The sequence below is a fragment of the Eptatretus burgeri genome, chromosome 15, assembly GCF_056783735.1.
Source record: "Eptatretus burgeri isolate ZD-2024b chromosome 15, Ebu_testis_v1, whole genome shotgun sequence".
Lineage (NCBI taxonomy): Eukaryota > Metazoa > Chordata > Myxini > Myxiniformes > Myxinidae > Eptatretus > Eptatretus burgeri.
Window position 1 is genome coordinate 33046864 of NC_140975.1, and position 132500 is coordinate 33179363.

A 132500-nucleotide genomic window follows, 5' to 3' on the forward strand; every position below is an offset into this window, starting at 1 on the left:
TAGGGAGCAGGCTGAGGCGAGCCTCGAGAGGTGGAGGTACGCACTGGAGAGAAGGGGAATGATAGTCAGTCGGAGTAAGACGGAGTACATGTGCGTAAATGAGAGGGAGGGTGGTGGTATGGTGCGGTTGCAAGGAGTTGAGGTGGGGAACGTGGATTGGTTTAAATACTTGGGATCAACTGTCCAAAGTAACGGAGAGTGTGGGAGAGAAGTGAAAAAGAGAGTGCAGGCAGGATGGAGTGGGTGGAGAAGAGTTGCAGGAGTGATTTGTGACAGAAGGGTAGCTGCAAGAGTGAAGGGGAAAGTATATAAGACTGTAGTGAGACCAGCTATGTTGTATGGTTTGGAGGCGGTGGCGCTAACAAAAAGACAGGAAGCGGAGCTGGAGGTGGCAAAGTTAAAGATGCTGCGATTCTCGTTGGGAGTGAGGAGGATGGACAGGATAAGGAATGAGTATATTCGAGGGACTGCACAGGTAGGACGGTTTGGAGACAAAGTGAGAGAGGCGGGATTGAGATGGTTTGGACATGTGCACAGGAGGGAAGCGGAGTATATCGGGAGAAGGATGCTGAGGATGGAGCCGCCAGGTAGGAGGAGAAGAGGAAGGCCAAAGAAGAGGTTCATGGATGTGGTGAGGGCAGACATGCGGGTGGTTGGAGTGTCAATGGAAGAATTGGAGGATAGAGCGAAATGGAGACGGTTGATCCGCTGTGGCGACCCCCAACGGGAGCAGCCAAAAGAAGAAGAAGAGTACTCGATAGACAGGGATGAAGGCTCTGAAGTGGGAACAACAGATTTAATCCCGATAGGGGAACAGCACAGGACAACACACCATGGAACATGGGCGTGTCACATGACTCTCTTAACCACGCCCCGGTGCACCCTTGTTTCCATGCATTATCATAAACTACTGATACATCTCATCTCCCCCCCCCCCTTTTTATTATTTTTTTATTTTTAACAAATCAAGACGCTCAGAAGGTTTACAGACATGAGCTGATCTTCTGAGGGCTGGTGGAGGGTTGTCCTTGCTTGCAACTACTGTGAGCTTCTCAATAAGGGGTACAGGGTCAGGAAGGAGTTCAGGTACATTGATTGGGGAAAAGCTTTCATGAGGAAACACCTCAGGTTCAAACATAGGTGGTGTTAATACAAGAGTGGGCGACAAAGGCACTTGAGCCGGTTCAATGTTTGGCTCCCCATGACCTCACCTGAGTATGTCAACATGTTTACACATGCATCTACCCTCACACAACTTCACAAGAAACATTTCATCAATGTTATCGATAATGATGCCCGATAACCACTTGGTTCCACATCTCGAGTTCAACACGTATCCAGGATCATTGATCTGGAAGCTGAGGTATACAGACGTTTGGTCATGATTACGTTTCTGTTGATGCTTGTTATTCTCCACCTGGACCGTTACGTCCAGGTGTACTCATGATAACCGTGTTGTGAACTCACGACCCATCAGAAGCTTGACAGGTGAGCGACCGGTGGTTTGATGTGGTCTGGTTCTGGTCGTTGAGCAACACACGAGCTAGACGAGATTGAATGGAGCCTTCCTTGACGTGGCTTAGACCATTCTTGATTCTAACAGCACGTTCGGCTTGACCAGTACTGGCAGGTTTGTCGGGGGCGGATGTGTCGTGCTTAATACCTTTCATTTCACAAAAGTTCTGAAACTCTGAACCCGTAAATGACGATTCATTATCTGATACAATGGAGTTTGGAATACCGTGTTGCGCAAACATGGTACGTAGAGCTTCAATTGTTACAGCAGAAGAGGAGGATGGCACCACAAGAGCTTCAATCCATTTGGAGTGAGCATCAACTACGATAAGGAAAAGCTTTCCTTGAAATGGACCAGCATGGTCGATGTGTAGTCTGGACCATGGCTTTGATGGCCACGACCACATGGCAAATGGAGACTTTGGCAGTGTCTTGGCACGGGCTTGACAAGTATAACAATGGCGTGCACTGGACTCGATGTCACTGTCCAAACCAGGCCACCAAACATGGGCTCGGGCAATAGCCTCCATGCCTGGATGAGCATTGTGGAGTTCACTGATAATTTTCCTGCGGAGTTTAGGTGGAATTATCACTCCGCTACCCCAAAGCAGGCAGTCTGCATGAATAGAGAACACACCTGACATAACGCAGCATTTAATCTGTGACAAATCTGGATTGCTATTGGTAGCACAAGCAATCTGCTTCGCGGTTACGGGCGCCTCATCGTGAATGACGTTAGCCATGAGATGAATGATATCACCAGATTGTGGAGGTTCTGGGATCGTTACGGGAAGCGGCAAACGACTGAGGACATCAGCACGGTACGTTTCCTGACCCGGGTGGTAAACCAATGAATAGTCATAACCGGCAAGGGTGAACGCCCAACGTTGTACACGACCTGATGATGTGGGCAGAATGGCTTCAGTTTCTCCCAGGAGACCTAACAAGGGTTTGTGATCAGTCTCAATGGTAATGTGTCTTCCAAATACATATTGGTGCATCTTTAAGGTGCCCCAGACACACGCTGACGCCTCTCGGTCTACTTGAGCATAGCGACATTCAGTGTCAGAAAGGGTTCGTGATGCATACACAACAGACTGGAGATTACCGGTTCCATTTGTTTGCAACAACGCACACCCAATGCCATATGAGGAGCTATCACAACTGAGAATAAGTTCCTTGCATGGGTCGTAATGGACAAGTAATGGCGAGGAGGACAGCATGGTTTTAGCGGCCTTGAACGCTCTTGTTTGGGCAGCTTCCCATTTCCAGACAACGTCTTTCCTGAGAAGAACATGCAGAGTCTCGACGGTTCTGCATAGTTGAGGCAGGAAATTACCAAAGTAGGTCAACATACCCAGGAATGCATGAAGTTCTGAAATGTTTTGTGGCATTGGTGGATTCACAATTGCTTCAACTTTGCTCGGTGGGCAAAATGCCTTGACAGGAGATTTGATGACCCAGGTATTCAACTTCACCTGCCATAAGGGAACACTTCTCATGCCTTAGGTGTACACCCAGCTTGTGACAGGCGATTGAGGACTTGGTTTACATTCTCGAGGTGTGCATGTTGTGACTTGCCAGTCACTAGTATTTCGTCCTGGAATACGACTGTCTTTGGCACAGTTTTCCATCATGTCTCCATCTTGCGTTAGAAGATTTGTGCAGCAGAGCGTATGTCAAATGGGGATCTGTTGTACATGTCGAGTCCTCGATGAGTGTTGATGCATGTTTCGGGCTTAGAATGATCATCCAATTCCATTTGAGCAGAGGTATTGGTCAAGTCAAGCTTAGTGAATGTCTGGCCACCCATGAGAGTGGTGAGCAGATCCTCTGCTTTGGGCAAATGGTCACCATCCAGCTTTGAATGGCGGTTGATCGTCATTTTGTAGTCCCCACAAATGCACACTGTTCCATCTGCTTTGAGTATTGGAACGATAGGTGCCGCCCAGTCGGAGTATTCGACTGGTGAGATGATGCCCTCACTCTTCATGCGGTCAAGCTCACATTCAATCATTGATCGCATCATGTGAGGCACAGATCTAGCCTTGTGGAGCAATGGCTGAGCATCTGCAGAAACATGAATCCTCACTTTGGGCCCTGCAAAGATGCCAACGCAATTGCTGAGCAGGCCAGGGTACTTGTTGAGCACAGTATCGTATCCAGCATCAGAGTTGGAGACTCTGTTTACGTCACTCCAATTAAGTCTGATTATTCGTAACCAATCTCAGCCGAAGAGGGTTGGTCCTTCTCCACGCACTATCAGTCGTGATTAGGATTTGCTTGTTGTTGTATTGTCACTGCTGATGGCATAAGGTCCAGCAGGTTCAAGATGGAAGCTATCAAGGATGCTCCGACTCCTGCGAACACGACCGAGCTCAAAGCTCTCCTGGATATGTTGAACTATTACTGTAACTTTCTTCCGAATCTGGGCACCGTCCTTGAGCCTCTCCACAAACTTCGTGAAGGTGTTGAATGGCGATGGTGTACGCAGTGTAGTGAGGCGTTTTCTGAGGCAAAACGGTTGCTGTGTTCACCTAAAGTGTTGGTGTACTACGATACTGCTAAACCATTGGTTCTTAGCTGTGATGCCTCGTCTTATGGCATTGGCTGTGTGTTACAGCAACGTAATGACGGTATACCACGGCCTGTAGAACTATACATCACACACTTTGTCAGCAGCGGAGCTTAACTTCTCCATGGTTGAAAAGGAAGCTCTCGCATGAATTTTTAGTGTAACAAAGATGCATCAGTATCTCCTCTGTCGACAATTTGAACTTGTAACCGACCACAAACCATTGCAATCCCCGTTCTATGAGAGTAAGGGAATTGACCCACAGGCCTCTGCACGCGTTCAGCGTTGGGCTGAGAAGTTTGCAGCCAATGACTATTCTATAAGGTATCGTCCTGGCAGTGATAAGTTCTTTGCTGATACTTTGAGAAGATTACCACTACCAGTTAACGTGGGTAATGTACCTGTACTAGTGGGGCAGATAACAGCAATTTTTGAGAGGAATTGTGCAAATGATGATACAAGCATCAAATTTGGCACATTTGTTCTCCAGGGGATTCTAATCAAATCTGCCTGATTGTCCATTTGAAAATCCAAATTTAGAAAAAATTGAAAAAAAAAAAAAAAACTTCAAAAAAGTCAAGATCACGAATCAATGTTGGATGCTGGCTGAGATTGGTGAATGTTTCAGAAACATCATCAAAGACGTTCCAAGTCTGCCGTGCAGTTTTCTTCCCTTTACCGCGGAAGGCAGACACGACGTCACATCCAGTGAACGCATGGAAGTATGGGATCCCTCCAGCTTTCTCAGGCCCCATTGCAGAAACTCCCTCATGGACTGGAATCCATCGTGCCTTGGCTCCTTGGCCAAAGGCAATCCACATGTTCTCAACACCTAGTTCCTGTAAGGATGGCAGTACAGATATTGCTATGACTAGAACGTCCGTGTCATTAGCCTTAATTATAATGGACTTGCTACCATTCGTCGTTGCATCCCTGGCGTGTACAAATATTTGAGTGTCAGCTTCTTCATGACAACATGGAGACACAGCATCCAGTGACTTCCTTGTGTTGCTAGTGGCATCTTCTCCTTTTTTGACAATGACTGTGCTTGTCGTCTGTGCTTCACACATCTTTTCCGCAAGGAAGTGAAACAGCTCAGTCTTGTTGCTGTCATCTCGAAGAAAGCTTCTCCAGTTACTTGGGGTCTTACTGGTTCCTGTCACTCTTCTTCTGATTCCTTGCCCCCTTTTCGACCTTGCCTCGGACTTCAGACTTGACTTCTTGTGCACATCAAACACTACGTCCACCCTCTCGTACCTGGCACCATAGGATTCCACCTTTGGGATGATGTCTTCTTTAGCATAGTCATCAAACATCTTTGAAGTGCGTGGAGGTAGGGCATTGATAAGTGCTGAGCCATTAATGATGACTGCATCTCCCCTTGGTTCTCTGTCTGGGATGTTTACTTGCGCTTCAAGAATTTCAGCCAGCTGTGACTTCAAATTGTTTTGAAGTTTTTTTTTTTTCTTCAAATTTTTCAAAATTTGGATTTTCAAATGGCCAATTGGGCAGATTTGATCAGAAAGCCCTGCAGAATAGAAATGCCAAATTTGATGTTTGTATCATAATTTGCACGATTTTTCTACTATCTACTTCACTATACCGGGAGAAATGTTTTATGGCAATGAGTGTGTTTGACTGTCATAATGCACCAATCACTTCCAAACAAATTGAACAATGGACAAATGTGGACCCGACCCTTTCTATGGTCAAACAATGTGTTATCAGTGGCATATGGTCAACTGTACCCTATGAATTCCACGACAAATTGAGGCCGTACCTTGCTCGTAAAAATGAGTTGTCTTTATATTCGGGTTGTCTGCTGTGGGGCAGCAAGGTCATTGTACCGCCAAAAGGTCGAAACAAGGTGTGTGATGAGCTACATGAATCACATCCAGGGATTGTAACCATGAAGTCAATTGCCAGGAGCCATGTTTGGTGGCCGGGTATAGATGAAACTTAGAGAGCTACGTTCGCCATTGCTCCGTGTGTCAGGTCACTTCCCTGAACTCACCTGAGGCACCGCTTCACATGTGGTCCTGGCCTTCCAAACCATGGTCTCGAATCCACATTGATTATGCTGGTCCATTCTTGGGGAAGATGTTTTTGGTTGTTATCGATGCTCATTCAAAGTGGATTGAATGTTTAGCCTTATCATCCTGTACCAGCGAAATCACGGTTGAAAGTTTACGTGCCGTGTTTGCCACTCATGGTTTGCCAGATTGTGGAGTTAGTGATAATGGCTCATGTTTCACCAGCGCTGTGTTTCAGGATTTCTTGAAACAAAATGGTGTCAAGTACTATCGCAGTGCTCCCTTCAAACCTGCTTCGAATGGTCAGGCCGAAAGAGCTGTCCGAGTGATCAAGAATGGTCTCAAAAAGGCAAATGACGGTTCTTTTCTGCAAACCAAGTTATCACGTTTGTTCTTGACATATAGGATACGTCCGCACACAACTACTGGACGCACACCCGCAGAAATGATGTTTGGTGAAATGCTAAAGACACGCTTAAACCTGATTCATCCGAATGATTCGTCCAGGGTTGCGGACCACCAGTTTAAACAGAAGTGGTACCATGACAGGACTTGAGTTCCACGTGCCATCAATGTGTTCGATCCTGTTTTTGTGCTGAATCCCGGCCATGGATCTAAATGGATCATTGGTCATGTTCTAAATAGAATTGGCAACTCTTTATTTGTTGTGGAACTGTCCAATGGACATACAGGACGTAAACATATTGTGACGTCCACGGGACTTGAACAGTCCCGCCAACGTAGAATGAGCCGAAACGATGGAGGCGGTTTATTTATTTATAACCCAAACATGGCGGTTCTAATCGCTCTACCGCAAACAGGACGAGGAAGGTGGCACGAGTCACTTTTCACTGAGTTGATGATGTTTATTTGTTTTTATTATTACCAGAAATAACAAGACTCAGCAAGAAGAGGGATCCGGGGCGATTCGACGGGATGGTGTGGGATCGGGCATTGGGAAAAACACAGACAATTCCAATGAATATACAGTTCTCAATCCCTCTAAGGTGCCAAGCATACACACACACACACACACACACACACACACACACACACACACACACACACACACACACACACACACACACACACACACACACACACACACACACAAAACGTAGCTATTTCTGGTGGTCAGGCTGGACCGTGGTGTGGACGCAACTGTCCCTGGATCGGCATCGGACGAGCTGGCCTTGCTCTCATCAGGGGGGCAGGAGAAACCGTGGTGCTGTCGACCTCCTGGTCTTGGCCCAAGTCCGCTCACAGCCGCCAGGGAACCAGTTCTGACGCCAAGTTGCGAGCAGGAGAGGGAGGCAGGTCCGCCCGCCGTTCGACCCCGTACTCCGAGTCAGCAGAACCCCAGAGCCAACCAAGGTGAGGCACGAGGCTCGGCAAGGCTCCAAGACACGATCAAGAACACGATCGAATCAGCACAACAACAAGGATGCTCCCCGCGCAACAGCCTCCCCACCAAAAAAAACACGATCTTTTGGTTGTAATCTTCTTCCTCTTCCTTTTCGACCCCGAACAGAACCTTTTTATCCTTGGTCCTCGTCACTTCCAATCGAGCCGTTTATTGGCCCACCGCCATCGCCTTCCGCCAATCGTGATCACGGGGCGGAGCCATCCGCTGCACTGTCCTGTGACGTCACGGCTATTCTCCAGAGAATACCAAAAGGGGTTTACGCAGACACACTTACCCTATCCCGTGTCCCTATCTAATTACATGACAATTATCATTTCCCCCCTTGAAGAAATGAACATTTACTAGACAACTTATCACCACTGAATTGCTACTTATTACATCGAGATCCTGGTAAACTCGAACAGCATGGCATACCTAATTAAACATCCTAATTACCCTTTGAATGCATACCCCCCCGCCCCCTCAAACGTAACAATATTGACCAGCTCTGCCTGAGGCATTGAGGCCAAACTATATTTGAGGTTTGCCTGAGGCCAAACTATATTCAGCCCTTTGAGGGTGATTCCCTGGTGTCTGTTCCGATTGTGAGCCAAGTGTCTGAGCACACTGAGTCCGAGCCCGATAGTGGTGTGGTGGAGCCTGCTCCTCCTCCTTCCTCTCCATCTCCTCTTGAGGCTGCCGCTGTCGGTGTTCCACAAGAACAGTCACCCATCTTGCGATGCTTTGCTCGCACATGCAAGGCACCGGAGCGGTTGAATTTGTGATTGTACCTAGCACTGTTGTATAAGTGTTGTTGGGGGAAAAATGTTGTGCATAATTTTATTTCGGGGGAAATGTTGTCATCTATCTATATACTGTATTACGAAAACTCATTTTGTATGTATGTATGTATTGTTACGAATCTACGCCCGCCCGGCGTGCGAACGACCGCGTTAACTAATAGCGGCCAGTTCGCCCACCGAACGAGCAATTCAGTCGTGACTTTCTGGAACAACGCCAGAAACCAGTCACGGGTGGGTCCTTAACCACCCACCACGGTCCAGTCCGTATTCTACCCACGCGAAATAGGGTCAATCGCCAAATATCGATATACCGAAGTACTCGCGTGGATAACCTACCGAGGAACCGTACCTTGGCGGAGGCCTGCTTGGACACGAACCGCTTAAGCGGTCCATTCCGTTCTAGGATAACCGAGCGGGTATTATCGCCAGACCCGATTCTATTTAACGGTTATGTAAAAACCCACTACTATTCCGAGAAACAACATGGCAGTTCAATAAGGAGAAAATGACACGACGAGCGGGGTAACATTCACACAAGCACATTTATTTCTACACACATATACAAACAATCATGCAGTCATGCAGGTGTGCAAAAACACGTATACAGTCAACAAAAGCAAAACACGCATGCAGTTGTTTTACGAAGACTGCGGGACGGGGACAAAGACACGGGAAAGGACAAGCACTACAACCGTCTATGTTTTTTCATGTACGTACACTTATGCGGTTTTACTTACGGACTCGGCGCCACATCATGCATTCAAAGAAAAACCCCAGGAAAAAGACCCCCTCAAAGACAAGGGAGTCAGACTGGGCCCGTGGGCCTTTATAATCTGGGGCCTTGGTGACCGAAAGGGCCCCACAAGACCGTTACAGGTTACCTGCACCCTCGTGGTGCCTTGATGGGGTGGGTCACGACGTCTCGTCCGCACGGCAGCTCGCGTAGCCGCGGTTGCGCTCGGGCCTTTCGCGTGGCCGGCGAGCTCTCTCCGGCTCTCCTCACATGAGCGCGCAGGTTCGCGCAACACCGCTGGCAGAGCTGCACCTCCAGTCCGCATCTCCTTCGCGACGCCCGGACTCTCCACAGACTGCAAGCTCCAACGAACGGGTCGCTCCACGGACCGCTTCTCCACAGGCGAAGACCACCAAGACTTCTCCCCGACTCCTTCAACCAAGACCACGAGAAGAGCAGAGGAGAAGAAGAAAAAGAAGAAGAAGAAGAAGACCGACTTGGCGCTCGGCGTGCCCTTATGTTCCCCACGCTCCGCCCCTCCGCTCTCACCCCACCCTCCTTCCAGAAGGGAGGCGTTTTCCACTTCCAACCCTCTCGCCCCCCCCTCGCGGCGCGCGGGGAACGAGGAAATCGTTGCGGTGACCCTGCAGCCTCGGGACATTCATTCCCCCAAAATCAGGCCCCCAACCTATTTCACCTTTGATCTCTGGCTCGAATCGCACCTCCCCCATACCAAAGCGCAGGAAAAGCAGGAGGGAAAATCCACGCGCCATCGGAATACCTTCTTATTTCCCATGGCATTATTGGAACCCCTTGTTCTTTTTCCTTGGTAGAGACGGTTTTATAAGCGGAGAGGGTTGCCGCGGGGTTGTGGAGAAGGTGATCGGTAGTGGGCATAGCGGGGAAGGTGGTTAGGTGATTGGCGTAATTATGGTTGAGGTGATCAGGATGGCATGGTTTGTTGAGAGGCACATGTGGTTGTGGTGGTGGAAGGACGGGGGAATGAAGTGGTTGTTTGAGAGCGATGTTGGTGGTGGTGGTCCCAAAATAACGATAGTGAAAGAAAAACGGCTATCTCAAAGATCACAGCCCTGTGACACGAATAAATCCCATTAAACAACGGTGGGGAAATCTAACTGAACTGAGGACCTTAATGGTGTTCTGCGAATTTCCACAGCCGTAACAGTATGTATGTATGAATGTATATGTATGTTCCCAAAATACAGCAAAAATGGTACACGAGAGCGCAAAAATTTAGGGCCAACTTGCTCACCATTCTCCTGCGGTGTGCAGTATCGTTTCGTTAAAATCGGGTAATGAAAAAATTATTCAAAAATCAATTCCCGATTCAGTGAAGTACTCTTCTGGAGTATTTGATCAAGGCAAACAACCTCAGCAGTATAGTTCGCTGGAGCTATCTTTTTATTAATTTATTTTTTGAAATGATTTCATCAACTCCTGTAACAAGGGGAACCCTCGTCTAGTATACCACTAAAACTCTCATCTTGTATGTATGTTTGTTCCCAAAATATAGCCAAAACGGCACACGACAGCGCAAAAATTTTAGGGCCACCTTACTCACCATTCGCCTGCGGTGTGCAGTATCAAGTTTCGTTCAAATCGGGCAACAAAAAAAAATAAACCAATGTCACCTGCAGGGTGACCCGTATCTTGCCAAAAGGTGACCACGTGTGACTTCTTTAAGGTCACACTGAGATTAACAGAGCTGCTATCCACCAGGAGCGACTCCTTGAGGAATATCTGCCTACGAGAGATTCCGATGAGAATCGTTCTACAGAGTAACCATGAAAAATATGCTTTTGCCTCATAATGTCACCAAATGACGTCATAATGTCTCAAGCTTGACATATCTAGAAAGCACTCATCGAGGTGTTCAATTTGAGGTACTACATGATATGGTTCCTAAAACTTGAAAATTTGACCTTGGGGTCAAATATGTTTGACCTTTGGCGCTAACCATGAAGGTCAAGGCCAATCGCCACCAAAAATTAATCAGCTGAGCGCCAGACCATGAACTATATTCCCATGAAGTTTAAAGACGATCCGATCAAAATTACTCAAAAAATAGGGGTTTCGTCGACTCCCCTGATTTGCGACAAAGTGACCTTGACCTTTGACCTTGACCTTTGACCTTGACCTTCAAAATTTTGTGCACTGAAAGGGACCTCTATATGCCTCTGATATGCGAAGTTACGAAAATTTCCAATAATAACTGTGCTCTGCAGAGTGATTTATACGTGATTACAGACAAAAAAAAAACAACAACAACAAAAAAAACATGTGAAGGTCAAGGCCAATCGCCACCAAAATTAATCAGCTGAGCGCCAGACCATGAATTATATTCCCATGAAGTTTGAAGACGATCCGATCAAAATTACTCAAAAAATAAGGGTTTCCTCGACTCCCCTGATTTGCGACAAAGTGACCTTGACCTTTGACCTTGACCTTTGACCTTGACCTTCAAAATTTTGTGCACTGAAAGGGACCTCTATATGCCTCTGATATGCGAAGTTACGAAAATTTCCAATAATAACTGTGCTCTGCAGAGTGATTTATACGTGATTACAGACAAAAAAAAAAACAACAACAACAAAAAAAACATGTGAAGGTCAAGGCCAATCGCCACCAAAATTAATCAGCTGAGCGCCAGACCATGAATTATATTCCCATGAAGTTTGAAGACGATCCGATCAAAATTACTCAAAAAAGGGTTTCCTCGACTCCCGTGATTTGCGACAAAGTGACCTTGACCTTTGACCTTGACCTTCAAAATTTTATGCGCTGAAAGGGACCTCTATAGGCCTCTGATATGCGAAGTTACAAAAATTTCTAATGATAACTGTGCTCTGCAGAATTATTTATACGTGATTACAGACAAACAAACAAACAAAAAAAACATACAAGCTGACTAACATATCTTGCAAAAACTTCGTTTTGGCAAGATAATTATTAAGAAATCAATACCCGATTCAGTCAAGTACTCTTCGGAATAATTTGATCAATGCAAACAACCTCAGCAGTATAGTTTGCTGGTGCTATCTTTTTTTGAGGGGGGAGTGGGACTTTGGGGAGTGGGACTTTTAGGAGTGTGGGGAGTGGGACTTTGGGGTGTGGGGAGTGGGACTTTGGGGAGTGGGACTTTGGGGAGTGGGGAGTGGGACTTTGGGACTTTGGGGAGTGGGACTTTTAGGAGTGTGGGGAGTGGGACTTTGGGGTGTGGGGAGTGGGACTTTGGGGAATGGGACTTTGGGGAGTGGGACTGTGGGGAGTGGGACTTTGGGGTGTGGGGAGTGGGACTTTAAGGAGTGTGGGGAGTGGGACTTTGGGGTGTGGGGAGTGGGACTTTAAGGAGTGTGGGGAGTGGGACTTTGGGGTGTGGGGAGTGGGACTTTGGGGGTTTGGGGAGTGGGACTTTGGGACTTTGGGGTGTGGGGAGTGGGACTTTGGGGGTTTGGGGAGTGGGACTTTGGGACTTTGGGGTGTGGGGAGTGGGACTTTGAGGAGTGTGGGGAATGGGACTTTGGGGGTTTGGGTAGTGGGACTGTGGGGAGTGGGACTTTGGAGTGTGGGGAGTAGGACTTTGGGGTGTGGGGAGTGGGACTTTGGGTAGTGGGACTTTGGGGGTTTGGGTAGTGGGACTTTGGGAGTTTGGGGAGTGGGACTTTGAGGGGTGTTACAAAAAAACATGGGTCCCAGGACCAAAAGATAAATTACACGATAATTCGGCATCCATTGCAAAAAGGTGTGTGTGTGTATGTGTGTGTGTGTGTGTGTGTGTGTGTATGTGTGTGTGTGTGTGTGTGTGTGTGTGTGTGTGTGTGTGTGTGTGTGTGTGTGTGTGTGTGTGTGTGTGTGTGTGTGTGTGTGTCCACGTCGTTGATTGTTATCTCCATAATTCAGGTTTCAGAATGTGAAACGGAGCCCTCCCAGGATTCGAAATATCCACCTTCGTTTTGGTGCAGGATCGTGATTCATGGCCGAGGTTTTGTTGTTCTCAGAGTTTTGTCCCAACCCCGATCTGAATGTCGGTGTGTGTGAACAGAATGCCTCAAAAGGTCATGGACGGAACTTGGTGGACCGGGTGGGTGTGCGACAATGACGAATCGATGATCGATTTTGGTGAAGATCGGGATACGAATTTTTTTTTTAATGATTCTTCGCCCATTAAGAGATCAGGCCAAAAGTTCTGACAAAACTTGGTGGACGAGTGGATTAGTTGACAACAAACCTCCTTGGACACGCAATGTTCGCTGAAACCTCACAATCCACAACTCATTTGAGTACATAATATAAAGCCAATGAAACCGAAACGAAACGACAAGTACAGTACAGTACAGTACAGTACAGTATTTCAAAATACAGTATGACATTAGAATTTCATCGGAGCCATAAAGATCAGTTATCCAAAGTACAAGTACAAGTACAAGTACAAGTACAAGTACAAGTACAAGTACAAGTACAAGTACAAGTACAAAAGTATATATATGTATATGTATATATATATGTATATATATGTATATATGTATATATATGTATATATATCGAATAACGTGTAGAAGTTTCGGGCTTTGTTTGCTTGTCAGTTTAAAAACGTACAGAGCTCAACTTGATGGAACCACAGTCGAGCTTGCTATATATCTCTTGTACATCTCAAGTAGCTATACACCTCAAGTTAAAATCAGATTTACATAAAAGAAATATTCATGTAAAATCTGGTTTGAAAACACGTTTACGAGTAAAACAATAAAAGGGACTGGAGACGAGTAAAAAAAAAAAAAAAAACAGACGTATTATACAACAAGGGTCGTGAAAATCAAGGAGAAAGTCATTAATTTTGTGGATGCATCGATCTACCGTATATTTATTTATATTTTTAAGCTATGGTGTTAAGACTGAGACAATCGGCCACGAAGAAGAAAAATAAAATACTTTTGGAAGTGGAAGGAGACAGTGAATTGTGTGAGATGAACGTCGCTCATGAATGACGCAATGTTAACCCGGAAGCACTAGGCTGTAAAGCGCGCGCGCGCGCGTGCGTCTGTGCAGTGCCGGTGAGTCACGTGCGCGCGACTCTGAGCGAAGTTTCACGAGTCGGGATGGCGGAGTTTGCGGCCGCAGGCGGCGACTCGGGCCGAGCTGGCGAGGCGGCGGTGTCGGACGCCGTGAAGCTCAGGAAGATGATTGACATGACCCGAGCAATCACGGCGAACTTCGCGAGAATCAACGCGTCATTAAAAAAGTGAGCGCTGTTTATCCTGCGACCTGTAATCTCTGCACCCCGTTCGTCCTGACCCTTCTTCATTTGTTTTTGTCTCTGTGCAGGATTCTTGCTGACAAGCCTGTCGTGGAAGATTTAGAGCGAATCTTGGTGAGAAAGCTGTTCGCAGCATACTTAAAAATTGGACATTTAAGAGGCGTCACGTTGAAGCCAAAGATGTTTGTGTGGTTACCATCGATCTATAATTCCAGCGGTGTGCGTGCGTGCGTGTGCGTGTGCGTGCGCGTGCGCGTGCGTGTGTGCGCGTGCGACCGCTGTTTCTCGACAGCCACTGGTCCAATCTAATTGAAACTTGCCAGGTATATTGCTGGGGACCTGTGGATGTGCCTTTTCAAGGTTTGATATTAATCGGGCAAGTGGTTCCCAAGTTATGGCCATTTATTTACCAAACCAATGACGGGACACGGTGCTATGCCGTCACAATTCTTCTTCGTTTGATATGACGTCACAATTGACACTGGGGGACCTGAGTATGTGCCTTTTCAAGGTTTTGATATTCTTCTTCATCCGTTTCAGCTGTTTCCCAAGTTCCCATTTATTTACCAAACCGATGACAGAACACGGTGCTATGACGTCACAATTATTTTTATTTTTTTTGCACTTAGGGCCACACGCTAGTTAATATTATTATTATTATTATTATTATTATTATTAAAGCATGCAAGTTCTCTGGCTTGAATTTTGTAGATGAGAGGAGAAGGATGGTGGTCTATGTATGTATTCACGGACAGGTGCTTGATGTTGCTGTGAACCAGCCCGGCGTGTCTCAATATGTCATCTTCATTCTCATGACCGTTTCCTCTTCGTGCCAGGCCCCCAGAATCTGTCTTTTGGTCCTGTTTGTGGTCGAACCTAAAATATTCACCCTATCCCATCGGGGTGTGTGCCCTGCCTTGAGACCGTGTTGGGCAATGGCAGACCTGTTGGGAGAGTTGTGCTCCAAGGCCTTGCGGTGTTTAGCAATACGCTGGCCTAAGGTCCTCTCCGTATCTGTGGTGCCATGTGGTTGTGGAGCCCAATATGTGTGAGAGATGGAGAGCCAGCCACCAGCCCAAAATTGCTCTCTAACGCCAGCCACCAACTGGGAATAATCCTCCGTCATACAAAGTCCTTCCTTGGCCCACCTGAACTGCTATTCACCAACAAGGCCTTCATCCACAGCTTGATAGAGCACTGCTCTCTCCTCCTCTCCTGCCTTGCACTTTGCTCAGCTTGATGCCGTGGAAAGCAAGGCCTTCGGGATTATTGGAAACGAGTCAATTGAGCAGGATAGCTGAAGTGCCCATCTACGAAGAGCACTTAAGTACTGTTCTTCTCAAACTGCTCATACAACCATGTTGTGTGATCGTTGTATTATTGATTTGGATTCAAATTAAATTATTTTGTGTACACACAGATGACTTGTGATCAAAAAAAAATTCCAAATCCATTGGGACTATACTCTACACAGAGCATTGGTGCTGCCGAAGCAGTCTCCTGGGCTATTGGGCACAATCCTGGACAGGTCGTCACGCTGACACAGGATACTCGAAGGATTCGATCATCCCAGCAAGCTGGTACTCATTTTTGCCAACCTGGCAAAGGATGACAGGCTGAGTCGACCCACCTGGTATTAATTTAACTGGCAAGCGAGATTTGAACTCTGGTCCCGAGGATCCCAAGCCCACCATTAGGCCAACACCAGGCATGTGATCAAAAAGTTTGGTGAATAGTGCTGTTACTAAAGGCGCTGTCACACCTTGACGATTTAGCCAGCAATGGCAACGTATAAACATGTATGTAAAACGTTGGCGTACGCTGAAATTTTTTTTTTTGAAGTTTTGGTCGTATTCATAACGTGTTGGTCGTATGCATAACATATTAGTAACGGGCACAGAACGTTTCGTTGTCTTGTAGATAACTTGTACCAATGAATGCTTAACCTGTTGTCAGCATTCACAACCTTTGCCCAACGATAGTTTAACTTAGGCATAGCGCGCTGCACGTATCGCCGACGAACTCATGGCGTAGCCTGTTAAAAAAACCTGCCGCTCGCCGATTTAAATTATAACCGCCTGAGAATTGGATGTGTCAACATCGCAGTCACACCTTGACGATTTAGCCACCGTCTGCCGACCAATGAAAAATGTGTCTAAAAACGCTGGCACACGTCAAATACGGTATGGGTAAGTTGTGTATACATTAAGAGCACGCTGAAAAACGATGAAGTACGCTGTCGTATTTCGTGGTACGTTTAGTACGTCGTGAAATTTCAAGCATGCTGAAAATTTTACGACTTACTCGCCGTATGGCTCACACGTTCCGCTATGCTGGGAATAAGTTGTCGGCACGATATGCGATCGTTGACACACGTTCCTTGTAAGTTACTCATAAGTCGAAACATGACGAGGTAATGTTTAGCATACCCGAAACTTATTTTCTCCGTCAAGGCACATTTTCTTTTGTTCTCCTTGGTTCCGTGAAGGCACTTGACGAAATATCTGTTGTTGTTGTTGTTGTGTTTGTTGTTGTGTTTGTTGTTGTGTTTGTTGTTGTGTTTGTTGTTGTGTTTGTTGTTGTGTTTGTTGTTGTGTTTGTTGTTGTGTTTGTTGTTGTGTTTGTTGTTGTGTTTGTTGTTGTGTTTGTTGTTGTGGTTGTTGTTGTTGTTGTGGTTGTTGTTGTTGTTGTTGTTGTGGTTGTTGTTGTTGTTGTTGTGGTTGTTGTTGTGGTTGTTGTTGTTGTTGTTGTTGTTGTTGTTGTGGTTGTTGTTGTGATTGTTGTTGTGTGTGTTGTTGTGTGTGTTGTTGTGTTTGTTGTTGTGTTTGTTGTTGTGCCTGTTGTTGTCTCTGTTGTTGTGTCTGTTGTTGTGTTAGTTGTTGTGTTTGTTGTTCTGTGTGTTGTTATGTCTGTTGTTGTGTTTGTTGTTGTGTTTGTTGTTGTGTTTGTTGTTGTGTTTGTTGTGTTTGTTGTGTTTGTTGTGTTTGTTGTGTTTGTTGTGTTTGTTGTGTTTGTTGTGTTTGTTGTGTTTGTTTGTTTGTTTTTTTTTTTTTTTTTTTTTTTTTTTTTTTTTTAGTCTATCACGAATTTTAAAATATATTCGGACATTTGCTTTTAAGTTTCGACGTGACAATATCCTCAAACAGAAAATATTCACAGAGGAGGAACTAAGAATAAGATATGAGCAAACTGAAGAGGCAAACTGACGTGACGTAACGTCACGTGACGAAATATCGGAAGTTATTGTTTTTTTTTTTGTTTTTTTTTATAAACGCTGCCAATACGCCATTATACGGTAGCTGTAAATTAGAAACACGTTCAGTTAAGTTCTGTGGTTGTCCGGAAGACGTAAATTAAATACGTCTATATGCGTTGGAGGTACGTTACACATAGGTTCAAAGCACGTTACTCATAGGTTAGAAATAAGTTTTGGGTACGCTAAGCATTACCTCGACATGTTTCGACTTATGAGTAACTTACAAGTAACGTGCATCGACGTGTGTGAACGATCGCATAACGTGCCTACAACTTATGGCCAGCGTAGCTGAACGTGTGAGTCATATGCTGGCATACGTCGTAAATTTTCAAGCATGCTAAAATTTGAGGACAACCGCAAAGTACAACGATGAAAGCCAGCGTACTATGACATATGGCAGTGTTTTTCAGCGTGCTCTTAACGTATACAAACTTACCCATAACTTATTCGACGTGTGGCGGCGTTTTAGCCCAATTTTGCATACGTTCAATCGTCAAGGTGTGGCAGGGCCTTAATGAATGTGTGAATATAATGGCAGCAAGCGCTTGTACGCTGTTATTAATAACTAACAAAAAATTTTTTTTTAAATAATATAAAAAAATTTGCTCTGCATTTAAAGTGCTTCTTCATTAAAAACTTTTGAGTATTATCTTTAAAAGAAAGGAAACAATAATTAGATATGCCAAGTCGACTTCTGGCTAGAAAGATTGCAAATGTATCTCATGAATGCCCCACCCTGGAGCAGTGTTCATACAGAAGCTTTTGGCCGTTTATTCGTTCCCAAAGGAGCTTCGAGAAAATTCTTCAATTGCTTCGAAAAGCTCCATGAAATGCTTTTAATACTCAACGAGTAGCGCTTGTATGTAGATAAAACGTAGAATGGGCTTTGTCACCGATGGCTTCATGGCTCTTATGAATTTCGCAACGCAGTAGAAGCTTTACAACACGATGAAAGCTTTACAGAGAGCCCAAGCTTTTGGCTTCCCAGAATGCATATCCACAGCTTCTGAGCTGCGCCAAAAACACCTGTTCAGAACATTAATGGTTTTTTGAGTCTACTGACTGACATTACAGTGACCATAATTGAGGTCAGTGGGTAGGGCTTATTTTGTTAACCCTCTGACTTGCCAGCTCGCAACAAACGCCATTTTATTACACGCCATTGCGCTGTAGCATTGCTTTGTGTGAGCATGTGTTTGTGGCGTCTAACGCTTTTGTAGAAAATGTCAGTTTGGGTCACATGCAAACATAAAATTTTGTTTTAAAATTGGCAAGACTGCTTCAGAAACACTTAACATGCTCGTAATGATCGACACTGATTGAAGCTATGACAAATAAGACCGTTTTCAAAGGTTTCAGGAAGGAGATGAGTCTGGAGGATGATGAAAGAAATGGTCATCTATCAACAGCACAAACCGATGAAAACATCGCTCAAGTCAGCACCGTCATCCATGAAAACTGATATTTAACCATCCGAGAGATCGCGGAAGAGACAAATCTTTGTCTGTATGGCCTGAACAGAACCAGAAGATGTGACCATGATGCATCAGCACAAAGTTCATTCTGTAGGATGACCCACATCTTCATCAAAGAGGGCATATCATATTTCCAAGATTGCCTCCAAAGCCACATGGGCATCCTTTGTCGTGCAAGGTCTTTCTTTGATGACCAACAAGGCCTTAATTTGCATATTGATGGATGACTGGTGCTCCTGCCTCACACCTTACCTTTCTTGATGCTGTGGAAAGCAAGGCCCTCAAAATCATTGGGATCTCCCATGATGAAGCTGTCCAGATTGTTTTGTATCACAGACAGTTTGGTCTCTCAGTATTCTCCCACTTCCTTTTTGGTCTTGCACCCTCTACCTTCTTCGCCCTGTCCTTCCCAGGTTTCTGCAGGGTGCAAAAGGTCTGTCAGTAACCCCCCTCTTGTTAATTTCCTCAAATCCGGGTTCACTGCTCATGTGTTCCTCTTTACTCTGGCATGTTCAACCAACTTTCCCAGTCTGTTTAGTTCCCTTCTTCCTAGCTTATCTCCCATCCATACTCGATCACTTCTACCCTAAATTACCCCCATTCCCAAGCACTCTTTTCCAGGTTATTGTTATCCCACTTTCTCACAAGCCAGCATGTCATGAACTTTTATCCAAACCACTTTACATTCACACCTGGTGTCGGGTATTGAGCACCGTGCTTGTTTTACCTCCTTCATTCCCAGGATCTCACATCACAGTTCATTTATCGCTTCTCGAGTCTGTGCTTGATGGAATGTTTCAATAAAAGTGTAAACTATCATGGGACATGGACACTGAGGTTGTTCCCTTTATTATTTCCCTCCCTCCCCAAATTACATGCCAAGTGTTTGATATTCCAATTTATGTTCGATGTACATCTTGGTATAAAACCTCTGTCAGCATTTTTATTTCCTGACATGTAACACGTTAGTTTATTTTACTCACCGATTCAATCAAAAGTAGTGGGACGTTCTCCAATTACCCACAATGCACAGCATTCTTTGTCCATTGAATGGAGCCCTTTAAACCCACACCATGTTCTCCAACAACAGCTGAACATTTTGACAGCAGGAGAATGAAGGATCCCTTTTCCTCTCCATCTGTGATTTACCATCCTCGGTCATTGGTGCTGCCGAAGCAGCTTCCCGAGGAAGGGGTATGCTGGGTGGTTTGCCATTGTCTTCGCAGCAGTATTTGAAATTTGTTTTGTAATTTCTTTAAGGTGCTGGCAACAGCGCACATACTCTTCATGAAGGACACCATGATATCTTTAAGGTCCATAAAGAGGGTTGAAAAGAAGTCCAAAATGAGAGGAGCCAGAAGAATAACGTTTCGCACAACACCCCCTGAACCTTAATGTGGAATATGTTGCAACACACTCTTCATAAATGGATCCAGTTATGCTGTATACTAAGAAATTGCATGTAATCCCTAACAGTCCTTAATGCGAGGTTCCCACTGTCGTGCGATCCGTTACGAACGCCATGATTGGCCATTCATAGCTGATCATGGAATTTCTCTGAAAGCAATGTGCGGCACGATTGAAATCATGGTCTCACAGAGCGTGGTTTGTCTTGTCTAAGATTGATCCCGATCACGATTCAATACGATGATCCCGAATGACAATTGATCGTAGAAAAATTTTGAACCGTTCAAAAATTTTCCACAATTAACACAATTGCCACGCCTGATCTCAAGATCTGATAGGATTACCACGATTAGTCCACAATTTCAATTGTGCCACGCATCGTGATAGTGGGAACCCAGCATTATTTCATGACCATGTTAAGTATGGAAAAAGCATTACTTTGTTGTGAAACCGTAAACTGAATGAGCCAACAAGTATTTTTTCAGTTGGAGGAGGAGGAGGAGGGGTGGTAACACCTGATTATTATTATTATTTTTTTTTTCTCTGACTTCATTTGTCATTTGCAGAATGAATTTGTCAGCAAATGACTTCAGGACGACAGAATGAAATGCTTGTGCAAGATGAGAATAAACTTCTGTAAATGATATTTTGCTTAAATCTGTTTGCTTTCAGATTGTATGCCTGGTTTTATTTTTGGTAGAGCCAATGGTTCAATGGATGCAACACTTCTGCTGACCTGTGGGTTTCCACCATTGCCCCCCCTCCAAACCAACAGATTATGTAATGCCATAAACAGTACCAACATGGGGAAGTTTAAGTGTTTTGATTTCATGTGAATGCAAACGATTTCTGAACTCCACATTAAAAAAAAATTGCTTTCTTCTATCCCCATTTTTGCCTTGTGTGAAAGTGAAGCACAGCCAACCCAATTTGTACCTTAAAGCCTGGCACACAGCATTTGAGACATGATTTGTGATTCATTTGGCCTTTTAATTGCACAGACGTTGCAAGGATTCTGGCACATGAAATACAAAGTAACAATGCCATTTGTATGGAATTCTTTTGTACATAAACATTCGTAATAAAGTTGTTTTGATAAACTACTTTGGTCGAGAAGCATTTCAGATGTCTTTGCCTGTCCTCTGTGTGCAAGCTTGAATGGCATCAATGACATCATTCAGAATGGAGTTGCGGTTTTCTTTCGTGATCTATTGACAGGAAGCGGCACCACATTTTAGGACTGTTTATCAAAGTTATTCCTTCCAGTGGTTTGCTTTTTTATTTCAAAAAAATCTTAACTGAGTGGTTAATTTAACTTTAAAAAAATCTTGGTCATGAGGATAGTGTGGAAACAAGCTTTACCCCTCCACCACATTACAAGGAAGATTTAAAGATTAACAATTATATATGTTTAGCCAAAGTGCAACTTACCATGAATAATTTAACATCTTGCCGGTTCCGAACCATTTCTACAAATTCCGGAGACCTGGGCCGTGGGACGGGTAGTGTTCCCACCACCGTGGTTTCTGGTTGGTCCAGTAACTTGCCCACGACACTTTGGAAGGTGTGGCTGAACAGTTCCATCCTTCCGATCTCGTCCACTATGCACGTCTCGTTGCTGGAAACCTGTCAACACCACGTTTGATGCATTTCATGAATCCAAAGGATGAACTCATCACCTTTTGCTCAACAATGCTCATTTACTTGATGTTAAAAGCAGTTGGAAATATGGGAGAGTTTGTATCATCTTAAGTTGAATATAAACTTGAAAGGAAGCAGCAGGATGGACACTTGTGTGGAACATAGCCATTCAAAGTAAGCTAATAAATGGACTGGAATTTGGAGCACGGGGCGGAGGGGGGAGGAGGGGAATGCAACTTGTACTGATACTAATGAAGGCATTCATTACCAAGAGCAATACGATACATCGCTGCACGCATGGGGTATAAAACTTTTCCCCTCATACCACCCCGTACATGTAGGGTGTGGCTCTGGGACAGTTGAATGCAGATTGGCTGAATTGAAACCATATACAGTGCATGAAAATGTTACTTACTGCACTTTTGTCAAGTTTCCCCTCAAAAAATTGATGGCAGCACCAGCAAACCTCTCCACCCAAATAAATTATAATAATCCTACTTTTAATTGGTCACTGCCTTTGACACAAACAGATTTTTATTACAGACCCTCGGCATCAGAAAGCTACATATATCGAACAACCAGTTTCAAATGGAGAATCTCAGCACTATTAGAGCATTTACATTGCATCCGAGGTGGCAATTAATATGAATTGTTGCTCCCACCTTGCTGGCTCGATGACAGAAGACACGATTTGCATTTTCGCCATTTACATCCCTACTGGCAACTTGCTCGACAATACGTCACAGCAATGAGGGAGGCACAGTGACAACTTGGAATGCACAAAGTATCGAACTATTGCTGCAAGTTTGTACAACAAACGGTTTTGGAGGCTGGAGTATCCACATAAATATAATTACCTTCAAGCTCAAACATATTGTTATGGTTGTGGAAATTCACAGAGCACCATATAGGTCCTTAGATCAGTTATTTCTAAGTCTGTGTTCAGATAGATTTCCCCACCGATGTTCAAAGGGAATTATTTGTGTTACCGGTCTGTGATCTTTGAGGTAGCCGTTATTCTTTTGCTATCGTTATTTTGGACCAACCGCTTTACAACAACCACCTCCACCACCAACATCGCTCTCAACCGCTTCACAACGACCACCTCCACCACCAACATCGCTCTCACAACCGCCTTCACAACACCAACCACAACCACCTTCTCCACAACACCAACGACAGCCATCATCTCCTAAACCACATCTCCCCCAATAACCAACAACGAACAACATTGCTTCACCTTCAACTCCGCAAACGCCGCCATCTTTGCACCAGCCACGGCAAGTTCCCAGCAAACAGACGCGGGGGTTTCCTCGTTGTGCAGGGCCGGTGATCTCCACAACATCCGCTCTCCTTTGTGGGCGCCAGCGACTGATTTCAATCACGTCCGCTCGCTCCAAGCTTCGCCTCGGAATTCGGATCAGGAGATCGAGGGGGGTGGAGCCAGTGGGGGTCAGAGGTGAGAGCGGAGATCAAACCTTGCCTCACGGATCCCTATAAAAAAGCGTGCAGAGCGCCAAGCTCGCAGTCGGTCTGGGTTTGGAGTGGTGTGAAGAGCAAGGTTCGAGTCCAGTGGAGGTCAGGGTTCGCCAAGGAGACGGGAGCTGAGAGCGCGGCCAAGCCTGCCGTGTCGCGCAGAACTGCGCGTTCGTGTGCGGGATGTGGGGAGAGCCGGAGAGAGGTCGCCAGCCGGCACCGACCGGTCCAAGGTGATCGGGCTTCGGGACAGTCCGAGCGGCGCTGAGGGACAGACGGGCTCTTAAAGAGAGCATCAACTCTAAGAGAGCAAAAGACCCGTTCGTTCCTCTGAGGCGTTGCCGGCTGGGCCCAAATCACCAGGCCGTCGGATGAGGACTGGGCCGGACCGCGGTCACACCAGCTGTCGTGAGGACGGGACGTCGCGGGTCTCCCCAGCGAGGCAACCAGCCTGGCCTCTGAGCTTCTGCGGTCATCACAGCTCCGTGAAATAAAGACCCAAGAGGTCCAGTCTACCCCTAGTCTTTCCTGGGGTTTTTCTTTGTTTCTTTTGAATGAACGTTGTGGCGCCATGTCTTTAGGTAGAACTGTACAAGTGTACGTAATTAATAAAACGGTGGTAGTTCTTTTTCTTGCTCACGTCTTGTCCCTACCCCCATTCAGTACGTGCTTGTACATTGCATTGCTTTTGTTTGCCTCGCCTGATTGCATGTGTTGTGTGTGCAAATAAATGTGCTTGTGTGAATGTTAACCCGTTCATCGTCCTTTTCCTTCATTGGACTGCGGTATTGAGTTTGGAATAATAGCTGGCTTTTTAATAGCCGATAAATAGTATCGCATCCAACGGGGCTGCGCGATAATACCCTGCTCGGTTATTCCAAAATGAAGTGAGCTGCTTAAGCGGCTCGTTTCAAGCGGCCCTGTTGAGGTACAGTCTCTCGGTAGTCTGCCCGCGCGATTAGGTATATCGGCGATTGACCCTGTAGCACGTGGGTAGAGTGTTGACTTGGCTGTGGTGTGCATCCACAACACACCCGTAGCGGGATTTCGGCGTTGTTCCGAAAGCTGCGACTAGATTGTCCGTTCGTGGGTGAGAGCGGCCGACATTGGCGAGAAGCGATCGTCCGCACGCTGGCGGGCGGAAATCCACAACAATATTTAAGAAGGAACGATGCAGGTCAGGGGGGTTTTTAATTTTTATGGCTGGGAAACTGGGGCAACAGGTGGGAAATTGGATCCGTGTAGCCATGCTTTGAGGCTTTGCTTTCAGACAGCGAACCACATGATGTAACACTCATGGTGCATAATGTTGGTTACCTTTTCTCCTGTACCTCTCTGGTGTCTAACCCAATCTCTTCTCCACAGAAATTTTGCCCTCTCACACCAACTCCCCTGAACGAACTTTGCCTACACCTGCAGCGTGCCTTTTCTAAACTGGCCATGGGTGTAATCCACCTCAGTAGAGCTAGCTTGTTGCTCTGACCTTTGCAAAGAGTCCATCCCACGATGGGTATGGACTATTTCATACCGTCATCTTTCGCCATACTCTGCATACAGAACAAGTCAGCCAAACCAGGCAATAACAGGTTTAGAATTAAGGAAAATTGAAATCAGGATGACTCAGCTTAGATTCCAGGGCGTTAGTGTTTTGATAAATTGGCGAATAGGATCACATGGGAAGGGGGGGGGATATGTTAATTGCTTATGGCCAGATTTAACCATCCCCACTTTTAAAACTGGAATGGCACTCGGTAGAGCGCGTACCTCCACTACATAATGCCTGATCCATGAGAACATGTCAGGCCCATTACATTTTTGAAATATCATGCTATATTGTTACGAATTTGGAAGCTTACTGCACTCAACATTCAGGTCCCTATGGAACAGTTATATCGGAAAGTGTGTGTTTATAGTTAGGGCCCCCTTCCTGTGTCTTACGGGAATTACATGTGTGCGCTGCGGAGATTTGTTTACAACAAACCTCCTTCGCTTCACTTCACACACCGACGCCATGGCCCACATGCGTTTTGCCACGTACGTGGGCGGAGATGTCCATCGCCTCAGACCGGGACTCCACCCAGGAAGGCAGGGGTGTGCCCCTTGTCCAATCAGGCCACAGATAGACTTTCCCACGGCACCCCGGCCAATGGGATTGAGATTGCCAGAGCGACCTTTCCCATGGCACCCCGACCAATGGGATTGAGGTTTCCACAGAGAGCGACTTTCCCACGGCACCCTGGCCAATGGGATCGAGATTGCCACAGAGAGCGACCTTCCCATGGCACCACAGCCAATGGGATTGAGATTGCCAGAGCGACCTTTCCCATGGCACCCCGACCAATGGGATTGAGGTTTCCACAGAGAGCGACTTTCCCACGGCACCCTGGCCAATGGGATCGAGATTGCCACAGAGAGCGACCTTCCCATGGCACCACAGCCAATGGGATTGAGATTGCCACAGAGAGCAACTTTCCCACGACGCCCCGTCCAATGAGGGTGGAGAGCGCCTCAGATGGCGATTTGCTCACCCTGGACGAAAAAGGAATATAAACGCCAGACTGAGAGCTCTGGAACAATTCTGTGGGTGGTGAGCAAAGGGTCGTGGTCATCATCATTGTGTTGCGGGTTCGAGTCCCGCTGCGCTGGATTGTCTAAGACCACACGAGGTGGACAGGTCAAAGCACAGGCTCTGGTCTCGAGCTCACCTGTCCTCAAGCTGGAAGCCTTCAATAAAGACCCGACGGGTCCATTTCTGTGTGTGGGCCCGTCTTTAAGTAGCAACTGTAAAAGTGCTTTTGCTTGTACATTGACTGCATTTCTTTAGTCGTGATAACTCTGCTCTCTGTGTTCCCCTCCCTGCCTATTGTAAATAAATATCCATTTTGTTAGATGCATCAGCTCGTTTGTGTTTCTATCATTGGTTTGCCACGCTGCGAACGGGAACTAGGAGGCTTCATTGTTGCCGAAATCATGCAATCGGCCCGGCAGGAATCTGGTACTCTCCGCTCGGGGTACGGCTCGGTAATGGCCCGGATCGCGCAGATCCTGCCGAGGGTGAATTTCCCCGGTAGTTTGGACGACGTGGGTATTTAAGTAAATTGAAATTGGCAATCGACCCTATCCCACGTTGGCGATCTTCGGTCCGATAAGGGACCCGTCGGCTCCGGATTTATCCGGGGTGACGACATATAAATTCCGGGTGTTCGGTGGAGCCGACTCTACTGCTCCATGTAGTTGTCGTGCTCGCCACCGAAACTCGGCCCCACAACAATATATTGTTTTTGGCCCCATCTCTAAATGGTGAAGAATGACTTTAAAAATTAAATAATTCTCATATCCAGTTCCGGATTCGGATCTTCACCAAAAGCGAATCAATTCGTCCTTGCCAAACACCCAACCTGTCCACAACTTTTTGAGATATCCTATACACAGACAAACAAAGGGGTAGAAAGGTTAAAATGGACAGAAAAGTTACACACGTATTTAATAAATATCAAATCGCAATTCATACACTTTATGGATGATGAGGGATCAGCGATTGCTTGCTCAGCCAGCCGATCCTTATCAACAGTTTTGTTGGAGTGCTTAAACCACTTTTGAGTGCTCTACAATATTCACACCATCAATGAATACCATATATCGATCGACTTGAACAGAGTTCAGGGGCCACGCGTTTGCGTTGCCCCCCCCCCCCCCGATTTGTCATGTGGTGCGTCAGTCGTCATGTGGTGCAAGTTATCACAGATAAATACATATACAACGTTTCGTTTTTAAAAGTTTCTTCAAAATTTTTTGTAAGAGTGCTTGGAGAAGCCACTTGGCACACGCTCCTCATGCTTCGATGGCGATACCACGATTCAATACCGGGAGTTCGGAAAGTAAAATAAATAAGATGATTAGAATGAGTTAAAAAAACAATGTTTTCAGTTGTGACAAAGCAGTGAATCGCCACATCACGGCAAGATAGCCGAGAGGTACACACGCTCACTCTAAGCTGCTGTCAAGCCTGGGTTTGAATTCCAACCCAGCTATAAACTGTCATCCCGGTGCTTCACAAGCAGGGTGATTCATCAATGTGTGTGTGCGCCATCTCTCGGATGGACATTAAAATTGGGGTCACATCTGCCGGAATCCCCCCCCCACACTTTTTCCTCCTCTTGCACTCTCCCCTCCCCCTCTCGCTTCAGGGGACTGATAAGGACCGACGATTTAGTGTTGAATTTAAAACTGCTTCTACATAGGGTACCGTGTATGAATCAGATTTGAAGCGAGTCGACCGGAGGGGTGCAAAGGTTTGTGCATGTACGAGCATGCATGCAGGTAGGTAGGCCTTTGGCAGGAAGAGAGCGTGGCTTTTAAATGCTCCCACCTGGTTTTATATGGAACTCTGCGGTTAAAAAGAAAATGTTGCTGTTTGGGCGCATTTTAATCGCCCTTCTATTCCCCTTCCCCTCACACTTACCTCCTCCCATGGATATCCCCCAGCGGTCTCTGTGTGCTGTTTTAACGTACACCATTTTATTCAATCCTGTACCCCCCCTCGCTTCTCCACAAGTTCCATGACCAAATGTAAGTCGAGAACCCCCTCCTCTCTCACTTACCTCCTCCCAAACTCCCCCCCTCCACCTCATCACTTCTCCCTCCTCTCTTTACAATCCTCCCCACTCCTAACCCCTCTCCCAGAGTGTATAGCGACGTTTGGTGAGGAAATGCTCTCCCCCACCCCTTCTCGCTCCGCTCTCCCTTTAATATTCCCATCAGCGAAGTGACGGGTTGTAAAATAATTCTTTGTTAAGAAGGAGGTCCATCGTATGGATATTTTTTATGCAAATGAAATGTTCAAAAAGGCTTCCTGTTTCCTTGAAGCATGTGTCCACAAACACGACACCTTTTAATGAAGCCATCGCACAATTTGCATTTTTCAACATCAGACGACATGTATCAGCTTCATTCCGAAACAGTATCACAAATGTAAAAAGTTTGTGCTTACATTTAATAACAGGGGGATGACAAGTTGTTCAAATGACTTGACATCTACAATGTACGGACCCACTTTAAAATCCCCGTGGGCGGCCGAGAAGTCACTGCAGAAACAAACAGAACACCTCAAACATTTTGTTACCACCATATTACCCCTCGAGCCTCATTCAGGTCATTCATTACTGAACATGGGAAAAACCAAAACACACAAACAATGGTTTTCATTTGCTGTACCTGACACGAGCGAGGGGGCCTCGCCTCCCTGCCAACGTGACAACATCAAATCCGGTCCTCCGTCCCGCCTGCCGCACTTCCTGAGTGTAGAATCCCACAGCAGGATGGTCAGAGGTTTGAAGAACTTCGCACACCTTCTGAATCAGCGTGCTCTTTCCAACACCTGTCAGGGGCACATTAATACTTTATGGAAGTCATTCATCATGTGGGTTCAGCTCACACTCAAGCTCAGCATTCTGCTGCTATAAAAAGGGAGAAAATAAAAATAATTTGATTCACGTTACGCAAAGACTCTCATCTTCGCAAAGCTTTAACAGCTCTGTACATTACAAGCTGATTAGTTTTGCTCCAGAACCATCAATTCTGGCATGTATTGTAGTGCATCGTATGGTGAAACAAAGGACCAACATCAATCCAAGTGGATCAATGAAAGACGGAAAGTTTGTTATTCATTGGCTTTCAATTAAGAACAACTCATTTGTGGGATCGCAAAGCTGTAATTGAAAGAAAGTAAGCAAATAGGTATTAAAAGCAATACAAGACAAATTATATAAAAAGAAAAAACAAACTCCTTCTCCAAACCATTGCAGAGCTACAAAACAGGACTTGTCTCTTCCATATGCAGCATGGAGAAAATCTGGTACATTTATGGAAGGAGTTCAAAAAGTTTTTGCAATGAGATGCAATCCCCCCTACCCCCCCCCCAAAAAAAAAATTGGGCTTCTGCCCAATTGCACATCGTTCGTAGAACATTCCTCGCAAAGTTTTTAGGTTTCTGTGACGAGATGCCTTCTTTCACATGGTTACGGTTTCGGGGTCGACAGGTGGGGTTTTACGTGGGGGTTTCTCAGACCCACTGTCCTGACCTCTGAACCTGAAGCCGCCAGCCATGGATATCTCCGCAGCCCGACGGGTGGCTAAGCAACCGTGAAGGCCGGTTAGCTTCAAATCTCAGGGTCCCATGCTCAGCGTCGCATTACCTTAACCTTATTCGGTGATTTAATTACTTTAAATGGGGTGCCGCACTCTCAATATCCCACCCGTCTTTTTATTAGTATGGCTGAGCGAAACCGTAGGTAGAGCGTTGGCTTTCTCAAGCAAATTAGGGGGGGAAAAAATTTCCCGTATATTTATAATGCACACACTATGTCAGCCCAATGCAGGAAAGGACGACCGAGCAGGTTTGAAAGATGCTTACCAAACAATGCAGCAAGCATTTATTTACAATTAAGCCAAAATCAATAAGGCACATAATCACAGCAAAGACACAGAAAAGCAGGCTTACACCAAGCGCAGATGTTCCCCTTGGACAATCTTATCTATCTAGGGATGGATAGGCGCAAGTGACGAGCGTGCGTCTGTGCGTTTGTTGCAGCTCCTCGCTTTCCCCACACAAGCAAATGGCATTGTGTTGATCCCAAGGTGAAGGAGGGGAAGGAAGCATGTGTTGGTTGGTGCAGTGTAGGGAGAGGTGTAGTGTATGCAATGTGGGCTCCAGAGGAAAAGTGTGAGGTGCAGATGAGTACATCACCCTGACAGGTCAAGAGGCAAATTGCTCATTGCTCTTTCACAACTCTTTTGGGAATCTTAAGTAGACAAATTATAGGGTTTAGAGAAAAAAAAAGATTGTGTATATCAGTTTGGAGCCTGCTGCGCATGCAAGTACCACGGTGCATCCTGCCCCCTTACGCCCCTTTGGTCCACACAACTTGCAACGGCAGCCCGAACTCCCAACTCGCAGTGCATTAAAACAGGCACTGAACTCCAGCATGCACCGGCTTGCGCTCAGACGGAGCATGTCTTCAGGGAGCATAGGTCACTGCAGCATGCTTTTACCCCTGCCTTGTTGCCTCCCATTGGCATGTGTGCACCGCCGATGACCAGGCAGCCACGCCCACTCACCTTGCAGCATTGTAGGCATCAGTTATGCAGTGCACGGCTGTCTTCTGGCTTCCACGTGGCTCTTCAGCTTTCTTTTACTTGCAGCGCAGAACCGGCTCAAAATGTGTGTCAGTGTAATTTTTAGTGTCGGAAGGTGCTGGAGTGGAGGAGATGGGAAAAAGGTTGCGAGGGGTTTTAAGGACGAAAGGAATTGGAATGGATTAAATGAAAAAGGTGGGTTACAGGGTTTGAGAGGTCCGAGAGGGGGGAAGGGCGAGTGATTGGGATGAATGAATATTGGATGGAGGAATGGGGGTGATGGATGTGTGATGGAAGGATGGATGTGGGATGGAGGGAGGAATGTGTGATGGAGGGTGGGAAATCTCCAGAAGGTGGGGATGGAACACGTTACTACTCACAACACATTTTTCCTGGGGTGAAGGTGCCTGACGAATCACATTTATTAATTAAATATCCAACTAGAAGGGCACTCGGTGGAGCGCATACTTCCATCACGTAATGCCTGATCCACGAGAACATATCGGGCCCAATACATTTTTGAAATATCATGCTATGCAGTGCTATATCGTTTTTCACCCGATCTCTCAATGGTGAAGAATCACTGAAAAAGATTAAATAATTCTCGTATCCAGATCCGGATTCGGATCTTCACCAAAATCTAATCAGTACATCCTTGTCACACACCGAACCTGTCCACAAAATTTCATCCGAATCAGTCCCCAACTTTTGAGATATCCTGTACATAAACAAGCAGACAGACAGAAAGGAGTGAAACCATAACCTCCTTCACCTTTGGTAACAAGGGAATCCCTTTATGTGTTGAATGCTCCACCACAAGGTCCACTTCCATAATCACAACAATATGCAACACAAGGCGCGAATGGTATCATTGGCCGAGGGCGCAACTGTGCGACTGATGCAGTTGTCCCCTGTCGGTCAGGGCAGAAATTTGCAATTTCTTCAAGGTGCCGGCGATAGCTCGCCTACTCTTCACAAAGGACACCGTGGGATCTTTAACGTCCATCAACTAATTAAGAACACTTTCATCCAAGGGAAAGTACACACATTGATCAATCACCCTGCCTGTGAAACACCAGGATGGCAGTTCATAGCTGGGTCGGGATTCTAACCCATAAACGGCTAGACGGCTTAAAAGGCAGGTGTGAGTACATCCAAGTTATCCTGTCAACCGCTCAACTGTCATTAAAAAGACGTGAACATTTTAAAAAGTATCCGACTTTTCCATCACAGCGTTTTCTAACATTACTGTGAACATGTGATACAAATTCCAACACAATCTGGGACAATCTGGGTTCGAGTTTCATGCTCCAATCAATCATTAAACCAACTGGGGTCTATTACTGGCACGTATAGGAAAAGGAATTGATAAAACATGAAATACATCTCATATATAACAATAAATGTCCGTGTGCGTCTGTCTGTCTGTCTGTTTGTGTGGATGCTCCATAACTCCAAAACCATGAAACCAAGCAGCCTGAAACTTTGCATGCACACCAAGAGAACTTTATAAAAGGAAGCGCAAGAGTGAAAATTGGGTGTTTGGGTTAATTAAAACACCCCTTTTGAAGATAATTAACAGCCTTATTTAATTATCTTTTATCAAGGCTCATCCTTGGTCACCTCGCTGGGGTCGTAATTCGCCATTTGTTTTGGCCTGCTCAACAATGCCTTGACATGAAACAGGCCGCACCGACTTCTGAACAATGAAGGATTTATTTATTTTTTTCACGTTCCTCACACACATCATCGAATGCCTCATCAGAGATACGAATCGCTGGATACATTGCAATGCTTAAACTCCGGGAGGTACCAGCGCTCATGACTTGTTTCATTTTGGCATAACCTCCGGAATCTCTTTACCCGAGCCAAATTTCAAAATTTAAACTTCTTCAATTGACTTGAGCAGTAGTTCCGAATGCTAAACAAAGTGCTTATTTGTCTATTTCTGACAATGCTTGGGTGTCTCCGGGTGCATGGTGTTTATATGATCGATCGACGATCGCTAATCACTTGCCAAGCCAGTTCTTCTTCAATGACAGTTTCGTTAGAATGCTTAAGCCACTTGGAAAGGGCTTCACAATATTCACAGTCACTGAATATTTCGATCGACTTGAACAAGGTTCAGGGCCCACTCGCCTACATTTGGTTCATTCGCTGAAAATGTGCAATTACATTTTACACCATGTTTCCCCTTTTTGTACAATCTTTCATAATACGACCCATCACTTCGGCATAGATAGACAGACATATAAACAAGCAGTCATAGACTGGTACTTACGAAATCGTCAACTTGACCTCTCACCTTGTCTAATAAAAGCTGTCTCTAGAGAAGGTAGCGCCGCAAACCAGAACTTTCTACGATGATTCTGTACCAAACCATCAAAAATCGAATGTTTGACCTCACTGTGAACTTGACCTTTGACCGATTTTGACCAAAATCTAATCAGCGCGAGCCATCACCCTCCTGAATCACGTGGTGTAATTTGACATTGGTAGCTTCTTCCGTTCGAGCTATCATGCCTACAAACAAACAAACAAACAAACAAACAAACAAACGACGGAAGTCATCAACATAAAGATTTCGTAAGTAATAAATTAAACAATTCGTTTTTAAAAGTTTCTTCAGCCATTTCATTGGAGTGCTTGCTCGAGTGCTTAACCCACTTGGCAAGCATTCTTCAAGCTTCAATGGCGATACGGCAGCACGGTTCAACATTGGGACATCTCCAGAATTAGGAAGGCAAAATAAACGAGATGATTACAATGAGTAAAAAATGTTTTCAGGTGTTACAAAGAAACGAATCGCCACATCATGGCAGGATAGCCGAGAGGTACGCTCGCTCTCAGCTGTCGAACCGGGTGAGAATCTCAACCCAGCTATAAACTGTCACCTGGTATTTCACAAGCAGGGTGATACATCAATGTGTTGTGTCTCGCAGATGGACATTAAACTGAACATCCTATCTGCCAGAATCGCCCTGTCTGAGTGTCTGTGTCTGTGTCTGTGTCTGTGTCTGTGTCTGTGTCTCTCCCTCTCCCTCTCCCTCTCCCTCTCCCTCTCCCTCTCTCTCCCTCTCTCTCCCTCTCTCTCTCTCCCTCCTCCTCCTCCCTCCCCTCCCCCCCTCCCCCTCCTCCTCCTCCCCCTCCTCTCTCTCACTCCCCTCCCTCCCCTCCCTCCTCCTCCCTCCTCCTCCCCCTCCTCTCTCTCACTCCCTCCCTCCTCCTCCCCTCCTCTCTCTCACTCCCCTCCCTCCTCCTCCCCTCCTCTCTCTCACTCCCTCCCTCCCACTCCCTCCCTCCTCCTCCCCCTCTCACTCCCCTCCTCTCTCTCACTCCCTCCTCTCTCTCACTCCCTCCTCTCTCTCACTCCCTCCCTCCTCCTCCCCTCTCTCTCTCACTCCCTCCCTCCTCCTCCCTCTCTCTCTCACTCCCTCCCTCCTCCTCCCCCTCTCTCACTCCCCCTCCCTCCTCCTCCCTCTCTCTCTCACTCCCTCCCTCCTCCTCCCCTCTCTCTCTCACTCCCTCCCTCCTCCTCCCTCTCTCTCTCACTCCCTCCCTCCTCCTCCCCTCTCTCTCTCTCCCTCCCTCCTCCTCCCCTCTCTCTCTCACTCCCTCCCTCCTCCTCCTCTCTCTCTCTCTCACTCCCTCCCTCCTCCTCCTCTCTCTCTCACTCCCCTCCCTCCTCCTCCCCTCTCTCTCACTCCCTCCCTCCTCCTCCCCTCTCTCTCACTCCCTCCCTCCTCCTCCCTCTCTCTCACTCCCCTCCCTCCTCCTCCCCCTCTCCCTCCCTCCCCTCCCTCCTCCTCCCCCTCTCTCTCTCTCCCCTCCCTCCTCCTCCCCTCTCTCTCACTCCCTCCCTCCTCCTCCCCTCTCTCTCACTCCCTCCCTCCTCCTCCCCTCTCTCTCTCACTCCCTCCCTCCTCCTCCCTCTCTCTCTCACTCCCCTCCCTCCTCCTCCTCTCTCTCTCACTCCCTCCCTCCTCCTCCCCTCTCTCTCACTCCCTCCCTCCTCCCTCCCTCTCTCTCACTCCCTCCCTCCTCCTCCTCCCCTCTCTCTCTCACTCCCCTCCCTCCTCCTCCTCCCCTCTCTCTCTCACTCCCTCCCTCCTCCTCCTCCCTCTCTCTCTCACTCCCTCCCTCCTCCTCCCTCTCTCTCACTCCCTCCCTCCTCCTCCCTCTCTCTCACTCCCCTCCCTCCTCCTCCCCCTCTCTCTCTCACTCCCTCCCTCCTCCTCCCCTCTCTCTCACTCCCTCCCTCCTCCTCCCCTCTCTCTCACTCCCTCCCTCCTCCTCCCTCTCTCTCACTCCCTCCCTCCTCCTCCCCCTCTCTCTCTCTCTCCCTCCCTCCTCCTCTCTCTCACTCCCTCCCTCCTCCTCTCTCTCTCTCTCTCTCACTCCCTCCCTCCTCCTCTCCTTCTCTCTCACTCCCTCCCTCTCACTCTCTCCCTCCTCCTCTCCCTCTCTCTCTCTCACTCCCTCCTCCTCCCTCTCCCTCTCTCTCTCTCTCACTCCCTCCCTCCTCCCTCTCCCACTCCCTCCCTCCCTCCCTCCCTCCCTCCTCCTCCCTCTCTCTCTCTCACTCCACTCCCTCCCCTCCCCTCCCTCCTTCTTCTTCTTCCCTCTCTCCCTCTCTCCCTCTCTCCATCTCTCCCTCTCTCCATCTCTCTCTCTCTCTCTCCATCTCTCTCTCTCACTCTCTCCCTCACTCTCCCTCACTCTCTCACTCACTCACTCCCTCCTCCTCCTCCTCCCCCTCACTCACACTCACTCACTCACTCACTCCCCTCCCTCCTCCTCCTCCCCTCTCTCACTCACTCACTCACTCACTCCCTCCCTCCTCCTCCTCCTCCTCCCCTCTCACTCACTCACCACTCACTCCCTCCCTCCCTCCTCCTCCTCCCCCTCTCCCACTCACTCCCTCACTCCCCTCCCTCCCTCCTCCTCCTCCCCTCTCTCTCTCTCTCTCTCACTCCCTCCCTCCCTCCTCTCTCTCTCTCTCTCTCTCTCTCTCTCTCTCTCCCTCCCTCCCTCTCTCTCTCTCTCTCCCTCCCTCTCTCCCTCCCTCTCTCCCTCCCTCTCTCTCCCTCCCTCTCTCCCTCCCTCTCTCTCCCTCCCTCTCTCCCTCCCTCCCTCTCTCCCTCCTCTCTCTCCCTCCCTCTCTCCCTCCCTCTCTCCCTCCCTCCCTCTCTCCCTCCCTCTCTCCCTCCCTCCCTCTCTCCCTCCTCTCTCCCTCTCCCTCCGCTCTCTCTCTCTCTCCCCCTCCCTCTCCCTCCGCTCTCTCTCTCTCTCCATGCAATAACCCCTCCCTCCCTCTCCCTCCCTCTCTCTCTCTCTCTCTCCCTCTCTCTCTCTCTCTCTCTCTCTCTCTCTCTCTCTCTCCCTCCCTCTCCCTCTACTCTCCATGCAATAACCCCTCCTCCCTCTCCATGCACAACCCCTCCTCCTCTCTCCATGCAATAACCCCTCCCTCCCTCTCCATGCACAACCCCATCCCTCCCTCTCCATGCAATAACCCCATCCTCCCTCTCCATGCAATAACCCCTCCCTCCCTCTCTCCATGCAATAATCCCTCCTCTCCCTCTCCATGCAACAACCCCTCATCCTCCCTCTCCATGCAACAACCCCTCCCCCCTCTCCATGCAATAACCCCTCCCCCCTCTCCATGCACAACCCCTCCCCCCTCTCCATGCACAACCCCTCCCCCTCCCTCTCCATGCAATAACCCCTCACCCTCCCTCTCCATGCAATAACCCCTCATCCTCCCTCTCCATGCAAAAACTCTCTCTCCCTCTCCATGCACAACCCTCTCTCTCCCTCTCCATGCAATAACCCCTCCCTCCCTCTCCATGCAATAACCCCTCACCCTCCCTCTCCATGCAATAACCCCTCATCCTCCCTCTCCATGCAATAACCCCTCATCCTCCCTCTCCATGCAATAACCCCTCATCCTCCCTCTCCATGCACAACCCCTCATCCTCCCTCTCCATGCAATAACCCCTCTCTCTCCCTCTCCATGCAATAACCCCTCCCTCCCTCTCCATGCAATAACCTCTCTCTCCCTCTCCATGCAATAACCCCTCTCTCTCCCTCTCCATGCAATAACCCCTCCCTCCCTCTCCATGCAATAGCCCAGCTCCTCCCTCTCCCTGCAATAACCCCTCCCCTCCCTCTCCATGCAATAACCCCTCCCCTCCCTCTCCATGCAATAACCCCTCCCCTCCCTCTCCATGCAATAACCCCTCCCCTCCCTCTCCATGCAATAATCCCTCCCTCTCCCTCTCCATGCAATAACCCCTCATCCTCCCTCTCCATGCAATAACCCCTCCCTCTCTTTATATTCCTACCAGCGAAGCAACAGGTTGTATTTGCTTGTGAATAATATAGAAACAACACATGAAATGTTGGCCTGGGGTCCAAAGAGACCCCTGTTGGCCGGAATATAGTTAATATTAAATTAAGCGCAAACACCTAACCCTTAAGCAATTAAATCCACATAGACACGGAGAAGAGAGTTGAAGAAATAAAAATTAAAAACCTCTCAAGTCCACATAAACATAAATCGACTTCACGACACCAAGAAGCGGAAAATTTAAAACCGGAAAAAAGACTTGAATGGCAACGAGATTCAAGCGCTTCTCCAAACTGCAACAGTGAAGCCATAGTTACCCGGGGACCCGCTCAGGAATACGTGTTTGAAAGGCATGCCCGGAGCGTGCGGTCTGGACCGAGCAATGACAACAAACCAAAACCCGAAACCTTTATATTTATGGATTTAATTCGGGATATTAAATAGGCGAGATTAAAATAATACATCAGTCACTGTAAAACTCCATGTTTCAATAAAATATATTTTTAAACACGAACAACGACAAGGCAAACTAGTCAGCGCTGCGTCAACACACCGCCCATTGTATTTCATTTACGAAATGACGTCATTCAGACGTCAGCGTCGACATTTATTAATAATGGAATACTGCGTTCGTTCATTAGCCTGAACTCCTATATTACTCATTTATTAATTTAAGGTGTTAAGGACCGATTCCATGCAATAACTCGGTTAAGTCATTGAAATGCATACAAGACTGGAAGGATTATGGCTGTCACGTTGCATGCACCATTGTGTCGCCACCACACAGCGCCTATTCTCCGCACACGCTGCCATGTTGCTTTTCCCATTGAATGATTTACCGCGGCTCGCGTCCGCCGCCATGTTGCTATGCCCATTGACTGATTTACCGCGGCCCGCGTCCGCCGCCATGTTGCTATGCCCATTGACTGATTTACCACGGCCCGCATCCGCCGCCATGTTGCTATGCCCATTGACTGATTTACCGCGGCCCGCGTCCGCCGCCATGTTGCTATTCCCATTGAATGATTTACCGCGGTCCGCGTTGCCTTTTGTTTATGTGAGAAAGTGTTCACATCGACTTTGACTTTCAACTCAAAATTAACATTCAATATTCAAGATATCCCGAGAATTTATCTCGTTTGTCAAAATATATCTGCTTGGAGTGAGCCGACCAAGATGGTGCCACTGCTTGGTGGCAACAAATTTGCACCGCTCATAATCTTTCAGTTCTTAAATACAGTTCAATGGGTTAAGTGAACTCGACAGGATGTTTACTCCAGCGGCGTGTTCCGTTAGCAAGCGGCTTGCTATCGTTTGTCAAGCTTATTTGGGGGGGAGGGCATCCCCTTCTGACTCCCCATTTATTTATCTTTATTTTCCTTTTCATAACAATACCCTCTGCAGCCGCTGCTAACACTTAATTTGTTTGTGGAAGTTGTCATAAGAGGATTGAGTGAAACTGAAAATGAGGCCCAGACAGCATTGCTCGAGTACCATGATAGCATTGTTTTCAGTCGGGTTGGAGAGCACAGTGTGGATTGTGGCCAGTGCTAGGTGTGGTTCCTGGACACAGAGCTGCTCCAGGTGCGGAGCGACACCACTTTGCATAGTGGTTCAACATATTGCAGTTGCTGAGGGTTTGTTCTCATGCTGGGTAGTCAGGGGCTGAGTCCTGTTGTTTGTTGGACCCACAGTTTGCACAGCACTGTCTAAGGCGAGCATGGCATTGCTGCGCTTGCTGAACAGGGAAGCAAGGGTCTGTGTCCTGTTGCGTTGAGGGAGGCTGAACTTTCTGCACTAGCGGTTCAGTAACTGAAGTAGGTGAGGAAATTTCAGCAATTTTAACAGTACATATATTTTTCTTCTCAGTTCTTCTTGTTTTCTTCTTCTCCTCAGATTGAATGATGGCCGTAGTCCATTGTGTAAATATGATTGTATCAGAATACGTGTTTGGGTTAATTCTGCTCTTTTCTGTATTTTTTTTCCTGTAAATACTCACTTTTAAATGATTGCTTGCTTGTGTGTGTGTAAATCAATAATTATCGGTTGTTATTTCAAATCTGTCTTGGTTGTCTTTTCCTTCATTGGTCCAGCACAGTGTACAAGTAAAGTTAGATGGGAAGTTGTACCCCACCTGATTTGCTCTGTTAGCCAGTGATGTACATCTCTGTTCCGCTCCACAGAAGATCACAAAGTGTGGTGCCGCGGATGTGGCCTCGAGTTAGGTTGCTGTGTCAATAGAAAGGTATCGCAGAAACATTGAAGCATATCCCTGCGAGGCTGGTAGTCTAAGGGACGTAGCTACGGCTGTGTAAGAACTACAACCCGTTGGACTGCACAACTATCTGTGGTTGGCGGCCTCAGGACCAGGTGTACGGTAGAAAAATGAGTACTTCCCTTCATGGCGAACCTCAAACAATATTCTCCATGGGGAGTTCCTCCGATATTTAAAGCAATGATCGCTTGCAGAGAAAAACATTTTAAAAGCAAAATTATACAGACATGGACACACACACACACACACACACACACACACACACACACACACACACACACACACACACACACACACACACACACACACACACACACACACACCAATAGTCTCGTATCCTCTTTGGGGCAAGACTACCCGTCAAAAAAAAAGATGGAAAATAGGAGAAAAATATATGCAAAAATTCTTTTTTTTTCCTATTTTTTCCAATATCATAAAATATTGTTGCGGCTACGGGTACCGAGACACCGCTCACAATTACCGTTGTGGCACGGTGGATTGTTTTAGAACCACGAACATCACCCAGTTAACCACGAGTTCCAGTGTCCACCGTCTAATTATGCCGTTTAACTAGAGGTCACGTGGTTACCTGAGTGGGGAGTGCACCCTCGGCAAAGCACCAATGTTATCTCGATTAGATTTTAATTAGGGTGGCCCAGCAATTTAACCACTGGTGTGTGCCGACTATTTTTGGTCAAATCTGTGGTAATTACCTCCCAGTCTATCGAGGTTTGGACAATGCTCGACCAATGGAAGGAAAGGACAAACACGGACAGGTTGAAAATCGGCAAATGATTTATTAATAATAAAATAAATCAATAAAAAGAACTTTTTTTCTGAGGTAAATAAATGAATAAATTTCAAAGCAACCAAAATGAATAGTTAATCAGGCAAAATCAATCAAAATGCCAGGAAAGACAGAGAGCAGATGCTTATCGGGGGTTGACTTACTTTCAGCTAAATACAGACAAGGGTACCCAGAAGATGATTCGGGGGGTGGGGGAGAAGAGTCGTCTCGCTCACCAGAGAGTAGTCGTCCGTGAAGTGAAAACGTCCTGAAATGTGTGCATGCGTGTCACATCCGTCGGCAGCACACAGCCATGCCGTGCACCCTCTCGCGAACAGCCTTGAACGCTAGTCGACGTCTGGGAGGGCACCGAGATCGTCGGTCGGGGGTTTAGACCCTGGCGCTGCAACACGGGCAGCTCCTCACACTTCACGAAACTGGTGACGTCCAGTGACCCACACGGTCGGTCGGTGAGTGAACCGTGCCTCACTCGTTGGTGACCGACCCGTGCCTCACTCATTGGCGGTGCTGCTCACACCACACGCTCGCTCAAGCACTGGGAAGTGTGAATTGTCTCGTTGTTGGCGCTGGTCAGACACCCACACGCACACCACATGCTCACTTGCGGGCTCGCACGCTTCCTCTCTGGCTCGCTTCTTCCCTCTCGCGCTTCAACTCTCACTTTCCCTCTCTCTTGCATGCTTACACACTCGCTTCCTCCCTCGCGTGCTTTCGCCCGCTTCTTGCTCGCTTCTCGTGTGCTTCCTCTCTCGCTTACTTCTCGGCTCGCTTCTCTTCTCTTCTCCATTTTTGCGTGCTTCCACCTGCTTCTTGCTCGCTTCTTCCATCGCGCGCTTCAACTCTCGCTTTCTTTTTCTCTTCCTCACTTCTTGTTCGCTCGCGCTCGCTCGCTCGTTTTCTTTCTCTTTTCTCAGAACGGACCTCCAATTCGTTTTTAGCTCGCCTGTTCGAAGAACAGAGAGCTATAGCGATACCCCCGGCGTGAGCGTGAAAATGTTAAATTTTTTGTATTACGGAAAAACTCCTCGACGGATTTCGACGAAACTTGGTGGGGGGATTAGGTATGGTCCAAGGATCATGCCATTAGATTTTGGACTTGGTCCCCCCCCCCCAAAAAAAATGTTAGAGAAATATATATTTTTTTGCATTTCTACATGTTTTAAGTGATTTCCAACCCCCCCCCCCCAAAAAAAATTGTTAGAGAAAAAAATTTTTTTTTTTGCATTTCTACATGTTTTAAGTGATTTCCAACCCCCCCCCCCCAAAAAAAATTGTTAGAGAAAAAAAATTTTTTGCAACTTTTTTTCAACAAAATTTAGATTTATTTTTGCATTTCTACATGTTTTAAGTGATTAGGATTTTGACGAAACTTGGTGGGGGGGGTTAGGTATGGTCCAAGGATCATGCCATTAGATTTTGGACTTGTTCCCCCCCCCCAAAAAAAAATTGTTCGAGAATTTTTTTTATTTTTTGCATTTCTACATGTTTTAAGTGATTTGCAACCCCCCCCCCAAAAAAAAAATTTGTTAGAGAATTATAAAAATATTAATTATTAGACTCGTCTTAAAAACGATAAATGGATAAACAGGTGAGCATTGGGTGGCTTTGACACCAACTCTGGTTATATATGCAGCCCGTCTCGGCGGGCGCAGAGTCCCCCTAAGCTCACCCCGCCCCACTTGTGCACCGTTACCATGATGACCCGTGCGCTCGAAAAAAAGGCGGGCGTCGGCGCTCGCGAAAGAAATATGTGCATAAACGTTGCTGAGGGAAAATCAGGCAGGCGCCAGCGCTCACGAAAGAAATGTGTCTAAAAGTGTCTGTCGTAAAGCAAAAAAAAGAAGCTTACCATAAGAGAAGGCATCTATTCTTCACCCTTCTCAATGCATCACATTTAAAATCCCAATAGACATGGGGATGGGGCTAATCTGAACATGCATTTAAGGAAATAACTGTCTGAGGACCTAGATGTGTGGATGCATTCATCACACTAGATTCTGAAATCCGTAACACTACACCGTTCCCTATCCCAAACTCGTCCCAAGTCGTCCAACAGCTGGAGACATTGGTTAAATAAATAAAAATTACATTGTAATTAGCACTACCGTGTGATGTGTGATATGCAGGTGAAGTTACCCCCGACCTCGTATGTTTTCACTCTACCCTTTAGTGTGTGCGACAATTTAAACTAGATATGTCCCACCTGATGCGTTGAGAACTACCTGACTCACACAGACAACCTTGTGCAACACTGAAATTGCTGGAATTTTTGAAGCCACAACACACAACCGGTGGGCTTTAATAATCTACACAACTATAAAACTATATACAATTTCTGACCCAGGACCTGGAGAAATGCAGAATAAAAATTGTGGAGAGGGAGAAGAACACCTGCTGATTCTTGTCACCTTCATGCTCTTCACCAGCACACCTAACAAAATAAACCGGCAGGTCAGTGACCGACATACAGGCCATAAACGTTGTGGCCTTCTAAACAAAAATGATCAAAAAGCAGCAGCAACAACAACAGAGCCACTTCTTTAACATAGCTGCGTTTGTGCAGTTCATGGTCACGGTGATATGTGGCAAAGGTGAAGCAAAGTGGCATGAGCCTGGTATGTGGCTGGTATGAGCTGATACAAAGGGAGCTGAAACAAAGGGGCAGTCCATAAGTGTGGTGGCATGCTGCTACAGTAAATGCAGTTCAAACAAAAGAAAACTAACAAAACCACCATGATAACTGGAACGGTGTCACCTGGTATGAGGCTGCAACGAGTAGCAGTCCACAGAATAGGTGTGGGTGGAACACAGGTCACGGAGCAAATGGTGAAGTGAAGTGAGTGATGCCTTTATGTAGACAGGTGATCCAGCAAGGCGAGCGATGCCTTGATGCAGAACAGCGTTGATGGTCCTGGGGCAGTGGCGAGACAAAGTGAAACAGCAAGGTGAACAGCAAACAGGACGAAAAGAAAAAAAGGTAAACCAGATAATGCCAAGCACCAGGTCCGACCAACATGGTCAGCCGGTCCCTGGTGTGCACATACCTGGGGCAGTGGCGGTGGTGCCGGGAGAGAGAGCTCGAGGTTGGCCCTACTCGTCCACACCCATCCGTCTTTCCCATATACACTACCCTAGCCCCCCTCTTTTTACAATTTGTCCCTCCGTCTCGTCTCCTATATCCCACTATCCCTATTGCCAAATTCGTACCCAATCCCCCCAAGGTTCCTTGGAAAGGAAGAGCAGAACTACATGCAATCTTACACTTACATCATGACGACTCATTCTCAAGTCCGACAGGAGGGCAAGTCCAGCAGCCAGCGATCATCCCAACAGTGGATGGTGCGAAGGGGTCTTCATCAATCCTAACTATGCGAATATTGTTACACTTTTAAACTGTCCCCAGGGTTGTACCCTGCCAAGAGGCCATTGTTAAACTATGGGGTTCCAAAAACCCAAATTCCCATTGCCTATGTGTTGGTGCTCTTCCAATTTTGGGCCTTGCCCACCAAATTTTCTTTCTGTGCCATGGCACAATTTCGTGGCTGGGTAGTGTGGCTCCACTAGCAGGTCTGCCCACCTGCATACTCACCATTAGCATCCCCAGGACGCTGGAGCTGCCTCTGAGCTTGCCTGCTCCTCACCCCAACATGGGGGATGCCCTCACTGGCACCCCCCCTCCTCGATGCCCACTTGGCATTTTGGCGCTCCGGGTCCCTCTGCTCGGGCACCCGGTCCCATTGATCACTACACTGGCATGCCAGGCCCCTCTCCTCGGGTACCTGCGTCCGCGAATACACTCATGGCCCCCTGTACCTACCTACAGCCTCACCTGGCCGATGAGCCCCTAACGCCCGGGGTGCCTGCTTCATCCAAACACTTCACTCACAAGCCACACCCCCAGCCGGTCCATTATCTCTTGAACCCTCCACAAAAAAATTCAAAACTTTCCACAATCAGCACCAACCGCATAACGACATCCATGTGTAAATTTACCTGATCCCTCTACCGAACTTTAAACTAACCCCCGGGTTTCCTTGGGTGGGATCCACTCCCCCCATTCAATCCTTCACACCATGCATTCCGTTACACACACTCATACCGGCCATTGCCCTGCCCTCACACTCATAATTCATCAATCACACACAAACACATTTCTACTCACCAACGAATAAATTTCCCCTAACTAACTCGTGCACCCTTGTCACCCCTTAAACTACGCATGTTCCCATTTAACTCTATCGTAAAGCTACGTCCCCACTACACGTTCCATGTCTGTCCATGTCTTTAATCCATCTCTACATTCCAACCTAAATTTCCCCTAACTCGTGTTACTGGGCCCCATGGAGGACTTCGCATGCCCCCATGAGGCCAGTCTATCAAACACTAAACCCTTCCCATAACTAATGCTCCTTTGCTCCGAGCGAGGATGTTCGCTACATCCTGGCCGGGCTTCGTATACTCGTAGCAAGGCTCGGCGGCCCTTGCACCACCAGGGCGGTGGTCGACAGCACACTCGCCCCTCTTCGGTTTGGCCGATACATGAGGGCGTAATGTCGCCCCGTCAATGTCACTTACCCCTATGATAATGAGCCTTCTGCATCCGCGGAGGTGTTCAGACATAGTGTTATGGATTTGGAAGCCTTTTACACACAGTCAGCGGTTCCCGTAACTCAGTTATCTTGATAAGTATGTGTTTATAGTTAGGGTCCCGTCCCTATGTTTAATGGGTCATTAAGTGTATGTGCGCTGTAAGTTATTTTGTAGCTATTTTTTTTATATCCAACAACAACAACACCACCTGCTTCGTTCCGCCACCCAACCAAACCTTTGCGCACCGACTCCATTGCCCACGTGTTTTTGGCTGAAGGCGTGGGCGGAGCCTCCATCACCTCAGATCAAGGCTCCGCTCCGAAGAAGGGCATGGAGCGTTTCCTCCAGCCAATGGGAAGCCAGAATAGCAGTACTCGCTTTGGCAGTACATGTGAAAAAATTGAAACTACAGAGCCTCTTTGGGAGGAGGGGGGGCGTGCCACCGAGACGCCCCGACACACCCCCCAATATGCCCACGTCCAATGAGGTGGCGAGTTACCTTAGGACGGACCCCTCCCACCTCACGTGAGGAATGAATAATAGTGGGGGCGATCAGGCTGGCGAAAAAAGAAGAAGCCTCATCGCCTTGTTTGCCCTCGTTTTGCCTGCTGGGATCGTCTTGCTTTGCCTGCTGGCGTTCTCGTCTTGCCCGCAAGTGCTCGTCTCGTCTGTTCTCGTGCTGGTTGGCATCCGTTGCGTCATTCCCGGTCCCTGGTGCTTGGTGCGGCGACGAAGGTGTGGGTTCGAGTCCCCCCCTCCCCCCCCGAACCAGCTCGTCTCGACCAGACCACACGAGGGGGAAAGGTGCCCGACCCAACTCTTACCTTCAGCTCACCTTCCCTCCCGAGCTGAAGGGTCAAATAAAGGCCAACCGGTCCCATTACTTTTGGGTGTGTGTGTGTCTGTGTCGCCCGCCCTGTAAGTAAGAGACTGTTAGGTGCCTGTGTTCATTGTAAATGGCATTTCTTTTATTCGGATAACTCTGCTCTTTGTCACCCTCTCCCCATTATAAATAAACCCCTGTAAAATGTACCAGCTCGTTGCCTGTCATTTCTTCCATTGACCCAGCACGGTGCTGGCTTGAGAAATAGTGAGGCCGTCTGTGCCGTAAGTGTTCATTTGGACTGGCGCGGCTCTGGTAACTCCCATTCGGTTACGCCGGACCCGAGTCAGTACATGCGACTCGGTTTGGACAGAGTCGGCCAAGGGTGTGGCTTCCCCAGTAGCGAGACGGTGTGAGTACTTCGGTAAATTGGAATAGACAACTGGACCCTACCTCACGCTGTCGAAATATTGGCGACCACGGTCCTTTAAGTGGCCCGTCAACTCCGGAGTTATCCGGGGTGACGACCTTTTAATTCAGGGTGTTCGGTGGGAGACGGCCTAACTGCTCCGTCTTGCGGTCGTCCTCACCACTGAACCCGGCACCACAACAAATTGGTGTCAGGAGCGGGATCGGACCCTCCGCCTCCAGAAAAATTTACGGGATACGGATCAGGGGTACGCAGAGGAACCACCCCCCCTCCCGCCCCCCGTTCCCTTAGAATTAAGAGCGTAAATTGTTCTCAGACGCACCATGGCGGGCCAAGACGGGCTGGAGCAGGTGGGTTCAGACCTAAGTTTAAGGGAATCCATGGTCCAGGACAACACCCCCATGCAGGAAGACATTTCCCCACAGCCAACCCCAGAAGTAGTAATGGGCACGGGAGGGGCGGTGTATGATTCCCCCCCTCCTCCGTCAAATTTCCCCCCCGCCCCCTGGCGGATCCTCGCCCGACCGAGGCAAATCAGCTTCGTCAGGGTCATTTGACATGGGCCGGTTCCTGGAGGTAATGAGAGGCATGATGAATGAGAATGCGCAAGAACTGAAAGGGGATTTACAAAAACAAATGGACATGAATGCACAAAAGATGGACGCGAATGCGCAACGGATGGAAAACAAAATGGACGTGAATTCGCGCAATGCGCAAGCAATGGAAAACAAAATGGATGCGAACATGAAAGCGATGGGTAGCCGAATGGATGCAACTATGCAAACACTGAGGGGTGAAATGCAGAGTATGGGGTTGAATTTGCAGGTGGGCATAAGAGGCATACTGGCGGCACCACGTGGCAGAAAGACCGAGCCAACAGGGCGTGCAAAATGTGTCCGGCCCACGATGGAGACGGGTGAGGTCGGGATGACGAGACGCCACCATAATTAAGGGGGAAACTGGTGAATTCGGACAGGGGGTGACGGAGAAATTATCAGAGATGGAAAACCAGGAGTCAGAAATAATAAGAGACAAAGGAGGGAACAAGCCAGTAGGCGACGAGGGATTCGCTAGGATCGAAGCGCTGGATACTATGCTTTTCATTCTGACTGATCCACCGACGAAGATTCATTGCCAAGACGTATTGGTTCACATACAATTGTTCCTCTGCCTGGCAAGATTTTTCCTATTGCGTATTTTGCCAACTGGCACTCATAAAAAATGACGGTAAATAGACACCCTATTTTTGAAGGACGACCTTTTGAAAAATAATCGGTTTGCTGGTTTGTGCTGTGGAGCCTCACGTTGCAGAGAGACACACACACACACACACACACACACACACACACACACACACACACACACACACACACACACACACACACACACACACACACACACACACACACACACACACACACACACACAGAAAACCCGATAAACTTCTCTCAATGCTCTTGTTTGACCACACCTCCTGAGCCACACAATATTTTGCATAAGCCACGCCTACTTTCCATAAGCCACGCCCACTTTCCTACGCCACTCCCACTTTTCATCAACCACGTCCACTTTCCCTAAGCTCCGCCCACTTTCCTAAGCCCCTCATAAAAAATGACGGTGAATAGACACCCGATTTTTGAGGGACGACCATTTGAAAAATAAAACCTCAATCAAAAATCGGCTCGAGTAAAATTTTCTAAATATCTCGAATGTTTAATTCCGAAGTCTCGATTCTCTACATTCAAAACTGAAGGACAAGTATTGAAAATACTGTACGCGGTTTTTCGGCCGCTGCACAGCAACGGGTGGTTACTCGGTAACAAAATTCAAACGCGCACATTCCCAACAAATACTGCACACGTTGGCAAAGTTTCATCGAAATCGGTTCGCTGGTTCATGCTGTGGAGCCTCGCGTTGCAGACACACATATACATACACACACACACAGACGGAAAACCCGACAATAAGGGATATCTAGCATATATAGTGAATCCAATAATTGGAGGTAGTGTGTGGGTCGTGGAATCGTTTTCGGTAAATAAATAAACAAGTTGGTAGGCGACGAGGGATTCGCTAGGATCGAAGCGCTGGATACTATGCTTTTCATTCTGACTGATCCACCGACGACGATTCATTGCCAAGATGTATTGGTTCACATCCAATTGTTCCTCTTCCTGGCAAGATTATTCCTATTGCTTATTTTGCCAACTGGCACTCCTCATAAAAAATGACGGTAAATAAACACCCTATTTTTGAAGGACTACCATTTGAAAAATAATCGGTTTGCTGGTTTGTGCTGTGGAGCCTCGCATTGCAGACACACACAAACACACACACACACACACACACACACACACACACACACACACACACACACACACACACACACACACACACACACAGAAAACCCGATAAACTTCTCTCCATGCTCTTGTTTGACCACACCTCCTGAGCCACACAATATTTTTCATAAGCCACGCCCACTTTCCTACGCCACTCCCACTTTAAATAATAAATAATTGGAGGTGGTGTGTGGGTTGTGGAATCGTTTTCGGTAAATAAATAAATAATTGGAGGTGGTGTGTGGATCGTGGAATCGTTTACGGAAAGTAAATAAATAATTGGAGGTGGTGTGTGTGGGTGGGGAATAGTTTTCGGTAAATAAATGAATAATTGGAGGTGGTGTGGGTGGTGGAATCGTTTTCGGTAAATAAAGAAATAATTGGAGGTCGTGTGTGGGTGGGGAATAGTTTTCCGTAAATAAATAAATAATTGGAGGTGGTGTGTGGGTCGTGGAATCGTCTTCGGTCAATAAAGAAATAATTGAAGGTGGTGTGTGGATCGTGGAATCATTTACGGAAAATAAATAAATAATTGAAGGTGCTGTGTGGGTCGTGGAATCGTTTTCGGTAAATAAAGAAATAATTGAAGGTGGTGTGTGGATCGTGGAATCGTTTTCGATAAATAAATAAATAATTGGAGGTGCTGTGTGGGTGGGGAATCGTTTTCGGTAAATAAATAAATAATTGGAGGTGGTGTGTGGGTCATGGAATCGTTTTCAGTCAATAAATAAATAATTGAAGGTGGTGTGTGGGTCGTGGAATCGTTTACGGTAAATAAATAAATAATTGAAGGTGGTGTATGGGTCGTGGAATCGTTTTCGGTAAATAAATAAACATATTATTAGAAATCCACAAAGACAGAAATGCCGGTGATTCCATTTATTTTGGATCCTTTTCACTTTGGTAACGTTTGGATCGAGGAGAGATCGAAGGTGGAACGACGGTGTAGTTTTTTACAAACACTGTATACACACCTTAATTGACGGTAAATAGACACCCGATTTTTGAAGGACTACCATTTGAAAAATAAAACCTCAATCAAAAATCGGCTGGAGTAAAAATTTTTAAATATCTCGAAGTGTGTAATTCGGAATTCTCGCTTCTCTACATTCAAAACTGAAGGACAAGTATTGAAAATACTGTACGCGGTTTTTCGGCCGCTGCACAGCAACGGGTGGTTGCTAGGCAACGAAATTCAAACGCGCACATTCCCAGTAAATATTCCACCTGTTGGCAAAGTTTCATCGAAATCGGTTTGCTGGTTCATGCTGTGGAGCCTCGCGTTGCAGACACACATACACACACACAGACAGAAAACCTGATAAACTTCTCTCAATGCTCTTGTTTGACCACACCTCCTGAGCCACACAATATTTTTCATAAACCAAGCCCACTTTCCATAAGCCACGCCCACTTTCCTACACCACTCCCACTTTCCTTCGCCACTCCCACTTTTCATCAACCACGTCCACTTTCCCTAAGCTCAGCCCACTTTCCTAAGCCCCTCATAAAAAATGACGGTGAATAGACACCTGATTTTTGAAGGACTACCATTTGAAAAATAAAACCTCAATCAAAAATCGGCTGGAGTAAAATTTTCTAAATATCTTGAAGTGTTTAATTCGGAATTCTCGCTTCTCTACATTCAAAACTGAAGGACAAGTATTGAAAATACTGTACGCGGTTTTTCGGCCGCTGCACAGCAACGGGTGGTTGCTAGGCAACGAAATTCAAACACGCACATTCCCAACAAATACTGCACACGTTGGCAAAGTTTCATCAAAATATGTTCACTGGTTTGTGCTGTGGAGCCTCGCGTTGCAGACACACACACAGACAGACAGACGGAAAAACGGCAATAAAGGATATCTAGCATATATTGCGAATCCAATAAGAGAGACAGAAACCCAGGAATTAAAAGAAATAGAAGAGACACAGGAGATAGAACGGGTAAAAGAAGAAATACAGGAAATTAAAGAGCACGCACACATAGGATTAATAGGGGACAATGGGGTTTAACTCCTGGAATGTCTCTTGACCCGGTTCGAGCATCAGGTTAACCTCCCCCAGGAACAGAGGGAGATGGTAAGCTCCCTCGAAGCAGATCGCGACCAGAGGGGTCCAGTAGAGCCGTACGGGGTTGAGCGGGTGAATGATGCGAACGGGTCCATGCAGAGTTTGGGGGGGGGGAGTAGAGACCCCAGGACCCCACGAGTTAACACGAATCCCCGATGTGATTGTCCCGGAGTGCGTGTCGAGGTGTGCGAATGGTGTGTGTCATGGCATGCGTGAATGCGTGCATGGAAATGGACGACGGACGGATTCAGACGGGAGACGGGAATGGCGAGCCTAGTAGGCCGTGTGAAGTTGTTTTGGAGACCGCGCTGGCTCTGCGGGACGCTGTGTGCGAGGTCCGTTCCATGTTTGGCGAACAGCCCAAGCGCGCACGTTTGCGCGATCGGAAGCCGGCATTGAAACGTCTCGTGCCTGGTACGAAACCGGCACGTGCACGGTTAAAAGGAAGGTCGTGTGAATTTGGAAAACACGGGTCCCCATGCGAGCGCGCGTGCGGGGCAACACGTGCTGCACGCTGCGTGTTCTGTTCGCGGAACGAGTCCCCGGGACGACACGCTCGGGCGGGCCTGCACGGGAAGCCGCGTAGGTTCCGTGAGCGAGTAGCGTCACCGGGGATCTCCCAGCGCGGGCTGCGGGTGATTGGCGCACATTGGCTCGCATGGCGGACCCCTCGAAAGCGAGCGCTGATTGCGATGCGCAGGGCGATGACAAGGCCTCGATTATCGCCCTACGGAGGGGACGTGCAAATTGGAAACTGCGCCCTGGCGATGCGAAGATGGTCGAGCCTTGCTACGAGTACACGAACCCAGCCAGGATGTGGCAAGCATCCTTGCCCGGGCAAAGAAGCATTAGTTAGTGGGAAGGGTTTAGCGATAGATAGACCGGCCTCATGGGGCAGGAGGAGACCTCATGGGGCCCGGTGGGACAAGTTAGGAGGGAATGTTAGGTTAGAATTTAGAATTGGGTTTTGGAAGAGATGGACGGACATGGAACGCGTAGTGGGGACGTAGATTAGCTACATCGAATTAAACGGAACATGTACTAGTGTAAGGGATGATGAGGGGCACTAGCTAGTTAGGGGAACGTTCTAGCAGAGTGTCAGTGTTGAAGTGAATTGATGAAATAAAAATAAAAGGAAGTGAAAGAAACATAATGAATGAATGTGGGTCAACGGCCCTGAGTGTGAGTGGAGTGAATGTGGAATGCATGGTGCGAATGAATGATTGGGGGGAGGAGTGAATGCCACCCAAGGGAACCCAGGTTTAGTGTAGCGTTAGTTAGCGGGTTAGCTAAATTAACCAAACGGATGTCGTTTTGTTGTTGGTGTCGAACGAAGGCACAAAACCTGTTGAAGGGTGCAGGAGTCCATTGACCGGCTGGGAGCGTGGCTGTGGAAAGGTGAGTACTGAGTAGAGGGCACCCCGGGCATGGAGAAGTCGGCCAGAGTAGGCCATGGGTCCAAGCGACCGGGATAGTGGAATGGGCATGGACGACCCTTGGAATGGGACCCAGAGCGCCAGAAATGCCACGTGGGCATATACGGGGGAGTAGCCAGGAAGGGCACTCCCCACGTTCATACGGAGTAGGTAGGCTCGGAGACAGCCTCAGCTGCCCGGGGGTGCCGTAGTTTGAGTTCGGTAGATGGGAATCCCTGCCAATTGAGCCACGCTGCCCAGCCACGAAATTGTGCAAGGGCACGAGAGAAAATTTGAGGGCCAGGCCCAAATTTATAAGGAACACCAACACAGGCGACGAGAATCATGGTTTCCAGAACCTATAGTTTTAAGTGACAGGCGTTTTCAAAAGCCCCGGGGTAATTTAAAGTGTAATAAAGGATAGGACAGATAGGAAATGTGTACCCCCTCGCACCATCCATCCCTTCACTGCCCGTAGGCCGCTGAACCCACCATGGTGGATTGCTGAAATCTGTGGAGGTTGTTCTGAGGCTCCATTGGGCCTCGAGAAACATCCACCTGTCTCTTCCTTATTCCCCTCAAGAAGGATCTTAGGGGTTGGGAGTAGGCAGCGAGGATAGGTGAGCCGGACAAGGACAGTAGGAGGGTTGGGGACACTTGGAATTATAAAAGGAAAAAAAATAAAAAGGGGGAAAAAAGGGGGGAAGTCTAAATGTTGTTGTTGCAAACTAATGGAGTGGGTATGGACAAAGACAGGCAAAGGCGATAGGTTGGGGGAAGACAGTAGGGTAGGTCCGAGCCCGTTTTCGGAGCAGCCGGCACCACCGCACTCCCTCCAGAACCTCACGGACCAGACCAGAGGCCGGCCAGCTTTATATGCCGGCCTGTTTGTGCTGCATCTGCTGGTCCGCATTCGCATTGCCATGCCTTGTTTGCCTGCCTTTGCCCCATGCCTGCCTAGCCCTTGTTTGCATTTCCCCCATGTCAACCATCTCCACCATGTGCGCCAGAACCATCTCCTCAAGTTTTGCAAGGACTGCCCTGCAGGCAACCACACCACGGGGACTGCATTTGACCTGCAAAATGATTGACTTTGCTGTGCCTTTTTTCCCACAGATCACAGGTCCTGGGCCATGGTTAGTGTAAATAGTAGGAAATGTATATAATCTTTAAAGCCCACCTGTTCGTTTGTGTTCGCGCCGGCAATCTTATTTAAGTTGTCCGAGTGAGTCTGATAGTTTAGTTACGCAGCGCACTAGGTTATTTATTTTTGGGACATGTATTCAAATGTAGCACTCAGGGATCCGTAAGTAAAACGTACTTGGGGAAAAACCTACACCTGCATGGCACACAAAAATTTACGACTCGGGACGAGTCTATAAAAAGGGGGGGGTAGTGTTACGAATCTGGAAACCATTCGCTTCACACATACAGTTGACCCAAAGTTTAGTTATTTCGTTCAGTATATGTGGATAGTTAGAATCTCTCCCCTATGTCTAATGGGTATTTCATGTGTGCGCTGCGAGTTTCTTTCTAGTTAGTCTTCTGCATTAAATCCCCCCTCCACTCCTTCAGTGCCATTACGCACGTGTTCGAGACCACGGACATAGGCGGGGGTGAGATCACCTCAGGGCCGACTCCGCCCCAGCAAGATGGAATGTTCCCCTCGTCCAATCAGGAGTGAGATCACCTCAGAGCCGACCTCGCCCCAGCAAGATGGAATGTTCCCCTCGTCCAATCAGGAGTGATATCACCTCAGGGCCGACTCCACCCCAGCAAGATGGAATGTTCCCCTCGTCCAATCAGGGGTGAGATCACCTCAGAGCCGACCCCGCCCAGCCAGATGGAATGTTCCCCTCGTCCATTCGGGGGTGAGATCACCTCAGAGCCGACCCCGCCCCAGCCAGATGGAATGTTCGCCTCGTCCAATGAGGGGAGGACCGATCGCCCGACGCCCCCTGACCAATCCGGAGGCGAGTTACCTCAGAGCGGATCCCTCCACCCGCCTGGGGGAGGGATAAGAAGGGTGGCGAGCTGTCTCAGCGGCAGTCTTTTTCGGGGTTCCTTGATGGTCGGTGGTCGTGTTGGTGCTCGTGGTGGTGGTGGTCATGGCAGAGGTGTTTCGTGGTGCTCGTGGCGTCGATCGTCGTTCGTGGCTAGCCGGATCGTTCGTGGGATCCTGGCTGCGCTTGTTGGATTCTGGGTTGTGGGTTCGAGTCCCACCGTGGTGGGTTGTGTTGGAGCACTTGAGCTGGGGATCCCTGTTTCCATCCACGGACTCTGAGCTCCACAAGTGCGAGTCGGTAAAACCACACGAGGCGGCCAGGTACCCAGCCAGACTCTGACCCTCAGCTCGCCTTCCATCCCGAGCTGAAGGGCCGAATAAAGACCCACGAGGTCCATTTCTTTTTGGGTGTGTATGTCTGTCTGTGGCCAGTCTGATAAGCAGAAATCGTTTAAGTGATTGCCATTGTACATTTGCCTACATCTATATTCGTGATTAAGTCTGCTCTGTTTCCCTCCCTATTACCTTGTAAATAAATAACTGTTAAATGTTCCAGTTCGTTGTCTGTGCTTTCTTTCATTGACCCAGTATGGTTCAGGCTTGAGAATTAGGGAGGCCGATTGTGCCGTAAATTGTCATTTGGGCCGTCGCGGCTTTGGTAATTCCTGCTCGGTTACGCCGGATCCGAGTCGGTAACAACGACTCGGTTCGGACAAAGCCGGCTGAGGGTGTGGTTTCCCCGATAGCTAGACCACGCGGCTATTTAGGTAAATTGGAATCAGACAAAAAGACCCTAACCGCACAGTCGAAATATTGGCGCCCACGATCCATTAAGCGACCCGTCGACTTTGGAGTTATCCGGAGTGACGACCTTCAATTCCAGGTGTTCGGGTGGAGATGGCCCAACTGCTCCATCTAGCGGTCGTTCCTCACTCCCGAACCACAACAATATTACCTATATATTGTTGATTATAATTATAATATTAACCTACAGTATATTCACATGGTTTATTGGGCTATGTACAACGATTTACATCACAGCAACACAAAACTGGGATGATACTGTTGAGCGGTATTAATATTTCCAGCAACCGCATACACACTCTTTCATACTGTATTCATGTTCAGGTTCATGAAAACACGAGTTCAAATATAAATGTTTGTACATTAAGTGTAAGGAAATTATGACATAAAACCAATGCAGTGCATGGGAATCGAACCTCAAACCACAATTATTGTATGTTCCAGCACCATGGGATAACCAAAAGGTTTACAATTTCTGATAAGCTCTTATCGTTGAAACTTAAATATTTCTTGTGAACACACAAGTGTTCTGTTGTTCCACAGTGTTTGGAAGTCAAGTGGTATAGGTAGGAAATCAAGTGGCATATAATCAGGAAGTCAGCAGGCATAATGTCATGTGGCGTTAAGTCACATGACGTCAAGTCAGTTTGGTCAAGTTACGTGGCGTCTATTCAGGTCATCAGGTGGCGTCTAGTCCGGTGGCATATAGTCAGGACGTCAAGCGCCTGGAAGTCAGTTGGTGTATAGTCAGGTCGTGTATAGTCAGGTGGTGCATAATGAGGAGGTCAGGTGGAGTACAGTGAGACATCATGTGGCTTAGAGTCAGGAAGTCAGGTGGCATATAGTCAGGATGTCAGATTGTGTGCAGTCAGGTGGTGTATAGTTAGGTGGCATACAGTGATCAAGTCATGTGGTGTACAGTGAGCACATCAAGTGGCGTATAGTGAGGACGTCAGGTGGCATATCGTGAGGAAGTCAGGTGACGTATTGTGAGGACGTCAGGTGGCGTATAGTGAGGACATCAAGTAGCGTATCGTCAGAAAGTGAGGTGACTAAGAGTCAAGAAGTCAGGTGGTGTAGTCACATGGTGTAGTCAGGAAATCAGGTGGTGTTATTTAGGAAGTTTGGTTGTCCACTGGAGATGGTTTAACTCTTCTGGTAGGCTTTCCATAATCTTGTCTGTGTCATTATAGTTTAAAAGAGAGTCCAGGATGTCGATTGTTCCCTCAAAAGGCCTGTTAAATGGGGATTCTCGTTGAAAGGGAGGTGATGGCATGCTGATGTCCTGCACAAAGAAATGGACACATCATGAGCAAACTCCAGATGTTAAGGAACGGAGACAAAAGTTGGCCATTTGACCCATTATTTCTCTATGTCCATTCACACTCCATTATTTTAATCTGCCAATTTACTAATATGTACTAAATACAATATCACCATGATATAATCATGTTTACAGACATCCTGTTGGACCTTTAGCATCCACAATCAAAATCTAGACTGAATATCTGGCGACACAATCCTTACCGAAACGATGGCAATGCTCCGAGATACAGGCATGCACGACTGGCACTCCACCATTATGGCAGTTTTAGGCAGATTTGACTCCACATGAGAACAAATGCATGGCTCGTCAGCTCAGATGCAAACACACAACCAAACATTTCATCGATCTTGCCGTTACAGCTCATCACACCGACACTCCATCAAAAAACAAACAAAGCTCAACTTTGCTTATCTTCAGCGATGCATTTAAGCCAATATGCTGCAGGCAAGTTTGTTTACCATTATTGACTTTTGTGGAATAAGTCAACTTTAGGTATTCTCACAAGCATTGAAACAGATCAATAGGTGCCAGCGTTGGTGACAACATTACCTTTGCATTTCTCCACACAGATTTTGAAGGTGAGTTACACACCTCTTGGATCGCAGACATGTTTGGAAGCCTCGTTTGCGGCTGGAAACCGTTTAAAGCCGTTTGTTGTATGGGTTCGTACCAACAACCATCCAAGCTGTAGCTCTTTGCTGCAGAAGTTCCATCAAAACCAATTTCATTCAGTTGTAAGCAGCTGGCAATTGGTGAAGAGACAGCTAAATGTGTCCACAAATTCCCTTCTGGTTCTTGTTACAACGACTTGCTGTTCCCTTCAGAAATCCTGGATGTCCTCTCGGAGTCAGATTCTGACCTGGTTTCTTTTGTTTGAGGATCAGTGTGAAAAATGAAATCAGAATCACTTACATATACATCTGAAAATGGCTGAGCCGATGGTGAAGCACTTAACAGGGTTTTGTTGCTGCTCTCCGATGCACAAGAAGTACGACCAGCTATATCAGATAGCGACTCAAAAGAGCCGCTGAAGTCATCACTGTATTCATGCTCTTCTTCCTCACTACTTGTTTCATCTAAGGTACATTTTCCAGCTATTTCTACCTGCTTTAATGAAGGAATATTTGATTCGGATTGAGCAGCACTCGGGCTGTACTTGGAATGGACGCTCTCATCTTTCACTGAGAGTTCTGACCGCCTGCGAGTCAAATGCATAGGCTTCTCCAGAACACTCAATTGGTCCTTTAATTCAGACTCTTGGAAATTCCTGGAAATCTTCAACCAAGGTCCAGGGATGGTTTGCACAGATTTGTCAATACCTGTCTGGCACATTAAATCACCTGGCAAATGCATACCATCATGCACTGCTTTCAACTTCCCACCAGGTCTTTCTACACACATATCTTCAATCACAACTTGCACACCCTTGTCAGCAAATGATATTTCATTACTCGTTGACTTTTGGATAATTGCATTGCCTTCAAGGCCATTCCTTTGCTGTGTTCTTTTAGAGCGCTTTCTCTCTACGTTGCAGTGTCCCGTGTTTTGCGTACTACGTTGAGCTAAAGCATTCGTGGTGTGCTGCAACCTCAGTCTGAAGGTGTGCGTGAGTCCATAATTCAACGGCTCTTTTCTCCTTGCAAAGTGTTTTTCCCCAGAACGACTTCCAGTCAAGTCTTGCTTTAACTTCCTCCTCCTCAACAACTGCCGTTGATTCAAATGCTCTTTTAACAGCGAAGAGGAATGGAGCTGTCTGGTCGACCCCTTGGCACACTGCTGCTGCTCATCAACCAAATGGTGCCTTAACTTGATTGACTGAGAGTTTTCCAGCATATGGTTTTCAGCACAAGATTCTCGGTGCCTCAGATCAAGCCGACATTTTAAATCAGAGTTCCTCGAAGTCCTCCGGTGACCAGCCTGGCAATTTAAGCGCGACAATTCGCAAATCAAAGCATTTAATACCGGAGAATTACGCGACGGGTCTGCACTACAATCACACAAAGGACACGCTGAACTACCTTGGGTATTCTTTCGTTTTTGTTTTGCCTCGGATTTATTGGGTGTTATTGCTTGCGTCTCCACTTCAAATAACCGATCTTTACCTTTAAGTTCAATTTCCCTTTCATGCCTTTGTGTAAGATCGTCACTCGTGCATTTGTTGGTGGCGTGTTTGCGGTTGATGTCGCTTAGTTGGTCATCGGCGTTACTGTTATAATATAGGGGTGGAGGGTAGATTACATTTCCAACGTCATAATCCTGAGCAGCGTCAAAACCACATTCCTGTTTAATACTACTCACACTACAGCTGTGCATCAAATGTTGGACAGAACACGGACCTTCAGTTTCATGGTCTGCGATTGTTTTAGTGGCTGCAGGAATGGCATCCACAGGTGGGGCTGCCATTGCTCTGCAGTCATCTCGTTTTGAAGCCTCGCTTTCAGCTTTGTCAAGCGTCTGTTCTATTTGTTTGCCGTTTCCTAATAAAACAGTATTTGACATTGGATTTTTCTCGACTTTTAGCGCCGATGATGATCGGGTCGTCGACCAACGGCCAAGATTGAACAGCCGGTAGCCTATGGTCAACGAACCAATCGTCTCACCCATCGGATTACGTAAACTGTACGTTCCTCGCTCTCCATGCCCCCACGGTTCGGCCGAGCTCTTCTGGTCGACGTTCATTTCAAATACGGCCAGAGCTCCAGTCAATGTCACGGAGGTAGTGGCCAGCAATCGGGAAGACTCTGGATAACAATCGATGAGCATCACACGAACGGGCGAAGTACCCAGGCGGGCACCCAAAGCAGTAGGATCAAAACTGAACAGGCAAGATTTCCCACTGTTAAAGACCCAGGAAGCACGAACATCCCTCTTGAGAGCCTGAGGAACACATGCAGAGGAAGTAATGTTACTTTTGCCACAAATGTCATCACGCCCTCTTTCTCCTGACATCCCCTCTTCGTTTTCTACCACACTTCACTGGCAATGTCCATACCCATAGCATTCACTGTTATTGGCCATACCTTTCTATCCTACTTTTTCTCTTTCCCTCCTGTTTTTTCCGCATTGCCATTTAGCTCACCTGGACTTTCGTCAGGTGATTTTATGTGATCGATCAGTGCCTGTAGGTGGGTAGGTGAATCAGTCAGTCCGTAAATACTTGTCATTTTAGCTTGAACCGAACAAGCAATTTTGATGAAACTTGGCCACAACCTTCATAACTGATGCCTAATGAAGGTGTACTGCATCAAAACCTCAAATTATTAAAGGAGTCTGTGGGGGGGGGGAGGGGTTTGACCCCCTGAAATAGGTATTTGTTCTCTTCTCCAAAACTACACACAATTTTGATGAAACTTGACCACAACCTTCATCACCCATGATGTACCAAAGTTTGTTACGGCAGAACAAGAAAAAAAATCGGGGCCTAGGTGGGTCTGTGGGGGGTTTGAGTCCTCCAACATTGGTATTTGCTCTCTTCTCTGATACTACACACACAATTTCAATGAAAATTTGACTAAAACCTTCATCACCCGTGATGTACCAAAGTTGTTCACGGCATAAAAAATAAATAAATAAATAAATAAACAAATCAGGGTTTAATGGGGTGTGCGGGGGGGGGGGGTTTGAGTGACTCGCTCCTGATCCAGGTGAGCTTCAGGACGTGTGTTCCTATATATATATATATATATATATATATATATATATATATATATATATATATATATATATATATATATATTTTTTTTTTTTTTACCCACCTGCTCATGAAATAAACGATCCCCGCCATTGTTCGGATCCCCTTTCGCCAACTCGTCGTCCTCCCTTCTCTTCTCCAGACTCATTTGCACGTCCTTCTCTGTTTTTCTCGGATGCAAAATCATCGCGGGGAAATCCATAAAGCGTAAGATGAGAGCAGGACTCCGACACGTCTGGGTTACCCGGTTTAGCCGTACTGAGTCCACCAAAAGCTCCAGCGAGAATAGCTGTCCAAAGGCTGCCATGGCAACGGCACCGAAATGCCTTCCCACCACGTGCGGACCTCGACACTCGGAGAACTTTGCCTTGACGTGTGATCGAGTTTAAATTTCACATCGATCCATTAACATCTACACACCGTAAACGTATTACTGAAATACTTTCACCTGGAAATCGAAAAAAATAAAAAAGTGCGAAATCACAGCCGAACTACCGAATACAATGTAATACACCTCACGTCGTTTGGACGGTGAATAAACTGCACCAACAGGAGGAGCAAGTGGAACGCGGTGGTAGCCTTGCCCCCTGCTGGTGCGGAGCAGCAACTCACTGGCGACGTGTTATTTCTTTTCCCATTCTCTCGAGACTGGCAGTAAGTAGTCACAAGTAGTGTATGATACAAAAATACTTTACATTCACATGAAAAATCAAAAATTGTCTAAAACTGAAATCATCACAACAAAAATAAGTATAATTTGGAAAAACTGAATCATAAAACGTAAAACAAAGAATATTGTTGGCACAAATTGTGTAACCACATGGAAATTCGCTGTTTCAACAGAGGATGGTGTAACTAGGCATGTGACTGACGAAAATGTGTGATGAGGCATATGACTGACGAAAATGTGTGTGACTAAGCATATGATTGACGATAACATGCGTGACTAGGCATGTGACTGACGAAAATGTGTGTGACTAAGCATATGATTGACGATAACATGCGTGACTAGGCATGTGACTGACGAAAATGTGTGACTCGGCATGTGACTGAGGAAAATGTGTGACTCGGCATGTGACTGACGAAATGTGTGACTAGGCATGTGACTGACGAAAATGTGTGTGACTCGGCATATGATTGACGATAACATGCGTGACTTGGCATGTGACTGACGAAAATGTGTGACTCGGCATATGACTGACGAAAATGTGTAACTAGGCATGTGACTGAGGAAAATGTGTGACTAGGCATGTGACTGACGAAATGTGTGACTAGGCATGTGACTGACGAAAATGTGTGTGACTAGGCATATGATTGACGATAACATGCGTGACTCGGCATGTGACTGACGAAAATGTGTGACTCGGCATATGACTGACGAAAATGTGTAACTAGGCATGTGACTGCCGAAAATGTGTGACTAGGCATGTGACTGACGAAATGTGTGACTCGGCATGTGACTGACGAAAATGTGTGACTGGGCATGTGACTGACGAAAATGTGTGACTCGGCATGTGACTGACGAAAATGTGTGACTCGGCATGTGACTGACGAAAATGTGTGACTCGGCATGTGACTGACGAAAATGTGTGACTAGGCATATGACTGACAATAACATGTAACTGGTCTGGCAGCATAGGCACATGGTCTGGCAGGGATGATTTTTTTTTTTTAAAGAATAAACCTTTGAGAATCTTCTTCTCCAGAACGGCTAGACAGATCGAGGGAAGTCTTCGCACACATGTTCTCCAAGCCCCGGGGATACCAAGGTGTTCACGAATGAATCATAGTCACGAAAATGTGTAACTAGGCATATGACCGACGTAAATGTGTGACTCGGCATTGAAAAAAACAACAATCAATGAGGATTAAAAAAAAAATTGTTTACATAGTTGAGGCTTGTGTAAGAGCTTGTACGAGTACACTGAACGGACCAGGATGCAACATGCCAAAAGGAAGGGTAGAGAGAGAGAGGGGAAACACCAACAACAGAGCCTAAGGCCAAAACAGGGAGAAGCATATAAATAATGTGTGTGGGGAGGAATGGGAGGGGCAGGATGTGTGGGGTAGGATGCGTGGTGTTCACAAGATGGCTACAGGACAGAACACTCAAGTGGGAAAACTGGAAATTTGTAAGGAGGAGGGATTGGGGTGGGTTATCGAAGGTAGAAAAGACCATGGTTTTGGATTGGGGATGATCTGAGATGGTGAACAGCTGTCTGGAAGATCTGGAAGGAAGAATGAGATTGAAAAGGATGTGGAAGTTTGTTCCACAAGCAGAAAAAAAGAGGACTAGATGAGTGGAGGTGATCAGTGATCCTGGATTTAGGTAGTTTCATCAGAAGTGGGTTTATGGTGGACCATGTGAGCCCTGCAGAAACCTTGGTGGACCATGTGAGCCCTGCAGAAACCTGGGTGGACAAAGCACGGAAAGAGCAAAGGATGCAAGACTAGAAAGGATGCGGTCGAAGATAGAGACCACTGACCTATCTGCGATGGTGAAGTGATAGGCCCATCGACTCAGCTTCAGCATGGGAAATTCCAATAGTCTTAAAGGCCTTGGTTTCCACGGTGTTAAGCTAAGCAAAATGTGAGGCAGGGGAGCTCGCCCAGAGGGAAGACCAATACTCCTTCAAGCTGCAGGTGAAAGCCTTGTACATGGTTTGGAGTTCAGGTGTGCCAAGGAAGCACTTTGCATGGCGGAAGATGCCCAGTCGGCGGCTAGCTTTGGAGGCCAGCTTTGAAATGTGGATAGCAGAGGGGGTGGTGATCAGATTCAGGAAAGTATTTATACTTGCATAGATTGGGCAAAAGATTGGCAGATGCACTTTAACCTGAGCAACTGTAAGGTTTTGGGGATGGGCAAGAATAATGAAAATAGATTACAGGATGCAAGGGGTAATTTTGGAGCGTGTCACCCAGGAGAAGGATCTGGGGATGGTAATAGATATGGGAGGTGAGCAGGCAGCACAGTGCCAGGCAGCTATAGGTAGAGCAAATAGGGTTTTATGTTGAACTTGGAGGGGGATCATATATAAATCAAAAGAGGTGGTGTTAACATTGTACAGGAATTTAGTTATGGCCACAGCTAGACCATGGCAAACACATATATGAATATAATTGTTTTTATATATGTATCAATGTCGAAGTTATGGGTGGATTATAGTAAATGGAGATCACACAAAAAGGTAAAACAAAACAATGTCCTGTATATATAAAATTGCACATTTTCAGCGGATGAGATACCTCCCAAGACACCAACCGCACGGCACTGCAGGGCCCAACACAGGCCGAAACGTACGTCTAATCTATGTGAGATTGAAAGCATGGGTACTTTTACAAAAAAACAAACAACCAAGCAGCTTGGAGAGCAGTCACCAAGTGGCATAAGCGCTCAAGCAAGCACTCCAACGAAACAGTTGATAAGAAATGGCTCACTTGGCATGCGATTAGCAGTCACCGAGCCGTCATATTAAACATACACCTCCCAGAGATGCCCAAAATGTCAAATATGTCCGAATTGGAATAATGAACACTTTTCTAGGAGTCAGAACTGTTTGCAAGTTCGATTCTGGAGCTTCAATTTTGCAATTCTGCTTAGTTTGAGAGATTCTCGCCATGATCGCATATGTAGAAATGAAATAAAGCAACGAATGCTGATATCTCCGGGCGTTTATAAGCAGTGAAATGTACCCAGACATTCGTAGCTATGATGAACAGGCATTCGATAATATGAGTGATGAAAATGAGAATAAAAACTTTATCGTTAAGAAATCGTTGCGGCTTGTTCCAAGTCTAGGCAAGGTTGAGCAGGCCAAAAAACATGGTGGTTTCAGACCCCAGCGATGTTTCCTAGGATACGCCTTAAGACCCCATTGATAGCAGTGACCGAGGATGTGCCTGATGAAGGATATAATTAAATAAGTCCATTAATTATCTTCATAATCGGTGTTTTAATGAACCCAAACACCAAATTTTCCCTCTTCCACTTCCTTGGAGTTTTCTTAGTATGCATGTAAAGTTTCAGGCTGCTCGGTTTCATGGTTTTGGAGTTATGGAGAACACACACACACACACACACACACACACACACACACACACACACACACACACACACACACACACACACACACACACACACACACACACACACAGTATTCAACCAACCTTGTGATAATCTCATGTGTAATTAAGTAAATTTTCGGATCCAAGCAAAACATAGGGTTAGTTGTAAATCGCAAACTTTATGCTTAATGTACTTCACAGAGATATTATTTTACTCTTGAACCTGGTGGGCTGTGGGACCTCTTCTCCAGCCCTGGATTTCCAGTGTCCCTTTTGGGTCGATTCTCCTCTGGATGTGGTGGTGTGTAAATTGGGCTATGACATGCAACTTCCTCCAATATTTGATTATCCATCGTGAAGAATATGCTGTTGCCAAATACTTTTGAGTCTGTATGATGACATCTCGGTTTTGTTGTTCATTATCTTTATCTTTTCAAATATCTATCGAATGACTTATCACGGTTGTGCTTAGAAATGCTCGAAGTGTAACATAATGTGGACAAAATGGTGCACTTCCATCAGAAGTGTTAGGGAGTTAAGGAGGAAAGCATACCATCAGTGAGGATACTCGAAGCTTTGGCGATCTCACCACGAGAGATCTCACCACGCAACCCCCCACAACCTAACTCCCACACATGCAAACACCAAGCAAGACAGACAAGTCAAGCCTGGTGTTGAAGATTTTGTCCTGTCTTGTGCTACCACAGCAATACAAATGAGTATAGTTTCTGCAAAGCTGATTTTGAAACACATGTTAAACTTCTTGGACTGAGGCATTGTTGTTCCCCATGAAAGTGGGCCTTTGTTTGAAGATCACCAGTAATTAGCTCAACTTCTACATTGATCTGTGGACACTCAGCAGGTAATCACGATAAATGTGCAAAACAACCACATAGTGGTCTTTCAACATACCTTGGCAAAATGCAGACTTCCCGTTCGAGATCCTGCAGGGCTCGCAGCAAGCCTTTCCGCTGCCTGAAAACAAATATAATTCTATTAAGCTGATGTGATAAATACCTGTAAAAGATTCGCAAGCATAACCTTTCTAAAGTTCCTAAATGCAAAACATATGCCGAACAAGGTTGTTAATCGAAGCAATCTGATATTTTCACAAGAGAAAATGGAATAATCTTCTTTTTTACACAATACGTACCGAGGTTCAGGGAAAAGCCACCAGACAGAACGGATCAGGACGTAACAGAATGAAAACAAAAGCATAACGAGAGGGGGTGGGGACACAAAAACAAGGTTAAGGGACAAAGTAGGAGACTTGGAGAAACAAGGGATTTGGAGAAGAATGAGGGCAAGGGGAGAACACAGGGGGTGAAGAAGATGGGTACAGCTGCAAACTCTCAATCACAGAAGTGGAAGGAAAACCTGGAAACCCAGACAGAGATAGGCTTGGGGAGGGTTAATGGGGGTGGATCATGGTTGTGGATCGAAGATGACCTGACATGGTGATTCACAGGTGTCTCGAGGCCCTGGAGGGAAGAACAAAATTGAAGAGACTGAGGAAGTTGGTTCCACAGGAAAGGAAAAAGAGAAACTAATGAATGGAGGTGAGTGGTGAGTCTGGATTTTGCGAATTCCACAATAAGGGTGGGACAAAGCATGGAAAGAGCAGAAGGGACAAGACCAGAAAAGGAGGTGGTAAAAAAAACAAAAAAAAACCACCCAACTGTCTGTGATGTGAAAGTGATAGGCCCAGTGACTCAGCTTCATCCCGGGAAATTCCACTGCTTTTATAAGTCTTGGTTTCCATGGCGTCAAGCTGAGCAAGGTGTGAGGCAGGAACACCACAACAGAGAGGAGAACGCGAGTCCATCAAGCTGTTTGAAGGCCTTGTAAATAGATATTAGTTCAAGTGTGCCAGGGAAAAAGACAGCACAACAGAGCATATCAGGTCGGCGACTTTGCAGGCCAACTTATACATGTGGTTTGCCCAAGAAAGATCATGGCTGATAATAAGGTCGACATTTGAGAGAATGACCTTCTTCAAGGGAAATATTAAGGAATTAGATGGGAGGGTTCACTAGGCAGTCCTTTTGGAGAGACAGAGTAAGAGTGTGACATTTGTCAGTCAAGACATATTCCAAGTGTTTGACCAGCTTGTGATTCTGTCTAAGCATGTGATTCTGTCAAGGTTGGAAGAGAGGAAAGAGGATGAGGGATGTCACATCAGAGGATGGAGTCATCAGCAGTTTGGTGAAGGGGATTTTCCAGAGAAACAGAGAGATCATTGATGAAGATTAGGAATAGGACTGGGCCCTAGACATTGCCTTGGGGCACTTCAGCTTTTACAGGGAAAGGAGATTAGAAGATCCCGTTAAGAGCCACACATTGTCTTTGAAAGTTGAGAATGTCAGTAAGCTGTGTATGGAGTTGGCCTTAGATGCCAGAGGCAGTGAGTTTGGAGGGCAAGGTCGGGTGCCAGACTGTGTCGAATGCTTACGACATGTCTAAAGAGGCAGCCGTTATCTCATGTCTGAGATTGAGGGTCTCCATCCATTGTTTGGAGAGCAAAAGCAGCATGTCCAAGGTAGAGTTTGAGTGACCTGGTCTAAATCTAAAGTGATGATCTGAGATCAGGCCTTTGGAGAAAAGAAGAATTTGATGTCAGCTGTGATGTTGAATTTCACGACCTTGCTGATGATTGGAAATCAGCTGATCTATAGTTAAGGGGATCATTTTTTTTGCATCTCATTTTGTAAATGCAGTGACGTTGGCTGACATTCAAGAAGATGGAAGATGACCAAGGGCAAACAATAGGGTGAACAGATAGGTGACGGCATCAGTTTTACCCAAATGATAGGGTGAAACTGATGCTATCCAGGTCAATTGCAGAATCAGAATCAAGGGTTGCCAGAAACTTCTCCAACTTCTCAGGTAAAAAGACAGTCTAAGAGCCATTGGATGCATTTTAGTCGGGTGGAACAGAGAGCGTCAGGTTGTGGAGACAGGATTTGGAAGCAAACCGAGAAATGAGGCATTCGGCCTTCTCACAAGTAGATTCGGCTGTGGAGCCATTTGAAGTAAGGGAAGGGATGGAGGGGGAATCATACTCCAGAGACAGAGTTAACAAGGAGCCATGAGGTTTTTGAATAAGTAGTCAAGTTTGAAAGTTCAGTCTTGAGATTGGCTTGATGTTGTTTTCTCGCTCTACTGAGAGTGGACACAGACTTGTTGCCGGCTCTGTGGAGCGATCTTAGGTCGTCTTTAGTCAGATGTGCCTTCCAAGAATAGAGGGGAAGTTTTTTTCAAGGCAACTGTATCACCCACCACAGGGAGGAAGAGTTTGACAACTGAAGACGAGATGGTATGAATCTGTGTGAGAGAAGAGAGAAGAGAGAAGAGAGAGAGAAGGTTTCTGTGAAAGAATTCCCAGGCTGAGTTAATATCAGGGGAGGCAGACAAAGCAGACCAGTCCTGAAGTGAAATGGTGACTTGTAGTCCTTGCCAATTGTATTATATTGCCATGGCGATGTTATATGTTGGGGAGAGATACAAAGATTCTGGGGTGGGGAGTGAATCAGTGGTGTTTGTTGGAGGGGTTTCCAAAAGTTTTTTTTTTTTAATGTGTAGTGATATACAGTGGGGAGAACAAGTATTTGATACACTGCCGATTTTGCAGGTTTTCCCACTCACAAAGCACGTAGAGGTCTGTAATTTTTATCATAGGTACACTTCAACTGTGAAAGACGGAATCGAAAACAAAAATCCTGAAAAAAATCACATTGTATGATTTTAAAATAATTAATTTGCATTTTATTGCATGAAAGCAGTATTTGATCACCTACCAAGCAGTAAGAATTCCGGCTCTCAGACCTGTTAGTTTTGTCGTTAAGGAGTCCTCGGCTTTCTCCACTCAATACCTGTATTAACTGCACCTGTTTGAACTCGTTATCTGCATAAAAGACAGCTGTCCACACTCAATCAATCAGACTCCAACCTCTCCACAATGGGCAAGACCAGAGAGCTGTCTAAGGACATCAGGGACAAAATTGTAGACTTGCACAAGGCTGGGATGGGCCACAGGACAATAGGCAAGCAGCTGGGTGAGAAGGCAACAACTGTTGGCACAATTATTATAAAATGGAAGAAGTTCAAGATAACAGTCAATCTCCCTCGGTCTTGGGCTCCATGCAAGATCTCACCTCGTGGAGCCTCAATGATCATGAGAATGGTGAGGGATCAGCCCAGAACTACACGGCAGGACCTGGTCAATGACCTGAAGAGAGCTGGGACCACAGTATCAAAGAAAACCATAAGTAACACACTACACCGTCATGGATTAAAATCCTGCAGTGCACGCAAAGTCCCTCTGCTCAAGCCAGCGCATGTCCAGGACCATCTGAAGTTTGCCAATGACCATCTGGATGATCCAGAGGAGGAATGGGAGAAGGTCATGTGGTCTGATGAGACCAAAATAGAGCTTTTTGGTTTAAACTCCACTCGCCGTGTTTGGAGGAAGAAGAAGGATGAGTACAACCCCAAGAACACCATCCCAACCATGAAGCATGGAGGTGGAAACATCATTCTTTGGGGATGCTTTTCTGCAAAGGGGACAGGACGACTGCACCGTATTGAGGGGAGGATGGATGGGGCCATGTATCGCGAGATCTTTGCCAACAACCTCCTTTGCTCAACAAGAGCATTGAAGATGGGGCGTGGCTGGGTCTTCCAGCATGACAACGACCCGAAACACAGCCAGGGCAACTAAGGAGTGGCTCCCTAAGAAGCATCTCAAGGTCCTGGAGTGGCCAAGCCAGTCTCCAGACCTGAACCCAATAGAAAATCTTTGGAGGGAGCTGAAAGTCTGTGTTGCCCAGCGAGAGCCCCAAAACCTGAAGGATCTGGAGAAGATCTGTATGGATGAGTGGGCCAAAATCCCTGCTGCAGTCTGTGCAAACCTGGTTAAGAACTATAGGAAACGTCTGATCTCTGTAATTGCAAACAAAGGTTTCTGTACCAAATATTAAGTTCTGTTTTTCTGATGTATCAAATACTTATTTCATGCAATAAAATGCAAATTAATTATTTAAAAATCATACAATGTGATTTTCAGGATTTTTGTTTTAGATTCCGTCTTTCACAGTTGAAGTGTACCTATGATAAAAATTACAGACCTCTACGTGCTTTGTAAGTGGGAAAACCTGCAAAATCGGCAGTGTATCAAATACTTGTTCTCCCCACTGTATATACAGTCTCTAAGATGTTCATGGTGGTTGTATTAGGTGTGCAGCCTGTGGCTGCTGGTTGCATCATTTTCTGGGGGCGTGGCTGTGCTGTTGATGCAGTGCCCTCTATTACCAGTCCACTGGTACTCATTTCGCCGAACTTGGAAGGATGACAGGGTGAGTAAATCCCACCTGGTATTAATCCAACGGCTGACAGGAGCTCAAACTCCAGACCCAAATATCTTAAATGAACCACCTCAACCGGAAATGAACGGAAACAGAGAAATATCGAAGTGAAGACGATCGACTACGAGACGGGATAACTGTTTATCAACAACGATGGGCTAACGAACAAACTCGAAATGAATTAACTGTCGAATTCAAACTGACAATGAACAGTACCCTTCATCGTGACGTCACCAATATTTTATTTGTGACGTCACAGAGCGATGGAAAATTCATGACTCGTTAAAAGTTTGCTTCGACATGGCGAGGACTCGTATTTTTCTCGTCGCTTTGCTTAGTTTGATCTTCTGTTTCGTACTTCACCACAACTTCGGTTACCTGCAAGAACTTCCACAGGTGAGCTGTAAACGAGTGGGAACGTTTAGGTGTCCGTTTTAAACGGTTTTAAGCGTAAAGGTAGAGTTTGTTCCACGGGTGTTTAACGATCCGTGCAGATTAATTACCCCCAGTGTTCTGGTATATGCAGAAGGGATCGAGGGTCTTTCCGTTCACAGGGCTTACATTCTTGAAAAAAAACCCGCCAATCTGTAAACTTAGGGGTTGGGGGTAATGGGGAAATAGGGTTAGGGTCTTCACCTTTAAAATTCCCCCAAATTGTTCCCTTAATTTACATGTTTGTGGATTGTTTGGTGCTATTTATTTTCATGTAGGTGTGGGTTGCAGGGTGATCACACAACAGGTGGAAACGGTTTTCTGGGGAGGTACCTGTGTTCGATGGAAGGGAGAAGGGGGAGGGGTGGAGGGGGTGGTGGTGGGTGGGGATACATGGTTGGGATGTGCTCGGTATGGAATCTGAATAACTTTCTCTAATTCAACATGTTTTGTGTTTTCGTGTATTTCATACAGACGTGGCGACGATATTCCAATGATATCTGGGAAGGATTGAGAATCCTCCTTCCGTTGCAGGTATGACGTCATGAAATACACCATTGGCATTTGATGTGGGTTCTCTCCATGTGTGGGTTTCAACATGGGGATCACAACCCTCCCAGGTGTTAAAGTGTGTGTGTGTGTGTGTGTGTGTGTGTGTGTGTGTGTGTGTGTGTGTGTGTGTGTGTGTGTGTGTGTGTGTGTGTGTGTGTGTGTGTGTGTGTATTTATATAATGTGCACATGCCTCGAAGTTGTCGAGTTTGGGTTCAAGTCCCGTCCCAGCTATAAACTGTCATCCCGGTGTATCACAGGCGTGATGGTTCGTAATTGTGTGTGCCTCCCCTCGGATGGACGTTAAACTGAGCGTCGCATTTGCTAGTATTCGTTGGTGGACGTTGAAGATCTCATGGTGTACTTCATGAAGAGTCGGCGAGCTATCACCGGCACCCTGAACCAATTACAAATTCTTCCTTTAACGATTGCTGGGAAGGCAATGGCAACCCACCCAGTTTCTCTTCCTTCAGGGGAAACTGGTTCAGCAGCTCTTTAAGAGAGCATAGTTCATCAGAATCATGTGTGTGTACATGTCTGATGTGTATGTACGTGTCGAGATGTATTATTACGTAGAAGGGGGAGAGGGAATATCCATCCTTAGAATGTGTTAAGAATAGAATATCTTGTTTGTTAACCACCCCCTAACAATGTCTGAGACGGCGGACATTAAAATGAGCTCCGTCCGACCGACCAACCGATTGTGTTTCCACATACTTTTGTATCCATGATGCGATATTTCAAAAACCGTTAAACATTTATCTTTTTTATTGCAAGTAACTATACCTTGTGACATTATCTTAACCTGATTAGATCACGGCTGCGATTGGCTCAATTCTGTTGCCACAGCAACCATCTCAGTGACTTGGCTTGTGCACGAGATATGTCAAAAACCGTTGAACAATTAGATTTCATATATATCCTATCCAGGTTCCTCCTGATGATTCCATCTTTCTTCTTTACTTCTTCGGGTTCCTTCTTGGCCTTCTATTTCATGAATAACACTGGTCAACAACAAATTTGTTGTCTGCATTTTTTAAGCTGATTTAGGATGAATCTGATGCGCTGAATCCAAAACTCACATTAGTTTTGTTCAATCAGGTCAAGTTTTTGAGATACGGCCACATGTCGTTTTTTACATTTTTGTTCACATGTACGCATGTGTGGAGCATTTTAGAAGAAGTTGGTGGGGGTAAAATGTCATGTCAAATAATTGTTTTGATTGGAAATAATTATTTTAATGACAAGAAGTATTCAGGTACGATAGTTCTGGGTGATTATGTCGAAAAGGGATCAGTTTGAAGTCATAAAACCTCAAAATCTTCCAAAAATTGGTGAGGCAAAGCATAAAGTTCGTGGATCAAAACTAAAGTTAATGGGGCAGATTTTGTAATAATGTGATACAAAAAAAGTTGTATTTCTTGAAATAACGAACTCTGAAGAATGTACAATACCTACATGCGCCAATTTATGACATGCGCTTCTGCTCAAGCTTGGAGTGCCACAGTACGAACCCAAAGATTGGAGACTGTTCATTGACAGCAGCAAGCGATCACTGAAATGTGTTCTGCTACACAACGGCAACCAGTTTGCCTCTGTACCCATCGCTCACTCGACTACACTGAAGGAGAAGTATGAAGCGGTGAAGTATGTGCTGGAGAAAATTGGTTATGATCAGCATAAGTGGTTTATTTGTGTTGACGTGAAGATGGTGAACTTCTTGTTGGGACAACAGTCTGGCTTCACCAAGTACCCATGTTTTCTGTGCATGTGGGATAGTAGGGACCGTGCTCAGCATTACACGAAGAAGGACTGGCCTGTGCGGGAGGAATTGGTGCCATGCAAAGAAAGAAACGTCATCAACGACCCTCTGGTGGACAGAGACAGAATACTCTTCCCACTGCTGCACATCAAGCTCGGCTTAATCAAGCAGTTCACCAAGGCTCTGGACAAAGATGGTGACTGCTTCACTTACTTGTGCCAGGCTTTTCCAGGATTGACCATGGAGAAGTTGAAAGCTGGCATCTTTGATGGTTCTCAGATCCGTCAGCTCATCAGAGATCCAGAGTTCAAAAACTCAATGAACGAAGTGGAACTGGAAGCGTGGAAGACATTTGTTTTGGTAGTGAAGAACTTTCTTGGCAACAATAAGGCCAGAAACTACGCAGAACTTGTCAACAACATGCTGACTGCTTTCAGAAACCTGGGCTGCAACATGAGCATCAAGATGTACTACCTATTTTCACATATGAACCGGTTTCCTGAGAACCTGGGTTCAATGAGTGACGAGCAGGGGGAGAGATTCCATCGGGACATGAAGGAGATGGAGACCAGGTATCAGGGTCGCTGGGACGCAGTCATGATGGCTGACTACTGTTGGAATCTGAAGAGAGACCTCCCTGCCGCTGAACATTCCAGGAGTTCGAAGAAACGGAAGTTCAAGCCCTGAAGTTTGAACAGTGGTGACGCAACATGCAATTTACTTGTACTTACCTTTATCAATGCCCACCATTCAGATGACAGTAATCGATGTTTCTATCATGTAATCAATAAATGTTGTTGGCAAAACATTTTTTTTTCTTAAAAACATGTTTAGGATGATATGTGTTGACAAAAATCAGCTGATAATGCCACAAAAATGTAATTGATTTTGTCACAAGATCTGATTTTTTCAAATCAACTTAGCACAAAAACCTGACCTGATGGAGAGAAACGGATGCCATTTCCTGATTCAGCAGTGCCAGAATACCCTAATTCACTTGTAGAAATCTAGACAACATTCAGAAAGTAAAAAATTGTTGACCAGTGTAATTTACTCAATGATGTACAGCTGAAGCACTTTAAAACAATCATTTAACCCAAAAGTCAATTCTACAATGTCTGTGAGTGACAGGTGTGAAGGGAAGGTAGCAGCCTATAGGAGATAGCAGTATGCATTCAACTGAGTTACAGACAAAGGCCTTGTCGCCCATGACAAGTTCAGATTTCAAAAGAAACACTTGATATTGTCAGAAAGTTTCCATGTCCTGAGACTCACTTTTGGTGCCAGCTGTGATATACAGTCTGCTCAGAAGAGGTGATGGTGATTGTGATACCCAGAATTTGGAGATACCAAACCTATTCTGGTGGTTCATTGTGGAATCATGTTTAACAATCCTTCCAGAGAGACCCATGAGTCAGGTGGTGTCTCCAGTGGAAGTCCGCATCACATGGACCGATCTACTACATGCAGTGACCAGTCCATGCGATGGCCTGGCTCGTGGGGACTGATCGTTCTGAAAAGACCTGTGGTACGGCCACAATGTCTCAAAAGAGGGTGCCCCGAAAACATAGGTCCCACTCCCCACCCGCCCGCCCACAGATTTTTCCATGGTGTTTGTGATCCACTGCATGCGGCATGGCCCTCCTGGGGGAGGGGGTATGTTGGAGTCGACGACGAGCATTCCACCAGCAACTTCAGACCCCTGTCCAAAATTGGCCCAGCCGTACATTGTTAACTGTTGGGTCATTGCGTGCCTGTGCCACCGACCCAGCAATATTGGAGGACTCTGTGTGCCGCACTTCTCCGGGCAGATGGTATTGCCCACTGCATCAGCAGTGCAATTTCGATGTGCTGGACCTGGATCCTGCGTCAGTGTTGGGCATGCCTGTGCTGTGTCACGTGATTGGGTTTTCGTATATCATGCCTTGCCCGCTAGGGGTGGGAGGAGTGTGCTTCTGGTCGTGCAATGAAGCGGAGTAGATGCTGGCCCGCGTGCTTCTTGCGTCCCACCGCACCTGGTACACTCTAGTTGGCTGACGAGGATGGTTGAATACGGACTTATGCCCGTTTTCGACGGGGACGACTTCGAATTGTTTTCGGAGCAATTGGAATGCTATTTCCACGCGAACGATGTGGTCGACGAGAGCAAGCAGAAGTCGATCTTGCTCGCTTCGCTTTCGCCGGAGCATTATCGGCTGCTGGGTGATTTAGTGGCACCGAACAGGCCCCGGGATGACGGGCTGGCGTTTCGGGACATTGTGGAGAAAATGAAAGCACACATGGCGCCGGAGAAGTCATTGCAGCTCGCTCGATTCCAGTTCGATCGCCTCTCGAAAGGGGCAGAGGAACGCGTCGCTGAGTTCGTGGCGCGGATTAAGCGTGCTTCCGTGGCCTGCAAGTTCACGGCGGGGGAGCGGCCAGCTCGGCTCAGAGATCGTTTTATTGCTGGTTTACAAGATGCGAAAATGGTTTCAGCGGTTTTACGGCTGAAGGGTGAAGCCATTACATTCGACTCGGCGGTCACCACGGCTACAGCGGTCGAGCAGACTCGCGGAGATGTTCGAGCCATCACCGGCCATGCGGGGTCGCGAGCACCCCGGGACGCACGCACGACCTTCGATGCGGGTCGGACGTCGCCACGCGGCCGCGCGTGCAGCGGGGTGACCCCGCGGACATGCTTGGGATGTGGAGGTCGACACCTGCGCCGTGTGTGCCCGTATAAAGGCAACGTGTGTTTGAATTGTCACAAGGTGGGTCATTTGGCGCGTGTGTGCCGTGGGGCGCCGGCCACCGTTAAGGTCGTGGACGGCGATGTGCGAGGCGACTCGGGGCGGAACCAGCGGCCGTTGTTGAGCCTGTTTTCAATTGGTCCGGCGACAGCGCGCCCGATGACGGTGGAAGTTGAAGTGAACGAAACGCCGATCACGTTCCAGGTCGATACGGGAGCAGCGGTGTCGCTCATCGGCGAACAGACCGCGCGTAGACTCAACGGCTTGAAGCTTATCAGGTCAAACCTCTCGCTGTTCACGTACACCCGCGAGAAGATAACGCCAGTCAGGATGGCAGACGTGTCTGTGCGGTACCACGGCCAGGTCGCCACGCTTCGGGTGTACGTCGTACGGGGGAGGGGGCCGTCTCTCCTCGGCCGAGATTGGATGACCCGCATCAGGCTAGGCTGGGCCGCAATTCACCTTGTGCAACCCGTGCCGAGCCAGTGGGAGGATCAGTTGGAGGAGATTCTTCAAAGACATCAAGGGTTGTTTAGCGACGACCTTGGAAAACTCAAGGGCATGGAGGCGAAACTCTTCTTGAAGGAGGGGGTGGTTCCTCGGTTTTGTAAACCGCGTCCGGTGCCGTATGCCCTGCGGGACAAGGTCAAGGGTGAACTGGATAGGCTGGAGGCCTGTGGAGTGATCGAACGGGTGTCGTGCTCGGATTGGGCCATCCCGGTTGTCACGGTGCTGAAACGGAATGGAGACGTCCGATTGTGCGGGGACTTCAAATCCACGGTTAACCCGGGGCTCAGCGTGGAGCAATATCCACTGCCGTCAATCGATGAGATATATGCGCGATTGGCAGGGAGTCAATACTTCACGAAGCTAGACCTGCGTGATGCATATTTTCACCTGCCGATGGATCCCGGGAGTAGCGAGCTTTTAACAATCAACACGTGTCAAGGACTCTATCGATATATCCGACTCTGTTTTGGGATTGCTTCGGCCCCAGCTTTGTGGCAGAAAGCCATGGATCAGGTTTGCATTGGCCTGCCCGCTCAGACCTACCTGGACGATGTGCTCATTGCGGGGAAAACGGCGGACGAGCATCTTGCGAACATTGCCCGAGTGCTGACAAAGCTAGAAGCGTGCGGCCTGCGCTTAAACAGGGACAAGTGCGCGTTCTTCAAGCAGCGCTTGGAATACCTCGGGCACATCATCACGCCGGAGGGGCTGTTGAAAGGTCCTCGGAAGGTGGAGGCGATTCAGCGCATGCCACCGCTTCGCGACAAGACGCAGCTGCGCTCGTTCATTGGCATGGCCCAGTATTACCAAAGGTTCGTGCGCGGGCTCAGCTCACAACTTGCGCCGTTAACGCGGTTGCTCAAGAAGGACGAGCGCTGGGCTTGGGGGCCTGCACACCAGGCGTCGTTCGACCGCGTCAAGCGGCTGCTCACAGAGGATACGGTCCTCGTGCACTACGAGCCTGCGCGTCCGCTCCTATTGGCATGCGACAGCTCTGCATATGGCATCGGGGCAGTGCTCTCCCACAGGATGGACGATGGTTCCGAGCGGCCTGTTTGTTTTGCATCCTGGACCCTGTCCACAGCAAAGCGCAGATATGCCCAGATTGAGCGTGAGGCTCTCAGCCTCGTCTGGGGTGTGCGGAGGTTTCATCAATATCTGCTGGGGCGGCATTTCACTTTGCAGACGGATCACAAACCGCTTCAATTCATCCTGAGACCCGAACGCGGGGTGCCGGTGGTAGCAGCCGCGCGAATACAGCGGTGGTGTCTGTTTCTGGGTGCTTACGATTATGATATTCAGTTCCGAAGCACCGAGAAGCATGCTAACTGCGACGGGCTCTCACGCTTGCCGTGTGCGGAGGGTCCAGCTGCGTCTGAGTTGGGCGACCGGGTCGATGTGTTCGCGCTGGACCAGGTCCAAAGCGGGCCGGTCACGGCCAGGCAGGTCACGGTGGAATCGGCTCGTGATCCGGTGCTTGCCCGTGTCGTCCAGGCGATTTCTACGGGGAATTGGAGCGATCTGCCTTCGACACCGGCATTTCAACCTTTCACGTCACGCGCAGCGGAGCTGTCGTTGGTCCAACGGTGCGTAATGTGGGGAATGAGAACCGTGATTCCACCGAGGTTCAGGCAGCGGTGTTTGGAAGAACTGCATGTCAGTCACCTTGGCATCGTGAAGACCAAGAGTCTTGCTCGTAGCCTGTTGTGGTGGCCGGGGTTGGACAAAGACATTGAGCAGTTGGTTAAGCGTTGCGCCACGTGCCAGACAGATGCTGATAACCCGCGTCGAGCTTCGGGTCTCTGGCCTGTGCCAGACCGAGCTTGGCAGAGGGTCCATGTAGATTTTGCGGGACCGGTTAATGGCAAGATGTTTTTGATTGTGATTGATGCATTCTCTAAATGGCTGGAGGTTGTAGTAATGCAGCATACTTCAGCAAACATTACAGTAGAGAAGCTGCGGACGATCTTTGCTAATAAGGGGTTGCCGGAGATCCTGGTCTCTGATAATGGTCCGCAGTTCATCGCGGGTGTATTTGATGAGTTTATGCGCCAGAATGGTATTCGACATCTAAGGTCCGCACCGTATCACCCTGAGACGAATGGCCAAGCTGAGTCGTTTGTCAAGATGTTGAAGCGGGCTTTGCGCAGGGGGGGTGTTGCACCTGTGCAGACGGTGGTCGATGTCTTTTTGCTCCATTACAGGAACGCAGTTCATCCTGTCACGGGTGATTCGCCGGTCATTCGTCTCTATGGACGGGCTTTGCGGTCCAGGCTGGATTTGCTACGACCTGGAGGGTCGGGGAGTGGGGCGATGTCGCGTCCGACGCGGCTGCGCAGCTTCGAGGTGGGGCAGCGGGTAATGGTGCGCGATTATTTCCACGGTTCCAAATGGGTGCCGGCGGTGGTCTCTGTGGTGCTGGGGCCAGTGAATTGCATGGTACGGACTGATGGTGGGGATGTGTGGAAGCGGCACGTGGACCAGATGCATGATCGCTGTTCAGCGTCACCCCCCCACACCTCCCCGAGCCGAACGATGCGGGACCCCCACCGGTAGTATCGCCGGCACCTGACGTTGTATCGCCGGGGCTGGCTGGGCCGGCGCCAAGGGGGGCTTCGCCTGATGCCGTCCTACCCGGGGACGTCGAGCAGGCTGGGCAGTCGGGGGTAGCTGGTGTTGCGGAAAGTGCGAGTCCGGCGAGGGTGTCACCTCGACCGAGCCGGGAGGCGTCTGAGCCTGGGCTGTCTCGCGGCGCTGCCCGTCCGAGGCGGGTCAGAGTGCGACCGTGGTACTTTGAGGATTATGAGTGTTGATGGGTTTCCGATGGTCATGTTGTGATTATCCGTTCATTATGTGACGGGTCATTTTACGAGGGGAGGAGTGTGCTGTGTCACGTGATTGGGTTTTCGTATATCATGCCTCGCCCGCTAGGGGTGGGAGGAGTGTGTTTCTGGTCGTGCAATAAAGCGGAGTAGATGCTGGCCCGCGTGCTTCTTGCGTCCCACCGCACCTGGTACACTCTATATTGGAGGACTCTGTGTGCCGCACTTCTCCGGGCAGATGGTATTGCCCACTGCATCAACAGTGCAATTTCGATGTGCTGGACCTGGATCCTGCGTCAGTGTTGGGCATGCCCACTCCGGTGGTCTGGAGTCTTGGTGTGTCGACTTTGCACTACAGTGTGCAACACCTGAAAACCATTTGAGTGCGGAGAGAGTGTGGGGGGGGGGGGGGAGGAGAGGGGATGACAGTTAGCCAGGACGGTTTATATCTGGGCAGGGGAGGCGTGGAGCCAGCGCTGATCCCTCCCCATGGCTCCACCTTGATATCCTTATTGGGAGCCTCGAGCTGCTGAATGAGATGTCACAGCCGCTGGGTTTACAGGTTTCTTGAATCAAAAATAAGATTCAGGCTTTCAATGATATCTAGGATGCTGCTATTCTGTCTGTATCTGTTTGTGGTGAGGATTTTGAGGTCATGGAGAGAGTCACTCACCTTGGCAGTGATATTCATGTCTCCACAAGTTGTGAACCAGAGGTCAACAGACGTCTGGGTTGGGCCTGTGGAGTCATCCATTCACTGTTTTATGGGGTGTAGTGCTGTCGGTACATCGGCATGCAGGAAGAAAGTCTGAGTCTTTAAGTCCTTGGTGCTTCCAGTCTTGCTCTACGGATGTGAGACTTGGAGTCTGACCAGGTATTTGAGACAGAGATTAACTCCTTCAGTACCAGGTCTCTTTGGAGAATCCTTGGCTATCGCTGGTCAAACTTTTTTGTCCAAATGAGCGGTTGCTGAGATACTTAAATGGGATTTGTTACCTGTATGGTCGTGAGCGTCAGTTGCGGCTGTATGGACATGTGCCTCAATTCCCTGATGCTGATCCTGCTCATCAGATTCCTCAGCGAGGGAGTCTAGTGAGTGGAGGATGCCAATGGGCCAACCAATGCCTCGTAATTGCAGAAGGTTGATCAGCATCTCAAGAAGATAGGGATGCGCCAGGCATCTGCCTGAGGAATGGCCAGACGGAGGCCCATGGAGTACCAGCGGAAAGTGGACGCAACAACGCGCTGCTCCAGTGCATGCTTCCACACCTGACCTGAGAGTGAGAGGGTGATGGACCGAGAGTTATTGACATGTGATAAGTGTGAGACAAGCATCGCATCTTCATCAGAGATGTAGCAGCTGTTGAACTGCCTGTGGCATGTGGAATTGTTGGGGAGATGTTCAACAAGTTATCAGAATGAGATCCAATGTATCATATTGCCATGGCAATGTAATATGTTTGGGAATGTAACAAAGGTTTGGGGGCGGAAGAGGAGATTGGGACCATAATCTGTGCAGAGCGTTGGTGCTGCTTTGGCAGTCTCCTTGGCTTTTGGGCACAATCCTGAATGGGTCGCCACTCCGACACAGGATACCAGCAAGCTGACACTCATTTTGCTGACCTCAGAAGGATGACAGGCAGAGTTAACCCCACCTGGTGTTACTCCAACGGCTGACAGGAGCTCAAACTCAAGACACGTGCGGGTTCAATTACCCCCAGTGTTCTGGTATATGCAGAAGGGAGGGTCTTGCTGTTGGTGAGGGTTACGTACTTGAAAAAATCTGCAAACTTTGGGGTTTGGGGTAATGGGGAAATTGGGTTTGGGACTTCACCTTTAAAATTCCCCCAAATTGTTCCCTTAATTAACATGTTTGTGCATTGTTTTGTGCTATTTATTTTCATGTAGGTGTGGGTTGCAGGGTAACCACACACCAGGTAGAAACGGTTTTCTGGGGAGGTACCTGTGTTACATGGAAGCGAGAGGGGTGGAGGGGGTGGTTGTGGATGAGGGTTGTGCTCAGTATGGAATCTATGGTTGGGAAGTGCTTGGTAAGGAATCTAAATAACTTTCTCCAATTCAACATGTTTTGTTTGTTCGTGCATTTCACAGAAATATCAACAATATTCCCAGGATATCTGGGAAGGATTAAGAATCCTCCTTCCGTTTCAGGTATGACGTCATGAAATACACCATAAGCATTTGATGTGGGTTATCTCAATATGTGGGTTTCAAAACGTGGATCAGAACCCTCCCAGGTGTCAAACTATCTATCTTCGTGTGTGTGTGTGTGTGTGTGTGTGTGTGTGTGTGTGTGTGTGTGTGTGTGTGTGTGTGTGTGTGTGTGTGTGTGTGTGTGTGTGTGTGTGTGTGTGTGTGTGTGTGTGTGTGTGTGTGTGTGTGTGTGTAATTGGAAATTTAACCCTAACAGCTCGGTTTTATTATGTGTGATGAATTATATTTTCCGTGTATTTAATAACAGAGTTTGCAACGATTTTCGGAGGACATCTGCGAAAGGCTGACATACCTCATTTCCATTCTGGTATGACGTCATGCAATACAACATGTGTGTGTGTGTGTGTGTGTGTGTGTGTGTGTGTGTGTGTGTGTGTGTGTGTGTGTGTGTGTGTGTGTGTGTGTGTGTGTGTGTGTGTGTGTGTGTGTGCATGTCTGTGTCTGTGTGTGTCTGTGTCTGTGTCTGTGTGTGTCTGTGTCTGTGTCTGTGTCTGTGTCTGTGTCTGTGTCTGTGTCTGTGTCTGTGTGTGTGAGATATGAAATCTAACCCGAACAGCTCGGTTTTATTATGTGTGATGAATTTTATTTTTCCGTGTTTTTTCTGCAGAGTTTGCGAGGATTTTCGGAGGACATCTGCGAAAGGCTGATAAACTTTATTTCCATTCTGGTATGACGTCATGCAATACAACATCAGTGTGTGTGTGTGTGTGTGTGTGTGTGTGTGTGTGTGTGTGTGTGTGTGTGTGTGTGTGTGTGTGTGTGTGTGTGTGTGTGTGTGAGTGTGTGTGTGTGTGTGTGTGTGTGTGTGTGTGTGTTTCAGTTTCCATATGTGTGTTCATCCTCAAAATGCACTCTCAATTTGTCCAAATCAATTTGAATGATTTTTCATATTTTTTGTCTGTATTTTACAAACAGAAAGGATTTGCCAAAGATATTTGGCAATGGCTCGGAAGTCTTCATGTTCAGGTATGAGGTCATGCAATATACCATTAGCATTGTGTGTGTGTGTGTGTGTGTGTGTGTGTGTGTGTGTGTGTGTGTGTGTGTGTGTGTGTGTGTGTGTGTGTGTGTGTGTGTGTGTGTGTGTGTGTGTGTGCGCGCGCGTGTGGTTTTTTTTTCACTTTGCAGGTGTGAGCTCATCCTCAAAATACCCATCCTGTTCGTGTCAATCAGTTTGATTAATTCCACACATGTTGTGTTGTCCCAACTATAAAACGTCATACTGGTGTTTCACAGGCATGGTGATTCATCAATCTGTGTTCCATCTCTCTGATTCACATTAAACTGAGTGTTCCATCTGCCAGCATTCGTTCATTCATTGGTGGACATTAAAGATCCCACGGTGTTCCTCTCGGGGAGTAGCTATCGCCAGCACCTTGAACAAATTGCAAATTCTTGCTTTAAATGTTGCTGGGAAGGCAATGGCAAACATTCTGGTTCATCCCTTGACAAGAAACTGGTTCAGCAGCTCATTAAGAGAGCATAGTTCATCAGAATGTGTTCACCATGTTTTCCCACCACCATTGCTTGATGTCACAACCTTGTAAAATCAAAACTTTTTTAGAGTCGCAAAAATATTGTTTAGTTTAAATTCCAATGTTATAAAATAATTCTCCTGCCCCTACCCTTGTCCACAGATTTTCCAGATTGGTGCTGTCAATGAAGGACTGATGGATTCAGTTCGCGATATCTTGGTCGTCACGATTGCCATCTTCTCATTTGTTGCAGTCATTAATTTTAAACCATGGCGCTGGTTCAACAAAAAGAGAATCAAAAAAAAGTGCTGCTTCCACTGGTAATGAACACAAGTTACTTTTCATCCATATTATTATGTCATGGTACAAAAGGAGGAGAGGGCTCAGAGATTTTAAACTATTTTGTCCTTAATTTTTTAGAAGAATCAACTTTGACAAACTAATGTCTAGTCGAGTGATAGCAGTGTGTATCAGAGTGGGGAACACACTCACCTAGTTGTAAGGTCATGTTCAGCCATGGGTTGGTTACACTTGTCACGGAAACATGAAAGATGTTACTCTGTCTTTCATAAGAATCATCCCTTGGGTCCTTGTCCAGACTGAATCCTCTGTGGGATGTGGTTCAGGTAAAAAAAAAAATTGTTCAAACAGCAGGTATGACCTTGAGTATTAACTTGGTTAATGCTTAAACCACTCACCTTGAACTTTGAGCCTTTCAAAGGAGATCACTTTCAGTTTATTTCTTGTTCATCTTCAATGTATTTCATTATTCACAATGGCTTCTCCATTTTTTGTTCCTTAATATTTGTATTTTCCTGTTTTATGTCTTGGTATTTTTTAAATCTACAGCCATCCTTTAACCTTGTTTAAGGTACATCTGCAGATTCAATATTTTGAACTCTAAACAACACTGCACTCATGGAACATGTATTTTTGTGTTTTACATAAACGTACATTTTATGCTTCATCCTTGGTACTTCACTGTATTTTGAACTTTGAAATATTTCCTTTGTTTCTTGCAGTTTTCGTCATTGCCGGAAATATCGACAGAATAAAAAGGGAGAGGAAGAGCAGCTGCTGCTCAAGGAGGTACAAGAAAACCAACGATTGGAGATGCAGAAAGCAAAGGAAGAGGAGGCTCTGATAATGAAAGAAAAACTGCAGGAAGAAAGTGAATATATGCACCAAAAAGAAGAAAGCGTAAAAGAAAGAGAGCTGTTAGTTCAGCTCAGAGAGCAAGAGGTGCTGGAAAAAGATGCAAAAGTAAAATATGAGAAAGAGTTATGCATGAAAGAGAAAGAAAAGTTTGAGAAAATCATGGAAGAACTGGAGAAGAAAAGCAATGCAGAAGAGATGAGAAAAAGAAATGAGGAAGAGCAGATCAGAAAGCATGAAAAAGAGCGAAGGAAAAGAGAAGAGGATGTAGAAAAAATGGAGAATGAGTTGTGTCAAAAAGAAGAAAAAGTAAAAGAAAGAGAGCTGTCCGTTCAACTCAGAGAGCAAGAGGTGCTGGAAAAAGATGCAAAAGTAAAACATGAGGAAGAGCTATGGTTGAAAGAGAAAGAAAAGTTTGACAAAATCATGGAGGGACAGGAGAAGAAAAGAAACGAACAAGAGCAGATCAGAAAGCGTGAAAAAGAGCAAAGGAAAAGAGAAGAGGATGTAGACAAAATGGAGAACGAGATGTGTCAAAAAGAAGGAAACATAAAAGAAAGAGAGCTGTCCATTCAACGCAGAGAGCAAGAGGTGATGGAAAAAGATGCAAAAGTAAAATATGAGGAAGAGTTATGCATGAAAGAGAAAGAAAAGCTTGAGAAAATCATGGAAGAACAGGAGAGGAAAAGCATTGAAGAAGACATGAGAAAAAGAAATGAGGAAGAGCAGATCAGAAAGTGTGAAAAAGAGCTTAGGAAAAGAGAAGAGGATGTAGACAAAATGGAGAAAGAGATGTGCCAAAAAGAAGGAAAAGTAAAAGAAAGAGAGCTGTCCGTTCAACTCAGAGAGCAAGAAGTGCTCGAAAAAGATGCAAAAGTAAAATATGAGGAAGAGAAAGAAAGGCTTGAGAAAATCATGGAAGAACAGGAGAATAAATGCATTGAAGACATGAGAAAAAGAAATGAGGAAGAGCAGATCAGAAAGCGTGAAAAAGAGCTGAAGAAAAGAGAAGAGGTTGTAGACAAAATGGAGAACGAGATGTGTCAAAAAGAAGAAAAAGTAAAAGAAAGAGAGCTGTCAGTTCAACTGAAAGAGCAAGAGGTGCTGGAAAAAGAGGCAAAAGTAAAACATGAGGAAGAGTTATGGTTGAAAGAGAAAGAAAAGCTTGAGAAAATCATGGAAGAACAGGAGAGAAAAAGCATTGCAGAAGACATGAGAAAAAGAAATGAGGAAGAGCAGATCAGAAAGCGTGAAAAAGAGCTGAAGAAAAGAGAAGAGGATGTAGACAAAATGGAGAACAAGATGTGTCAAAAAGAAGAAAAAGTAAAAGAAAGAGAGCTGTCCGTTCAACTCAGAGAGCAAGAGGTGCTGGAAAAAGATGCAAAAGTAAAACATGAGGAAGAGTTATGGTTGAAAGAGAAAGAAAAGTTTGACAAAATCATGGAGGAACAGGAGAAAAGAAACGAACAAGAGCAGATCAGAAAGCGTGAAAAAGAGATAAGGAAAAGAGAAGAGGATGAAGACAAAATGGAGAACGAGATGTGCCACAAAGAAGAGCAATTTGTGCAGAAAATTAACACAATAGAGAAAGAGGTATTATTCACACAGCGAGAAGCAGATCAACGAGAACAAGAGATTTGTGATCGAGAAAATAATGTGCATAAATGTGAACAAGAGGTCTTGCAAAGTGAGATGAAGGAGAAAAAGAGCATCGAGCAGGAAGAACAGGTACGGCGAGAACAGGAAGAACACAGACGGAAAGAATGGGAAGAACAGAACCAGAGAGATGACGAAGAAGGGAATAGGCTCTTGTGTACGTTGTTTTCACAGAACAAAAGAGAGGTGACATACACAAGTGTGAGAAATGAAGAGAAACCCCAAGGTGGTGAGAGGCAATACCATCAGCAACAGAGGCCTAACCATGAGCACAGGAATCAGTGGCAGCAACAAATCAAACCCCATGGTGGTGACAAGCGATACCATCAGCAACAGAGGCCTTACCATGATGACAGGAATCAGTGGCAGCAACAAAACACACCCCACGGTGGTGACAGGCAATACCATCAGAGGCCTTACCATGAGAACAGGAATCAGTGGCAGCAGCAAGAAAAACCCCACGGTGTTGATAGGCGATACCATCAGAAAGAGAAGCCTCACCGTGGGTCGAGGATGCAGCGGTTTTGAGAGGCTTCAACAAAAACAGAAGCCTCACCATTAGAACAGGCACAAACCAAAGAAACAGCACAGTTTTGAGGGGCTTCAGCAACAGAAGCCTCACCATTACAACAGGCACAAACAAAAGAAACAGCACAGTTTTGAGGGGCTTCAGCAACAGAAGCCTCACCATTATAACAAGCAGCAACAGCAGAAACAGCACAGTTTTGATGGGTCACACAATACTCAGGACCATCAACAGGTAAGCACTTCAGGACTTTGGGGAAGTTCAATGTAAAGATACCGGGTGCTAACACAGTAGGCTGGGGGCCAGTGGGACCTACCTTGCACCCCCCCCCCCTGCAACAATTTTTCACTGATACCACAGTGCTCATATATATCTCAAGTATCAGAAAAAAGATGTTCCAAGAAAAATAACTCATTTGCATTATGCTTTATGAAGCTGTTTCCATTTTTGCATGTAATTAAGCTATCCAAACATTATTCTACATCTCTGACAACAAAGGAAATATGTTCTCTTTTATTCCTTGACCCTCCAAACATATGTGTAGATTCCTCATTTACAAATTTCCATGTACCAGAAGTTGAGATATTTTACGAAAATGAAAATTTCCATAATGGCGGATCCTAATTAGCATATCAATGCATTTAAAATTATTTACACTACTTTTACTCAAACAGGAAATAGTTATGTTTCCCTTAAACACCAACAGACATCATAAGTCATAGTTATGTATTATATCAGGCCCAGGTAATTAATTCTATTGATTAATCTGATTTCGCATGATTTTCGAACGATTCATTGTGCTTTGTATTTTATGCTAATTAGCCTATTTTAAAAAATTCAAAATTTTAAATATATTTTTCGCCAACCTGGCTTGTATCTGGCAACACTTAAGTAATGTTTTTTTTGACAAAAAAGTGACATGTGTGGTAATTACAAGGAAAGAAAATGGAAATGCTTACATTTTTGTGGGAATTATTGTCAAGTCAAATTTAATTAATATGCAAATGAGCTTATTAGCAAAAACAAACTATATTTTAATACGTAAATGTATAAGCTTTAATTTGACACCAATTTTGTGATTTTATGTTTACATTTGACAGAGATATTGACATTTTGCCGATCTTTGTGAGATTCGTCTATTTTTGATGTTTGCCATGGAAACAGCTTAATAAAGCATAGTGCAAATGAGTTATTTTTCTGGGAACATCTTTTTTCTGATACTTGAGATATATATATATATATATATATATATATATATATATATATATATATATATATATATATGTATGTATATGAACACTGTGATATCAGTGAAAAATTGTCACAAAGGTGGGGGGGGGGGTGCAAGGAAGGTCTCACTGGCCCCCGGCCTACAGCTCACCCCAAGATCATGTTAAGTTGAAATAAATTTTGGGACTTTATCTTTTTACGTAAGTTGTGACTACTTCCCTCTATGAAGTGGAAGAATATCCTTAATTGGGGAGATAATTGTGATTATAAAATCACTCAGAATGATAATTTATTACCATGATCATCACCATGCATGATAAATAACAATGGCTTTAACTCCCACCCCCACGTCCCCCAATTACCACCCCTTCCTGGATTAAACAAAATCACCTTGTTCTCTTTTGAATCGATCATCTGATCCATCAGTGCATTTCCTTCTGTGCCCTCTCTTGGATCCTTTCTCAAACATAAGAAGATATCAATGTATTTAAACTTTCATGTTGTTATTGTTTTTCCATAGGCTCCTCAGAAGAGGTGCTTGTTCTCTCCTTCACCCACTCAAGGAATCCATCCCATCTGTCAGAATGTAAATACATGCCTCACATTACTAATTATTACAAACTTTGTCTAAACTACATGTTCTTCATCTGCATTGTGAACGAGAAGTGAACTTTTGTAAATCTAGAAGCAGAAAGAGTCCAGAGTGGTTGAGTCGTGAGATAAGGAACGCTATTGAGGAGAAGCAGACGGCATTTGTTAGGTTCAAAATAACAGGACTGGAGTTAGATTTATATCACTACCGGAGTAAAAAGAGGCAAGTTAAGAAAATAACTCGGCAAACCAAAAAAGAGTATGAGAAGGACATGGCTAAGAATATTAAACATAATTGTAAGGCTTTGTTTAAATATATCAAGGCAAAAGAACAGGGTTGGACCAGTTGAGGAATAGCACCGGGAGAGTGGTTCGTGATGAAAGTGAGATGGCAGGCTTACAGGCTTACTGCAAACTGGTTTAGTGGTAGGAAGCAAAGAGTGGCTGTGAGTGGTAGTGGAAGGATGCGAGTAGTGGGGTATCTCAGGGATCAGTACTCGGACCATTACGATTCATTATTTACATCAACGATTTGGATAATGGGGTGAAGAGTAAGTTTTCCAAATTTGTAAATGACACAAAGCTTGGAGGTAAGGTGGATAGCAGAGGGAGTGGTGATCAGATTCAGGAAAGTATTGATACTTGCATTGATTGGGCAAAAGATTGGCAGATGGAATTTAACCGAAGCAAGTGAAAGGTGTTGGGGATGGGAAAGAACAATGAAAATAGAGATTACATGATGCAAGGGGTAATTTTGAAGCATGTCACACAGGAGAAGGATCTGTACTGGGGGTAGTAATAGATATGGGAGGTAAGCACGCCAAAGTGCCAGGCAGCTAGGTAGAGCAAATAGGGTTTTAGGTTGTATTCGAAGAGGGATCATATATAAATCAAGAGGTGGTGTTGGCATTGCACAGGAATTTAGTGAGGGCCACATCTAGAATAATGTGTGCAGTTTTGGTCACCACAGTTCCAGAAGGACATAGATCCCATTGAGAAGGTTCAGCGTAGGGCTACTAGATTGATTCCGGCCGAGCTCAACTCATCTATGAGGAGCGGTTGAAGGATACGGGGCTTTATTCACCAGAAAGGAGGCGGTTACGAGGAGATATGATAGAGATGTTTAAGATAATGAAAGGTATAGGTGGAATAAGAGTAGACAGTGATGGACCAGGGGACCGGCGGCCAGAGCTTGAGAGTAAAGAAGAGGAGAGTTAAGATGGTAGTAAGGCAGGGGATTTTCACTTAGAGAGTAGTTAATGCATGGAATGGTCTCCATGGAAAGGTAGTGGCAGCAGAAAAAGTAGAAAAGCTTAAATTAGAATTAGACAGGTACCTGGAAGTTATGGAGATAGAGGGGTAAGGGGATGTTGATAAGACTTTTTGGTAGTTTGAGCATTGATTAGTGATTGTGGACATGTGTACTGAGTGCTGTTGGTGGGGGTGTGGTCAAGGGGGGTTGTGTGGTTGACGTTGTGTGTTTTTAATCAAGCCCATGCCCCCTCCTCGAGGGGAAGAAAAAAATCAACCACAAAAAGTACAAAAAACATTATTTCATTATTTAAAAACTTTTTTTGCATTTTCTTCCTTGGTTCTTGTGTAGATAGGTTGGTGTGGTGTTCGTGCAGGCATGAAGAGCTGAATGGCTTCCACCTGTGGCTGTGTTAGATTTCCTTGTAATTGTGTCCCAAGCTGTCTATGCCTCAGAAGCGTTGAGAACAAACGTATTTTGTTGCACTCAAAGTCAGACAAGCATCAAATAAATCTTACAACTGGAGGAAGCCTGGCATGACAGTTAATGTACTTAAATAAATGTCAGTGTATACACCTGTATGATCAATAAAAGTAAATTGTTTTTGAAAACATTTGTATGTATACATGTACGTATATGTGTATATACACTCCATCCGTCCATCCATCCATTGGGACCATCCATCCATTGGGACCAACGTGCAGAACGTTGATGCTGCCTAAGCAGTCTCCTTGGCTATTGGGCACAATCCTGGACGGGTCGCCACTCCGACACAGGATACCAGCATGCTAGTATTCATTTTGCCGACCTCAGAAGGATGACAGGCAGTGTCAACCCCACCTGGTATTAATTCAACAACCAAGTATTATTTGAATTCAGGATCCGAGGATCCCAAACCCACCACCATAACCATTAAGCCAACACCAGGCATATATGTATACACAGGTCAGGTCAGGTATGGGAGCATGCGCCAGAGCAGCGCATCACTGCGTCCACTTTCTGGCCATCCCCCAGGCAGATACCTGGCCCATCCCCATCTACTTGAGATTCCGATCAACCTTCTGCAACCAGGACGCACGTGGTCAGTCCATTGGTCTCCTCCACTCACGAGACTCCCTCGCTGAGAGAATCTGGTGAGCAGGATCAGCGTCAGGAAAACGAGCCACATGTCCATCCAGCCGCAGCTCATGCTCATGGACTATGCAGGTAACAAATCTCATTTGAGTCTCTCTCAGCAACACAAAGTCCAACCAGCGGTAGCCAAGGATTCTCCAAAGAGAACTGCTTCCAAGGAATTAAGTCTCCGTCTCAGATCCTTGGTCAGAGTCCAAGTCTCACATCCATAGATCAAGACTGAAACACCAAGGACCTGAAGACTCGGACTTTCGTCCTCCCGCACTGGTACCGGCAGCGCCACACCCCATTATCCAGTGAATCCATGACTCCCCAGGCCCGACCCAGACGTCTATTGACCTCTGACTCACAGCCAGCAGAGACATGAATATCACTGCCATGGTAAGTGAATCTCTCCGTGACCTCAACATCCTCACCACAAACAGGCACAGACCGGACAGCAGCATCCAAGATGTCACCGAAAGCCTTGATCTTAGTTTTGACCCAGGAAACCCGTAATCCCAGCGGCTCCAACTCCTCATTCAGCACCTTGAGGGCCCCCAAAAGGATATCTAAAGTCTCTGCAAAATGACTGCATCATCTGTGAAATCAAGGTCAGAGATATTGACATTCTCAAACGATGCACACGTCAAGGTAATGTTTAGCATACCTGAAACTTAATTCTCACCTATGAGTAACGTGTTGTAGGCACATTACACGATCGTTGACACACGTCGACACACGTTACTTGTAAGTTACTCGTAAGTTGAAACACGTTGAGGTAATGTTTAGCGTCAGTGTTCCAGACTCCCTGGTTTTTATTTATTTATTTATTTACTTATTTTTCTTCGGTATGACGGTGATGTTGACACTTCGATTTGTAGTGAGATTTCGACACTTCGATTTATTTTCCTTGTCTTATCTTCCACCAGCAAGGTCACCTCCCACATGTTGTTTTACCCTGGTGGACTGGGAAGCCCAGCTGTGTTATTACAAAGCAGTCTTTTTGGCTGACAAAGCAATCCCTTTGATAGTGCAGACAGAGGTCAACAACAAGATTTATCCTTTCCCTCTTTCCAAAGTGCAAAGATGTTAACAAAACACTGATGACTTGTTTGGGACACATACAGTGTCTACACAATAGTACTACCATTCTATTATATAAAAGGAAATTATTTCATGAATTATGATATCACTAACATAACCCACGGTGACTTTCTACCAAGTGGCACGTCAACATATTCAATGCGTGAGCACGTGGCTATGACATGGCATCTTCATTCCAAACAGTTTGTTTATTATCTATAATTCCAGCAATCTGTGTGTGTGTGTGTGTGTGTGTGTGTGTGTGTGTGTGTGTGTGTGTGTGTGTGTGTGTGTGTGTGTGTGTGTGTGTGTGTATGTGTGTGTGTCTGTGACCACTGTTTCTCGACAACCACTGGTCCGATCTAATTTAAACTTGCCAGGTATATTGCTGGGGACCTGAGTATGTGCCTTTTCAAGGTTTGATATTAATCGGACAAGTCCTTCCCAAGTTATGGCCATTTATTTACCAAACCAATGACAGGACACGGTGCTATGACGTCACAATTGGCGTCACAATTCTTCTTCGTTTGATATGACGTCACAATTGACGCTGGGGACCTGAGTATGTGCCTTTTTAAGGTTTGATATCGTTCTTCTTCATCCGTTTCAGCTGTTTCCCAAGTGCCCATTTATTTACCAAACCAATGACAGGACACGGTGCTATGACGTCACAATTGGCGTCACAATTCTTCTTCGTTTGATATGACGTCATAATTGACGCTGGGGACCTGAGTATGTGCCTTTTTAAGGTTTGATATCGTTCTTCTTCATCCGTTTCAGCTGTTTCCCAAGTTCCCATTTATTTACCAAACCAATGACAGGACACGATGCTATGACGTCACAATTCTTTTTTTTCCATTTTTTTTTTGCACGTACGGCCACGCACGTACGGGCACGCACTAGTACTGTAGATGCTGAGAAGGACACTTTCGTCGCCCAATCGCATCCAATTTCACCTCATAATTACGTTTAACATCGCAGCTCAGATCTACAGATAATCGAACGACATTTGAATGGATTACACCGCAAGAATGACGAACATTATCACAGCCAGCAGCGGCGTTCAACTCGTCGTTAAGGAGTTGTTTTCACCGCGCTAAAATGGCGGCGGTCGTCGCTAACCGGAAGTAATCCAAAGCATTGAGAGTTTATTAACCGACGTGTACGTAAGAAGTAAAATGGGGAATATGAAAAGATTATTAAGGTAATAATTTTGTTGTACAGTATTGTTTTTCTTTTTAATGTGAGATTTTGAAATAACGACATCCGGAATCGTCATCACACCGACCACTCTGATTGGAGCCGAAGTAACCAATCACAGCGATCCGGCTAAATTTGAGCACTGTTCTTTATTTGCGGGGGAAGTTGGGGTCTGCTTATACTTCTGCTTTCGTTAGAATCTTTGACAAGCTCTACGATCAACAAACGTTCATAATTCTGGACAGGACTCGTTGGTGACGACATGCGCGGCCTGCGAACCGAAGCCAGGGAGTGCCGGGTAGAGCTGGCGGGAGCCGTGGCACGTGGCGGACCCTTTCGCTTCGCCTGTGACGTCATCAAGTACGTTCTGTACGAGAGGGGCCAGTTTCCAAGACCTTATGACCAACTGGTTATGTTCGAGTCCCGGAGGAGACGCGAGGTACGGCGTCCTGCGGTTAAAAACAAGATTTATAGTACATGATGGCTCAAAAAAAAATTGTGGACGAGTTACGAAAATAACTTTGTATGAATGAGTTGGTTCAGGTGACGAGAACAAGCCGAGTCGATTTTGCTTCAGGTCCGAATCCCGATCCGGCCCATCAGTGGGATAGTAAACGTCAAGTATTAATCAGCCTGGAGATACTGTTGTGGGTTCCATCGGTAAAGTTAAAATAAATAAATAAATAAGGGATGAGTTGGAGGGAATGAGGGTCTGCTGGGAAGGGGGTGCTTCCCAATGAGTGGTCTAATATGGGTTCGATTCCAGAGTCCAGGCCTGACTATAAACTCCAGAATTGTCACCAAGTGATGGGCCTTAAATTGGCTGTTTAGTCTGTTATCATATGAGGTCGTGCACGTTGGAGACCTCAGGGTGTTTTAACAAAGAATCCGTGAGTTATCCCTTTGTCAAAGTGAAGAGTAGATATGAGGAGGGGAGAGGCATCTTGAACAAATTACATATTCCCGCACAATCATCGCCTTCAGTCGATTGTTGGGCCTGACCATCCGGTTCGTGAAAGACTTAAGCTAAAAACGTTCTCGGGTGACCCCCCCCCTATAAGTAAGTGGAAATAATAATAAAAATTATTAACCAGACTCGGTGGTGTAATTCCTCGTGAGTTCACTCTAACTCTAGTAGGTCGGTGGTTCAAACCTTGGGGTCGAATCGTACCGAAGTTTTAAAATGTTCTGTTTCCTTGTTTGACACTGAGGAATGATTTATTATTTTGCCAAAACGAAGTTTTTTGTAAGATATGTTAGTCAGCTTGTCTGTTTTTTTTGTTTGTTTGTCTGTAATCACGTATAAAAAATTCTGCAGAGCACAGTTATCATTGGAATTTTTTGTAACTTCGTATATCAGAGGCCTATAGAGGTCCCTTTCAGTGCACAAAATTTTGAAGGTCAAGGTCAAAGGTCAAGGTCACTTTGTTGCAAATCAGGGGAGTCGACGAAACCCTTATTTTTTTGAGTAATTTTGATCGGATCGTCTTCAAACTTCATGGGAATATAGTTCATGGTCTGGTGCTCAGCTGATTAATTTTTGGTGGCGATTGGCCTTGACTTTCATGGTTAGCACCAAAGGTCAAACATATTTGACCCCAAGGTCAAATTTTCATGTTTTAGGAACCATATCGTGTAGTACCTCAAATTGAACACCTCGATGAGTGCTTTCTAGATATGTCAAGCTTGAGACATTATGACGTCATTTGGTGACGTTATGAGGCAAAAGCATATTTTTCATGGTTACTCTGTAGAACGATTCTCATCGGAATCTCTCGTAGGCAGATATTCCTCAAGGAGTCGCTCCTGGTGGATAGCAGCTCTGTTCACCTCAGTGTGACCTTAAAGAAGTCACACGTGGTCACCTTTTGGCAAGATACGGGTCACCCTGCGGGTTACATTGGTTTATTTTGTTTTTTTTGTGTACATAGTTGAGTCTTGTGGAAGAGCTGGGACACTGATATTTAAAAAAGGAGAGAGCACGGACAAACAACTGTAGTTTGGCCACCAGCGCCCAGGCTTTGGGCCGAATTTCCTCCTACATTGAAGTTCCTCGTTGGGGAACTCGTATGGTTACACCACCACGGCCACGGCTCATCATTGGCTGGAAATGTTTTTTTTGACCGACCATTAAGCTCGTAAATATTAACCTCCAAAGGGAAAATATCGAGTTTATTACCATAGTCGAGCCAGAGCTGTATTTGGGGAGATTTTTTTTGTTCCAGTAAAATGTTACTTGAACTCCCAAAAAAAATCCATGATCACCGCTCACCTCCACTCAATTGTTCCCCTCTTGTTCCCTGCCTGTGGAATCAACTTCTGCATTCTCTTCTAATCCCATTCTTCCCTCAAGGTCTTCAAGACTGCTGTTCACCACCATCTCAGATTATCCCCAATCCAAAACCATTATTTTTTCTCCTCTCCCCCCCCCTCACCCATCTTCACCCCTTTCCCACCTCATTTCAAATTTCTAGTTTTTCCTTCCTGAGAGTTTGCTTCTGTATCCATGTTGTCTACCACATGTGTCCACCCCTACCCATCATTCCTCCCCATACCCATTGTTTGCACAAGTCTCTCTCTCTCTCTTTTATCCTTCAACCATGTTATTCCTTTTGTTCTGTTACGTCCTGATCCATTCTGTTCTAGCTCCTCCACGAGTCTTGACCTTGTATACAAAATACAATGAGTGCCTTTTCATCGAATCGATGTAACTTTCCTTGTACACAACTTTGCATCACGACATCCGAATGTCGTTGTGGATGAATCCGTCACCGACGCACAAACTTCGCCAATCAATCAAGGGAGGGATAGGTGTTCTGTGTTATTTATTTGATATGGATCAGATCGTACGCACAGACGTTTAGGCAAATAATCTTTCAATAATCTTGAGTAAATGGAGGATAAGGAAGTTTTGGGTAAATGCACACAGAGTGGGATGCACTGGAGAGAGGAATTCCATCATTTTCTGACATCGTCTCATATCAATTTAAGAAACTCTTTGTTAAATCACTTTGAGAATGCAATTCATTTTTTTTTTTTTTGGAGTAATAAATGTTTATTCTTAACTCAGGCATGTTTGTCTGTGGATGTGTGCATTTTCAGATCCAAGAATTAGATACAGTAGCGGAGGCAAGATCACTCGCCACCTCTCGCATTGCACACAGTGGTCGTGAAGCTGTGCAGATGCTTGCTAATATGACCGAGCTTTTTGAACATCTGGAAACTCTGTTCTTCATGTCAGTGGTGCCGAGAATGTTGCTTCTGATCGGTGGTGGTCTCATGAGCCCACGTGAGGTTCACGAACTAGACATGAGAGAGATGCATGTGGCAAGCAGCGCCAAATTACATCCCGGTCATTGTTCACGTGAGATATTCCGGGAGATTTTTCGACAGGACTTGTTTGGCGCTCTACCTCCCGGTACACCGACCACCACTGCGATCATGTTCCTTGCGCAAAGGGATTGTGACGTGGACTGGTTTCATCCTAAACTCTCGTTCCACGAGCCGAGTCGTGGAATGCACCGCAACATCCGATTGGTCAGTTCACCGGATGCTCACGGAGAGACGACCGAGGCCAATGGAGCGATGATTCGACTCGATGGAGGAGACTTTGTATGGTTTCAGGCACCTTTATTGCTGAAAGGTTTTCAATAAATTCCCAAAATCCAGGATCACATCTGACCTTCACTCTTTTTATTCAGTCTGTGGAACTGCTTTTCTGAAGTTGTTCAATCTTACTCTTCCCTCCAGGGCTTACAGTAGGCAGTGCAACACTGGTATGTCATAACCATCCTTGCTCAGTCTTTTCTACCCCTAATAATACTACCGAGCCCAACCTTCTTGCGTTAAGCTTATGGTGTTTCCGCCCCTCTTTTTCTCTTTTCTTTTCCGATTAGTTCATTCCATTGCTTGTCCACCTCTACTCCCATTTTTTTTTTAACCCTTGCAACCATCTCTTCGTCTAGCCTTGGTCATGTGTTAAAGTTAAAAAATAAAAAAATTAGAGTTCATAGAATGCCGTATATGTTTCTAGAGAAAAAGGACGAGGGACGGGTATTTTCACCTCTTGCTTTTTTTGTTTCCAAGCGCAAGCTATATTACCGGGCGAGCCGCCGTTTTGTCTGAATCTCTATTTCCCCCAAATATTTTGTCCAAGTACTGCTAAACTGGAGGGTTTTGGAAGTGCCAACAAGGTGCTTTGTGTTCTTCAGTGTTCAAGTTTAAAAAAAATAATAATAACAATGCAGTGTTCAAGTATCAAAAAGTATACAATTCAAGCAGTTCAAAATTTAATTTGAAATATAATAAAAGGTTTAAACGCTGGAGGAGAAAAAAAAACCACAAAACATTGAATTTGAAGTTTCACCACCGTTGATGCACCATTTTTTACACCACCTTATTTAACGTGTTATATCAGTTCTTTGTCCCTGTTTGTATCCTTTGAAATCCTTAAAAACAGTAAGTTTCTCGTTTGGAATGATTTCAGGAGGCTCGCCGTGAAGTCCGTAAAAAAACACTTCAAGACCATTGCATCATCTCCGATATCCCTGCTTTATTCCCCCTACACCAGGGCTGACATTGATACTGGCCTTCCCTCCACCAAAGCAAGGAAAGCAGCAGGAATTGATGGCATCTATCCTGAATTATTGAAGAACTTGGGACCTTATGGACGTGATTGGTTGAATCCTCTTTTCACTACCATTCATGCAAATGGAGTCTATCATCAACCTGGAGAGAGGCTAAAGTCATTGCCATCCTTGAGCCAAGGAATCCTGCTGCTGACCCATCTAGCTATCGGCCCCTATCTCTGCTATGTTTGACATACAAGTAGTGTCCTTCTGGCCCGGCTCTCTCCACTGGTGGAGACCCAGCTTCTCAAGCAACAAACCAGCTTCAGATCTGGTAGCAGCTATGTTGATCAAGTGCTTGCATTTACCACCCACTTTGAGGCTGGCTACCATCATGTGCTCAAGACAGGTGTTGCAGTATTTGACCTTTAACTAGCTTTTTTTTTATGGTATAGCGACATGGTCTTCTGCTGAAAGCTGCCAGACTTTTCCAGTGCCAAGCCACAATCCGTGTCCTTTCTTCTATGCTTGGCAAACGAAGATCAAACGAACTCTGTTAGGACTCTGAATGATGTTCTTTCCCAAAGTTCTGTCTTTGCTCCAATCCTAATCAACGTGCCTTGTACACCACCTCCAGAAAGTTTGCCGATGCAGTTGATCTTGCCCTTGCTACCCAAGCAATCAACCTTAAAGATCTCAGCAGTACTCTGTCAGGACGTTATTTTTTGTACACAGAGTCAAGGTTCCTGGGAGAGCTAGCACACTGAACTGATCAGGATGGAACAGACATAAACAGAATGCAAAACACGCATGCATGGAGAAGGAAACTCCAAGGAGGAAAAACTGGGAAATTAGGATGGATTTGGGTCGGCTTAACCAGGGTAGAAAACAGAGTTTTGGATTGGGGACGATCTGAGATGCTGGTCAACAGCTGTCTTGAAGACCTGTTGGGAAGAATGAGAATGAAGAGAATGTGGAAGTTGATTCCACAGGAACAACAATTGGGTTGAGTGAGCGATCCTGGATTTAGGTAGTTTTACCAGAAGGGGGTTGATAGTGGACCGTGTGAGCCCTGCAGCCACCTGGGGGATGGGACAAAGCACGGAAAGAGCAGAGGGTGCAAGACCAGAAAGGAGGCGGTCGAAGATTGAGAGACCATCGACCTGTCTGCATTGAAGTGATGTGATAAGCCCATACACTCAGCTTCAGCACAGGGGATTCCAATAATCTTGAAGGCCTTGGTTTCCACGGCATCAACCTGAGCAAGATGTGAGGCAGGGGAGCCAGCCCAGACGGTAGAACAGTACTCCATAAAACTGTGGACGAAGGCCTTGCAGGTGGATAGGAGTTCAGGAGTGCCAAGGAAGGACTTTGTACGATGGAGATGCCCAGTCAGCGGCTGCCTTTAGAGGCCAATTTTGAAATGTGGTTTGCCCAAGAAAGATTTTGGCTGATAGTGAGACCAGGGAATTTGAATGACTGAACTTCCTCAAGAAGATTGTTGAGAAAGTAGACTGGATTGGGGTGGGTTGCCTCAAGGTCATTTCAGAGAGGGAGAGAATGAGCGTGTGACATTTGTCTGGATTGAAAGACATATTCCAAGTGTTTGACCAGCAACCTCTTGTGATGTTTTTTTTTTGTCATGGTCTCAAGAGAGGGAAGAGACTGCAGCCAACCTGTCTGAAGGATGAGGGATGTCATGGCATAGGGTGGAGTCATCAAATAGATAAAGAGCATTTTCCAGAGAGTCAGATACCTCTCTTATAAAGATCAAGAATAGGACGGGGCCAGACTTTACGGTAATGGAGCAATACTTCATCTACTGGTGCCTCTGCCCAAACCTAACTAAGACTACAGTTACCACATTCTATCTCGACAAACTCCAGGTTTTCTTTTGGGGCAAACCAGTCAATAATGAACTGTTCCCCAAGTACCTTGGAGTCACCCTTGATTGTAGCTTCACATTCTGTGAACACCTAAAACATCAAACAGAAAAGATCAAGACTGGGTTACACATCATCTGGAAACTAGCAGGCACCAGCTGGGGATCATGTTCTCTTCGCATTGCCTTTCTCTTGTGGACTCTGCAGCGGAATACTGTTCTCCTGTTTGGGCAGAGAGCAGCCGCATAAAAGACTTTGCCACTGTTCTGGAAACACTAATGTAGATAATCAGCAGTGGTACACTGAAATCAACACCCTTGCGGTGGCTCCTAGTCTTGTTCACATCCCACCACCTGATGTGCGCAAGGCAAGAATGTTGAGAGAGTTTGACTCCCTCAAAGCCAACCCAGAGCTTCCAATATGACTCAAGTCACGCAAACCTTTCTGGGGCCTTGCAAATGTTTTGAGTAATGTGTGGTTTAACACAAAGGGCGAGTGGGACAATCTCTGGACAGATAACAACATTGTTACCAAATAAGTGGTGAGTGATCTGACAGAAGAGCCTCCATGTTTCAGCCTCCCCTGGAAACAGTGGTTTGCGGTCAGCAGGATCTGTACTCTCCTTGCAAGGACGTCACACCACCTCCACAAATGGAATTTCAAAGACAGCCCAGTATATGACTGTAGTCACCCAGATCAGAGGATTCATCAACAGCAAATTGTGAACTGTTCTGTGATGATTGGTAGATATTGAGATCAGACGATTTATCACAGAATGGCACTCAGAAGAGCGCATACCTCCGCCAGGCTGAACAGTTTCCATTTTTGTATTCCACTGATAGGTCGGATCTGGATCCGGACCTGAACCAAAATCGAGTCAGCTTGCTCTTACCACCAAACCAAATCATCCACCTAGTTTTGTCATAACATGTCCATCACTTTTTGTAATATAATGCGATATATCATGTTTGGCCCCATCTCTCAATGTTGAAGAATCATTTATAATTTCTCAACAGTACAGTATTTCATCAAAATCAAATCGATTCGTCCTTGTCACACACCCAACCTATCCACAAAGTTTTGTATTTTTAGTTTTTTTTTTGTCTGCAGCCATCAGCAACTTTTTGAGATGCCCTATTCAGAGATGGGGTGAAAACATAACCTCTGCCCACCTTAGGTGAAGGAGGTTATGTTTTCACCCCTTTCTGTCTGATTGTCTGTGTGCAGGATATCTCAAAAAGTTGTGGATGGATCCGGATGAAATTTGTGGACAGGTTTGGTGTGTGACAACAACGAACTGATTAGATTTTGGTGAAGATCTGGATTCGAGAATTTTTGAATTTTTAAAGTGATTCTTCACCATTGATAGGGCTAAACCAACATATGTAAAACGATATCTCAAAAAGTTTTGGACGGATTCGGGTAAAACTTGGTAGACGTGTGTGTGTGGCAAGGACGAATTGATTTGATTTGATTTTGGTGAAGATCCGAATCTAGATACGAGAATTATTTAACTTTTTAAGTGATTCTTCGCCATTGAGAGATAGGGCCAAAAACGATATAGTACTGTATAGTATACTTCAAAAATGTATTGGGCCAGATATGTTCTCGTGGATCAGGAATTGCATGGCGGAGGTATGTGCTCTACTGAGTGCCCTTCTAGTTTGTAATGAAATGCGTAGCACGTGCTCCAATAGCTCAAGTATCGATAAACATGGTGGAGATAAATGTGTATCAGTTTGTGTTCCAATCCGTGTTCTGCAGTGCTCAAAATAGAGAAACTATTCGATTTATATTGAATTTTATACCATGGATTGACGTCTGTAGACTGACAGAGTGAACCAATTGCTTAATCCCACTTTGTGCTGTGTGTGTGCGGGGTAACAATAGATTAGTACATATTGAGATCAAGATTGCCAACCCATCTTTCAACGTTTTCATTTATTTTCCATTTTAAAGGTCCCCTGACATGCAAAACTTTCTGGTTATTTATATATTAACTTGACCTTCCGAGTGAAGAAATCACCGGTTTTTTTTTTAATCAAAAATGGGATAATTAGAGCAATATTTCGATCATTTATTGTGCTTTTCACAACTTGCTATGCCCCGCCCCTAAAAAAAGTTGACTTCATCGAATGGCAGCGTTGACGTCACATACAGAAACTCGCACAGAGTGGATTGACTCGAGATCTCTAGAGTCTAGACTAGTCCGATAAATCCATCGTCCGTCCGACTAGGCCGATAAATCTGACGTGCTGTAGCTTTTATTTATTATTCTCTTTTTTTTCATTGTTTTCTACTGGTGCTACATGACGACAGTAGGAATAAAATAAATAAAAATGCAACAGAACGTCAGATTTATCGGACTACTCGAGACAATTGTGTCACAAGGTGTGTTCTGCACATAAGTTTTCATCGTATCCGGACAGCGAGATTGCTTCGTTTTATGCACGGAGAGATACGGCCGATGACATGCGCCGGCCTTGTTTGTGATTAATTCGCCACGGAGAAACATGTCCGCTGCGCTGTTCATGTCACCTCACTAAAATATTTCTGATATCGAGCAGTATGCAAGTCGAATTTACATTATTGAATTACGAATAGGATTTAGTCTAACCAGTTATTATTTCCGAGTCTTCCTTCGATGTCCTCCCGATCATCATGAACTCCGGGAATTTCATCGCCATTTTCCTCTGCTTGTCCTGCTTCGGGCTCGTACTGCAAAGGCCGTATTTCATTTCCAGCTGCCTGAACTTCACCTCCCGTGACTACGTTATCTGACAATTCTTCATGTGATTCAGACCAAAATCCTTCATTTCTCTCACACTCACTGTTGCTACCAGACAAGTGAAAGTCCATGCCATCCATTATTCAAAAACAAATGTTTGATTTTTTTAAAAGCAGAAATGAATGAAGCGATTGAGTCGACCAATCAAATGTGGAAACACACAGGAAGCCAATAGAATCACGTAGACCACCAACCCGATTAATTTACGTGCAGCCTTTGTAATCCTGTAGTTGACGTCATGTGGGTTACGCCCCTTTCAGGAGAATTTTTAGGGGCGTTCCCGAAGAGGTTTGTTAATTTTACATTTTACAGAATGAGTATTGTGAAAAAAAATTGTCAGATCTGAAATCACGATGAAAAACTCCTATAGGACATATATCTATCGATAATTCCAGCAATGTCTGTGTATCTGTGTGTCTGTCTGTATGTGTGTCTGTATGCGACCGCCGTTTCTCGATGACCACCGGTCCGATCTGATTGAAACTTGCCAGGAATATTGCTGAGGACCCGCAGATGTGCCTTTTTGAGGTTTGATATCAATCGGACGAGCGGTTCCCAAGTTACGGCCATTTATCTGTCAACCAATGACAAAACACGGTGCTACGACATCACGAATGACGTCACAATTAATGTTTATTTATTATTATTATTATTATTATTATTATTTTTTGCACGATTGACATCACAATTCTTCTTCTTCCTTTGGTATGATGTCACAATCGACGCTGGGAACCCGAGTATGTGCCTTTTCAAGGTTTGATATCGTTCTTCATCCGTTTCAGCTGTTTCTCAAGTGTTTCCCAAGGTTTGAAAGCTGTTTTTTTCCCAAGGTTTAAATTAATTGTTCAAATTATTAATTAATCCCAAGGTTTGAATTTTCCAAAGGGAAACAGTTGTTTCCCAAGGGTTTGAAAGCTGTTTTTTCCCAAGGTTTGAATTAATTGTGCTTTGTAGACATTTGTGAATACATTTACAGAGAGAGAGGGGAGAGATGAGAAGGCGAGAGAGAAGGGGCGTCACAATTCAGGAGGGGGCGAGAGAGAAGGGGCGTCACAATTCAGGAGGGGGCGAGAGGAGGGGGTGAGAGTAGGGGTGAGAGAGAAGGGCGAGACAGGAGGGGGGAGAGAGGAGGGGCGAGACTTGGGGAGAGAGGGGGCGTCACAATTCTTCTTCTTCTTCATTTGATATGACGTCACAATTGACGCTGGGGACCTGAGTGTTTCCCAGGTGTTTCCCAAGTTCTGGCCATTTATGATACGGTTGGTGCGATCTAATTGAAAAAAATGCCCCAATCCAATCGTCGTTTACGAGAGCGAAGGAACGAAGCTGCACCTACGGGCCCGCACCTACCGGCCCGCACTAGTAAATGAAATTTCAGTACTTTTGCATGTCAGGGGACCTTTAAACAAAAATAGCTTTTCTGCTTTGGTGCATTTGTGACTCGTGTTAGAGTATCAAACTCTGCTTTGGTTAAGGTTGAGGACCAAAAGCTGTAATCTTTTTTTTTTTAATCTCTCTCTGTCCCTCTCTCTGTCTCGCCCTCTCTCTCTCTTCGAAGGCGATGAATGGACATGTTTTAAAATGTCGAGAAGCAATTTCCACATCCATAAGGCAACAAAATCTGTTAAAAGTCTAACACAAGTGAAATAAGTTAGAACGAAACATGTAGCTCCTGCTCCATGTTTCGAAGCTCAGGTTTCGCCAAATGTGGTCGAGATAAACGTGGTTTCAATAAAGCATGTTTTTTTATTATTAGGTGTGAATAATGGTTTGTCATGCCTTCTAACATCAATATTATTTGTATCAGTTAGGATTGACTACACCCTATACCAATGATGGGCTGCATGATTGGCCCTTCTTCATTTCAGTGGGCCATGAGATTGAAATTGAGTATGTACACTAACCATGACCCCACAAATAAGCTTAAATATATTTCATAACAGGTTATAGAAAAAAACTTATGCATTCATAAATTATTATAATTGTCCTCAACCTCAAGTAGTAAAAACAAAATAAATATTTATTTATGCTCATCTTGCAATACATCTTTCTTAATGCAATGTCTGGTTGGATCTGTCGTCCACAAACTTTTTTAGATTAAGAGTCAGAGATGCGCAGATGAATCACAATTCAGAACTGAGGTTTTCTTCCGTTAGTCTGGTGCGCTTCTTTCATATGATGTGCCCCATAGCAGAAAATATGTGCTCACATGTACATGTTGAGCCAAAGCTTTGCAATGCAATGCTGGATAACGGGCCTGGGGATATTCATCCAAAGTTCTTGAATACCTTCTTCAGATGGTTAATTTCATCTCCATCCAGGGCACAAATGTGACGTAATTCCTCCTCAAACTTCTTTTTTTCAACCTTAAATCTTTGACATACCATGCCAGATTTGCTCAAATCACATTGAATGGATTTGTGAGCAACGAGAGGAAGGGCTTCAGATCACTCGGAGAAGAGAAATAGTTCTCAAAATGCTCTGCTCATGAAGACACACTTCCATTTGAACTGATGGATCATATTCTTCATTTATTGATCAGTGTTTGTAGAGCATTCCCCAAATTTGAGAAGCGAGTGAAGTCACGTGACAGTTAGGGAGTGGACATCAATGACAGCCTTAGCATTAATTTTCGACACTAGCAATTAGTGTGAGGAAGAGGAGCCCCCCCCCCCCCCGCAATGACTCATTTCATGCTTTCAGGTGATCAGTGAGGTCAGCAAGAAAAGCGACATCCAAAATCCAGTTTTCATCTAACTCTGGGTTGTTTCATCATGCATGTGGGCAACGGTCAACAAAATGTCTCATGGGCCGCAGGTTGTCCACCACTAACCTGTACTGTTTGAGAATGAGATTTTAAATAACACGCCGAGTGGGATCATCATCGGTGACTCAAAATGAAAGAGATAAACCAAATATTTTTTTGCAGAATCATTACCCCTGGAGTGGAGTGAATGAGGAAGCAAGTAAACCACGCCGAGCATACCACGACCCCAAAGGCCAGGTTGCGGTGGGCTTGGCCCTCAAAATAGCACTGATGTGACTCCATTGGCTTACTGGGATCGTGCACTCAATGGAGCGCTTCACTGGACGCCAGAGTCAAGTGTGGCATACCTCTGTAAACAGCAAATGTCACCCTCAACTGATTCTGTAAATGAGGAGGTAGAAAATGGCCTGCACTTCAACGACATGTTCAGCTTTCCAGGTTCACCACATCTGTAACCGTTGATCATCACTCCTCCATCGTTATCTGCACCTTGTGTGGTTGCAGGTGTGCTGAGACCCTCCTCCATCTTGATGCAAACAGCATCCTCCACTAATGAATTAAATCTCACAGGTGCTTACTATCATCAGTCTTCACCACTCGACTGCAATCCAACCTCATTGAGGCTGAACGTTTGAGATGAAAGATTGCACTTAGCCTCAGAGGATGAGCTAATGAACCTTGAACTGACAGAAAAACTCCCACCAGGTGCTGATCAACCATGGACAAGCTGGGGCAGGCTTGAATAGACTCTGTACCAGAGTTGAAAGGTGTAAAACAAGGATGCTGAGATGGGTATGCAGTGAAAAAGATGACAACTGTGTGGAATTGCATTTTCCTGAGGGAATGGCAATTTATTCATTAACAGTGCGTTAAGATAAAACCTGAGCTGACACGATGGCTTTGAGGTACCGGATACGCGTACTAACTGGAATCCTGATGTTTTACAGGTAGGGTGATTCATCAATGTGTGGGCCGTCCCTCCGAATGGATAGCAAACTGAACGTCCCATCTACCGACATTAGTTGGTGGACGTTTAAGATCCCCACAGTGCCCTTCGTGAAGTCAGCAAGCTATCGCCAGCACCAGGAACAAATTACAAGCTCCTGCCTGAACTACTGCTGGAAAGGCAATGGCAAACCACCCAGTATAATCCTTGCTCAGGAAGTTGCTTTGGCAGCACCGGCACTCTGTGACAGACAGAGTATGAAGATTATCACAAAGCTGAACAAACCATATTGGTGGTGTTAATAGCAGTCGCCTATACTGAAAGTCTTTAAAAAAAGGTTGCAGTGCAAAGTGGTCATTTGATTCAAGAAAAACCTCCATCCATTTTGCAATATGACCTGAACATGTTTCATAATAAACTTCATAGAGCTCAAAATATTATGACGGCTGTGGAAATTCGCATTAGGTTAGGGTTAGTTAGAAATAACTACACATGCGACCTGAGGGCCCTTAAAGAATAAAGGGCCCTCAGGTGAGATATCTCGATAGGTACATGTGTAGTTAGCCCAAACCCGTTGTATAGAGGGAATTTATGTTATCCATTCAGGCTGCGATCCTTCAGTTTGTCGTTTTTCTTTCTCTATCTTTTATTTCAAACAAACAAAAACCGCCAACGATGCTGGTGGGCTTTTTCCGCCATTCTTCCCCACGCTTGGTGTGAGGGAAGGGGGAAGGGCAGCTCACCGCCGATTGGTGAATGAACAGCGTGAGGCGGTCGGGGTGAGGGAACGCCCCTTTTCGAGAACCCTCTCGAAGGAGGGTGGAACCGAAAACGGGGCGGAGCCCCGCGCTATCAAGGACGAACACGGGCGGGGCGCGCTCTCTCTTCCTCCGCTCTCTTCCGTTCTCTCTCTTCCTCTGCTCTCTTCCTCTCTCTCTCTCTTCCTCCACTCTCTTCCTCCTCTTCGTCGCTCGTCTGCGTGTGGTTGTTGCTGTTGGTGGTTCGTTCGTCTACGAGTTCTTCAGAGAGTTCTCCTACGAGTCCAGCTGGAGGGAGTCGAGTCGGCGCATCCTCGTCCTGGGCCCTGTCGCCGTCTACAGCGGGAGAGGGCAAGCCTTCTGCCAGGTGCTGGAAGCCCCGTTCGTGGCGCGGAGCGGCTACACGTGCCGGCGCGAGGTGCGAGTCGCAGACCACATCGGGGGAGGCTCGGATTCGAGGTCAAGGACGCGACGCTGGACGACGCGTGCAGGGAAGTCGCAACTTTCTCTTTTCCTTTGTGTAAATGACTGTGGGTGGTGCCTGTCCTTGAAGTAAAACTGGTTAAGTGTTGCCGTGTGCACGCGTATTCAGTTTTAACTCTTTCTTTGCTTTTTATGTGCATCTTTCTTTTGCTGTGGATACGTGCTTCTCTGTGTGTGTGTGAATAAAGTGCATTCATTGTGTGAACTTGTTCCCCGTTTCGCTGCGTCCTTTCCTTTGTTTGACTCTCCATCTTGCATCACTTAAGGGGTTCGTAGTGGGTTCAACATCCCGGTAATTAATTGGAACCGTCAAGGCTGACGATAACACCGCTCGGTTATCACTGTAGCACGGAACGGACCGCTTAAGCGGTTCATGTCCGGAGTCGGCCTGTGGCGTGGTACGATCGCCCGGTCGACCACTCGCGCAGGTACTTAGGTAGATCGAATTTGGTGATCAACCCTATCCTGCGCGGGTGGGCAATTGGCACGATCGTGGTGAGGTTAAACCCCCACCCGTGACTAGCTCCCAGCGTTGTTCCGGTGGGCGAGGCGGCTGCCATTCGAGTCGAGCGGCCGATCGCATGCCGGTGGGCGCGAATTCGCAACAATATACTTACATTTAATTATTACTTACGAAATCTAAAGATTTCTTTCTAAAGATCTTTCTAAAATCTAAAGATCTAAAGATTTCGTAAGTATATTGATGACTTCCGTCATCTGTTTGTTTGTTACTTATGAAATCTAAAGATTTTGTAAGTATATTGATCACTTCCGTTTGTTTGTTTGTCGGCACGATAACTCGAGAACGGAAGAAGCTATCAATGTCAAATTACACCACGTGATTCAGCAGGGTGATGGCTCGTGCTGATTAGATTTTGGTCAAAGGTCAAGGTCACAGTGAGGTCAAATATTCGATTTTTGATGGTTTGGTACAGATAACTCGAGAACGGAAGAAGCTACCAATGTCAAATTACACCACGTGATTCAGGAGGGTGATGGCTCGCGCTGATTAGATTTTGGTCAAAATCGGTCAAAGGTCAAGTTCACAGTGAGGTCAAACATTCGATTTTTGATGGTTTGGTACAGAATCATCGTAGAAACTTCTGGTTTGCGGCGCTACCTTCTCTAGAGACAGCTTTTATTAGACAACGTCAGAGGTCGAGTTGACGATTTCGTAAGTACCAGTCTATGACTGCTTGTTTATATGTCTGTCTATCTATGCCGAAGTGATGGGTCGTATTATGAAAGATTGTACAAAAAGGGGAAACATGGTGTAAAATGTAATTGCACATTTTCAGCGAATGAACCAAATGTAGGCGAGTGGGCCCTGAACCTTGTTCAAGTCGATCGAAATATTCAGTGACTGTGAATATTGTGAAGCCCTTTCCAAGTGGCTTAAGCATTCTAACGAAACTGTCATTGAAGAAGAACTGGCTTGGCAAGTGATTAGCGATCGTCGATCGATCATATAAACACCATGCACCCGGAGACACCCAAGCATTGTCAGAAATAGACAAATAAGCACTTTGTTTAGCATTCGGAACTACTGCTCAAGTCCATTGAAGAAGTTTAAATTTTGAAATTTGGCTCGGGTAAAGAGATTCCGGAGGTTATGCCAAAATGAAACAAGTCATGAGCGCTGGTACCTCCCGGAGTTTAAGCATTGCAATGTATCCAGCGATTCGTATCTCTGATGAGGCATTCGATGATGTGTGTGAGGAACGTGAAAAAATAAATAAATCCTTCATTGTTCAGAAATCGGTGTGGCCTGTTTCACGTCAAGGCATTGTTGAGCAGGCCAAAACAAATGGCGAATTACGACCCCAGCGAGGTGACCAAGGATGAGCCTTGATAAAAGATAATTAAATAAGGCTGTTAATTATCTTCAAAAGGGGTGTTTTAATTAACCCAAACACCCAATTTTCACTCTTGCGCTTCCTTTTATAAAGTTCTCTTGGTGTGCATGCAAAGTTTGAGGCTGCTTGGTTTCATGGTTTTGTAGTTATGGAGCATCCACACAAACAGACAGACAGATAGACAGACACACACACGGACATTTTTTGTTATATATGAGATGTATTTCATGTTTTATTAATTCCTTTTCCTATACGTGCCAGTAATAGACCCCAGTTGGTTTAATGATTGATTGGAGCATGAAACTCGAACCCAGATTGTGTTGGAATTTGTATCACATGTTCACAGTAATGTAAGAAAACGCTGTGATGGAAAAGTCAGATACTTTTTAAAATGTTCACGTCTTTTTAATGACAGTTGAGCGGTTGACAGGATAACTTGGATGTACTCACACCTGCCTTTTAAGCCGTCTAGTCGTTTATGGGTTAGAATCCCGACCCAGCTATGAACTGCCATCCTGGTGTTTCACAGGCAGGGTGATTGATCAATGTGTGTACTTTCCCTTGGATGAAAGTGTTCTTAATTAGTTGATGGACGTTAAAGATCCCACGGTGTCCTTTGTGAAGAGTAGGCGAGCTATCGCCGGCACCTTGAAGAAATTGCAAATTTCTGCCCTGACCGACAGGGGACAACTGCATCAGTCGCACAGTTGCGCCCTCGGCCAATGATACCATTCGCGCCTTGTGTTGCATATTGTTGTGATTATGGAAGTGGACCTTGTGGTGGAGCATTCAACACATAAAGGGATTCCCTTGTTACCAAAGGTGAAGGAGGTTATGGTTTCACTCCTTTCAGTCTGTCTGCTTGTTGATGTACAGGATATCTCAAAAGTTGGGGACTGATTCGGATGAAATTTTGTGGACAGGTTCGGTGTGTGACAAGGATGTACTGATTAGATTTTGGTGAAGATCCGAATCCGGATCTGGATACGAGAATTATTTAATCTTTTTCAGTGATTCTTCACCATTGAGAGATCGGGTGAAAAACGATATAGCACTGCATAGCATGATATTTCAAAAATGTATTGGGCCCGATATGTTCTCGTGGATCAGGCATTACGTGATGGAAGTATGCCCTCCACCGAGTGCCCTTCTAGTTGGATATTTAATTAATAAATGTGATTCGTCAGGCACCTTTACCCCAGGAAAAATGTGTTGTGAGTAGTAACGTGTTCCATCCCCACCTTCTGGAGATTTCCCACCCTCCATCACACATTCCTCCCTCCATCCCACATCCATCCTTCCATCACACATCCCACATCCCACATCCATCCTTCCATCACACATCCATCGCCCCCATTCTTCCATCCAATATTCATTCATCCCAATCACTCACCCTTCCCCCCTCTCGGACCTCTCAAACCCTGTAACCCACCTTTTTCATTTAATCCATTCCAATTCCTTTCGTCCTTAAAACCCCTCGCAACCTTTTTCCCATCTCCTCCACTCCAGCACCTTCCGACACTAAAAATTACACTGACACACATTTTGAGCCGGTTCTGCGCTGCAAGTAAAAGAAAGCTGAAGAGCCACGTGGAAGCCAGAAGACAGCCGTGCACTGCATAACCAATGCCTACAATGCTGCAAGGTGAGTGGGCGTGGCTGCCTGGTCATCGGCGGTGCACACACGCCAATGGGAGGCAACAAGGCAGGGGTAAAAGCATGCTGCAGTGACCTATGCTCCCTGAAGACATGCTCCGTCTGAGCGCAAGCCGGTACGTGCTGGAGTTCAGTGCCTGTTTTAATGCACTGCGAGTTGGGAGTTCGGGCTGCCGTTGCAAGTTGTTGCCTGCTCAAGTTGTGTGGACCAAAGGGGCGTAAGGGGGCAGGATGCACCGTGGTACTTGCATGCGCAGCAGGCTCCAAACTGATATACACAATCTTTTTTTTTCTCTAAACCCTATAATTTGTCTACTTAAGATTCCCAAAAGAGTTGTGAAAGAGCAATGAGCAATTTGCCTCTTGACCTGTCAGGGTGATGTACTCATCTGCACCTCACACTTTTCCTCTGGAGCCCACATTGCATACACTACACCTCTCCCTACACTGCACCAACCAACACATGCTTCCTTCCCCTCCTTCACCTTGGGATCAACACAATGCCATTTGCTTGTGTGGGGAAAGCGAGGAGCTGCAACAAACGCACAGACGCACGCTCGTCACTTGCGCCTATCCATCCCTAGATAGATAAGATTGTCCAAGGGGAACATCTGCGCTTGGTGTAAGCCTGCTTTTCTGTGTCTTTTGGTCAAAATCGGTCAAAGGTCAAGGTCACAGTGAGGTCAAACATCCAAAACATTCGATTTTTGATGGTTTGGTACAGAATCATCGTAGAAACTTCTGGTTTGCGTCGCTACCTTCTCGAGACAGCTTTTATTAGACAAGGTCAGAGGTGAAGTTGACGATTTCGTAAGTACCAGTCTATGACTGCTTGTTTGTTTGTTTGTAGGTATGATAACTCGAGAACGGAAGAAGCTACCAATGTCAAATTACACCACGTGATTCAGGAGGGTGATGGCTAGCGCTGATTAGATTTGTCAAAATCGGTCAAAGGTCAAGGTCACAGTGAGGTCAAACATAATTCCGTAAATTCATGTGGAGAAATGGAGTATTTTTGCTTCGCTCGACGTTACGAGTTCGTTTTAACTTCGATTTTAATTTTGTCTTCGGTTTTTGCGATCGTTTAGGACGCTTAAACTCGGTTGTTGAAATTCTGGTAAAAATCGGATGTTTTGGAGACGTTTTAAGATTGTATAAAAATATTTCACTCGCGCGTCACGGGTCGTCACGTGATGCAGTGCGCTCGAGCAGACGCGTCGTTGAGTCACGTATGGTTTTCCGTGTGCGCGCTGACGGTGTTTAAAAGTCATTTTTTCTCCTAGTAAAGGTTATCGTCGCATGCCTGACTCTGAGCCGTCAGATTATGTAAAGATTGTTGCATCACTTAAGGGGTTCGTAGTGGGTTCAACATCCCGGTAAGATGTCTGAATATTACGGTTTTGTGACTGATAAAATAATATAAAATAATTGCGTGGAGAAATGGAGATTTTTGCTTCGGTCGACGTTACGATTTTTGATGGTTTGGTACAGAATCATCGTAGAAACTTCTGGTTTGTGTCGCTACCTTCTCAAGAGACAGCTTTTATTAGACAAGGTCAGAGGTCAAGTTGACGATTTTGTAAGTAACAGTCAATGACTGCTTGTTATCTTGCCAAAACAAAGTTTTTGCAAGATATGTAAGTCAGCTTGTATGTTTTTTTATTATCTTGCCAAAACGAAGTTTTTGCAAGATATGTTAGTCAGCTTGTATGTTTTTTTGTTGTTTTTTTTGTTTGTCTGTAATCACGTATAAAAAATTCTGCAGAGCACAGTTATCATTGGAAAATTTTGTAACTTCGCATATCAGAGGCTTATAGAGGTCCCTTTCAGTGCACAAAATTTTGAAGGTCAAGGTCAAAGGTCAAGGTCACTTTGTCACAAATCAGGGGAGTCGACGAAACCCTTATTTTTTGAGTAATTTTGATCGGATCGTCTTCAACCTTCATGGGAATATAATTCATGGTCTGGTGCTCAGCTGATTAATTTTTGGTGGCGATTGGCCTTGACCTTCATGGTTCGTGCCTAAGGTCAAACATATTTGACCCCAAGGTCAAATTTTAGGAACCATATCGTGTAGTACCTCAAATTGAACACCTCGATGAGTGCTTTCTCGATATGTCAAGCTTGAGACATTATGACGTCATTTGGTGACGTTATGAGGGAAACGCATATTTTTCATGGTTACTCTGTAGAACGATTCTCATCGGAATTTCTCGTAGGCAGATATTCCTCAAGGAGTCGCTCTTGGTGGATAGCAGCTCTGTTCACCTCAGTGTGACCTTAAAGAAGTCACACGTGGTCACCTTTTGGCAAGATACGGGTCACCCTGCGGGTGACATTGTTTTTATTTTTATTTTTTTGCATTTCTACATGTTATAAGTGATTTCCAACAAAAAAAATGCCAAAATTATAATTGCGGCTGATTTTGGAACTTCAGGTGGATATACCCACGTAAAATCAATTTCTGTCTCAAGGAATCTAGACATGCCGAATTAATTGAGTATGTAAAAGGGAAAGTTGAAAACTATAACTCTGTGAGCACTGTTGACATCAAATTGAATGAATAGGATATCAGGTTCACTTGAGTGAGCCAGCAGTATTGGCGGCGGAGGTTTTGCACTCTGTCGAGTGCTCCCCCTCTATTTATTTTAAATGTGTTTTTGTGGGGTTTTTTTTTTCCGCCTCAGGGGAGGGGGCATGGCATGGGCTTGGTTAAAAAAAAAAACACACAACCTCAACAACCTTTGAAGAGATGCCCACCAATAGCACTCCACACACATGTACACAATCACCCATTAATGCTCAAACTACCTAAAAGTCTTAACATCCCCATAACTTCCAGGTACCTGTCGAATTCCATTTTAAACTTATCTACTGTTTCTGCTGACACTACCATTTCAGGGAGGCCATTCCATGCATCAACTACTCTCTGAGTGAAAGTCCCTTGCCTTACTATAGTCTTAACTCTCCTCTTCTTGACTCTCAAGCTATGGCCCTTGGTTCTATCACTGTCGACTCTGTTGAATAATTCATCCACACTTATTTTATCTCTAAGCCTGGTGTTGCTTTGCGGTTAGGGTGGCGGCTTGGGATCCCAGGATCCTGAGTTCAAGCCCCGCTGGCAGCTGAATTAACACCAGGGGGTTGACTCAGCCTGTCATCCATCTGAGGTTGGCGAAGTGAGGACCAGTGTACTGGTCCCGGTGTATGCCCCGGTTAGAATAGGTGTACCATATCCCTGTGTGTCGTAAGAGGCGACCAGGGTTGGTGCCAGGAAGGGCATCCGGCCATAAAAAAACATACCCCTGCACAGCAGGGAAAAATGGCTGTAAAAACGGTCATTTTTTTATACTTATTTTATCTCTACCTTTCATCATCTTAAACATCTGTCACATCTCCTCGTAACCGCCTCCTTTCTGGTGGATAAAGCCCTGTCTCCTTCAGCCGCTCCTCACAGCTGAGTCAAGCTAGGCCCGGAATCAATCTCGTAGCCCTGCACTGAACCCCCTGTGGCATCCATGTCCTTCCGGAACTGTGGTGACCTAGAACTGCACACAATATTCCAGATGTGGCCCTCATTAAATTCCTGAAAAATGTTAACACCACCTCTTTTGATATATAAACTAGAGGGGGAGCACTCGGTGGAGTGCAAAACCTCCGCCGCAAATACTGCTGGGTCACTTAAGTGAACCTGATATCCCATTCATTGTAGGTCAAAACGGATCAGACTCTACTGTACCACGATTGAATAAACTAAACTTGATCGACACGCATGTAGAAATGCCCAAAAAAAACATCAATTTTTTTGAAAAAGGTGCAAATTTTTTTTTTCTAACAATTTTTTTGGGGGTTGGAAATCACTTAAAACATGTATAAATGCAAAAAAAAATCAAATATTTTAAAAAATAAAATCTAAAATTTTTTGAAAAAAAAGTGCAAAATTTCTTTTGTCCAACAAATTTTTTGTTGTTGTTGGAAATCACTTAAAACATGTGGAAATGCAAAAAAAAAATCAAATATTTTTCAAATAAAATCGAAATTTTTTTTGAAAAAAAGGTGCAAAATTTGTTTTTTTTTCTCTAACAATTTTTTTGTTGTTGTTGGAAATCACTTAAAACATGTAGAAATGCAAAAACAAAAATTCAAATATTTTTTCAAAATAGTCACCATAGCGGCCATATTGGACTTTGGACCAAGTCAAAAATCTAATGGCATGATCCTTGGACCATACCAAATCCCCCCACCAAGTTTCGTCGAAATCCGTCCAGGAGTTTTTCCGTAATACTGTTCACCAACAAACAAACAGACAGGGGTGAAAACAGTAACCTCCGTCCATCTTCGATGGCGGAGGTTAATGATCCCCGTCCGAATACAGCCTAAAACCCTATTTTCTCTACCTATAGCTGCCTGGCACTGTCCTGCCTGCTTACCTCCCATATCTGTTACCACCCCCAGATCCTTTTCCTGTGTGCCACGCTCCAAAATTACCCCTTGCATCATGTCATCTTCTATTTTCATTGTGCTTTCCCATCCCCAACACCTTACACTTGCTCAGGTTAAATTCCATCTGCCAATCTTTTGCCCAATCTATACAAGTATCAATGCTTTCCTGAATCTGATCACCACCTCCTCTGATATCCACCTTACCTCCAAACTTTGTGTCATCTGCAAATTTGGAAAGCCTACTCTCCACCCCACTATGCAAATCATTGATATAAATAATGAATATTAATGGTCTGAGTACTGATCCCTGAGGATCAAGGAAATCAGTACCTCGCTACTTACATCCTCCCACTCACACTCACAGCCACTCTTTGCTTCCTATTAGCGACCTGACCAACCACTCCACAAGCCCTCACTTTGGCTAACAACCTCCGATGTGGTACCTTATCAAATGCCTTCTTAAAGTCGAGATATACTATGTCCACTGCCTTTCCCTCATCCACCCAATCAGACACCGTTTCATTGAACTAAAAGATTTGTTAAACAGGAACTGCCTTTGATAAACCCATGATGATTACCTTTAATTAGTTTGTGTTTGGTTAAATGGTTCATCTGGTCTTTAATTAACGTCTCCAACACCTTTCCCACAAATGAAGTCAAACTAACAGGTCTATAGTTTCTCAATTCTTCTCTGGATCCTTTCTTAAATAATGGTGTTACATTTGCTACTCTCCAATCCTCTGGTGCCTGTCCTGACTCCAGGGAACTATTGAAAATATCCATTAATATCTCACTAACCTGCTCAGCCACCTCCATCAAGACTCTCGGTGCATATTATTGGGACCTGGAGCCTTATCTTCTCTTAGATTTCTCACTGTTCCTTTACTTCCTCCACTCCAACCTGGATCTTCTGTAAAAGCCCTTCTTTCACCTCCTCAATAGATACTCTCAGCTATTGGCAATTCCCCTGACTGTTCTTGTGTAAAAGTTGAAGAAAAATACCTGTTTAATAAGCCTGCCATCTTACTTTCATCACTAACCACTCTCCCAATGCTATTCCTCAATGGGCCCACACTGGTCCTAACCTGTTCTTTTCCACTGATATACTTAAAGAAAGCCTTGCTATGATGTTTGATATTCTGAGCCATGTCCTTCTCATACCCTCTTTTGGCTTGTCGAGTTATTTTCTTAACTTGCCTCTGTTTACTATGATTGTGATAAATGCAACTCCAGTCCTGTTATTTTAAAGTTTAAACCTAATAAATGCCTTTTGCTTCTCCTTAATAGCATTCCTTATCTCACTTTTCAACCACTCTGGCCTATTTCTGCTTCTAGTTTTACTCCTCATTGGAATGTACTTACTCTGCACTCCACACATCTGGTCCTTGAAGGTTTCCCATTTATCTGAGGCCGATTGTCACCCAACTCTCTCCTCATACCAAGGATGATCAGGCATTCGATGAGTAAAAGAAAAATAAAATAAATTACAGATAAGAAACTGTTCCGGCCTGTTCCAAGTCAAGACATTATTGAGCAGGCCAAAAGAAATTGGCCAATCAATACCCCAGCGAGGTGACCAAGGATCAGCCTTGACAAAGGCTAATTAAAGAAGGCTGTTAATTATCTTCAAAAGGGGTGTTTAAATTAACCCAATCACCCAATTTTCACTCATGCACTCCATTGGAGTTCCCTTGGTATGTATGCAAAGGCCCATAGGTTTCATGGTTTTGGAGTTATGGGACACACACATGGACACGGACATACCATACCATTGTAATCGCTGCATTAAGACTCCAGGTCCTGCTTCTTCTTCTCCCATCCCTGAGAGATGAGCTTTTAAGATGGGCATTCTTATGAGTAAACGGACATAAATTTTTGTTCCAAGTAAATCAGTTATTAGGTTTCCAACAGTTCCATTTTTATTTTTCCACAACAGCAGGAGCCCTTCAGAATAAAGTGTCAGAGACACAGATGGACGCTTCTCCTTTTAGTAAGATTCTATTCTGGAAGATCAAGAATGATTAGCGTTGGTATATAATTTGCCCTCGATTAAACGTGGAGAACCAAGTAAAGCAGCGTCAAAATCCAGGAAGAGATTCATACAATTTTTTTTTTTTTTAATCAAACAGCTCAGAATACCAGGAACACAGATCAGTTTTGTTTCAGCTTCCATCATACCTACAACCCCTCCCCTCTCCAACAATAATAGCAAGCAAATAAACGCAATTTCTAAAATAATTATTCAACAAAGGCAATTCAAAACCGTCCGACAAAGGTATGTCATTCAAAGCAATACATGTGTATTTCAAGGAACAAAGGCAGGTGAGATTTTATGCACGTACTGGGAACTGCTATAAGCCAAGGGGGTCACCTTTCAGTACTGAAGATCTACTCAGCACAAAGAATCGCAACACCGCACTCATAAAAGCTGTGCAAGTCTCCCTTGTTAGAAAACTCCATGTCAACTGTAAAGATGAGTTCAGAACGGGTAAAATTCAGGTACACTGGGATGGTGACCATATTGGCCTTCTTGCTGGTATTGGCATCACGACGCATCCAGCGCAGCTGAGTTAGTGGCAGGTCAGTCGATATTGCTGACGATAGTGTTAGTTTGTTGCCCACGCACGAGGCTCCGTAGATCTTCAGGCCAGAGACAGCAAAGCTGCAGGCATCCAGTGCAGCATGTTGAGGACTGGTCACAAACACATCGAGCCAAAGCGCTTCTAATGACCAGCTATTGGCTTGTGCTACATACTGCTGGGTTGCTGTCACGTAGGCCTCGGGGACAAAAAGCCCACCTAACCATACATATTGGTTCTTGAGCTCCTTGGCACTAGTGGCATTCGAGATGCTCTGCAATTGCTTCACACGCTCACTGAAATCAGAAACCCACTGCAACACAGTCATGCCAGCTGCCACCGTATAGCGTTGCCAGCTCTGGGGGATTATTCCTCTGACAAGCTCACCAATGAGCATACGAAGGTAGTTGGTTTGCTTTTTCTTTCCTTCACAGACAAGCGAGACATCAGTCAGGTCTTGACGCACATCATGCAACAGGCGAGAACCCATGTTCACCTCACGCTCAAAGAAACGAAACAATGGGTCCCTTATGTTTTCAACAGTGCGCCGCAGTGTATTCAGGGAGGTGGGAACAAGTGCTAGCCAGTTGGCAGCGGTGCTGTGCAGTGTACGCATCCATGCAGGACGACCATCAGACACAGATGCACGTCTTGTGGTCTCTGCTTCACATGCAAATTCTTCTTCCTCATCCTCTAACAACTGCATCTTCAGCAGCTTACCAAGCATAGTCCAGCCTTGTGTGGTAAGAAGAACATTCTCAGCATTGTTTGGCAAACCCAACCATGCTGGGACCTGACAATCAGGTAGTTGCTTGACCCACTGAACAAACTCTTCACGTCGAATTCCTTCCGGCATGAAGATTGTTGTAGAGCTTTCACGACCAGGCATGATGAGGTGGAAGTCAGGGTCAAAACTTTGTGCTGTAAAGAGCCTCTCCAAGAATGTGTTTAGCAGCCGCTGGTCAAAATCATTGTCAATGCGCCCACCATATATGGACTGTGACATCAGGGTCCTGAGTGCAACCCAAGGAACCTTGTCTGGTGCAATGTTCTGGCGCCCCTTTGCAGCTTCATCTAACCACGTGTCAATGGTGTCACAAGCTGAACGAAGGTCAGACTCACCAAATTCATAATGCTTGGTCCAACCCAATGGTACGTAGCGTAACCGTTCTTGCACCACAGCATGGAACCAGGCCAGCAGAAAGTACAGACGTGCACGCTCACTTGGGGCATTGCACATCCGTGCCACAGGAATGCTACTGAAAGTGCGCAGCATGTTGGCCTTGACACCAGGTGGAGGCTCAAAAACAAAGATTCTTCCAGCACGCAAAAGGTTCACCGGAACTTTTGGGTTGACCTCCATTGTGAGGAAGAGACGGAAGGCAGCATGTGGTTGCAATGAATGCAGTTTCTTCTCAAGCTGAGTAAGCCAGCCTGGTGCCAGGTGCACATTCTTCAGCATTACCCATCGACCAGATTTAACTGCAGCATTTATGGCCTTGTCCGTCTGGTTAAAACCCTCAGCTGAACCGATAGCAATGGCTGTGAGCTGCTTGTTTTGCTCAGCCGCAAGATCCTCAACATAACCACTTGCATCATACCCTGGCACCGAGCACATGATCACTGGTGAGCTTGGCTTCACTTCTGTGTCAACAATGGCAGCAAGATCCATCTGCTGCTCAAGAACTGATAGAAAGCCATCCCCAAACACTGAGTTGATAAAGATGTTCACCATGGCGAGAAGACGGTCTGGACGGAATGCCTGGATGGCCAGCATTTGGTACAATGCCTGCCCTATCTGAGTTAATGGCTTGTCCACATTCCACAGACACGGCACTGTCTGCTCAGGTGAACTGGTCTCCAGCCATACATAGAACTCCTTGTCATTTTGCACTGCAGCAGGCATACCACGGAAAGCTGACAGGCGGCTAAGCCGTCCCATTGCCTCAGTTTGCTCTGCAGAAAGCCCATGAACTTGCAGCATTTCACTTCCACCTGCTAGAGCTTCCTTTCCACGAAGAAAATGCTGAAATTCTTCCTCATACGAGGGCTCACTGGATCGTCCCTTCAGCTGAATCCGTGCAAGCAAAGTTGCAAGCACTATGTGGTCATGGTGAAGCATCCCACGGCCAACATGGTTGTAAACTGCCTGAAAAAGGTCTTTGGTGATGATGGTCAGTCTTTGGGCATTGTCCTTCTGTGATGAAAGGGCTGGGTTTTCATAAAGCAAAGCATGGTATATGTCAAGGAAGAACTGCAAAGAATATTGATAAAGGAAGTGGATTTGGTTAAGGGCCTCCATGGTAAAATAGATACTGCTGCAGGCTGTAGAAAGAGGCAAGTATTGCTGAGAGACTGTATCTACCTCTGCCATCACCACATCTGTCTCCTCCACCTTCCTTGTTACCTCTGCAGCTTCCTCCTTGAGGTTCTCAAGCGTTGTAATAATTGTGTCATCATCCAATATGCGCCCTTTCACCTCATTCAAAGCCTGCAGAAGAGACTTCTCAAGTTGCCGCAGTCGAAGTTGAAACGCCCCTTGGAGCTTGAGAAGGTCTGAACGTTTTTCATCTACATCTGGACGCTCAGCCTTCAACACCTCATTGAGGCATTGGCTCTGCAAGCTACTTCTTGTCACTGTGAAATTGACAAAAGTTACTCGAGAACAAAGGTCAGGTGGAAACTCTACGGTTGGGTCACGTGTAGAAAGAAAAATTACAAATGATGGTGAAAGATCAATGTCCTGGTCACCCAGCGTGATGAGCACACGCCCACCAGTACGGCGCACTTCCCGATTCAACACCGGATTCAATATCGGATCATAGCTTTCAACATCTTGCACAAGCAATGGATTTCCAAAACGCAATGCGCTCTCAAGATTTTTGCGAAAGGCATCATCCAAAAAGCTCGTTCTTGTGATCTTTCGGTCCTTGTACTCATTCATGATAAACTCTGTTGCTTGCCCAGAGGGATCGATGATCAGTGGGTACCTATTAAAGCGCTTGAGCATGATGGCATTTTCGGTGCAGAGATCGTCAGCTGGCAGCAAGTTGGCTTGCCAACGCAGACGCTCGTCAGGGTTAGACAAATACTCCGTCCGTGCAATATCTCCACGGAATTGAATGTTTGCTTGCTGCAGGTGATGTGTCCAAGTTACAAACAAATTCTGACGCATTTGCTGATCAAAGTAGCCAGCATAGGCAACAAAGGCAGCAGAGAGAAGACAATCTCCAGTAATAGTGGACATCTGGCCTCTGAAAGATTCACTTGACTGCTCCCAGCGCTCCTGCTCTCCTGCAAGGCTCTTTAGCAATGCTGTGCTGCGATTCACCTTTGCCTCAACTGCAGAGAGATCAGCCTTGATAGCTTGGGCCTGTGAGATGAGCACTGCATACTCATCCTTGTAACGTGCAATGCTTGCTTCCAGCTCACTCACCATGTGCTCAACCTCATCAGCATGTGCTTGGTTTCTCTGTGCATCACCCTCAAGTTTCTTGAGCTCATTCCGTAGTGGCTCAACACGTTTCAACATATCTGCATAGCTGAGTTGGGCAATGGCCCATTTGACCATTGGCCCACAGGCTTGCGAGGCCCTGTTTACCATCTCATAATTGTAGCTTGGATTTGGCATAAAGTTTTTCATCATCTTGTCTCGGGTGGCATCACTGATATCCTCGGTGTTGAAGTTGACAATGCTAGAAATAAAATTATCTCGAATTATCACTTGTCGGATCTTCTTCCAATCATTGGTCTCTTCACCCAGCAGTAAGCATATCGATTCCAAGGCCAGCTTGACAGCAGCTGGTGGATTTGCCATTGATTTTACCTCCACCAGGTGCTGCTTTTTAATGGAACTCACAGCATTTTGGGCTTCAATAACAGCTGGCTCGACTTGGTCCAAGTCATCCTGCACACTGTGCTGCTTTTCTGCAATTGCTTCTTTTTGTTGCTTTAAGGATTCCTGGATCTCTTGGCTCATCACCTTCTTTTTCTCAGCTTCCTGCTGATCCTTCACCATCTTCTTTAACTTATCATTTGCAGCAGTATTCTTGGCTTCCAATTCCTGGCTCTTGATGGAAAGGTCTTTTCGCAGTTCTTCTACCTGATCAACAGTCTCCTTTATCTTCCGCAGTCCAACATTGAGGTGCACTTGCTGTTCCTCCAGCTCTGAGCGTTTCTCATTCAACAGAGAGGCATAATGGCTGATAAAGTCCAAGTAATGCCGTGGGGTGATAGCTGTACTGTGTCCACCACGTTTTACTAAACGCTGGTTGGCTTGGTGCAAGGTTTGGTGAACAAATACAAAACTGTTGACGATGGCTTCTCGATGGGATGGTGGACGTGGTAAGTCTGTGTAAACAGCAGGCAAAAAGTCTGGCGCCACATAGCTTGCCTTCTCTAGATCCATTTTGCTGGTAAATTCTTTGCCCACCTGATAGAGTGCTTCTGTTGACCAATCTCCAAACCAATTGAGTACACAACGGTTGAAGAGGGCAGGTGAGGTGGCAGCACGATCCTTAAGGCCCTCCGAGGAAGGATTCATAGTAAACACGACGTGCAAATTTCTCATCACCTGGGTTGTGAACCACTTGTATAATTCTTCATGAGAGTCTAGCATAAGGCCTTCTTTCTGAGAGCCCTCCTTAGACTGGGTCATCAAAGCTGCATATTCATCACCTTCGAACAATCCTGGCACCTCTCCATTGGCCAACAGTGTGTTCATGCGCTCCAAGAAGCTCGAATCAAGCACATTTGACTCATCCATGATGAACGCAATCTTCTCGTTCTTACATCCAGCTCGCCGCAGCACCGTGCGCAGATCTTCATCAAAATCCTCCCCAGTATAACGACGGTGCACTTTAATTTGGAATACACTGAGTCCATTCATCCAGGCTACAAAACGAGACAATGTTGTCTTGCCAGCTCCACTTACTCCAATGAGTAGCAAGTGTCCCTGGGGCTGTCGGAAAATTCTGTCTATTCGTAGAACATGGTCCAAAACTTCATTGAAGAGCACCAGTGGCACATCCAGTTCCTCCTCATAGAAGACTTTGAGACGTGCCTTGACATAGTCCCTCAGTTCCTCTTGGTTTACTGGCATGTAATCCTTGGAGAGCCAGTTGCTGTACAAGATAGGCCTGCTCAAGGCTGCATCCTTGTTGATGTTCGGGAAGTGTTTAATTGCAACTGCATTGATGTTGTCGTCAGTCCAGCGTCTCTCCTCCTCATTAACCAACCTGTCTTGAAAGAGGCGAAGTCCCTCATGTGCCCATATGCGCACGAGACCCTCCACCGGAAGGTTCTCAAGTGGGCGCAACGCCTCCACAATGCCACGAACCCATCGGGTCATCTCTCTTGGAGAGTAGATGTAGTGTGGTTGCATATCCTGAGTGAAGCATTCCTGAGACTTGGTGTAAAATTCTACCATGGCGGCCGTTAGAGGTTCGGAGTATGGTCGCAGTGACGGGACAAGTCTCATCATTGCACGATTGAAAGTACCATAGATCTGGGTAAGTGAAGCAGCTCCAGGATAATCCACATAAACAACTGGCACATGACGAAGCAATCTGTGTGACATTGGCTTTCTACCAGGATCAGTTGGTGGGTTGCAAGCACCCACAAACTGAATTCGCTCGAGTTTCACCCACAGCTGGTCTGAAGTGCGATAGAAACCACCATGTTCGACTAACTGCCTTATGAACGTGAGCACTCGCTGAGTGCCATACTTGTCCATATCTGGGAGATTGATCTCATCACAGAAAAGTACAAGCCACTTGCCCAGCTGCACTGGAGATAGCACCATGCCACCTGTTGTACGTCTGTACTCACAGTAATGATCAAAGGTTTTGAGCAGCAATTCTGGAGTAGTCGCACTGGAGAAATTAAGTCCCACCACTTCCATATCTGGCAAAGCACGAAGTGCACTGAACAGGGTCATTGTCTTGCCAGAGCCAGGCGGGCCACATAACACGAGGGGTTTGTGTTCAGCGAGCCATGTATAGAGGAGTGCTTCATGCCGCACTGTGTCAAGTGTTGGTACAACCACATCAGGTGCTGCTACCTTATGAGTTTCCACCTCAATCTGTGGGACTTTGTTCTGCCACGGCACCCATTCACCCACAATAGAAACCTCATAGTCAATAATTGGCGTACTGCTCATAGAGGGCAAAGGAATGGACGTGATTTTGCGGACAAAATCCCCAAGCTCAGCACGCATCTTTAGTTTCCCATCGCCAGAAAATGACCACAAAATGGCGTACACAAGGTAACGCTGCACATATTTCTCCAACATTTCCAAGGGCATGGGGAAATCTGGGTGGTTGTTGTTGTATTGGGCTACATTACGGCAGACCTGATGCAGCAAGGAGAAAAGCGAGCCAAGGCAACGAAGTCGTGTGAAGTCCATGATATGCTCTAATCGTGAAGAGAACTCAAGTGCCTTTTCGATCAAGCCCCCAGAAATGAAATGTGGCTGAAGAAATGCAGCAACATCACGCTGAATATGCAACATGGGAGAGATAGCTTCTTGTTCTTCTTCGGGAAGTGTCCGGCGCCCAGGTGTTTCTTCTTCACCTTCATCAAGCGGAACACCACTGAGATGTGTCAGGAAGTGTGTGCACAACATATCAGTGGACAAAACATCTTCACTAAACCAAACCATTCCACAACGTGACACAGTGGCCAATGTGGCAAACTTCAAATCTTGAACTTCAAACATCACACGCACATTGGGTGGCAAGCCAAGTCGTTCTCCATTTGGCAAAGTGAGAAGTTTGTTGTCATCAAGCACTGAATTCAAGTTCTCAACCCATTCTGGATCAACATCCCCATCAAAGATGATCCATTGCCGTTTGTGAAGCTCTCCACGAACATTGTCAATGATCTTGCGCAAAATGTGTGTGAACAGGCCATCGGTCCACTCTCGAGTGTTTGGATCCAGTGTACCATAAAGATGGTCTTTGCTTATGGCTTTGGGATCGATGATATGTGCAACACCTTCCACACCCTCAATCCTCTCAAGTGCACGAAGCAACACACGCCATGCCATGCTTTTTCCACTGCCAGAAGGACCCACCATCATTAAGCCATGGTTGATAAGTGCAATTTGGTACAGTTGCAGCACTTTCTCAACCCAACATGCACCAACCTCCTCTCCTTCTCCATAAACAAGGAACATGTCTTGGCACACAGCTTGCAATTCACGACGCAAGACTCCCATTTCACCACGGCAGTATTGCACACCTGGGAAAACATCCGTTAGAAGGCTGAAAAGCAGAGGTATGTCCTCAGCAACCAGCTTTGGCACCATCGTCTCACACACACTTTGAATGAGGATCTCCTGCTCTGGAAGGTTTTCTGCAACTTCTACCTCAACAACTTCCTCACCACGTTCTTCCCGACCACGTTTCACAAGCTGAATCCTATCACGTTTCACGTTCCCTGCACTTACCAACACACTTTTTAGTGCACGCAACCCAAAGTCATAATGGCTTTGTGATGAAAGCTGCTCATTGCAGAGCTTGAAAAATGGTACAATTTTGTTTGCCAGAATCTCCGCAGTTCGAAAGCCTTGCGAGTAGAGCATAACTTCTGCAATAAGGTGCCGATCTGGCTGAGTCATGGCTAAGCTGCGGAAGAGCTTCTTCAAGTTATCAGGAAGGTTAGATCGACCAGCATAGCCTGGATTCATGGTGATGAAAATTGCCATTTCAGGGCTCACCTTCACCTGTTTGTTGAGCAACTCACAACTAACTGCTGCTTCCCGTTGTCGATTGGGATTGGAATGTTCTCGCAAGGCCTCCTGAATACACTGTATCTGCTGAGAGACAGCAGAAAGCATTCGTTCCTCAAGCCGGTTAAATTCATCAAAACAACCCCAGGCACCCACTTGGCACAAACCCACAAAAATGCGACCCATTGCCTGGAAATCAAAGGTTTCATCACAATTGAAAACCAGCACAAAACGCCCAAGCTGGTTCCCCAAAGCTTTCACAGATTCTGTTTTCCCTGTCCCAGCTGGACCAAATGGAGAGCCACCAAGTCGGGCTTCCAGTGCTTGTGTCATGGTCAGATAGCATCGGTCTGTCAGAGGCGTTTGTACCAGCTTATCCTGAACACCGAGGTATTCAAAGCCATAGTGGAAATGAGCATTTGCCATATGAATAGAAAGCTGTTTCAGTACGTCCTGCTGCTTTGGGTCAAAGTAGAAGCGCATTTGGCTGAGCCACTCAAAACTTTTTGACGAGGACACATTGTTCTTCAGCAGCATTCTTGTCACATCACGTTGATGCACCAGCTCTGTAATCAGATGTTCCAGTTTTTTCCTGAGCAGTGGGGGCTGCTCCATGAGCACAGAGTCTGCAAGGACATCGAGTGTTGCCTCCACACCCTCCAATACACCCTGAAGCGTTTCCGTAGAGCCTTGTCCAACTCCACCATTTTCGAGCACAGCTTCTACAATCTCAGACCATGAAATCTGAGTTGACAGAATAACAAGCTGGGCTTGATATTTGTCAATCCAATGAAGATAAGTGGCAGGATCAATGTCACCCTTTTTCCGAAACGTATGAACCTCTGCAACAGCTTCAGCCAGGAATCGGGCGAGTGTCATACGCATCTCCTGCTCCATCAATGTCAACCATTCATTTATCTTTGGGTGTTTGGCAATAGAGACTGGTTTCTTAAACATCACCTCTTCTCCCTCCCGAGAGGCAATTCCAAGCACTTCTGAGTTGTCCTCACGAAGCAAAATACTTGCAATTCCAGCAAACATCTTCTTAAAGTGCTTTTGAAGCTTTGTTACATTCTTGCTGTTGCCAATGATCTCCAGCAGGTCTTCGTCTCCCACAAAGTAGAATCGGGGAAATGATGAACGTTCGCGTTCAAGATACTCTCCAAGTGCCTTTTGTATTTTTCCCAACATATCAGCAAGTCTTTCCAGTGTGCGCTGCACTCCTGGAATGTTGAGTACATCTACCACGAGTGGCGATTTAGATACTTTCTTCATGAGAGACAGAAAATCTGTGCTTATACTCTGGAAACGACCCGTTTCAACTGGAAGTAGGTGCTTGATGTCTGCACTGCCAGTAAAGATACCTTCCAAGTAGACCCAGCGCCGTTGCACATCAATCCACACATCAAAAAGTGCCAGAATACGGTTTAGCTTGTCATCCCAACTTACCGATTCCTCCTCAAAAACCTTGTAATAAGGAGAAAGCTTCATAGCAGAAACACTGTTAAGATGTTCTTTCACCTTGGTGAAAAGGTCATCCCAACCCCGAATGAGTCTACACTTGTTCTGGTAGTTCACCATGTCCAACTCATAGCTACCCCACAACTCTTTGATCTGCTTGAGGAACTCTTCAAGTGCCATCTCACCTTGGGCAACTACCAAAACATCCTTAACAACAGCTTCATTCTTCTGAAGGTCGATGTCCCAGATGTGCCCCAATGTGAGTTCAGAAAGAACCCAGCTGACACGAAGACGCCTCATTAGCTGCTTCCAATGGCGATCCTTCAAGGCCTCAGATTTCAGCTCCACCACAAGCATATTGACCTTCAGGTATCCTTTCAGCAGCTTGTGCACAAACTCATAGGAAGCATATTGGCGAAGACGTGCAGGGAAGTTCTTCAGCTGAGTCACAAGATTGTCCAAGGCTTGCCTCAGCTTCCTCGGCTGCACAGAAACCCAAGGCTGTTCTTTCATCTGGCCTAACTGTTCCCAAACTTTTGAAAGTTCTGACCAAACTCCCTTCAAGTCCTGAAGTTCCTCCAGAGCAACTTGAACCCGATCCTCACTTCCACTTATCAAGCCAGTATCTGAAAGCTCAAGTGCTTCTTTTGCTTTCGTACATCTTTCTCGATCTTCTTTGAGCCGGCTGAACTTCCCTTCCAAGATGGCAAGCGATTGCAAGGCCGCCTCAGGCCGCAGACTTCCATCTACAGGTTTGTCCTTCTCCCAGTCGTTTAACAAGTCTGACGTGCGGCTCTCAACAGCCTTATCCTCTTGTACAATCTTCATTTGCAAGTTTGCCACCTGCTGCTGAATAGCCGAATCCTTGCGTTTCATTATGTCATTGAAGGCTCCCCACTCACCCTCAATGTTGTCAATGTAAAGCCAAGAAGATGGAAATTGAAACCGCTGCTTTTCAAGGAGCCGTTGCCCACCCCGATAAGTCTCTACCTGCTTTTCAAACTGCTTGATCTTGCGTTTGAGGGACTGCACAAATGTGATGAAGCCCACTGCATCAGAGGTGCTGGCAGTGTCCACAGAATGTTGTTCTAATTCCTGCCTGGAACGAGAGATCTGCAAGTGGAAATTCTGCATGTTCTCTCCAAGCTTTTGCCCAAACCTGCTTAGCACCTCCTTGTGCCAAGAGTCATACTTCAAATTCACTTTGGCCTGAACTCTTCCATAATCAACAATCACGGGACCAAAGCTCTTGCGCGACTCTGCATTATCGAATGTGGCACGTGAGCGACGGATGTCTGCAAGCATATTCTGCCACAGGTGTAGGTCCTCAGCAACTCGTCCATACACATTGTCAGACTGCATGTCCCAAAGGCTCTGGTACTGTAACCACTCATTTACATATTTTCTCACTTCTTCAACTGTAGCTAGGATAGCCACATTAACATCAAGCAGGGGCTTGTCTCCATCAGGCATACACTTAATGGAAGTGCGGTAGCATTTCTCTTCGTCAGACAGATCGTGGTGAACGCCAACCTGATACCGCTGACTTTGGATGCGGGGCAAGGTCAACACGTTGCTTTGCCAAGCAGTAAGCTCCTGATGCAAGTGGTACAGCCCTTCTTCCACAGGCGGCTTCACAAAGATTACCTGATTCGCAATCCTCAACTCTATTACCACTGGATGTATGTGAGGCTCCCCACCAAGTCGATTGCTCACATGTGGCATGTCCGAATCCATATCTGTGACTGCTTTGTCCTCACTCAGTCCTTGCAGCACCTGCATCCATGCATGCAGTGCAGCCTGAAGACGAATTCCAAAAATATGTTCAATCTGAGAATCCAGTTTGCTGACCCAGATGTACAGATTGGAGTACGAATGGAGGTTCAAGTCATCCACTGCTTTTTGGACACGTCCCAGGATCTCGGAAAATACTTTGTGATCATAAGCACAGGTCTCCAAGGAACGAACCTCCAAATCAATTTTCTCCTCAATGCTCAAAAGGTCATCAACACGCTCCTGGAAATTAACCACAGTGTCTGCAAGCCGCTGCACATATGGGTCCAATTTGTACGACTCCCAAACCAAGTTGATGCCTTCAGCAACAAGACCTTGGACTTCACGACGGAGTCCTGCCACAAGCAGTGCAATTGACTGCCTCTCCTCAACACATTCACATGTACGTTCATAAGTACGCACACTTTCTATCAGCGAAATTGCATACGGATACAGCTGATTAGCCTGGTGGGCCTTGTTCACGATAGCAAGTGGCACACGAAACCCCAACCACTTGAGGTTGCGCACCTCTTTTGCAAGTGTGATTATCTCTGGAAGGAAATTCACTTTAAGCCTGAGTACTGTGCCAGAACGAGTACGTGCACGTATGCTCTCGATGGTGAAGATGCGACCTGTGGCACCCAAGTTGCGCTGCTGGACTTTTCGTGACCAATCCTCAAAAATTTCCTGCGTGTTGAGCTTATTGCGAAAGTTATCACCATCTTGTTTTAGTTTTGATCCCTCCACATGGTTCTCCCAACCTCGACCCAAAACATCCTCCACTCGCTTCATGTAGGCTGTGAGCTGTCGGTCAATCTGTTTTGCCCAAATAATGGATCCAGCAATAGGCGGCAGGTCCCGTACACGACTCATGCGACAAGCCTGGCTTTGTGGGTACTGCACTTTGAACTTATTATGCAAGGCTTCAATGTCGTCCTTGACACGTTGAATCAGCTGTGTCTGATACTCGCGGATCGCACCACGGATGTGTGGTCGAACAAACAGTGCATTAAAGCGAGAGAAGATTCTGAACATCTCATTTGCATTCTTTGCCATGCCCAGCTGATCTCTAAGGCGCGATGTGATGCGCGTCTCTACACGATCGATGCGGTCCTCATAACGTTTGATTGCTGCCTCCCAGGCATCTGTTCCCTCTTTGGAAACGTCCAAGCCATCCACTTCCTTTACATTCTCGTAGGCTAAATTAACCTCTTCTACAGGAGTAGAATCAGCAGCATCAAGCTTTTCACCATCGCCAATCACCTTTTGTTCTGTCAACTCAGCAGGGCCTTGGACACCTGGAACAGCCTGCCAACGAAAGGAAAATAAATAAACAAGGTTTACAGGAGAAGGTTGACCAACACACTTTAAAAATAATAAATAATAATAATTATAATAATAATAAAAATAAGAATAATCACATCAGCTATGGCAGATAAAACCAAAAAACAGACTCATGAAAGACATGTATACAAGGGCAACAGGAAACAATGAAGCTATTCAAATGTAACAGAACATTTACATAGCTTCAACATTTGAGTTACCCTTTACAAATCCACACAGAAACTTTTATGATGGAAGGATGAAAGTATATATTATCTTGCCAAAACGAAGTTTTTGCAAGATATGTTAGTCAGCTTGTATGTTTTTTTTTTTGTTTGTCTGTAATCACATATAAAAAATTCTGCAGAGCACAGTTATCATTGGAAATTTTTGTAACTTCGCATATCAGAGGCCTATAGAGGTCCCTTTCAGTGCATAAAATTTTGAAGGTCAAGGTCACTTTGTCGCAAATCAGGGGAGTCGACGAAACCCTTATTTTTTGAGTAATTTTGATCGGATCGTCTTCAAACTTCATGGGAATATAATTCATGGTTTGGCGCTCAGCTGATTAATTTTTGGTGGCGATTGGCCTTGACCTTCATGGTTAGCACCAAAGGTCAAACATATTTGACCCCAAGGTCAAATTTTCAAGTTTTAGGAACCATATCGTGTAGTACCTCAAATTGAACACCTCGATGAGTGCTTTCTAGATATGTCAAGCTTGAGACATTATGACGTCATTTGGTGACGTTATGAGGCAAACGCAGATTTTTCATGGTTACTCTGTAGAACGATTCTCATCGGAATCTCTCGTAGGCAGATATTCCTAAAGGAGTCGCTCCTGGTGGATAGCAGCTCTGGTCACCTCAGTGTGCCCTTAAAGAAGTCACACGTGGTCACCTTTTGGCAAGATACGGGTCACCCTGCGGGTGACATTGGTTTATTACTTTATTGTCGAGTCTGACACAATGGTGCAGAGGTAGTACACTTATCTTTGAGCTGTTTCGTTTGTTTTGATTCCCAAACTATAAACTTTTGGATTGTAGCAGGTAGGGCGTTTAATTCAAACTGAGCCATCCTTCAGATGGATGTTTCATCTGGATGTCCTCTCTGCAATCATTAGCAGGTGGATGTTAACCCTTTGAACCCTGAGCTCCTTGGACTTTTGGCTCCCCCACCCTGGGCTCCCTGGAGAGAAATGCGGCCGCTCGGGTATATGGAGGTTTGAATAGCGGCTCACAAAACGGCCGCTCGGGTTCAAAGAATTTAAAAAACCCACGGTGTCTTTCAAAAAGAGCAGGCGAGTGGTTAAAATTCTTGCTTAATCTGCTGCTGTCAAACGTCAGATCTGACCATTCAGTTCATGTAAGGCTTGAGACAAACTTTCCCCACAATAATATAAGGTCAACTGTGGCTGAAATGAATAGTGGTGGTACTGGAGGATTTGGTAACAGGTGCCCAACTCAGAATTTGACATGAGCAAGAAATCAAGTAAGTGATATATTGTTATAAGCTGAGGCATGAGGGTCTCATGCCAAATGAATGTGCGATAAAACTAACACAATATGGCAACTATCTACAATATACCGCATATTTCCAAAACTCGGACAACAAATTACTTTTCAGTTCAAAACACAAAGGGCAAAGGAAAGACCATGAATGTAGAACAGAACGCAATATCCCCACAGCTTTTATAGTTATCTTTTACACGTCCAACCTAAAAGACGGGTACAATTGTTCCAGCGCAGTACCACAAGTCAACTACAACGGCACTCAGGAGAGCGCATAGCGCCTCCAAGCTGAACAGTTTATATTTTACATCCCACCAATAGGCTGGACCAGGATCTGGACCTCAACCAAAATCAAATCGGCTTGTTGTCACCAAACCAACGAAACTCATCCCTCAAGATGTCTCCGACTCCCGAGTATCTCTCACTGGATACTTCCTGCTCTGGTATGACAGACCTGTGCCTCGTCCTGGTGGACGAGTTGCTCTCTTCATCAAAGACTCGATTCCTCACTCTCCATGCACTGCCCTCATTCCCCCACACCCCATGGAATACCTCTGGCTACGGCATCCCCTCCACACACCCCATGGAATACCTCTGGCTATGGCATCCCCTCCACTCCCACCTCATGTCTATATGTCACCATCCACCAAACCATCCACCAAACAGTGATGACTCCATTTACACCTCACTATCCGAAAACATGGACCAACTTCTATCCTCTCATTCAAACACTCTCTTCCTCATATGTGGTGACTTCAATTGTCATCATGCCAATTGGCTGGGTGTGGGTACCTCTCTCACCTGCCATGACACTTCAGTAAAAGACTTCTGTGACTCATTGGGACTGACTCGATCAACTTCCCGACCCGGATCTCAACCAACGGTACTCCATCTCTTCTGGATCTGATTTTGACAAATTTCCCTGACAATATCTGTTGCTCTTCCTCCGCTCCAATCGGTTCTTCTGACCACGTCCTTGTCAAAGTGGACATCTCTCTGGCTATTATCAGAGAGCCACCTCACCGCCGTCGAGTCTGGTATTTCACTCAAGCCGACTGGCAGGGTCTCCAAGCAGCCATCAAACTTATAGACTGGTCTCCTATCGCTACTTTCTCCAACATCAACTCATCCTGGGAATTCTTTCAATGAAACTTGCTCTCCCTCATGTACAGATTTATCACCTCTTGTCTTCAGTTATCCTACCCTTCCTCCCACCCATGGTAGACTGAAGATTGTGGCGAGGCAGTTGTCCTGTTCTTTGCCTCATGGAAATCAAACCCAACTGAGAGCAATCTCAGTTCCTCCCATAAAGCACGGAACAAGTGTGTCTACCCCCAGGAGAGCCAGAAAACACCATCTTTATAATCTCAAGTCTGAACTCAAATCTCTCTCCCTCCTCCAAATCCTGGTGGCATCCAATCAAATCTGTTGCTGGTGTATGTTCCCACTCCATCCCCTCCCTAACCTCAAATGGCCGCACTGCTGATACCACACGTGAAAATGCTGAATGCATAAACTCGGTGTTTGCATCGAAATCTTGTGTCCGAAACGCATTGCTTTCTGTATCCACCTTACCCAGTCACACCCAGCTGTCCCTGGACTGTGTCCTTTTTTCTGACAAAGTGGAGAGCTTGCTGTCAAACCTCGACTCAGATTGTGCAACCGGTTCATATGGCATCGGCCCATGTGTCCTAAAAACCTGCTCCTCTGCTCTTGCTCACCCTCTCTCTGTTCTATTCACCCTTTCATTTGCTCAAGGTCATCTGCCATCTGCTTGGAAATCAGCAAACATTACCGCCCTGCATAAAAATAGATCAAGCAGCCTTCTCCAAATCATCAGCAAGGTTATGGAATCAATCATCGCTTCAGACATTAAATCCTTTTGACACGGTCTGGCACCCTGCCCTGCTCACCAAACTATATTCCTATGGTATCCCCTGCTCTGTCTGCGATATTAATAGTGCTTGTGCTGCGATCCCCCACCCCTCCTGCCCCATATTTCCGCAGGGCACTCAAGGTCCGCTAGAAACCCCCTTCTGGTAAAACTACCAAAATCACAAATTACTGCTCACCTTCACTCTTATATTCCTCTTTTCCCCCACCTTTGGAATAAACTCCCACACTCTCTTCAATCCCATTCTTCCCTTCAGGCCTTCAAAACAGCTGTTCACCACCACTCTCATCTTCCCCCATCCAAAACCTCGATCTTTTGTACCCCGGTTAATCCACCCCAAACCCACCTCCTTCAAATTCCCTGCTTTCCTTCCTGAAAGTCCCTGTAGTGTCCATCTTGTATACCCCGTGTTCACCACCCCATCCCTCTCCCTTCCATAGATCTCCTAATATCTCTGTTCCCCACTGTTTTGTCCTTCCCTCTCCCACCCCTCTTCTTGTGCATTGTGTGCTAGCTCCCACAGGAACCTCAACAATGTATATCAAAATAAACAAACACCTACTTTTGTCATAACTCGTCCACAACTTTTTGATATATCGTGCCATAAATCGTTTTAGGCCACATCTCTCAATGTTAAAGAATCACTGAAAAGATTTTTAAA

At 45.9% G+C, this 132500-nt stretch overlaps 5 protein-coding genes and 1 long non-coding RNA gene across 7 annotated transcripts in view; 3 read left to right on the plus strand and 3 right to left on the minus strand.

The window, feature by feature from the left end:
* The first annotated feature begins 14036 nt into the window (after positions 1 to 14036).
* On the plus strand, positions 14037 to 21580 carry LOC147011874 (uncharacterized). The gene is made up of 3 exons (XR_015051754.1): positions 14037 to 14324; positions 14408 to 14453; positions 21044 to 21580. It is a non-coding gene; the product is annotated as an uncharacterized LOC147011874 (long non-coding RNA).
* Positions 21447 to 29025, minus strand: NTPCR (nucleoside-triphosphatase, cancer-related). Its single transcript, XM_085857344.1, is given in 5 exon segments — positions 21447 to 21685; positions 21909 to 22103; positions 28585 to 28678; positions 28809 to 28980; positions 28983 to 29025. Coding segments are annotated over 5 exon segments (579 nt in total). The 5' UTR covers positions 29014 to 29025; the 3' UTR covers positions 21447 to 21598.
* A 13549-nt stretch (positions 29026 to 42574) lies between these two features.
* MAP10 (microtubule associated protein 10) lies at positions 42575 to 60092 on the minus strand. Of its 2 annotated transcripts, XR_015051753.1 has the most exons (3): positions 59731 to 60092; positions 56567 to 58852; positions 42575 to 43074 (listed from the first exon to the last, which is right to left on the minus strand). XR_015051753.1 is itself a non-coding variant. In XM_085857343.1 (2 exons), the coding sequence occupies exons 1-2, from the start codon at positions 59971 to 59973 to the stop codon at positions 56774 to 56776; spliced, it is 2322 nt and encodes a 773-aa protein (XP_085713469.1). In that variant the 5' UTR covers positions 59974 to 60092; the 3' UTR covers positions 47320 to 56773. The 2 variants fall into 2 exon arrangements, 1 of the variants encoding a protein (XP_085713469.1); XM_085857343.1 differs by lacking the exon at positions 42575 to 43074 and having other exon boundaries at positions 47320 to 58852.
* A 108-nt stretch (positions 60093 to 60200) lies between these two features.
* Positions 60201 to 88592, plus strand: LOC147011877 (uncharacterized). The gene is made up of 9 exons (XM_085857342.1): positions 60201 to 60320; positions 70001 to 70060; positions 80012 to 80071; positions 80382 to 80441; positions 80742 to 80801; positions 81050 to 81100; positions 81772 to 81929; positions 82632 to 85180; positions 86697 to 88592. The coding sequence occupies exons 7-8, from the start codon at positions 81805 to 81807 to the stop codon at positions 84946 to 84948; spliced, it is 2442 nt and encodes an 813-aa protein (XP_085713468.1). The 5' UTR covers positions 60201 to 60320; positions 70001 to 70060; positions 80012 to 80071; positions 80382 to 80441; positions 80742 to 80801; positions 81050 to 81100; positions 81772 to 81804; the 3' UTR covers positions 84949 to 85180; positions 86697 to 88592.
* A 2926-nt stretch (positions 88593 to 91518) lies between these two features.
* On the plus strand, positions 91519 to 95092 carry MAD2L1BP (MAD2L1 binding protein). Its single transcript, XM_085857346.1, has 2 exons — positions 91519 to 91857; positions 94521 to 95092. The coding sequence occupies exons 1-2, from the start codon at positions 91681 to 91683 to the stop codon at positions 95070 to 95072; spliced, it is 729 nt and encodes a 242-aa protein (XP_085713472.1). The 5' UTR covers positions 91519 to 91680; the 3' UTR covers positions 95073 to 95092.
* Positions 95093 to 115668: 20576 nt separating this feature from the next.
* Positions 115669 to 132500, minus strand: part of LOC147011879 (cytoplasmic dynein 1 heavy chain 1-like) — a 61004-nt gene continuing 44172 nt past the window's right edge. The window contains exon 8 of the mRNA XM_085857347.1: positions 115669 to 128419. Coding sequence (XP_085713473.1) covers positions 115955 to 128419 — 12465 coding nt within the window. The 3' untranslated portion in view covers positions 115669 to 115954. The remainder of the gene's footprint in view (positions 128420 to 132500) is intronic.

Bases quoted from the DNA above. Each gene is read 5' to 3' on its own strand.
- MAD2L1BP (XM_085857346.1), top strand. From the start codon at position 91,681: ATGCGCGGCCTGCGAACCGAAGCCAGGGAGTGCCGGGTAGAGCTGGCG. The intron at 91,858-94,520 runs GTACGGCGTCCT...GTGCATTTTCAG, and splicing joins AGTCCCGGAGGAGACGCGAG to ATCCAAGAATTAGATACAGT.
- LOC147011877 (XM_085857342.1), top strand. From the start codon at position 81,805: ATGGATTCAGTTCGCGATATCTTGGTCGTCACGATTGCCATCTTCTCA. The intron at 81,930-82,631 runs GTAATGAACACA...TGTTTCTTGCAG, and splicing joins AAAAAGTGCTGCTTCCACTG to TTTTCGTCATTGCCGGAAAT.
- MAP10 (XM_085857343.1), bottom strand. From the start codon at position 59,973: ATGGCAGCCTTTGGACAGCTATTCTCGCTGGAGCTTTTGGTGGACTCA. The intron at 58,853-59,730 runs GTGGGTAAAAAA...TGTGTTCCTCAG, and splicing joins ATCGTTTATTTCATGAGCAG to GCTCTCAAGAGGGATGTTCG.